This window comes from Oncorhynchus mykiss, chromosome 1 (genome assembly GCF_013265735.2).
Source record: "Oncorhynchus mykiss isolate Arlee chromosome 1, USDA_OmykA_1.1, whole genome shotgun sequence".
In the NCBI taxonomy this organism is placed as follows: domain Eukaryota; kingdom Metazoa; phylum Chordata; class Actinopteri; order Salmoniformes; family Salmonidae; genus Oncorhynchus; species Oncorhynchus mykiss.
This window is the reverse complement of record NC_048565.1, coordinates 51991384-52135562: the sequence shown is the minus strand read 5'-3', so window position 1 is coordinate 52135562 and position 144179 is coordinate 51991384. Positions and strand designations below refer to the sequence as shown.

At 43.2% G+C, this 144179-nt stretch overlaps 1 protein-coding gene across 1 annotated transcript; it reads left to right on the top strand.

Moving 5' to 3' along the window:
* Positions 1-35366: 35366 nt before the first annotated feature.
* Positions 35367-143126, top strand: LOC110524646 (PDZ domain-containing RING finger protein 4). The gene is made up of 8 exons (XM_021604493.2): positions 35367-35861; positions 82821-83089; positions 87838-87919; positions 112925-113023; positions 130993-131055; positions 133028-133129; positions 138622-138744; positions 139729-143126. The coding sequence occupies exons 1-8, from the start codon at positions 35793-35795 to the stop codon at positions 141283-141285; spliced, it is 2364 nt and encodes a 787-aa protein (XP_021460168.2). The 5' UTR covers positions 35367-35792; the 3' UTR covers positions 141286-143126.
* The last annotated feature ends 1053 nt before the right edge of the window (positions 143127-144179 follow it).

Genomic DNA, 144179 nt, shown 5'->3' with positions numbered 1-144179 from the left:
GGAAAACCTCCATGGTCTTTGAGGTTGAATCTGTGTTTGAAATTCACTGCTCGACTGAGGGACCTAGCAGAGGGACCTAGTATGTTAGGGGTACAGAGATGAGGTGGTCATTCAAAAAACACTATTATTGCAGACAGAGTGAGCCCATGCAACTTATTTTGTGACTTGTTAAGCACATTTTTACTCCTGAACTTATTCTGGCTTGACATAACAAAAGGGTTGAATGCATATTGACTCAAGACATTTCAGCTTTTTATTTAATTAATTTCTAAAAAACATTTTCCTACTTTGACATTATGGGATATTGTGTGTAGGCCAGTGACAAAACAATATAAATGTAATACATTTAAAATGCAGGCTGTAACACAACAAAATGTGAAAATATTGTGGATACTTTCTGAAGACACTGTATATGTCTCCCTGCTGATCATCACATAGCATACATGATTCTATCCACCATTCCCAAGATACCCTAGATTGGCGGGCTCATGTAGGCTAATATAAATGGCATAGCCTACATAGATCATCTGGTGAGCTAAATCTCCATGGATCATAAGTTAAAATGTAAAGGCGGCCGTAGGATCACCATTCACTCATCTCAACCGTATACATGCTATAGGATCATACAGTGCATTCGGAAAGCATTCAGACCACGACTTTTTCCACATTTTGTTACGTTACTGCCTTATTTTAAAACGGATTAAACACATTTTTATCCTCATAAATCTACACACAATACTTGTTAAGTGCCTCCTTGAAGGAGGGAGGTGCAGGAATCAGGAGCAGGAGAGCAAGGAAGTCCCAGTGGCACAATAGTTGATTCCGAAACTCCCAACTCAACAACAACATGGGGGGAGAATACGCCCAACCGAGGTCGCCACACACAGGGAAAATAAACGATACACATGGGGGAGAAAGCTCTTCTCCTACACACATACCAAACCGGTACAACTGCCATGTGAAAGAAAAACACTGTGGTGCCGATGCGCACCCCTAACACAACAAAAACAATCCCGCACAAAGACTATCAGGCAGCGGAGGTAAATATACCCACCGAAATCAACTAATAGGACACAGGTGTAAACAATACAGACAGACACAAATGAAAAGGAAAAATGGATCGGTAGCAGCTAGTAGCCCGGCGACGACGACCGCCGAGCACCGCCCGAACAGGGGGAGGAGCCACCTTTGGTGGAAGTCGTGACAATAATCCATAATTACAAAGCAAAAACTGTTTTTTAGAATTTTTAGCAAATGTATTACAAGTAGAAAACAGAAATACCTTTTTTTACATAAGTATTCGGACCCTTTGCTATGAGAATCGAAATTGAGCTCAGGTGCATCCTGTTTCCATTGATCATCCTTGAGACGTTTATACAACTTGATTGGAGTCCACCTGTGGTAAATTCAATTGATTGGACATGATTTGGAAAGGCACACACCTGTCTATATAAGGTCCCACAGTTGACAGTACATATTAGGGCAAAAACCAAGCCATGAGGTCGAAGGAATTGTTCGTAGAGCTCAGAGACAGGATTGTGTCGAGGCACAAATCTGGGGAAGGGTACCAAAAAATGTATGTAGGATTGAAAGTCTCCAAGTACACAGGGCCTCCATCATTCTTAAATGGAAGAAGTTTGGAACCACCAATTTTAACTTCCTATAGCTGACCGCTTGGCCAAACGGGGGAGAAGGGCCTTGGTCAGGGAGTTGACCAAGAATGCAATGGTCAATCTGACAGATCTATTGTGTAGATATATCATGGAAGATTTTTTTAAATCCATTTTAACCTTTATTTAACTACGCAAGTCAGTTAAGAACAAATTCTTATTTTCAATGACGGCCTAGAAACAGTGAGTTAACTGCCTTGTTCAGGGGCAGAACGACATATTATTTTTACCTTGTCGGCACGGGATTTGATCTTGCAACCTTGCGGTTACTACTCCAACACTCTAACCACTAGGCTACCTGCTGCCCCAGAATAAGGCTGTAACGTAATAAAATGTTGAAAATGTCAAGGGTTATGAATACTTTCCGAATGCACTGTATATAGAGCATGAAGGGGTCCATTTTCTCCCCAATCCCCTCACTACAGCCCACTGACACAGTTCAGATTTACAACTGCAAAAATAATATGGATTTTGGGGGAAACTACTGCTCCATGACAGCCCTGGTTTAATTCCATTTGTAACAGGGTGGAACTGTACAGTACATTACTGCAACACTTCTTTCTGAATCCTACTAGATTAACGAGTCAAGGCAACATATTCCAAGAGCATGGTCGTTAAACTGTGATCAATCAAATTAGAGGTTGAGAGGATTCAACAGGGTTATTATATATTCTAATATGGCCGTTTCCACCGCATAATTGGACAGCTTAGTTAAGAAATATAGCACAACGAAAACCACTTATAAAACCACTTGATGTGTGTGTGTGTGTGTGTGTGTGTGTGTGTGTGTGCAAGCTTGTGTGTGCTTGTGTGTGTGTGTGTGTGTATGTGTGTGTGTGTGTGTGTTCGTGAAGAAATGTGCCTATGATGTGTGTGTGTGTGTGTGTGTGTGTGTGTGTGTGTGTGTGTGTGTGTGTGTGTGTGTGTGCAAGCTTGTGTGTGTGTGTGTATGTGTGTGTGTGTGTGTGTGTGTGTGTGTGTGTGTGTGTGTGTGTGTGTGTGTGTGTGTGTGTGAAGAAATGTGCCTATGATGTGTGTGAAGGCAGACGTTGTTTATTAAAACATTGTTGAGCTTTATTCCAACACTTGAACCTCATCAACGTTTTCACATTTTAACATTTGTATGTCTGATCTATTCGCATCCTTGTGATTAATTAGTGCTAATCAATTAGTGCTTATCATGTATTACATATATTATTATCATGTATTATTAGCTCTCCTTCTTCCTCAATCGAATTGAGAACCACCAACCCAGTGCATGTTTGTTGAGGGAAGAGGAACAGGACAGTTCGAACACGATGATGCTTAATCCTTAGGGTATGAAGGACCCAATGTGGCTGGTGCTGTATTTACTCAGGCAGTGAGCTGGCCATCCCTGTCTTTGATGACTAAACCTGAGGGTATAAAGGACCAGAGGAGGTGGTGCTGTTTTTACTCAGGCAGTGAGCTGGCCACCTATGTTGCTTGCTCTCAGTGTCCTCAAGACAGAGGGGTGCAGGGACTATTGTGGCTATATTATTAACCTGACGATGAGGTCATTCTATTGCGTGTGACATGATGGTACGTTGCCTTGCTTTATTGGGTGGGGTGAGGTCACTCTACTGGGCTGGGCATTTGTGTGTAAGGACAATAGCTTGCTTTGGTGTGTTTTTGTGTGTATGTGCCTCTGGGTATCCAGAGAGAAAGACCAAAGAGTGTGTAGGTGAGTGCCCATGAAGGGCAACAATGGCACACAGCTGACCTGGGCAGAAAATTGTTGTATTTTGTCATTTGAAAATTCCAACTTTTGAAATACTAGTTTATATAGAGTTTCATTAAAAGGCAACAATTACATTGATTTTCAAACACAGGTTTCAGAAAACCAAATCATATTTGAAGGGATTTGAATATATTATTTGAAACAAAACCAAAATAGTTATTTGATGGCTGCCAAATGTTGGATGAAGAACCAAAAACTACAACAGTTAGTTGAATTAGTCGAAATATATGACCATTAGTATTATTTGGAGGGCTCTCAAATATCAGATCAAATCAAAGTTTATTTGTCACGTGCGCCGAATACAACAGGTGTAGTAGACCTTACAGTGAAATGCTTACTTACAGGCCCGAACCAACAGCGCAATTTTTCAGTAAAATAATTGGTATTAGGTGAACAGTAGATAAGTAAATATATATATATTTTTTTTAAACAGTAAAAAGACTGAAAAATATCAGTGGCGAGGCTACATACAGGCACCGGTTAGTTGGGCTAATTGAGGTAGTATGTTACTATCAATATTAGCCAATAGCCAATAATTAAATACATGAGGGGCATGGACTCGCCTCAACATAAGACTAGACCACTTTTGCAGCTTGAAATGACAAAAAAAAAATATTTTCATAATGAGTGAGACATAAGGTAATTAACACTTGACATTAAGTTCTTAAATATACATGCGTAGTAACTGTGTGATTATTAGCGATATTGTTGTTACATGGGACTTTGGAAATGGCTTTATAATTGCATAATAATGGAGTTATTACATAAGTGATATAAGGAACAGTCACATTTCTTCTTCTGTACGGTAGTTACACAGTGCTATGCAATTCAAATGCAATTACCAAAGTATTTTGGAACAACATGCTAGTAAAATGTTGCTCCAAACGTAATGGCAGGTTTCTTACACAGGCACAAGAACAATTTAATGATGTGTGTTTCGGAGAATTCTAACAGCAACAAAATATGGCTATTAAGTCTCGAACGGAAACTAAAATCCCAAAATATACCTTGAGTAAACTACAGCCAAGGTAGGTGGAAAATCGTGTTAGTTTGTATTTTGAGTAAACGATCCCTTTAAATATGTCATAGTGTGTGTTGGAAACGTGAACATTTACCCTCAGAAGAGCTACTACACAAATATGATTTTCGAATTTCGTTTTCAGCCCACAGCAAGAAGACACCAGAGCCTGGTGGATTGTAGCTCACCACCGCCAAGACTTGGTCTGGAATGTAAATTACATGCTAGCAAGGCTAGTGGCTAACGTTAGCCAACTTGAGCTAGCTACCGAGCTAACATACGAACATGGTAGCACAGAGTAGATTCTCCATATGACGTTAAGAAATAGTGCATTATGGGTAGAAGATATCCGGAAATAAGTGAATACATATGTAAAAACCCCAAAACATAACTATGTTTGTAGTTATAGGTAACCAGAATGTGCCTACAACTAAGTTACTAAATCTTTGACCACACTGTGTTGTTACTTTGGTGAGTAAAATCTCATGCTTCCTACCTTTTAATCGGGGTCAACTATTTGCCATTAACTCAATTAATTATTTTAACCGTTTGACAGCCCTAAATACAATACAATACATTGAAAACAATTACAATAGTTAGTGACATTTTCTTTGAACAGAGCTTTAAACTCAGACTGCGATGATCTCCCTTCCAGTTTGAAAGTCTTTTGTAGTTCGTTCCAGGAACAAGGAGCATTATAGATGGGGATTGTTTCCTCATTTCAGCCACTTGTCCTAGGAACTGTGAAAGAGAGCCCTGACTGAGAGCGGAGGCTGTAGGATTGTGAAGTTGTTGTTCGTTGAGAGCAAAGAAACTCAAATGAAATACAAATATATATTTAATAAAAGTTGAGAGCAAAGATACAGAGTCCAAGTGCTGCCGTGTACAAAAATGTGTACCAATGCTTAAACCTTCTGGTGGAAAGGGAGGACCACTTCACCATGTTGCATACTGTAGTTAACAGTGAAGGGTAGAGTGATGGGTATGTGTGTGTGCACACGTGTGTGTGTGTGTGTGTGTGTATGTGTGGGTATCCGTGTGCGTGCATGCATGCATCCGAGCGTGCGTGCATGCGTGTGCACGTCTGTGTGTGTGTGTGTGTGTGTTGCTGCTGCGACGGTAACATCTGGCACTGATGCTGATGGTGTGTTAAGCCTTTAGGCCAGTTTCAGGTGATAGATGGCACCTCTCACTACCTACCTTTCAGCAGAGGCCCAGGTAGCCAACCAGCACAGACCTGCTGTACACTCCTTTTATAAAGACTACCAAAGTTTTACTGGAGATAGGGAGGGAGGAAGGGAGGGAAGGTGGGTGGGGGGGATGGAGTGAGGGAGGGAGAGTGGGAGAGCTAAAGGGAGGGAGAAGAAATGGCCCTCACTCACTCCCTTTTCATAAATATGAACCTCATGTGTTGATATGAAGATATGATTCCCCTGCTGTACTGGATGGACATTGATTTATGTGATGTTGTCAAATATAACACTGAATATGAGTATACGTCACACTTAAAGGAAAATTCCACTCAAAAACTATCTTTTGGTATTTGTTTCATTAGTCCATTGTTGACATAGTCGCAAATTGTTTAGCTTGTCAGCACTCAAAAAAATACTAAAGATAAATACAGAAATCATCCCTGTGTCATGCATTGTGCATCATACAATAAGTGGTGCAACGGTCTAAGGCACTGCATCGCATTGCTAGAGGCATCACTACGGACCCAGGTTAGATCCCGGGCTGTATCACATCCGGCCCGTGATCGGGAGTCACATAGGTTAGCGTATAATTGGCCCTGTGTCATCCGGCTTAGCGGAGGGTTTGGCCTTTTTTTTTTACTTGGCTCATCATAGTCTAGCGACTCCTCGTGGCAGGCCGGGCGTCTGCAAATCAAATGAAATGTTATTGGTCACATACACATGGTTAGCAGATGTTAATGCGAGTGTAGGGAAATGCTTGTGCTTCTAGTTCCGACGGTGCAGTAATATCTAACAATTAAGTCATCAAACAATTGTAATCTAAGTACGTAAGATTACAAGTAATCTAACAATTCCACAACAACTACCTAAGTAAAGGGATGGAATAAGAATATGTACATATAAATATGTAGATGAGCGATGACAGAGCGGCATAGGCAAGATGCAGTAGATGGTATAGAATACAGTATATACATAGGAGATGAGTAATGCAATATATGTAAACATTATTAAAATGGAATTCTTAAAGTGACTAGTGATCCATTTATTGAAGTCGCCAATGATTTTGTGCATGTATGTAGGCAGCAGCCTCTCTATGTTAGTGGTGGCTGTTTAACAGTCTGATGACCTTGAGATAGAAGCTATTTTTCAGTCTCTCGGTCCCCAGCTTTGATGCACCTATACTGACCTCGCCTTCTGGATGATAGCGGGATGAGCAGGCAGTGGCTCGGCTGGTTGTTGTCCTTGATGATCTTTTTGGCCTTCCTGTGACATCGGGTGCTCTAGGTGTCCTGGAGGGCAGGTAGTTTGTCCCCGGTGATGAGTTGTGCCGACCGCACCAACCCCTGGAGAGTCTTGCGGTTGTGAGCGATGCAGTTGTTTTAGCAGGTGGCAATACAGCCCGACAGGATGCTCTCAATTGTGCATCTGTAAAAGTTTGTGAGGGTTTTGGGTGACAAGCCAAATTTCTTCAGCCTCCTGAGGTTGAAGAGCCGCTGTTGCGCCTTCTTCACCACATTGTCTGTGTGTGTGGACCAATTCAGTTTGTCCGTGATGTGTATGCCGAGGAATTTAAAAATGTCCATGTTCTCCACTGCTGTCCCGTCGATGTGGATAGGGGGATGCTCCCTCTGCTGTTACATGAAGTCCACGATCATCTCCTTTGTTTTGTTGACGTTGAGTAAGAGGTTGTTTTCCTGACACCACACTCCGAGTGCCCTGACCTCCTGTCTCGTCGTTATTGGTAATCAAGCCCACTACTGTCATCTGCAAACTTGATGATTGAGTTGGAGGCGTGCATGGCCTCGCAGTCATGGTTGAACAGGGGAGTACAAGAGGGGGCTGAGCATGCACCCTTGTGAGGCCTCAGTGTTGAGGATCAGCGAAGTGGAGATGTTGTTTCCTACCTTCACCACCTGGGGGCGTCCCGTCAGAAAGTCCAGGACCCAATTGCACAGGGCGGTGTTCAGACCCAGGGCCTCAAGCTTAATGATGAGCTTGGAGGGTACTGTGGTGTTGAATACTGAGCTGTAGTCAATGAACAGAATTCTTACATAGGTATTCCTCTTGTACAGACGGGATAGGGCAGTGTGCAGTGTGATGGCGATTGCATCGTCTGTGGACCTATTGGGGCAGTATGCACATTGAAGTGGGTCTAGGGTGGCAGGTAAAGTGGAGACTGACCTCGGTCGTTAGGTGAACGGTGTTTCCTCCAACACATTGGCGCGGCTCGCTTCCCGGGTTTAAGCGGGCGGTAAGAAGCGCGGTTTGGCGGGTCATGTTTCGGAGGATGCGTTACTCGACCTTCGCCTCCCAGGTCCGTTTTCTTCTAAATAACTGTATATGGGTGAACTATAGCATCAAACAGTTGCTGCCTTTCAAATGGTGCCTATGTAGCACTGAGCGCCTTTTCCAGACACTCAATCAACAACAACGTGCATGTGAATGAAGGCTCTAGATAAACAACCATCACTCATTGCCAGATGAGTTGTTTTAATTTGTGTACAGAAACAAGGCTGTGTTTTAGCTGACAGTTTTAGAAGGCTGCCAACCAGCTATCGGCTGATTGATTCTATCGCCTTCAGATTCAGAACAACACAAAACAAAACAATAATCATAAATCCATCTAATGTGGATGAAAGGGCATGTCTGATGTAGTCAAAGTAAAGTAGAGCCAATCTGTGGGTGGGTGGGTGACTGGCAGATGGTAGCTGGTAGCCATAGAGACAAAGGAGGAAAAGTAGTCCCTGAGTCCGAAGAATAGAATATGTTATTTTTTGTGTTCCATCTCTCAGAGAGGTCTGATGGTGGGCTTTTCTGGTCTATGACTGCTGTACACACCCACCCACCCACACAGACACACACATGCATACACACGCACATTTTAATGGATGAAGCAGGATACTAGGAGGCTGGAATGGGGCTTGACAGAGTGCCTTGCTAAGGGCCGTGGTCGCTCTCCCAGTGCCTGATCATAATTGATGGATGACTGTGGAACCCGGCACTGACAGGCTGGTTGCCTGGCCTTTACCCTCTGCCAGCTCAACCCTTACATGTGTGAAATAGCCAATTACTGACACGCCTATTGAAAGTAATAGGCCAATGAGCAAATGGCTACTGTGGGACATTGGTTGCAGAGGTTGTAGCTATATGGAGGAGGCCTAAGATAAAGTTCTGCTTGAAACAGCTGCTGCCCTACCCACACATCCCCGGCCTGGCTGAATACTATTGGGGAGGACGAGAGAGGGTCTGCGTCGCAAATGGCACCCTATTCCCTTTATAGCGCACTACTTTTGACCAGAGCTTTGTAAGGCCCTGGTCAAAAGTAGTGCACTATATAGGAAATAGGGTGCCATTTGGGATGCGGGGTCAGGGATTTCTCTTTCTCCATAACCACAATGTCCCTCCTATCCGCCCGTCCTGTATTGACTTCAAGTTTATGATCCATGATACAATCATGTTATACAGGAGCTAATTTAAAGGAATAAATCCTCCTTTTAGAGCCTGCTAAATGGATAATGGAAACAGCAGCGCTCGTAGATTCTTGGGCAAGCATTAAATACTTATTTCTGCCAGGAATGGAGAGTCATACAGCCAGGCCCGCCATGGAGAGCGGGAGAGTGGGTCTGCGTTCAAAATGGCACCCTGTTCACTATATGTTGCATTACTTTTGACCAGAGCCCCTATGGGCCCTGATCAAAAGTAGTGAACTATATAGGAAATAGGGTGTCATTTGGTAAATGGCTGGGAGAGCTCATGCTAGCCAGCACATAGGATATTGACAGAACGATCTTTATAAAGGGACAGTAGGACTGGGAATTGCCAGGGACATGAAGATACGATATTATCCTGATACTTCGGTGCCGATACGATATGTATTGCGATTTGGTGTTCCAAACATATTGCTCACTATATGTCTGCTGCCGAGAGACAAGAGAGAGAATGAGAAAATGTGTTTTGATCAATCAGGAAAATAAGCACTTAAAACTTGTTTGCTAACTACTTAAAAAGATGATGAACAAGCTATGGGATGAAAAATACTGGAGTTTTGCCGCAGGTTAGCTAACACTACCTACAGTTTATTTCATAATTTTTCAGAAGGGGGAATCAGAGAAAGAAAGCGAGATGGGGGAGAGAGTGAGATAAGGAGAGGGAGTGAGTGAGAGAAGGGGGGTGGGGGGTAGAGTGAAATGGAGAGAGAAGGAAAGATAGGGACAAAGAGAGAGAGAGAAAGGGAAAGAGTGAATTCAGGCTGTAACACAACAACATGTTGAAAAAAGTATAGAGGTGTGAATACTTTCTGAAGGAACTGTATATTCTCTCTCTCTCTCTCTCTCTCTCTCTCCCTCTCTCTCCCTCTCTCTCTCTCCCTCTCTCTCTGTCTCTGTCTTGATCTCTCTCTCTATCGCTCTCGTTCTCTCTCTCGTTCTCTCTCTCTCGTCTCTCTTTCAACTCTCTTCAGCCAGCTCCCCTAATCTCATTACGATACTATTTTAATTACAGGACTGATGCAGTGAAGCTTCTTATTTGGAAAGAATACATTGATTTGGCACAGCCTGCTCTTGATGTAACCAGAGCCAAATCATTCCTTTCTAAATTAATTTTAGGTTGGCTCGCCACTCAATTGGTGTGTCTATTGGATGCACAAGTGTACTTGGCATAGTGTGATGGTGTGCACATTGTAGGTTTGCTAATTAGCATCGTTCATTCATGAAATACCAAATGAATATCAACTTTGGACACAGATCCTTGGACACAGATTGGACACAGATCATTGGACACAGATTGGACACTGTATTTTTATTTTTTTGAACTCAGCTCTTAAAAATATGACTTCAGATAACAGAAATTATTTGTGATAAATTGTTCTGCTTTTGCACATCATAGTCATCTGCACCTGTAGTCACCGATTATTTTTGAGCCAATCATCATCTTCCAACTCAACCTAATGGTGAATGAGTGAGTGAGTGATATCTGTGGCTGGGCAGTGTTGTGTCAGTGTGTGGTCTGTCAGTGGACCTCGGGCAGTGTTGGGATCTACTTTAGATCCATCACGCAGGGTTTTGATTGGCAGGGGAAATGGGGCCTGGGATTGGACAATGTCAGTGATGTGTGGGTGTGGGTTGTGCATGGTGTGTATGTGTGTACTTGCTTGTGCGCATGTGTGTGTCCCAACCTGCCTGCATGTGTGCGCGTGCATGAGTTTGTGTGTACACAATGTTCGTGCTCATGTGTGTGTGTTCTGCTCCGTTCATTAGACAGGGGCTGAGCTGGTGAAATGCCCGCCTGACCTTCCCCTGACCCCTCCAACACAATTACAGCTAAAGGCCTCCACTTTGGTTATTGATGCCTGTCCTCACTGACAGACCACAGCAGAGCAGCTCCACCCTCACCCTTACTTGCATCCCAAACGGCACCCTAATCCCTATGTGGTGCACAACTTTTGACCAGGGCTCATAAGGATGGAAGATGGGAGTTATATGGATTGGCGCCATGGAGAGTGATTGATTGTCAATAGTTAATTGCACCGGGTTGATTGGGTTATAAATAGGTTTTAGAATAGGGTGGAGGGATAAAACTGATACAGTAACAAACTACATGTTATTGTACTTTCCTGTCAAATTGTCCAGAAATCTGCTTTTTGCATCGGTCAACTCAAATAGAACAACAGACGCAGTAGCGAACTACACATGATGATGATGTATAATACACACTGGAAATGTCTGAACCTCTTTCTCACTGTCTGAAACTCAAAAATGGGAGTGTGAGTGAAATGAACCTGCGTGTTGTGCTGAAGCAGTTTCTCTCTCTATACCAGCGAAGGGGAGAAGGGAGAGTAACGTGCTTTAAGGGGTGGTATTTAGTGAATCATACATTTCTAGTTAGATGGGTCTTTCCTCTACCTCTACCTACATTAATTGCGTACCTGCTGTGTGTGCATGTGTGTGTGCATGTGTGTGTGCGCGTGTTGGCTTGTAGTTGGGATGTAATCCAGAGTTAGGACTAGGGACTCAGAAGTGTGTCCTAAATTGCACCCGTTTCTCTATATAGCACACTACTTTTGACCAGTACCAATTGGGTTTTGGTCAAAAGTAGTTCAATACGTAGGGAATAGGGTGCAGTTTGGAACCCAGAGATCTGGGGAAGAAAACCTGCTGCTTTTTTTTTTTTTTCATTTTTTCTCACAGCAGGCTGGCAATAAGCCCACGTTCAGCCTATTGATTTTTTACACCTCCTCTTGTAAAATGAAACCTGAAATTGTTTTTTCCTCCTCTCACTTTGGAGGTTACAGCTTTCGGCAAACTTTATATAGTGTGATTTATATAATGCTTCTATTCTCCTGTAGTCCAAAGGCCACCCATCAAAAATCTGTTGTTCCGTGAAACAAAACTGCAAAATTCAACACTATTGTGTATATAATGTTATGAACATGAACACTGGCTGATTCAAAACTTGTATCAAAGTTACAATATTTAGTATTTAATCGCCACGCAACGCTCCGACGTTGCTATCTTTCACCTTGGTCCCTTTTGTTGCATGCTGCCGCACAGAACACAATAACTAATTGTGCATCCGGTGTTTGTCCTTGCATAAGCTCATGCAACACATGTTACTGGTCCTTCACTGATCCAGATGAACTCCGAAATGAGGAAATATTCAGTCCCGTCAGCTACATCCTGTAAAGCTCTGTTATGGCATCTGAGAAAAAAATCAATTTAGCACGTTTCAATAATAATGAGAAATTGGCGCCGGAGGTGATGAATGCCATTTTATGGACTCCTAACTAACTGTGCTATTTTGTGTTCTTTTTTCTCTCCAAATTGTTTGTAACTTTGTAATGTTGCTGCTAGCGTCTCTAATGAACCGAAAAGAACTTCTGGATATCAGAATAGCGAATACTCCCCTCGAACTGGATGAAGATATTTTTTTTAAGGAGTCCGACACGAAGGATTTACTGTTTCTCCGAGACCAGGCCCAAATCACCGTCATTCGTGTGAAGAAAGGACGGAGGTATAGGGGGCGGAGATTGGGGTGCCTTGAGAGAATTTGTCAGCGAGTGGGTAACCCGTCTCTACCATCTGTTCCATTGGCCAACGTGCAATCACTGGAGAATAAACGGGATGAGCTCCGTTCGAGACTACCCTACCAATGGGACAGTCAAAACTGTAATATCTTATGTTTCACCGAGTCGTGGCTGAACGACAACACGGATAATATACAATTGGCTGGGTTTTCCGTGCATCGGTAGGAGAGAACAGCTATGTCTGGTAAGACGAGGGGTGGTGTTGTGTGTCTATTTGTCAATAACAGCTGGTGCGCAATGTATAATATTCAGGAAGTCTTGAGGTATTGCTCACCTGAGGTAGAGTACCTCATGATAAGCTGTAGACCACACTATCTTCCAAGCGAGTTTTCATCTATATTTTTTATAGCCGTCTTTTTACCACCACAACCCGATGCTGGCACTGAGACAGCATTCAACGAGCTGTATAAGTCCTAAGCAAAGAAGAAAATACTCATCCCAAAGCGGTTCTCCTAGTGGCCAGGGACTTTAATTCAGCTAAATTTAAATCCGTTTTATCTCATTTCTACCAGCATGTCACATGTGCAACCAGAGGGGGGGGGGGGGGAAAACTCTTTACTCCACACACAGAGACACATACAAAGCTCTCCCTTGCCCTCCATTTGGCAAATCTGACCATAATTCTATCCTCCTGATTCCTGCTTATAAGCAAAAAGTAAAGCAGGAAGTACTAGTGACTTGCTCAATATGGAATTGGTCAGGTGACGCGGATGCTACGCTACAGGACTGTTTTGCTAGCACAGACTGGAATATGTTCCCGGGATTCATCCAATGGCATTGAGGAGTATACCGCTTCTGTCAGCGGCTTCATTAATAAGTACATTGACGATGTCGTCCCCACAGTGACAGCACTATGCCCTCAGATGAACCATCAAACAGGCATCAATACAGGACTAAGATTGAATCCTACTACACCGGCTCTGATGCTCGTCAGATGTAGCAGGGCTTGCAAACTATTATGGATTACAAAGGGAAACCCAGCAATGATCTTCCCAGATGGGCTAAATGTCTTTTATGCTCGCTTTGAGGCAAGAAACACGCTCTCCATAGCCGATTTGAGAAAGACCTTTAAACAGGTCAACATTCACAAGGCCGCCAGGCGGATTACCAGGACGTGTACTCAGAGCATGCGCGGACCAACTGGCAAGTGTCTTCACTGACATTTTCAACCTCTCACCTGACCGAATCTGGAATACCAACATGTTTCAAGCAGATCACCATAGTCCCTGTGCCGAAGGAAGCAAAGGTAACCTGCCTAAATGACTACCACCCTGTAGCACTTATGTCGGTAGCCATGAAGTGCTTTGAAAGGCTGGTCATGGCTCACATCAACACCATCATCCCAGAAACCCTAGACCACTTCAATTTGCATACCGCCCCAACAGATCCACAGATGACGCAATCTCAATCACACTCCACACTGCCATGTCCCACCTGGACAAAAGGAACATCTATGTGAGAATTATGTTCATTGACTACATTCATTGACTACATTCATTGACTGCATTTAACACCAGCGTACCCACAAAGCTCACCACTAAGCTAAGGGCCCTGGGACTAAACACCTCCCTCTGCAAGTGGATCCTGGACTTCCTGATGGGCCGCACCCAGGTGGTAATGGTAGGCAACAACACATCTTCCACCCTGATCCTCAACATGGGGGCCCATCAGGGGTGCGTGTTTATTCCCCTCCTATACTCCCAGTTCACCCATGACTGCGTGGCCAAGCATGACTCCAACACCATCATTAAGTTTGCTGATGACACAACAATGGTAGGCCTGATCACCGGCAACAATGAGAGCCTTTAGGGAGGAGGTCAGAGATCTGGCTGTGTGGTGCCAGGACAACAACCTCTCCCTCAACATGAGCAAGACAAATTAGCTGATTGTGGACTACAGGAAAAGGAGGGCCAAACACGCCCCCATTCACATCGATGGGACTGAAATGGAATGGGTCGAGTTCAAGTTCCTTGTTGTCCACATCACCAACAAACTATCATGGTCCAAACACACCAAGACAGTTGTGATGAGAGCAAGACAACGCCTTTTCCCCACAAAGAAGACTTGAAAAGATTTGACATGGGTCCCCAGATCCTCAAAATGTTTGAGAGCATCCTGACCGGTTCCATCACGGCCTGGTATGGCAACTACTCGGCCTGCGACCGCAAGTTACTACAGAGAGTAGTGCGAACGGCCCAGTACATCATTGGGGCCAAGCTTCCTGCCATCCAGGGCCTGTGTCAGAGGAAAGCCCAAAAAATTGTCAAAGACTCCAGTCACCCAAATCATAGACTGTTCTCTCCCGCTACCAAATGGATAGCGGTACCGGAGCGCCAAGTCTAGGTCCAAAAGGCTCCTTATCAGCTTCTACCCCCACAAGCCATTAGACTGATGAACAATTAACCAAATGACCACCCACATTATTTACATTGACCCCCTTGACCCCCCTTTGTTTTTACACTGCTGCTACTTGCTGTTTATTATCTATGCATAGTCATTTTACCCCTACCTACATGTACAAATTACCTCGACTATCCTGTACCCCCGCACATTGACTGGGTACCCGTACCCCCTGTATACAGCCTCGTTATTGTTATTTTATTGTGTTACTTTTTATTTTATTTGTAGTTTATTTAGTCAATATTTTCTTCTCTATTTCTGGAACTGCATTGTTGTAATTAAGCATTTCACGGTAAGGTCTACACCTGTAGTATTCGGCGAATCATACAAATAACATTTTTACTGATTTCAACAGCTTCTTTCATTACGGTCCGGAACGTGTGTAATGACTGTAGCCACAATGTAACACGGCAACAAAATGTTGCTTGGGAAAATGACCTAAAATGCGCTATGATTTCGAAATGAATGTGCAACTTTTACGTTTTGAACCACACAGAGTTTAATTCATTAAATGATCTCCATAATGATATTGAAACTTTGCAGTTTTATTCCCTGGGTCACAAATTCATTTTCTGGTGGGTGCATGACCACAAACACACACACACTCACACTACACAAACGCCACTACAAACCCAGCAACTCTGGGCTAACAAGTGGGAGCTCCCTGTTAATGGGCTATTGTCCCTGATCACTAATAGAAGATCATACTGACTGGACACACACACACACACACACACACACACACACACACACACACACACACACACACACTTAAATTGTCCCTGCTTACTGGTGTAGGGCTATACAGCCATTGGAAAGTACTTCCACCATGTGATTACTAAATTGTGGCTAATTAGCTCAATGGAAGAGGTCACTGGCAATGACAAAGTCAAGGGAGACACTGAATGATGAGAGTGTCAGCTGGTACCCATAAAGTACGTGCTGGGAGAAAGCCCAGAGTAGCTAGGTTTGTAGGGGCCTTTAAAGGGGAAATCTCCCATGTTTACAGCTGTTCAATGGTCATTTCAATTAACGATTCCAACCTTGATTTCATAGCTCTATCAATTTGTCAGTAGTCACATACTGTACCTCCAGCCCAATCCCTCAGATGTTATGTAGCAAACAAAGTGGTGAGGTTGCCGTTTGTTTGAAAAATGTATCACGGATTGTGCCTTTATTGGAGAGCTATTAAGAGCTATTAACAAGGACCAGACACAGGCAGAAATGCGCTGACTAGGGGGAAAAAAGTTTGTTGACTTGTGGCTTGATTGAATCATATTTTGCGGCAAATGTGCGGTGATTGGTTGAAATTGTGAGCCCTCTTTATGCACAGCGGTTATTGGTCAGTCTTATGCGACATTGCGACGATTTGACCGTTTCTTGTGGGAAATAGTACGGTGGCTGTATCAAATTTGCAAGCCCTGGCATAGTATGCGTTGAACTGTTGATTTTGCGGCATCCCGGAGGGACTGGGATGATATCACGAATCAGCAACATGATCCAAGCAGAACCGATCAGATTCATATCATATCAGGAGACATGGAGACATGGCACTTCTGGATCTCCACTATCAAACATCTGCTTGCAGCTTTATCTAGCGGTGTTTGATTTATGTTCTACTAAAGAGACAGCGCAGCAGAAAAAAAATCTGCGAACAATGCATCGTGTTGCATCTACCCGAGCAAAACCAAGAAACAAGGAGGCTTAATATGTACTCACTTTATGTCCAGAGTTTGCCCCTCTGTGTGATGTACACGTGTTTATCTGCAAACAATGGGCCACATACAGTTTTGTATCTAACAGGGTCAGTTGAAAAGAACCAATAAGGCTTATGTATGAGATGGGAATGTACAACGTTTAGGAGCTTGTACAGTAATGGCCTTCTCTTAGAACTCTCTGCCTTCAACAGTACTGCAAATAATATTGTAGCCTATCTGACAGAGAAGCAAGAATAATTCCTGTGTACTTTGTTATTTGCAGAGTTCACCCTTTGTGTGAGGTGTCTTGTACAGGAACAGCCGTACTCGCCTAGCTCTGCCCGAGCCTGTCGTCGGACACGGCTGACCTCTCTACACCAGAGCCGGGCAATTAGTCGAGAAAATGGCCGACAGTAAATCTGCTTCGGGGAGGGCTTGGCAGGGCCACCTCGAGGTGAGCTCCACAACAAGGAATTAAACACACAGTATTAGCTGGCAGCAGTTTTATGATGTCAGGGGAATGGCCCCCGGGGTGTGGAAGGGACAAGGGTGCTGCTGTACAGTCTGCATACTGCGAAGGGTTTGCAGTGGGTTGTGTCGTAGTTATGTTGTTGTCTATACGATAAACAAATGCATTTTATAACTTTTTTTTTTTTTTTAAATGACTTGTCTTGAATGTCTGTTGGAACATAATGTGTGCAACTGGAAGATTGGTCTGGGAGATTTTCATTGTATTCATTGGCGGCCCACCACTATTTGCAGCCTTCAATTCGACAGTGCCAAACGTTCTTTCTTTACTCGTCAAATGGAGCAGAAGGCTGAGAGACAGATTGCTGACACCAGTCCATAACTTCCCATAAAAGTAATACAAAAAGCCTCACTTTGACACTACTGTTTGGAATATTGCCAAACTTAATATAGTAGGGCTTACTGTACGATTGGTATTCACCACAGGTCTCTACTGTCAATGAAGAGAGTGTAGAACAGACAGTCGTAGCACATAATAGAGGCCATTGTAAAATGCCGGACTGAATAATAATGATTTAGGTTGGTTGTTGGGCCAAGGCAAGTAAACACAAATCACAGCTTTACAAAATGGTGGACAGGAGAGACTGTTGTGGCAGTGCACAGCACAGTGATATAAAAAGCTATGCAATTGTCTGGTACACTTTGTATACAGCCTCTATTTAGGGTTTCATCATATCAGACCCAAATCAGACTCAAGGAGCTTTGTTTATTTTGTCATTTATGTTGTATATCGTCCATTCATTTATAAAAACATTGGTTTTACTATCAGAGCTCACTGGGTGGTTGGCTCAATGAGGTGGTTTGTGATGGATACTACGGTTTGTGAGGACACTGTGTGGTTTGTGAGGACAGCGTGTGGTTTGTGAGGACAGCGTGTGGTTTGTGAGGACAGCGTGTGTTTTGTGAAGATAGTGTGTGGTTTGTGAGGACCGGGAAGCAGAGGAAGCCCTCCAGCGAGCAGAACGTCGCTACAGTGGAAGAGGGGTCGATAACGCATTGCCCCTTCCCTCATAACCATTGGCTGATTTCAAAATGATTGCTCACCTTTGGTTTAATCTGCCCTGTGCTCTGAGGCACAACCCATTCTCAGAAAGCCACTGGGTGAGGGGGTGGTGGGGGTGTTCATTTATCTCTTGTGTAGCAGGGGAGGGGGCAGTCTCAGCTCCACCCTCTCACAGCAAGCACAGGAAAGCAAACAGGAAATACACACATAACAGTGACCTCTGCACTGACCCTAAACCTTAAAAAAAAGATGGACTGCGGGATCTCTTCCATGTTTTTATGGTTTACCCCACAGACCTAAAGGACATCGATCGAACCGGACATACAGTAACTGTTACCTTTGGTGTTCTGCCACAGTGCTCATTATCAGATCCTCTGTAAGGTCGCCCTTGTGGGTTCGATATACTGCAACATGTGATTAACAGAAGGACTGGTTGGTGGTTGAGGGTATTTGACCAGACAAAATACATGTAGCGGTGGATGTGTGAGGACCTATGGTGGCCTTGTTCAGGGTCACACTAGAATGGTTCCCAGAACATCTGAGTGGTGTGTGTGTGTGTCCATCATCGCAGTTTGTGCCCACTTACTATCAGTATGGTGGCTTCCTGGGCTACCATTAACCACTTATATATGGGGTTGCCTGGTCGGGCCTGCGCTGTGCCTCGAGCAGAACGAACAGGGAACTCATTTTGTAGATTGGTGCTGCAGAAAATAACGCTGTGTCAACAGTGCAGTTGCCTTGGCGTCAGCGGAGGGGCAAGATAACCCATTTGAGAGAAATACTTGAAGACCCAAACGCTCCATCATCTGACATTCAATAATTTGGTGTGGATAATAACTGGAAAATCAATGTTGTGTGTGTGTGTGTTGGAGGGACAGACAGTGGCGGCGAGGGGTAGGACGGCAGCAGCGGGGTTTTTAGCTTATTTGTTTCCGTGTTTGGTGTCAAGGAACACACATCAGAGGCGTGCCGGCTCTACCGCGGCACTTGACGCTTTAATGAGCTGTGTTACACTCCACAAGGCTAGACTCACTGTGCCTGTGTGTGCCACTGTGCCTGTGTGTGGATGCACTGTGGATGCACTGTACCCATATGAATGTCCACAACCCTGACCACAACCCTAACCCTAACTTCATGTCCACATCCCGGTTTAAGCCTAACCCTAGCTCTAACCTGAGCTCCAAATCTATTCCCTCCCCACCCTCATTATTGGATGCTGTATAAAACATGAACGTGATGTAGGCCTTATACAAGCGTGGCAATCATTTGCTCTCTGTAAAAAAGTTGCTTTCTATGTTACCACAAAATCTTGCATTCCAGTATGTTATGCAATTGGTGCATGTGAAATATTAAACAAGCCTTATTCTGTGATCAAGAAAGATCAGAATCTCCCAGATAGTTATAACAGTGAGCAAACCTATTCTTTGTTTGCAATCAAATGTGCCAATGGGTTGTAAGAAATGTTTTGCCTGACATTTCTTTCAAGTTGATCTGAGAACCATGTTTGATCTTTCTTAACAACTCACCAAAGAAACACATCGATCAATTTGTTCAGAGCACAAACAATGGGAAGGAGGGAGGAGAGAAGGGATGGAGGAGTGTGTGCATTTGTGAAATTGGATACTTGGAGTCAGTATTAGCATATTAAAGCGATGGGATCATTTCAGCCCCCTTTCTCTCTGACCCCTGTGTCAAGCAGCAATGCGGTTGTTTTGTGCTCAACATCAGACCATACTCTGACCTGTGAGTCATTCGATAACCTGACTCCTTATTCCTTACATTGCCATCGACGTATTCATACATGCGATCCCCTCTCTCTCCAGCTCCCCACCACTTGAGTGACATTCACACGAAGAGTCCTTGAAATACCACCACTTAATTACATGCAATTAAGTGCAAATTGATCCACAGTTTGTGTACAGTACCACTAGGAAATGCTGCCTGCTGATGTTGTGTTTGTTTTGCCTGTTTCGATCTACTCCAGTCTCTTAAATTGGAGCGCCAACAACAGTAACAGCCGACACAGCGTGCTAAATCACACATCTCTCTCTCGCTCTCTCTCTTGCAACCTCTCTCTCTCTCTCTCTCTCTCTCTCTTTGTCTCTCTCTCTCTTTGTCTCTCTCTCTTTGTCTCTCTCTCTCTCTTTGTCTCTCTCTCTCTCTTTGTCTATCTCTCTTTGTCACAATACAAAAGGTGTAGTAGACAGAACCGTGAAATGCTTACAAGCCCTTAACCAACAATGCAGTTCAAGAAATAGAGTTAAGAAAATAAACTAAATGAAAAAATATATATAACACAAGAAAATAACAATAACGAGGCTATATACAGGGGGTATCGGTAACGAGTCAAAGTGCAGGGTTACAGGGTGGTCTAGGTCATTTGTACATGTACGTAGGGGTAGAGTGACTATAAACAGATAATAAACAGCGAGTAGGAGCAGTGTAAAAACATGCTCTGAGTACACGTCCTGGTAATCCATCAGAGGACTGCGGTCTTTTGAATGTCGACCTGTTTAAAGGTCTTGCCCACTATGGAGAACGTGTTTCTTGCCTCGAAGCGAGCATAAAAGGGATTTAGCCGTCTGGTAGGCTCGCGTCACTGGGCAGCTCGCGGCTGGGCTACCCTTTCTAGTCCGTAATAGTTTGCAAGCCCTGCCACATGCGACGAGCATCAGAGCCGGTGTAGTAGGATTCAATTTAAGTCCTGTAATTACTCTTTGCCTGTTGGATGGTTCATCTGAGGGCATAGAGGGATTTCTTATAAGCGTTCAGGTGAGTGTCCCGCTCCTTGAAAACGGAAGCTCTAGCCTTTAGCACGGTGCGGATCCTGCCTGTAATCAATGGCTTCTGGTTGGGATATGTACGCACTGTCACTGTGGGGACGACGTCATCAATGCACTTATTGATGAAGCCGGTGACTGAGGTAGTATACTCCTGAATGTCATTGGATGAACATATTCCAGTCTATGCTAGCAAAACAGTCCTTTAGCGTAGCACCCGCATCATCTGACCACTTCTGTATTGAGCGAGTCACTGGTACTTCCTGCTTTTATTTTTTGTTGCTAAGCAGGAATCAGGGGTATTGAATTATGGTCAGATTTGCCAATTGGAGGGTGAGGGAGAGCTTTGTATGCGTTTCTGTGTGTGGGGTAAAGGTGGTCTAGAGTTGAGTTTTTTCTCTGGTTGCACATGTGACATGCTGGTAGAAATGAGGTCAAATGGATTTAAGCTTTGCTCTGGAAGAGTATTTTCTTGTTTGCTTATGGCCTTATACAGCTCGTTAAGTGCGGTCTCAGTGCCAGCATCGGTTTGTGGTGGTAGATAAATGGCTACGAAAAATATAGACCAGATCTTCGTAGATCTGGTCTATAGCTTTTTATGAGGTACCTCAGGCGAGCAGTACCGCGAGACTTCCTTAATATTAGACATCACGCACCAGCTGTTATTGACAAATAGACACACACCACCACCCCTCGTCTTACCGGACGTAGTTGTTCTGTCCTGCCGATGCACGAAAAACCCAGCCAACTGTATATTATCTGTGTCGTTGTTCAGCCACGACTCTGTGAAACATAAGATATTACAGTTTTTAATGTCCCGTTGGTAGGATAGTCTCAAATGGTGCACATCCAGTTTATTCTCCGGTGATTGCACGTTGGCCAATATAACGGATGGTAGAGACGGGTTACCCACTCGCCAACAAATTCTCACAATTCACCCCGATCTCCGCCCCCTGTACCTCCGTCTTTTCTTCACGATAATGATGGGTATTTGGGCCTGGTCTCAGAGAAACAGTATATCCTTCGCGCCGGACTCCTTTAACCTGTTGATCCTACTTGAGACGCAGACGTCTCAAGTAGGCACCTGGAAATGCAAATGCGCTACGCTAAATGCTAAATGTACTCGTTAAAACTCAAACGTTCATTAAAACACACATACAGGGTATTGAATTAAAGCTACACTCGTTGTGAATCTAGCCAACAGATTTTTAAAATGCTTTTCGGCGAAAGCATGAGAAGCTATTATCTGATAGCATGCAACACCCCAAAATGCCTGAAGGCGACGCAAACAAAATAATTAGCGTAGCCGGCGCTACCCAAAGAAGCAGAAATAAAATATAAAACATTCATTACCTTTGACGAGCTTCTTTCTTGGCACTCCTATATGCCCCATAAACATCACTATTGGGTATTTTTTTCGATTAAATCGGTCCATATATACCCAAAATAGCCATCTATGGAAACTGTGTAATTCAGAAAAAACATTGTTTCAAAACGCTGCGTCATTTTTTAAAATTAAAAAAGTCGACGATAAACTTTCACAAAACACTTCGAAATACTTTTGTAATCCAACTTTAGGTATTAGTAAACGTTTATAATATATCAAAATGATCACGGGACGATGTGTATTCAATAGCTCCACGTCTTCAAATCATGGTCGAAAATCTCGACTCCAAAACATCCTGTCGGAGACCGGAAGAAATGGAATGTCTTTCCTTTGTTTGACTAAGAAATAACTCTCAGGAAAATGACGACAATGGCGACATCGTGTGGAATCTGTAGGAATTGCATCCGAGTCCCTATTTAATTTGGTGTCCTTTAAACAATACATGCAAGTGGCGCATGGATATTATTTTCAGCTTTCAGTGACTAGTTTTTCTTGCGCTTTTCGATGAAACACACGCTCTGTTATAGTCACAGCCGTGATTTAACCAGTTTTAGAAACTTCAGAGTGTTTTCTATCCACACATACTAATCATATGCATATACTATATTCCTGGCATGAGTAGCAGGACGCTGAAATGTTGCGCGATTTTTAACAGAATGTTCGAAAAAGGAGGGGGTAGACTGAAGTTAAAAGAAAATCTTCATCCAGTTTGAGGTGAGTAATCGCTGTTCTGATATCCAGAAATTATTTTCGGCCATAAGAGACGGTAGAAGCAACATTATGTATAAAATAAGTTACAAACAATGCGAAAAAAACACACCAAATAGCACAGTTGGTTAGGAGCCCATAATACGTCAGCCATGCCCTTCAGCGCCACTCTTTAGTTTTTTTCTGCTTTTGTTTTCATATCGGAGAGACAGTGAAAATAAGATTACTGCCTCCTGAGTATGTGGGTATCATCATAATTCCCAACTAATCTCTATGTGGTGAAAACAAGGTGAGCCGATCCGTCTACACTGCTGTTATTACTACCAGCAGATCTGGACCGCTTTCCTTCTGGAGCGATGCATTTTAGGTTGGAGGTTTTTGAAGCTTATCCTCAGGCTTTCGCTGATGGCTTTTTCCCACCCTGCGTCATAGCAAGGAGCAGTGGAGGGAAATGGATGGATGTGTGTGTGTGTGTGTACTTGTCTGGGCTCAAATAGCTTGAAAGAGCACAATGAACTATTCCATCACAACAGAAATTACGGAGTACACAAAAGTGGCCTGTTTCAGCACAGATGGGGAGAGAGACACAAATTGCTACCGCTGCCAACGCCTGTCTAGACTCAAGGTTTTACATTTTCAATTTGTCTTGGATTCTGTGGAGACTTGTCTTGAGGAAGTGGAGTCTGTTCACTTTTTCATTTTGAAGTCCTCAGAATCAAGGTCATATCATATTGCCATAGGGACAGGTACTCCACAATGTATTTCAGCTGATATTAGCACCTTAAAACTACTATCTCTTTCTCTATAAATTTAAGTACAAATGTATATGTCAAACTTTTATTGAATTTATTCCATGGACATGTAACTTTTATGAGTCAATCTTGCTACCTCAGGCTTGGAGAGGACACATAACAGGGTTTTCAAATTGTTTTCCACCTCAAGATCAGGGAGAAATGCCCCCTCTGTTGAAATCAATCTGGAGAGCTATTGAGATGACAGACATGCAGGCCGCTACTCCTCTCGGTTCTGCTGCCTGTGAAAATGAAGCCATACAAGTTCACTACATCTCATCTCAGCTGGCTGATTGGAGGTTTGGGGGTTTGTCTTGGCACAGTCCCCTAGTAAACAATATAAAGTGATATATTTGTTTTGTTTTAACGTTGTCATGTTTTTATATTTCAACTAATGATCTGGGCCCCTATGCACAAAGAGTAAGTGGAGTCTTGTAGCGTCTTTTAGATCCTATAATGATATGGACTGGGACAACTTGATCCGAGGTCAGCATGCTTTATGAAAACAGGCCCTGCTTTCAGTTGTAAAATGTTCCCTAAGTTCCAACACCCATGACATCCAGCTAGAGTCCCCTTTGTTTTGTGGTCAGTTACTGTACATTGATGACATTGGGACCAGACACATTTGTCATTGAGGTGTCTCTGGTTGTATAGGGGACATTGCCCAAAAGGCCTTATGCGGGATATTTCTGTGGTTGTCTATATGCTATAATCAACATAATCAACATAACACTGAATGGAGGACCTTTTCAGTGACCTCATTCTTTTTCCGTTCGTCCTTGTACACACACACACACACACACACACACACACACAATCACACACACGATCACACACACGATCACACACTTCCATCGTCCTCTGCGCTGATTGTTCTCCAACAGATCTGCTTTGCCTTTCTCTCTTCAGGAGGAGCAAAACTCACCATCTGGACTTTATTGACTGTATTGACGGCCGCTCAGCCAGGAGCGGACAGAGAGTGTGAAATCAATTTCTGGCCTGTTGTTGTACATGTCCTTTGTCTGACTGCCTGATGCTAGTTGTCAGTGAGACATTAACCTAATGTAGCAGGCGTAAAATAAACGTCCGAGCGGGGTCCACACACATCTGGTTTTCAGGGGAAAAGGAAGCTAGGTTGAAGATACTGCATCCCTGAAAACCTGATGTTCCTGAGCTCCACTTAACCCCCAAAGGGAGCAGAGCGGTGTTTACTCGTTGTGTTCTCTGTATGTTTGGGGCTCTTCATGGTTCACGAGGGAAATGTTGACCCATGGACAAACTGTAATAGAAAATCATGTGAAGTGGAGGAATGAGTTTGAACCAAATGATGTTGGAATTCTGGCCTGACATGTTGCTATTTATTTATATGTTGTCTTTCTATCGGCACACTCTTAATGGCATGAATTAACATGACAAGATGATTGTTTTAGTCAGATAATTTACTTGAATTCAAGCTGATATCCATCCATCCATTGAAATAGTAGACAGACATTATAATTCAATGCATACTACTATTCAAATGCTTCATGACAGTCAGATACATATAATCAGTGGTTTAACCCTTTTTGGTTCCAGGTAGAACCCTTTCCACAGATGATTCTACACTACCTGATACCAAAAAGGGTTCTCCTATGGGGAAAACGGAAGAACCCTTTTTTCGAAGAGTGTACAGGGTATGAATTAGATGGCCGTAATGTTGACTGCCTGAAATACAAAATTATAAATGCTAACATGCAAGGCTGTGTATCCATGAGCTATTTATATCCATGGCCACGTTCCCACATAAATTAATGATTCAAGACTTTTTAATTATTTATTGTCATTGAGAAACATGTTTTGGTTGGCTTCCCATGCACGATCTGGACACATGCTGGCTTTGAAGCACCCACCTGTGCATATGTGTGTGTGTGTGTGTGTGTGTGTGTGTGTGTGTGTGTGTGTGTGTGTGTGTGTGTGTGTGTGTGTGTGTGTGTTGGAAGTAATACCATCAGCACTGTCACAGCTGGTAGTTGGTAGGGCTGTGTTGATGATTCATTCATAAATGAGAGTGCCATTTAATTAATCCTAAATCAGACCATGGTATGCCCCAGAAGAGAGACTGGTACACTGCTGTGACATCTGAGCCACACATATTACATCTGAGGGCTCTCTGACACACGCACAGACGCGCGCACACACGCACAGGTCACATTTGTGTCACATCTGAAAGCTCCATGGGATCTTCAATTCATGTAAATTGAATTCCGTTCTTCAAAGCCAATACACCAAAGAGAAATACCTTCCACACAACTGATACATCAATGTCTTGTTCAATAAACATGTTTTTTTTTTTGTCGCAAGTCAGTGGAGTATAGAGCAGAGGCGGCTTCTCAGAGGAGCAAGGATGAGGACCATCCTACTCAGTGAATTAAAGAAAAAAATGGAAATATAAAATAATGTATACATTTTTTGATCAAACGATATTAAATATGTTCACATCACCAAATAACTGATTAAAACACACTGTTTTGCAATAAAGGTCTCCATGGTTTAGCCGGAGGACAGCTATTTTCAATCCTCCTCCGTGTACATTGACTTCCTTACAAAACCTAGGAGGCTCATGGTTCTAACCCCTTCCTTAGAGTTACACAGTAATTATGACAACTTCCAGAGGACATCCTCCAACCTATCAGAACTCTTGCAGTATGAACTGACATGTTGTCCACAAAATCAAAGGATCAGAGAATGAATCTAGAACTAAAAGCATAAGCTCATCTAGCTAGCACTGCAGTGCATAAAATGTGGTGAGTAGTTCTCAGAGAGACAATATTTAATTAGTTAATTAATTAATTAATTTTAAAAAATGAAGGAGAAGCAGCAGAGAGAGAGAGATTGAGCAATTTTTTTGTATTTTGTTTTCTTAGTTTACCTTTCAACTTCTTAGCTAATGCAGCTGTTTTAAGCTTTCAGTTTTATTAATTTATTGCCACCGGGGCCTGCCGGTGTAACTGCTAAACTGACAGTTGGTTCCCCAACTGGTGGCCTGCGAGCCGAATTTGGCCCGGGGTGGTTTTATTTGTCACATGTTTTCTGAGCATTGTTGGACAGCTCAAACTGATTTTAATTTGGAAAATCTGTTCCCAAGTATTCCCACGCATAATAATGAGATGTGATTGTATACAAATGTAAGCAAGGTTTGAAATTATTATGTTTTAATCAAATATTATAAACTCAGCAAAAAAAGAAACAGGACTCTGTCAGGACCCTGTCTTTCAAAGATAATTCGTAAAAATCCAAATTACTTCACAGATCTTCATTGTAAAGGGTTTAAACACTGTTTCCCATGCTTGTTCAATGAACCATTGAACAAGCATGGGAAACATACTTAGGGTCCCTGCTCGTCTGCGTGAACGTGCCTTAGGCATGCTGCAAGGAGGCATGAGGGCTGCAGATATGGCCAGGGCAATAAATTGCCATGTCCATACTGTGAGACGCCTAAGACAGCGCTGCAGGGAGACAGGACGGACAGCTGATCGTCCTCGCAGTGGCAGACAACGTGTAACAACACCTGCACAGGATCGGTACATCCGAACATTACACCTGCGGGACAGGTACAGGATGGCAACAACAACTGCCCGAGTTACACCAGGAATGCACAATCTCTCCATCAGTGCACTTTGCCAATGGGCACAAACCCAGCGTCGCTGAACCAGACCGGACTGGCAAAAAGTGCTCTTCACTGACGAGTCGTGGTTTTGTCTCACCAGGGGGATGGTTGGATTTGCGTTTATCGTCGAAGGAATGAGCGTTACACCGAGGCCTGTACTCTGGAGTGGGATCGATTTGGAGGTGGCGGGTCTGTCATGGTCTGGGGTGGTGTGTCACAGCATCATCGGACTGAGCTTGTTTGCATTGCAGGCAATCTCAACGCTGTGCATTACAGGGAAGACATTCTTCTCCCTCATGTGGTACCCTTCCTCTAGGCTCATCCTGATATGACCTTGTTCTGTGCGTGATTTCCTGCAAGACAAGAATGTCAGTGTTCTGCCATGGCCAGCGAAGAGCCTGGATCTCAATTGCATTGAGCACATCTGAGACCTGTTGAATCGGAGGGTGAGGGCTAGTGCCATTCCCCCCAGAAATGTCTGAGAACTTGCAGGTGCCTTGGTGGAAGAGTGGGGTAACATTTCACAGCAAGAACTGGCAAATCTGGTACAGTCCATGAAAAGGAGATGCACTACAGTACTTAATGCAGCTGGTGGCCACACCAGATACTGACTGTTACTTTTAATTTTGACCATCAGTTGTTCAGGGACACATTATTCCATTTCTGTTAGTCACATGTCTGTGGAACTTGTTCAGTTTATGTCTCAGTTGTTGAATCTTATTATGTTCATACAAATATTTACACATGTTAAGTTTGCTGAAAATAAACGCAGTTGACAGTGAGAGTGTGTTTATTTTTTTGCTGAGTTTATCTGTTTGGGATTCATACTGTAAATTTACAGTCTACAATTGATCTCTAATTATGTTCTGGCCCCTCGACCAGCCAAAAGAATTGGCCCACGGCTCCATCTAGTTGATCTACTGCGTGATTGTATACATGGATTGGATTGTGGGTTTACTTATGCGTTAGTTCTTGTTTGTTGACTATAACATTAATATGATTAGCAGTTATGGTATGAAGGTTTGGCTTGGAAAGGTTATAGCTCCTGGTTACAGACAGCTGTTGTGGTGTGCACTGAATTCCACAAGATATAGGAAGCTGCTATGAAAGTGAACTGTGTGTTGGGGTGATCAGGGGTGAATTCATTTCTCCGATTCTTTTGCAAAACATTTCTTAACCTTTCTGGCGCAGGCGATCCGCTAGCGACGCACCTCGACAACATCCGGTGAAATTGCAGAGCGCCAAATTCAGAATACAGAAATAGTCATAATAAACATTCATAATAAATACAAGTGTTATACATTGGTTTAAAGATTAACTTCTTGTTAATCCAGCTGCTTTGTCAGATTTCAAAAAGGATTATAGCGATAAAAGTCGGAAATAGCGATAAAATTAATCACTTACCTTAGAGTATCTTCATATGGTTGCAGTCACAAGAGTCACAGCTACACAATAAATGTTAGTTTTGTTCGATAAAGTCCCTCTTTATATCCCAAAAACTCAGTTTTGTTTGCGCGTTTTGTTCAGTAATCCACTGGCTCAAAGGCAGTCACAACATGCAGACGAATGCATCCTAATAGTACCAGTAAAGTTAATCGAAACATGTCAAACAATGTTGATAATTAATCCTCAGGTTGTCAATTGTCTAAATAATCGATAATATTTCAACCGGACAATAGCGTATTCAAAAGAAAGAAAAAACAACGAATGGCGCACAATCGGTCACGCGCGCAAACCAGCACTGCATGATTCTACAGTCCACTTACAGAAAGGTCTCATTCGTCTTTATTTTTGAAGACATCTAGTGGAAGCCATAGGAGCTGCAATCTGGGTCCTAACCCATTAGATACTCTATAGGTATTCAATTGAAAATACCCACATCAAAAAAATCCCACTTCCTGGATGGATTTTCCTCAGGTTTTTACCTGCCATATCAGTTTGGTTATACTCACAGACATTATTTTGAAAGTTTTGGAAACTGTAGAGTTTTTCTATCCAAAATACCAATTATATGCATATCCTAGCTTCTGGGCCTGAGTAACAGGCAGTTTACTTTGGGCATGTGACAAATGATTACACCCCAGATCAGCTAGATGCAGGCAAGAGTGTGCAAGGCGGTATTGAAGGGCACTGTCTGTCACTTTGATTACTCCAATTTGTCTCTCGACTTGTGCACCTACGTTATAAACTTTAATGCGTATGAGTTGTAGCAACCTCATGATGGGTGTAAGGCAAATTTCCAGTATCGTGTATTAGCCTAAACCTATTGATGTTACATTGAGCTAAGTGAATGGAATATGAATGATCATCATCCAATATTCTGTAATAGGAATAAGTCTATGCTCATAAAATCTTCCCTAATCTTAAACAGCACCGACCGCCACTGGCATAGAGATACTTGATATTCCTCACCGTAAGTGACATAGAGAGACAGTACCAACCGTACGACCACTGTTCCTTATGAAATCTTCTCCTGCTATCACATAACACACTACTCGTGTGCGTGTGTGTGTGTGTGTGTGTGTGTGTGTGTGTGTGTGTGTGTGTGTGTGTGTGTGTTTGTTTTGTTGTCAAGGTTACCAAAATCTTGAAGTGTTGTTTGGAAACAAACACACGTCTACATCTCTGTTGCATCTGCATGGAGTGCTCTTAGCAAGTGTGTGTGTGTGCGTGCGGCGTGCAAATGTATGTGTGTACGTGCGTGCATGAGGCGCACGTACGTATGCAAGTGTATGTGCCTTGCGTAATCCTCACACGTACGCGTGGCTCTCAGATCCTCCCCACACTGCCCTTCTGACACTGGTAATTACATGCTTTTAACATATTTAACCTGCGTACTGTCACAGCTGTGCTAAGTGTTGAGTTTAATCAAACTAATCTTATTGATCTTTGCATGTTGGAGTAGGATGCTGTGCGGAAACTCAAGAGCTTTGGCTGGTTCTGGAGCTGAGAAGAGGGCAAAATGGAGCCTCATATTGAGTAGCTTAGTCACTATGAAAAATGTCAGGACATGCGTATCAGAGACGTGAGTGTGGGCGTTTTGTGTGTGTGTGTGTGTTTGCCTGTCTGCCTGTGTGTGTGCTGTAAATGTGTGTGAGAGTTTACACCTCACCCATATGCCTGAATTATACACTTGGCTGAAGGTTGTACCTCAAGGTGTAAGGTGAGGCTCAAATAGCAGTTTGTCAGAAATGGAATTGAAGAAACCTCAAAATAGAAATAGGCCCATCACAGGAAAACGAATGGCTTTCCCATGCCCATGCAGGCATGCCCTATTAACTGGGACTGGGAACACGATGAAGGACCCTTTTTTCTAGTCGGGCAGGCAAAGTGCAGCCCTGTGATAAATGACTGCTGGACAGTGGACTGAGAGAAAGGACAAGGATGGCAACCAGACTGAAAGACTGTTGTAACTCACGACCATGAGTAACTGCGTATTAGCTAATTACAAAATACAGATTCTAATTGTTATGTAGACATTGTAATGAAGTTACACACAATTGTATTCACTTATGCAGACAATTTCTCGTCATTTATATTATTTAAAGCAACACAAACACATATGGGACCATTCACCCCAGGACAGAAATACACTTTTGTGAGAATGTGTTTTAGCTAATGGTTTTTACTAAATGTTAGTATAATGTGCTGAACCTATCCGTAGGCAACACTTGAAATGCCATCTAATGTAGATTCAAAGTGCCAGAATGTAAAACCCAAAGCCATTAAACTAACACTGGAGAACTTGTATCATTCTTAATGTGCTCAATGCACATAATAGGCTCTTTATAGACATCATCCTTCACTCGACACGTCCCATTGAGAGGTGGCCTGCTGACTGGTTGACCGCAGGCAGAGGTTACTGTATCGGCCTTGGGTTCAGGGCGACTGAGAAGGACCATTAGGCTGACCGATGAGCATCTTAGCCTTAACGGGTCACTGACCACAGCATCAAAAACTGTTGGACAACCAGAACTGGTTGTTAGAAGATACTATTTTGTCTGTTTAAAGCTAAACATTTGTGTTAGGACGGTTGTTATGTCAGCACAGACTGACTCTGGAGAGGCGAAGACCGAGAGCCGTGCGTGCCGTACTGCTTCTTGACACAATGCCCACTTAATCTGGAAGCCAGCCGTACCAATGTGTCAGCAGAAACACTGTACACCTGGTGACCGCGTCAGCGTGCATTGTGCCCGGCCTGCCACAGGAGTTTCTAGTGCGCGATGGGACAAGAACATCCCTGCCAGCCAAACCCTCCCCTAAACCTGGACGATCCTGGGCCAATTGTGCGCCGCCCTATGGGTCTCCCGGTCGCAGCTGGCTGCGACAGAGCCTGGACTCGAACCAGGATCTCTAGTGGCACAGCTAGCTCTGCGATGCAGTGCCCTAGACCACTGCGCCACTCAGGAATTTTTCGGAAAATATGTAAATCACTATTTGAATACGTTGGTAATCCGTTGTATAAAAGTGACAATGGCCTCGAAGCCGGTGTTTGGAGGATATATTGGCACGGATAGCCAGCCCTCAACTTTGTCCCATGCCTAACAACACCCGTGCCAATGTGTCCTCCAAACACCGGTTTCTCTGGCATTATCACTTAAATATCCCAGCCTCTCTTCCTGTGCCTTTCACATCCTCCTTACACCTCATTGTAACAGCTAGTGTGCACCCAGTCGCCGGTCCTCTCCTCCAAATGCAATATCATTGTATCCCCCTGCTCTGCTCTTTCTCACTCTCTTTCACAACAAGCCCTTTTGATGTCAAATTGACACTTTAGTGAACAGCTTTTCATGGATTTGGTATTGCCAGGCAACTGCAAAAAGGCTGCTGCATGCACTGTCTCTCTCTCTCTCTCTCTCTCTCTGCCTCTCTCTCTCGGTTTCTTCAGAATGAGGAGCGAATGGATGGTATTGCTGGATTTCTGGATTGTGGAGTGTGTGTGTGTGTGTGTGTTTGGGGGGTGATGGTTGGGTACTATAGTATTAAGCGTGTAGCCTAATGGTTATGCATGGGGATACAAACACAACATGCAACAATTTCAAAGATTTTTTCAAAAGAGTTACAGTTCATACAAGGAAATTAGTCCATTTAAACTGGAACACGCTGTTGTACACGTCGATCCAAAGCATCCCAAACATGCTCAATGGGTGACATGTCTGGTGAGTATGCAGGCCATGGAAGGACTGGGACATTTTCATATTGCAGGAATTGTGTACAGATCCTTGCGACATGGGGCCGGGCATTATGATGCTGAAACATGAGGTGATGGCAGCGGATGAATGGCACGACAATGGGCCTCAGGATCTCGTCATGGTATCTTGGTGCATTCAAATTGCCATCGATAAAATGCAATTGTGTTCATTGTCAGTAGCTTATGCCTACCCATACCATAACCCCACTACCACCATGGGGCATTCTGTTCACAACGTTGACATCAGCAAACCGCTCGCCCACACGACGCCATGCACATGGTCTGTGATTCTGAGGCCGATTCGACATAATGCCAAATTCTCTAAAACAATGTTCTTAAGGTAGAGAAATTCATATTCAATTATCTGGCAACAGCTCTGGTGGACATTCCAGTCAGCATGCCAGTTGCATGCGCCCTCAAAACTTCAGACATCTGTGGCATTGTGTTGTGTGACAAACTGCACATTTTAGAGTGGCCTTTCATTGTTGTCAGCACAAGGTGCACCTGTGTACTGATCATGCTGTTTTATCAGCTTCTTGATACGCCACACCTGTCAGGTAGATGGATTATCTTGGCTAAGGAGAAATGCTCACTAACAGGGATTTTGTCATTTTTTATTGTGCGTATGGAACATTTCTGGGATTTTTTATTTCAGCTCATGAAACATGTTGCATTTATATATTTTTTCAGTGTAGGTAGCTCTTTGGCAAGCCTCCAGACAAAATTAAAGCCCAGAAAATTGCATTAGGGAGTCCCAGGGGGTTGGGATGCCCGGTAGCCAACTGATGATGAGCGCTACTCATCTACTCTTATAGCCACACAAACACACTCACACACACTGACGGCTCCGAGGCCCAATTTATTAACAATTACTGCTCGTTAGCCGAGCTTCCTGATAGCGGCAGGGCTACCGTGACTGATACCCGCGCTAGGGTCTTTTGTCTTGTAATTATCGCAGTTTGAGAGAAACCAGCGATTTATCCATCTTCTTCTTTTAAGTCTCCCTGGCCTCCCTTACTGACAATATGTTTTGGGGGTATTTCTCCGCCGGTAGCTATACCATACTATTTATTTGCTCAAGCATCCTATTGTGATGTGTATCTAAAACAATAACACAATGTGATATTATTGTCACGCATTCACCCGCTTGTATACCATATCATTGATTTGTTCAACCATTGTTGTTTCTCCATTCTTTTTTTTATTGCAAAACAACCAGTGCCATCTATAACTGTTTCTGAGCTCTGTGATCTATCATTTAGCATATATACTGTACATACTGTAACATGCAAAAATGTTTCATCACACAACCTGTTAATATATGCTGTTTATTTTTGTAAAACAACAGGTGCCGTCCACAACTCTCTCAGCTGCCTATAATCTGTCATTTAGTGTGACTATAATCTGTCATTTAGTGTGACTATAATCTGTCATTCATTGGGACTATAATCTGTCATTTAGTGTGACTATAATCTGTCATTTAGTGTGCCTATAATCTGTCATTCATTGGGACTATAATCTGTCATTTAGTGCGACTCTGTGTTGTCAGATGGTCTTGGCTTGTGTAGGTAAATATACTGTGTGTTTTATGGTGGCTGGGAAATATCCATTACACTGTTGACTGTCTTATCTCCACATTAGCCTCTGTTAACATAGAAATGCACACTGTTTTCACCCGCGCGGCGTGTGTGCACAGCGCACATTGATCACATAGTGTCCAGAGCTCCATGAAGTCATTCAAGTTGTTAGCATTTCATTTGGGGTTTTGACCTTTCCTTTTATTACGGGGTTGTTTAAATAGGAAGCTTGTGGTCGAGCATTACACGGGCTACTCTGTGATCAGTTCAGTGGCTCTCCTCTCTCTCTCTCTCTCTCTCTCTCTCTCTCTCTCTCTCTCTCTCTCTCTCTCTCTCTCTCTCTCTCTCTCTCTCTCTCTCTCTCTCTCTCTCTCTCTCTCTCTCCTCATCCTCCACTCTCTGTGTTCTTAGCGGCTCTCCCTCTCTCTCTCTCTCTCTCTCTCACTCTCTCTCTCTCCATGTCTCTCTTTCACCCTCTCACTCTCTCTCTCTTCCTCTCTCTCTATATATCCTCCTCTCGCTCTCCTCCTTTCTGCCTCCCTCTCTCATCCGCTCTCTCTCTGTTGATGAGGCTACTCTCTGCGATCACTTCATAAAGAGCTCTCCTCTCACTCATCTCTCTCTCTCTCTCTCTCTGTATAATTCAGCGGGAATGCAGTGTTGCTCAGCCTCCTCCGAGGTGCTGCTCACACAAAGGAACCTCATTGTGTAAGTGTTCCTTGATCTTAATGAGCCAACACGCTGGGTACCACACAACCCTCTTACCTCACCAGATCCCTCCCCTGACCACACCCCCTCATGAATATGAACCCAGCCTACCTCCTTATTCATGAGCAGCTATCTGTGTAGACATGTGCACCAAGGCTAAGTGAACCGATAAGAAAAGGGGGAGTGTCTTTCTCGGTGAGCGGGAGAGCGGGAGTCACAACTCCAGCGTGTAGTGTGTGAGTGAGTGAGAGACAGAGATAGAGAGAGGAGACGAGAGAGAGAGAGAGGAGACGAGAGAGAGAGAGGAGACGAGAGAGAGAGAGAGAGAGAGAGAGAGAGGCACCGGCTGATGCTGAAACCGCTACCATTACTATCACAGCTGCTCCTACTGCTGTATCCATTACAGTGCTTCACATTAGAGCTTCCTTCTGTTCTACCACGCTGGAGCTTTGCATATCCTTGGCTCGGTGTGTATGAGGGTGTTTGTTTGCGAATGTGAGTGTGTCAATGTGTGGTGTGTGTGAGATGCCCACTACGGAGTGACTGATGAGAACGGGTGCACCGGTCTGGAGGGTGACCCCCTGTCCGTACGGTTCCACTGCTGCTGCTGTCGCTCGGGGACGATTGGACGCCCGGCGTTGCCACGACGATTAGAATGGGCTGCAATCTGTGCACTTTACAGAAACGAGAGGAACACTATAAGCTGCTGTATGAGATCGCACAGGTGAGTGGAGGATACCGACACCGCTGAGTCTCACTGTCACAGTGCTGCCATTCAGTCAGTGTGTTTGTGTGCATGGCGTGTGTTCTGTGACGGTGTGTGATGTGTGCTGTCTATGATGAGCAGGGCCGGCACTAGGCGTAAGCGATGTCCGCTTACGGCCCCTTGCTTTAAAATTGCAACATTTTCTCTATGCCTCATCGCAAGATGTGTCTATTTCAGGAAATTAACTCTAAAACTCCCCCCCCCCCCCATCAAGATGGAGGCATATAAAATGTTTTGGGCCCCCAAAAGGCTAGGGCCGGCCCTGATGGTGTTGCCGTGTGCTGTGTGCAAAGCATCTCTGTGTATTGAAAAGAGGCAAGGAGAGCTTCCTTCGGATTACCTGTTAGGAGAACAGGAGGTATTTTAGCTGAGACAAATAATAATAATAATAATAACTTTATTTGTATAGCGATTTTCGACACGCGTAATAAAGTGCTTCGCGTCATGAAAGAGAGTGAGAGATAAATACAGAGAGAGAGAGGAGAGAGACAGACTTGTGTGTTTCCGGCTAGGGAGAGCTCTGACGGTGAGTTCCGCACCTCGTCAGAAGAGCGCTTCAGATGTGTCAGAGTGGAGTGGAATCCATTCATTCAGTCAGAGAGGCTGAGAGCAGGTAGAACAGTCGTACTAAAAGCAGACTTGAAGTGTTCAGACTGTTGTGATTTAACAGTTCGGTTATATTTATTGTCCAGTCTTTTTTGGGGGGTTGTTAACAATTCGGTGTCTTGTCACACGTTCTGGGGTGAAAAGCTGTTTGTTTGGGTACATGTTATTTGGGATTAGAACAATTTGTGACTGGCTCGTACAAATTGTGTCGTCTGTCTTCGTGTGATCGGTAGCAGATTGTTTAGTGTTTAAGGGACTGTTTGAGTCTTTGAGTGTGTTCATGCGAGGTTGTTTGGGGTTGGGAATGTTTGTAATCGTCTTTGTGGGGGAGTGCTTTGAGCATGTTTGAGTTTATAGTCAATTGGAAAACTTAATCTCATTTTGGAAGATACCTATGTGTTTCTGTTCGCTTCAAGCTGTCTCAATCTCACTGGCAATGTACACTAGTACTTTACTCTTTCAGCTTTGGTCTTCAAGAAACAATGTCTTGTTTATACTTTTTTAACTCAGGCATGAAGCATAAACAAGGAGGGACGTCTCACAACGAAGAGTTGATGGTCTAACTCTCCTTTGGATTACTAGTAAGCTTTAGTAAGCATGACTCACGTACCGTAGCATTTTCATTACCGGTATGTGGATCTCGATATTTAAGCATCTTTTAATTATGTGGCTCAGTGGATAAACGTGTGGTGTTAGTCTCCCTCAAAACTCCCCCATTCTCCCCTTATTTCCCGCTCCAGGCCTCATCTCACGACAGGCTAATAACGGAGGAGCTCAGCCTATCCTGGAGCTCAACCATTGAACTCCACCAACCCCCCCCCCCCCCCCCCCCACCCTCCAACATGCAGTGTCTTCACACGAGTGTGATCACAGCCCTCGTTAGCTGATTTATAAAAAACTATTCGGTGCATCAATTAGGTGTGAAATGTCTCTCTTTAACCTTAAAGAGGATAAGGAGGTTGGTTAGGGGGAAGGCTGTGTTAACCGCTGCCTGTCGTTTCTCAGCTCGTCCTGTGCAACTGGAGTCTGTGTCATATACTCAAGTGAGGGGCGTTGTCATAGTAATTGGCGTTGTATGAATGAATAAAGGTGATGCTTGCGTCAGATAGTTTTAAGCTTCTGCACTGGCACCAGTAATGGAGGAGCTATTTGGTTGATAGTCTTTGTCTTTAAAGCAAACCTAGTTGAAACTTTCAGAGGAAGGGGAAAAGGGAGAAGGAGGGAGGAGAGAGGAAAAGAGAGAACAAGAGGGAGAGAGAGAGGGGAAAAGAGAACAAGAGGGAGAGAGAGAGAGGAAAAGAGAGAACAAGAGGGAGAAAGAGAGAGAGGAAAAGAGAGAGAAAATGAAAGAACGCAAAACGGAGGAAGATTGTTGAAAAAAATGGGAAAGAGAATCGTGGGAACAGCTGAAGAGATGGAAAGGTATTGAGCAAGAAGAGAGAGTGTCAGAAGGAACAGCGTGAGAAGGAATGGAGGACTAGGTTAGCTGTTGCAGTGTGTGAGCTCTGCACGCAAGCGTCCCCTGTCATAACAAACGTATCCTCCTGACCACAAAGACACACTGACACACTTCCAACCCGCTGTGTTTTGTCTGTGAGAGCTCCACTGCACAGAGGACACGCTCCCCCTCTCTCTGTCTCCCTCTCTCTCTCTCTCTCACTCTCTCTCTGTCTCACTCTCTCTCTCTCTCTCTCTCTCTCTCTCTGTCTCACTCTCTCTCTCTCTCTCTCTCTCTCTCTCTCTCTTACTCTCTCTCTGTCTCTCTCTCTCTCTCTCTCTCACTCTCTCTCTGTCTCACTCTCTCTCTCTCTCACACTCTCTCTCTCACTCTCTCTCTTGCTCTCTCTCTCTCTCTGGTTGGAGTGGCAACGCTACATCTTCTATCTCTTTCACACTACCTTTCTTGCTCTCTCGCTTTCACTCCCCCCCCCCCCCCCCTCTCTCTCTCTCTCTCTCTCTCTCGCTCTACCTACATGCCACACAGAGAGCTGGAATCCTTTGTTATTATGCAGAGCATCTTCCCGGCGTGAGAGAGACGCTGATTTCAGGAGCAGGAGTCAGTCACAGTGGATGGTCCCCCTCACGCCTCTCCTCTCCGCCTCCCCTCACCCTCACGCCTCCCCTCTCCTCTCTCCACATTCAGAAGCAATTGTGACACTGTCCCTGCTGCACTGACCCATGAGCTGTGGGAGCTGTATTCACTCTCACCTCTCCTATTTCCCTTTCACGCTCTCTGTTTGCTGCCCCTCTCTCCCTCTTCCTCTCTCCAGTTGCTATCTCTTTATTTTCGGCTCTGAACCTGACCGAAAGCCACATCATTTATTTTATATTTCCTGTTCCTTCTCTCTCTCTCTCTCTCGCTCTCTCTCTCGCTCTCTCTCTCTCTCACCTCCCAGTGATTGTCCTGTTGGTGAAGACAGTGTTTCAGTGACAAGGATAGAACACAAGTGAACCCTATTGGCATGCTTGGCATGCTATTGGCATGCTTAACAGCTCTTACTTTCTTTCAAATGACACAGTAGGCTACCCAAACCCCCTAAAATACATTCTTCTAGACAATAGCATAGTTTCTTCGCTCTGGGAGCTCGTATAGATTTTAGAAAATCTCATTGTGTCATGTCTCCTTGCTGCTCAGACCCACTGATGTGTGGCTTTTTGGGGCTAATTAGCAGCACCACAGATGTTGATGAGTGGCACAGCAAACGTAGCAGAGTGGAGCTCAGAGATTAATGGCTATGATGGGATTCCAGCAGTCTGCTATAGTAGTTTACAGTAAGCGTCCATTAGCTTAGATGAATGTGTTCTCCATTGTGCTTTCTTGTTATGGTATATCCATGATAGGAGTGTACAAACTGAATTACCTTAGAATCAAAGTAAAGCATTAGTGTTGTAGTTTGGTCTCGGGGGGATTGGGATTCCAATAGCTTGAGTGAATTGAGTGTAAAGTCATGTTAATATGTCACCCCTAGGCCACACTAACAGACAGCTGTCACTGTTGCTGACGGAATGCCCAAGCGCCAGAGCCGAAATGTGTCTCTACCATTATAACACCTACTCCGAGTTGATTGTTAGTCCTTTTCCAATGACCATTCCTTCCTTGCTTTCCAATGAACCCATTTAGAAGAAAGCAGAGCACGATGATGGGTTCTGAAAGAAATGAGTAGGTAGGCGCAGAGTCGAGCTCTGCTGCGTTTGGGAATGAAATGGAAAACAGCGTTAAGTCAATGAGGCACAACACCGCCTGATAACTGGCCCTGATACAGTGTAGATGAAGAAGGGGGGAAAAAAAAGGAAACATGTTCACTCTACCCCAAAAATGCTTTAGGAAATAAATTGATTGTATGAGATTGTTCTTTGCATCCAGAAATTGTATCACGGAAAAATACATTATGGATGTGGTGCGGTGAGTTGTTTGATGAAGAGCTGCTTAAGCAAATGGATTGTAAATGCTGCAGTTGTCTCCTTCGGGTCTCTGAATGTCGAAATGAAGAACTTTTCAACCGACGCATTGTAATGTTTAAGCCGTCTTGGCGTGTCGGTGTCTGCGGCGCTTCGCGAAGCGACTGAGTGGCGTCTCTGGGTGACAGAGCTGAAATGAGGCAGATCCGGAAACCATCTGAGCCTGGGTGAAAAGGTTGATTCCAAAGAGTTCTATGATGTACGGAGTACGGGTTCTCTTTCCGCAAAGAGGCAGGAGCGCCACCCGAGTACCACACGTGCTGCATCCTGCAGGGACAAGGGTGACATTTCCCCATGACCCCGATCTGGGGTCAGTTTTGCATTTCCCCCACAAATGGTTAAAATCCTGTACCTAGGGGAAACTTCACCTCATAGCGTCCAGTGTTGCAGGATGCTCTATTGCGGCGCTCCTGCTGCTGTACAGCACCACCTCATATCACTTGCAGGTCAAGAAATCAAACATAAAAATGGAGTCTGGTATTTTTGGTATTTATTAAGATCCCCAAAAGCAGCAGCTACTCGTCTTGGGTTCCACATTAAGCATGCCATAATGTGGCAGTACAGAACATTATTAGTCCAGGACTGATCGACATACATTTAAAGCGGCACACAGAGTCGACACATCAGTACACACACAAAATATCTAACACGTCGTGTTGTGTCGTAGCTCAGTTGAGTATTTGAGTACTGTTGCTTTCAGGATGTATCAGGCTGTATCAGGATGTGCGCCAACGCAGGTGTCAGGGCTGGATGAGTGAGTTTTGCAAGAGTTGTTAACAGGTTGATCTGAGGTAAAGACGTTCAGTGTAGTCGCACAACAAGCCTCCGTGCATTTGTCACACATAATACAGTGAAAAATCACAATACAAGATATATAAAATGTCTGTGTCTCTTCACAGTCCCCTTTGTGCAGTGAGGTGTTATTTTATCTGTTTTTACTAGCTTGGGGGGGGGGGGGGGGGGTGCAGAGAGTTATGTAGCCATGGCTCTATTTAATACTGTGGTCTTCCCTTGGGACTGTGAAGAGCCCTCTGATTGCATGTGTTGTACCGATGAGTATCTGAACTGTGTGCCAACTGCTTGAAGGGACAGTTCGGTAGCTTCAACACATCAATATTTTTTTTAATTGAACTTTTATTTAACCAGGCAAGTCAGTTAGGAACACAATTACGGCCTAGCCCGGCTAAACCCTCCCCTAACCCGGACGACACTGGGCCAATTGTGTATGGGACTCCCGAACAGAGCCGGTTGTGATACAGCCCGGGATCGAACCAGGGTCTGCAGTGATGCCTGTAGCACTGAGATGCAGTGCCTTAGACCGCTGCGCCACTCGGAAGCCCGTATATATCTCACACAAAAAACAATAGTGATGCAGTGTTATCAACGTGTCTTGTGAGGGACTATTTGATGAAGAGAACCCCTTTTAAAAAGGGATCAGACAATGTGGGAAATACTGTAGTTGGTGTGTGTTTGTGATGGTTTTCACTGGCACTATAAGGACTCTCTCTCTCTCTCTCTCTCTCTCTCTCTCTCTCTCTCTCTCTCTCTCTCTCTCTCTCTCTCTCTCTCTCTCTCTCTCTCTCTCTCTCTCTCTCTCTCTCTCTCTCTCTCTCTCTCTCTCTCTCTCTCTCTCTCTCTCCTCTCTCTCTCTCTCTCTCTCTCTCTCTCTCTCTCTCTCTCTCTCTCTCTCTCTCTCTCTCTCTCTCTCTCTCTCTCTCTCTCTCTCTCTCTCTCTCTCTCTCTCTCTCTCTCTCTCTCTCTCTCTCTCTCTCTCTCTCTCTCTCTCTCTCTCTCTCTCTCTCTCTCTCTCTCTCTCTCTCTCTCTCTCTCTCTCTCTCTCTCTCTCTCTCTCTCTCTCTCTCTCTCTCTCAACTGCTCCCTCCCTCCCTCTCTATCTCCAGACTGTTCTGTTAGCTACAAATGTTCTCATCCATCTTCTTGTCCCATTACATTTTTTTTGAATGATGTCCCTCAACCATTAAAATTGATAGGAGAGAACAAGGAGAGGGGGGGGGGGGGGGGGGGGGGGGGGGCTTGATTGATCTTGTGTCCACCAGCCAGAGATTACACTGAAATATAATCTGGTCCTCCTTTTCATTGTCCACCCATTTACCTGGGAATAACCCAGGTCCATATTTCCATCCCGTCACCAGCCTTAAGCACCAAATGCAGTTCATCCTCCTGGTTTTAATCAGAATCCTGGTCTATCATTATCCACCTCCACCATGTCTGAAGGAGTCTCTCTCACTAATACATATGCTGTATTGCTGAGTTGATCTTTATCCACTTTGCACTACCGGTATCGCAATACTCGTTAGTATCGTGGCAAGGAAATCCGGTTCTTTAGGAATATACAGCCCTAATGTTGGAAACAAACATCATTATGTTGTCATCCAGAGTCACATTTATTTATTTTCCAAGCTGTCACACAGTATTTTACATACAGCAGGTTTGTAAAGGACCAACAAGTTTGGTCAGCTTCGTGTTTTCATTTTTGGCCATGGAAAAATGTTGAGATATGTCCCGGCTAGGGTTGAACATTTTCCCGGGATTTTACAAACGTTTCATCCCTAGAATAAATCACTTATCTGCCGGGTGACCCGGCATTTCCTGCCAAAACCAGAAGTGTCATTCAAAAGCATTATAAAGCATATAAATGTCTGGATTTAATTACTGCTTTGATCAGCGTGAAAATTCAAACCTGATGCTACCTGAGCCTGATGAGACATATTAAATACATTTTATGAGCCGTTCATTAATGACATTCAATGAACCCCCCCAAAAAACAAATGATTGTGCCGTTATCCAATACATATATGGACTACTGCACATTACGCATGACAGAAAAACATAGAAGTTGTAAATGTAGCTAGCTACTGTATATGCTCTCTCAGGTAAATACATGAAACAAGCTCCAGTAGGAAATGTAGTTTTTAACAAAGTTACAAGTATAGGCGAATTTGATTGTAATTTTGAAATATAATAGGGTCTATTTGTATAATTAGTAGGCTGACGCATATATGCCTTTCATAATATTTCCCTTAATATTATTAGCCTACCTCTCTCTATCGTTGCTTCATTCCTTCCTCACTTTCAACAGTTAAATGAAAAACATTTCGTTGTCCTTATCTTTGTAATGATATACTTGAATAATATAGGAATAGAATTAGATGCAGAAGGCTTTCACTTTTCTTCTCGAAGTTTGAATGGTTATGGGTCTGAATAAATAACTGCTATAGCTTACCACCATCACATGTTCGCTCTTCTTTCAAACTACCCGTGAGTTCTGTTGTCTGCTGTATTTAACATTCAGCAAAAAAGAGCTTGCATCCCTCTTCGAATAGTCTATTGGTATAAGCTATTCTAGTCTAGCTTTTCCTGCATGGGACTCCAAGAGAAAGGCCGGCGGGGGGCACAGGTGTTTGCGTATTGCGCACGAGACAGAGGATATCAATGGAGTTGATGGAGAGGGAGAGAAAGACTGCGAGAGAGTGCGCAATGATATTCGAGTGATAGGCTGTTTTAAAACTCTGCAGCTGCAATTAAAAACAATTATATTCTTTACAATTAAAAGACAAGGTGACGCCCGAAAGCCAGATGGAGATGGAGTAAATTAGACGTCCATTCGGTCCTCATATTAATGGAGCATAGGCTATGCTGCAGCAAATGTAGGCCTACCTGTCACAAGAAAACAAGTTACCATGATGAGATGATAGGTCTACATGCATTGTGATCTATACTCCATACTGAGATGGTCTGTCTGTCCCCACCCTGAGTGTTGTTTCATCATGCAGAGGCCGTAGATCAGCCAGATTTAGACATTGCATATCATTTAACAGTTCCATATCAAGCAAATCCTGTTCATGTAAATAATGTATTATGATTTATCTGTTTCTCTCAGATATTTATGCCGGAAAAGGGAATGGTTTCGGGCGGTAAATCCCGGTAAATCTCAGTAACCGGGTTTCCACCATTCAACCGTAGTTGCACAGTTGTTTACAAACTAGGAATATTTACCTCTCCCTGTTCCTTGTCTAGGCCTGAAGCGTGTGGTATTATTCACACAGTAGTTCTCTGGTCTCTGCTAGAGGAGAAACTACTGCAGTGGATTACATAACCAAGCGCTCACACTGAACACAGAACCACAGAGCTCATACAGCATTCTCTTTAAAGTATTTGACATACATTTCACACAGCATTTCTAAATATACAGTGAATGCGCTGGCAAAGCCATTCGTAGGACGATAATACAAATGATACTGTAGTACAATAGCTATACTAGACAGACAGTAGTTGTCTATAGCAGTAACAATACGTGTTGTTGTCAACAATAAGCATGTGACGTTGAATCAATGCCAAGTTATTGGATATCAGTGATCCCGCCATGAAGGCCTCCAGTCCCCCTCCGTATCGATCGCAGTTTCGGGACATTCAGAGACAATGATCAGCAATACAATGCTGTTTTTATTCAACACTTTTAGAAATCATGAAACACGCTTCTCTACTTCGACTCGCACTCTCTGCATGACCATCTGTCCAGTGAAATATATACACTACCGTTCAAAAGTTTGGGGTAAAGAAAAGGTTTCTTGCCAATTTCTCACATGGAATAGCCTTCATTTCTCAGAACAAGAATAGACTGACGAGTTTCAGAAGAATTCTGAGCCTGTAATCAAACCCACAAATGCTGATACTTCAGATACTCAGCTAGTCTAAAGAAGGCCAGTTTTATTGCTTCTTTAATCAAAACAGGTTTCAGCTGTGCTAACATAATTGCAAAAGTGTTTTCTAATGATCAATTAGCTTTTAAAAATGATAAACTTGGATTAGCTAACACAACGTGCCATTGGAACACAGGAGTGATGGTTGCTGATAATGGGCCTCTGTGCGCCTATGTAGATATTCCATTAAAAAGAAATCAGCCGTTTCCAGCAACAATAGTCATTTACAACATTAACCATGTCTACACTGTATTTCTGATCAATTTGATGTTGGACCAAAAAATGTGCTGTTCTTTCAAAAACAAAGACATTTCTAAGTGATCCTAAACTTTCAATTTATGCTCCGATGTGCCAGGTAATAGCCTACAACAACTGACCTATTACCAGTGTTATCATATAGCCTGGGATTCGAGTTTTGAAATATAAGGGTCTCTACCTTATTTATAGTAAGGGGTAGGTCTACCTGAAGAAAGTTGGACCTCTCTTATTGTATATGAAAAAAGGCAAATGCATGAAACAATATTTATTTCCATGTAAATTGCCTATCAATTTGGGAAATGTTATTGAATTGGAAAAATAACTTTGCCCTGTGCTTCTTCACACTTGTGCTATAGTTTAGGCCGTATAGGCTATTTGTCATTTAACTGATATCACACAATACATTATAGGTGCACTTGATCTCCAGCGCCCATCAGAGAATTGCACTCGGCTTGCATTTTGACTCATGAAGTGATCTCGACTAAGAAAAGTTTGGGGACCACTGTTCTAGCTTATAAAGGCTATGGGCTATTATGTGTATTCACATATTGTTCGGATATCATTGAAGTTCCTTTGTTGTTGGTGTTTAATATGTAGCATGTAGCCTAATGCAAACTTGACATGGTTTGACTGGTCTCCGTGACAGTGATTAACACGAGAAAACCCTGGCCTTGTTGGACCCCCCTTGAGGCTAATGACGTGTCTTTTGAAAGTCAAAGTCTAATTAATACACGTCATACAGTTGAAGTTGGAGGTTTACATACACCTGAGGCAAATACTTTTAAACTCAGTTTTTCACAATTCCTGACATTTAATCCTAGTCAAAATTCCCTGTCTTAGGTCAGTTAGGATCAACACTTTATTTTAAGAATGTGAAATGTCAGAATAATAGTAGAGAGAATGATTTATTTCAGCCTTTATTTCTTTCATCACATTCCCAGTGGGTCAGAATCCCAGGGGGGTCAGAATTAGTATTTGGTAGCATTGCCTTTAAATTGTTTAACTAGGGTCAAACGTTTTGAGTAGCCTTCCACAAGCTTCCCACAATAAGTTGGGTGAATTTTGGCCCATTCCTCGTGACAGAGCTGGTGTAACTGAGTCAGGTTTGTAGGCCTCGTTGCTCGCACACACTCTTTCAGTTCGGCCCACAAATTTTCTTTAAGATTGAGGTCAGGGCTTTGTGATGGCCACTCCAATACCTTGACTTTGTTGTCCTTAAGCCATTTTGTCACAACTTTGGAAGTATGCTTGGGGTCATTGTCCATTTGGAAGACCCATTTGCAACCAAGCTTTAACTTCCTGGCTGATGTCTTGAGATGTTGCTTCAATATATCCACATAATTTCCCTCACAACATGATGCTGCCACCACTGTGCTTCCGGTAGACAGCGCTAGTATGCTCAACAAAGCATACCGCTCGTTTACAGTGGACTAAAATTTACTAATAGTACATAGGATGTAGTATATACTCATTAAGTATGTAGTATACAGTATGTTAGTATGGGTATTCGAGCAAACTTCGAGTAGTTTCGGGAGCCAGTACTAACTAGCGTCACCATAGACTTCCAGTCATTGCGCTATCTACTATCAGGGGTCTTTACCTCAACATTACCTTTTAATACCTTCTAATACTTTTTCTCGTAGATGTTTCCTAAGACCCCTTTTCCATCTGATTGACCAGAAATCAGTCTTTACTTATTCCACATTTTTTTTAGGTTGAAAATGGTTGAAACAGATATACAATACCAGTCAAAAGTTTGGACATACCTACTCATTCAACGGTTTTTCTGTATTTGTACTATTTTCCACATAAGTAGAATAATAGTGGAGACATCAACACTACGAAGGAACCAAAAAAGTGATAAACAAATCAAAATATACTTTATATTTGAGATTCTTCAAAGTAGCCACCCTCTGCCTTGATGACAGCTTTGATCACTATTGGCTCAAAACAACTGTTAGCTCGGAAATGCAAAATCTGACTTCAGTGAGTTCAAGACAACTGGGAACTGTAAGAACGGCCCATGTTCGGAATTCTGTCGCTGTACATTTTCAAAGTGCTGAACAAATCGTTGTATTGACTACGTCCGTCCTAGCTCGCTCATTAATGTCTTCGAAATTACGGATGGCCTCTTATCCGCTTGTTGTCCCCTTGTGCCATAGTTTGTACATCTCAATTGTCAGTAGAAACCACATTTGTTTAAGCAAGTCAGCCATATCAGCTATGTTTTTTTAAAGGCAGTAAATGAGGCTGAATGAACTGTTTTGCTACCAGACAAGGCTCCGCTGATAGCCAGGTGTAGCAGTGGTAAGGTGTTGGAACTCTGCTGTTGGGACACTGCTGTTGGGACAGCTTTAACTAACAGTTTGCGGGGACCGTTTGTCACCGTTACAGTGCAATTAATGTATTGTTTAGTGTTGTGTAGTGGCTTTCCTGGCATGCATCCCACTTTTTTTTTTGCCCCACCAAGATGTACATGCTAAAATCGCCACTGAGCACGGTAGCTGTTGATAGCTCAAACAGCTCATATTTTTGTTGTCTAGAATGAGCCTCTCCCCACTGATCATGTAACGCTAGATAACATGACTGTCTTATTTTGTCCTGCAACATGGCAAAGGATTTCCCCTTTCCCCACTAACGTTGGTCCTGGCAAATTTACGGGAAGATATCAAGTCAATGGGGTTTATCCGTCACTCTACTAAATCTCATTCAGGAGGCGCGGGCAGGGGAGGAGGATTTAAGAGGGAGTTGATGAATTGACCTTTTCCTTTTCTGTCGCTTTCTTATCCCAATAAGAGCGGCGTTGACCTTTTCAGCCGTATATCAAATCCCCGAACCGCCCCGTCCACCATCTTCTCAGCCCCGCTGGCCGAACGCGAGGGCTCTTCAAAATGAGTTGTATCCCCTCCACTCACTCGCCCTTCTCTCTCTCTCTCTCTCTCTCTCTCTCTCTCTCATCTCTTCGATCTCCATGTGCAGGTAGCTTCAGTGTGTGTGCTCGTGTTGTGACATGTTTATCCGACCTGAGCGTTGATGAGGTCCAGGCCTGCTTGGGTGTTAAATGAACTGTTACAGTGCCTCCCGTCAATGGCAAATAGACTACTGAAACAGTAGCACACCTGGTCATTTGAATGCATACAAAACACAAGACAAAAACAAACAAATCTTGATTTGAAACACCTGGCACGGATGTTTGAGGAGAGCGTCCCGAGGATGTTAAGTGATTTCAGCACTACACACTATCTGATGAATCATTTGGGTGCCTCTCAAAGTTTCTACAGAATATTTGTTGAAGTAAATAGCAAGGAGCATGTCGCAAACACTTTAGAGCAATGCTCATTTGTCTGGAAGTATCTTGACTTTACAACGATGTGCACAGCCAGTTTGGGTTGCCATGGGAACCTACAGTGAGTGGGTCTCATGTGGCTCTAGGTTCAATACTATTCCAAATATTTTAAGCACTTTGAGATTGCTTGTTTAATCATTTGCTTGTGCCATCCTTGATTTGCTCTCATGGGTGTTGTTTGCACTTTGGGGGCCTTTCACATTGGTTCTTTTGTACAAGCCAAGCTCAGTAATAGCACAGATACAAATATTTAAAGACTTAAAATATGGTGGCTGTTGGCTGGTTTGGCTATTGTTCAGTGTTCCCTTTCTTTCCTTCCATCAGGCTCTGGTTCATCTATCTAATGGCCATAATGAAGGATTGTTGTTAGTGTGAGACGAGGGTCTGCTCGTTTAGTCTCATTCCTGGGAGAGTGTGCTGAGACGCTGTAGCAATCAGCCTCTACTCACTGCCTGTTAATTCCCAGGCACAATTACAACCTGACTGGGTAATAGATGTGTGTGTGTGTGTGTGTGTGTGTGTGTGTGCGTGCGTGTGTGTGCGAGTGTGTGTGTGTGTGTGTGTGTGTGTGTGTGTGTGTGTGTGTGTGTGTGTGTGTGTGTGTGGGTGTGTGTGTGTGTGTGTGTGAGAATCGTTAGAAATCCCCCTAGAATGTTAGAATCCCACATTAATCTTTAATCAGCAATTAACCAATCAAGGCCACATTGCCGTGGAGAGATGTACACTGCTGTAAAGTGTCCCACTCTGATGTACACAACGAGGCTATATACTGTATCTTGATAAGGCCAACAGAGGGTCATACATCAGGCCAAGATTTGTCATTGAGAGAGAAGGAGAGAAGGAGGTCAATGCTGGCTGTGGATAGATAAGACAGGGGCCTCTGGCCACGCAAGGTGACAGCTGCTCTTGTCTCCTCTCAGGCACCAGGGAGGGTGTGGGGGGAACTGAGCGAGCGCCGAAGGGCCTGGACACGAGGAGGTGTCCATTGGAGGTGATCTAGACAGGGTGGGGGTCAGTGAAAATAATCCCTTAAGAGCCCTTTTTCTTTCTCGTCATCTCTCTGTTCTTCACTAGCAGACGTTTAATGGTGGCCCCAGACACTGGAGTCATTAACTGGTAGTTTGGGTACCTCTTAAGGAGTTACACTCGTGACCTTTTGCTCTCATGAAGCGGCTCCTCTCTCTCTCTCTCTTTCTTTCCAAGTCCCCACGCGAGGAAGACTGCTGTTCTGAGTCCGACGACAGGCCAGGTAGTGACAGAGCACTGGATCTGATATACGTGGAGCCTGGAGCTCTATGGTTCTTGCCAGGCTGACTTGCGACAGCGGGTGATGGCAGGGGGAGGGAGTGCTGGAGGGGTGGAAAGCGATTAGGTTCATTTATACCATGGCAGCGCTTGGCATGGACAGTAGCATGTTCCATGCTGATCCAATGTAACACTAGAATGAGACCAAATGGCTCCCACGATTGGAAAGCAGGGGGAGACAGGGGTGGGGGGGGGTGAGAGGAGGGCATCTGCTCCACATTCACCCAGTGTCTTATAATTAGGTGATCCCAATTGCTTGGGAGCAAAGTACCTGTTCCACTGTGATTTTCAGGATAACAATTCTATGGGTTTGGAAACATGGAAGCAGGTGGAGGGTAGGGACACCCCCGCCCAGCGATGGTAGACAAGCCATATTGAGGCAGAGAGGAAAGCTGTGTTTAAAACATAAAAAGACATCAGCCTCCGTGGGACGTCACCATGACAATTGCTAATTGTCCCAAAAACAGCAGTCAGCCAACCTGTTAAAGACTTGCTGCATCTTTTTTTGTCTCAGTCATATTCCCCTGTCCTCGTATAGCATCAACATGTCACCACAGAACAGAGCAGAGGTTCCCAAAACTAGGGTTGGTCGGCCCTCTGGGCGTCCGCTAGACACACCGTAGTGGTCTGCTGGGAGACGTTCAACTTTACCATGGTCTCATAATCAATCACGTCCACATTCATTTTAAAGTGCTACCGGTCCAGCAATAGGTAAGAGTGCCATTCGGTGGACGCAAGCATTTGCCCTTCTCATTTGCCCTCCTTTGCGAATGCAGATGGGCTGGGTACTGTACTGTGTTACTGTGTTCACCCACTAACGGAGCATGGCATGCCCTCCCAGTCTAATTAATGGATTTAGAGACCAGTCTGGCTAAAAGGGACTGAAACACCATGTTGATTTTAATAGAATGTGAAATGAGCCCACCTGTTCACCCAGCAGGTCACACAGCAGTGGTTAATGTACACGTGTGGTATACTGCTTTAGGGGTTCAGCAGGCAGACGCTACCCAACGTCACTCATATTGAAGATAATAAGTTGCGCCAGCGTCTAGTTCCAAGAATCTCACCTCAAGGTTTACACGTACTGGTGAGAACGTGTTACATTTTGTTAATCTAGAAGTATTTTCATTAACTTTACAATTAGCTGCAGTACTTCAGTTTCTTGGTCCTCTGCTAGCTATACGTACAAACAAGCTCTTGTAGCTACACATTACGCCACATACTCCCAGCCAATGGGTCTGGTGTGAGAGAGGATAGCTCAGATGCTGTGGCTGTGGGGTATAGACAGTAAGCAGTATCTATCTCTCTGCCATACGCTGACCTATATAACATTCACCTGGAGCTATCACTGAGGTGATGCCTCAAATATTGAGTGTCAGACACAAGGGGAACACATAACTCCCTTAGTTATGGGACAGGAGCTCACTTCTAAACAAAGAACAGAAAACATTGATTTCTCCATGCAGACTGGATATATTTCAGTGTTGAGGGCCTAAAATACAAATTTCTCCCTGGAGCTGGGGGGTTTCTGGTAGACAGCTGGAAAGGCATGATGTGATGGGCTGGTAGGGTCTTTCTCTCTCTCTTTTTATAATGTTTCCTTTCTCTCTTTCTCCCTCTGGCTTTCCTCTTTTCTCTCTCTGTCTTCCCCTTTCTCTCTCTCTTTCTCTCTCTCTTTTTGTCTCTCGAAAAAACACACGTGTTGGTTCTCGAGGGAGCTGTTTGTTTGCTCCTCTTACAGCTTTTACACAGATCTGTCAGTTGCTCTGAAGTATCTCAGCCCTCAGCCCTCAAGTCCAAATCTAAGCCCCCATCCCTTGCTAAAAACAGATTCTCCGATTGAATAAACACAGACTCAAAACACCCACAGCGTCTAAAAACAGACCTCCTCATATTGATTATCTCTCTCGGCGTCTCCCTCGGGCTGTACTAGATTTGTACTAGTCCCCACAGCAGCCTTCGAGGAAAGTTCTTCTTCAAAATCCAAACACACACCTTTCCCCAGCACACAGCAACTGACATAAAGACACACATATATAACAATGGGGATACTCCCTAACTTGTAGCCTGGGACTCCCAAGTGGCGCAGCAGTCTAAGGCTCTGCATCTCAGTGCTAGAGGCGTCACTACAGACCCTGGTTCGATTCCAGGCTGTATCACATCCGGCCGTGATTGGCCCAGCGTTGTCTGGGTTTGCCCATTATTCTAAATACGAATGTGTTCTTAACGGACTAGTTAAATAAAGTTTGGTTATAATACTACCCCATACCCACGCTCTCAATCCAAATTCAGTTGTTCTGTCATGAAACACAAACCTGCTCTTTAATCTGCTCTCAACAGACAGACGCCACTCACACATATATAACAATGGGCGCTGGACAAAGCTCCTTACGAGCCGACAGGTCGGTCCAGAGTGTGTGAGTGGCGTTTAACAACCCCCCCCCCCTAAAAGTGCCTGTGCTACCACTGCCACCATGGCACCGTGTTTGACAGGCAGCCCCGGGCGGTGGAGGGGAACTGACATGAGTGATGACACTCAGAGTGTTCGTGATGAGCTGGGAGACACAGCGGTGACACTAATGGACTCCCACTCAGTGTTCTCCTGGCACTGCACATGCTCTCTTTCCAACACACACACACACACACACACACACATCTGCGCGCATCTGCTGGTCAGAGCATTGGAACTGACCACAGAGAGATATTCGAGTTAGAGAACAATACAAACTACTGTATGGCACATGTAAACCTAGGATTGTAGCATCTCTATCCGTATAACCATAAGAGAGATACTTTGGATCTCAGCCTGTATGTGGAATTGGTATGTGGAAGAGGCATTCAGCTAGGTGACATATGAAAGCAGGAGGGTTCTCCCCAGTATGTCAGCTAGTGTTTCTCCCTGTGTTGAGTCTACGAGGGCTATGAAGACTGAGAAGGCTGAAAGGCCTGGTTGCATGTGAGAGGAGCTCTGGTGTGTAGGAGGAGGTGCTGGCTGGTATACTGCAGCACGGTGCTGCCTGCCTGCGGGGGAGAGAACAGAACATAGCCACGAGTTAGTTACCCCCCTGAAGTAGCAACTTTTACACACACTCCAGTTACCCCCTGAGGTGCACCACTTCTCGACTGTGAGCTCCTTCGGATAGTGATTCTACTGCTAGAGGAATGTGTGCAGTGGGCTTGTGAAATGACTTATCTCTAGATTAGAGGACTTCGAAACGGGATACATCTTAAATATTGATATTAGTAAGATGATAGTTATGCCTGAGATGGAACGATTTAACAGAAACCTGTTTAACATTTTTTGATGAATATACTTTCTGGTACATCAAACATAATGAATAATTTACACTACTGATGACCATTTGGCTTATATTACTCTTTTTACGCATTGTCATCTGACTGGAAGTGAAGTTTCTTTAAAGATTTGCAATTCATTTAGCTCGTAGGAAGCGTCTCTCGCTCCAGGTACTAATGCTATCGGACTTTCAAATAGATTTTACAATTGGAATAAATGATCCTTACGCTCTGTGTGTGTCGACTTGCGACTACCCTGCATTGGCGAGGAATTATCTGACAAAGACGTGGAGTTTTATCAAACCTTTTGTGACAATCTCGTTGACAAATTGCCCTATTAAAAACGCCCGTGGAACTGTGTCAGTGTGACTAGAGAACAAATAATAAACACGTGCCATATCGAGCTAGCTAGCCTCACTGAAATCCAAACAATAAACACCGCACAGCCTCAAGCGCTAGCCAACCACAAACTTCCCACTCACATCAGCTATTATTAGCTGCACTACAATATCTAGTTACCAGTGTCCTGCTAGTCTCTCCGGTCTAGACTCTATTGTGGCTAGGACGGGGACTTTAGCGGTGACTGCTAGAATGCTAATGTGATGCTGTATTCATGAAGCTTCTTATCGCTGCCTGCCTCCCTCGGGCCCGGCCATGCGAGTGTGTGTGTCAGCCACCCCATCAACCGCCTGCTCCTTATCAGAGGAGCTCCAGGGGGTGCCCAGTGACCTGTAGAGTGACACCGAGCACGCTGACTCACCCCTGGGCCTTTGAGTCCGCCTTCCCAGATGATCCCCCTGATCCCATGGGTTTCCTCCCTCAGCATCACTCATTCATTCTCTCCTTCTCACACACACACACACACACACACACACACACACACACACACACACACACACACACACACATACACACACACACACCCTCCTCCCCACCCCACACACACATCACTATCAGAGCCAGCGCAAAGGTGAGCGTATGCGCTGAGGTTGGGGATAGAGAAGGATGGAGCCTCCACAGGAAGGCCACTTTCTGCATCCCAAATGGCACCCTATTCCCTGTATAGTGCACTGCCTTTACCCAGGGGCCCAAAAGTAGTGCACCATGTAGGGAGTAGGATGCCATTTGGGACACAACCCATATGACTTTGGTACGTACCACTATCGACTAGAGATCAGATTGGCAGCAGGAGGCTCTGTTCTGTTGGCCTATTTCTCAAAATGTCACCAGCGATTGTTGAAACTGATATGTTAAAGGTAGTGTCAGGGGAAACAGGGTGCTAGCTAGTCTTTGTTGTATGTAGTGATAGGGGAAAAAAATATTTTGGGACAATATTATATCAATATTTGACTCTTAAGTATCGATGTGTAAAAACTGTAGGTAGAGTTAGCCGGCTGTACCAGCGGCAAGTTCTAGATTTTTTTTTATAGTGAGCCAAAATGATTTCAGCACTTTTATTCCCAAAACAAGTTCTCTTATGCTCTTCTCTCGTGTCTCTCTGCAGCAGACATATACAGATGTAGGATCTTCATTTGATCACTCTTTTGTTGCTGAGGATTTTCCTGCACGGCAGGAAATGCAAACTCGCAGTGTATTCAGGGTTTAAAAAGGCTTCTAAAGTTTGAAATTTCCACTTTAAAATGACAAACTTGATTTAGCCTAACAAATTGTTTTATCAACACCTACAAAAAATGTCCAGCAATTATAGTCCACATGATGATTCACATTTCCTGTTGCTGCAGGATTATTTTCCTGCTCAAATTGATGGTGGGGATGGTTGGTATGGCTGGGATGGTGTTCTTTGGCCTGCAAGCCGCACCCCTTTTCCTCCAAACATAGCGATGGTCATCATGGCCATTTCTCCAAAAAGTACAATCTTTGTCCCCATGTGCAGTAGCAAACTGTAGTCTGGCTTTTTTATGGCGGTTTTTGGAGCAGTGGCTTATTCCTTGCTGAGCGGCCTTTCAAGTTATGTCAATATCGGACTCGTTTTACTGTGGATATAGATACTTTTGTACCTGTTTCTTCCAGCATCTTCACAGGGGCCTTTTCTGTTGTTATGGGATTGATTTTCACTTTTTGCACCAAAGTACGTTCATCTCTAGGAGACAGAACGCATCTCCTTCCTGAGCGGTATGATGTGTTTATGGTGTTTATACTTGCATACTACTGGGTTTATTGGGTTTATACTTGTATACTACTGGGTTTATTGGGTTTATACTTGCATACTACTGGGTTTATTGGGTTTATACTTGCATACTACTGGGTTTATTGGGTTTATACTTGCATACTACTGGGTTTATTGGGTTTATACTTGCATACTACTGGGTTTATTGGGTTTATACTTGCATACTATTGCTTGTACAGATGAACGTGGTACCTTCAGGCATTTGGAAATTACTTCCAAGGATGAACCAGACATCCTTTTTTTACTGAGGTCTTGGCTGATTTCTTTTGATTTTCCCATGATGTCAATCAAAGAGGCACTGAGTTTGAAAGTAGGCTTGAAATACATTGAAATTTGTGGAGTGATTGAAACATGAGTTTTAGTGACTCCAACCTAAGTGTATGTAAACTTCTGACTTCAACTGTAGATACTAGGTAGAAATAGAATAAGGGTGAGACTTCGGTGATTGTATGGTTGAGTGTGAGGGTCAGTAAGCTCCATCCCCTCTCAGTGAGGTGCGAAAAATAGGTTCCGCTCTCCTCACAAACACAATTTTTAATTGGTCTGGAAGACGTCTCCTTGAGAATATGCTAATGAATGAATGAGGGTCCTTCTGTATTGCCAAACACAGCTTATCAACTGAGGGAGCTGTGGATGCAGATTCACAACCTCCTGGGTGTGTCCCAGTCCCATGGCTCTTTGTTTTAGATCACGTTCAAAGTAGAAAGCCCAAGCTGTCGGGTCTGGTGTCATTCCATACACCCAAACATGCACATGCACACACACCCACAAAAACACACAGTCATGCACACAAACAATACACTCAGACTGGATTTATGCTGCAGTATAAAAGAAGGTGATAGCCATTTTGAAATGCACACGTCTTTCCTAAGGACAAGTTGTACAGGCTCATGGCCACTGCTATTGATAACTTAGTCTCTACCTGAGTCAAAGGAGCAGGAAGGTGTTTCTAAAGCCCTTTGATTCATGCTCATTTGAGGAGATGGATACTAACTACAAAGCAGTCTGCTTCCAGACATGATATCTATCTTTTCACAACCATACCATGTCATTGTCCAGGTTTTCCATATGCACCGACTTATGAGTCATCTTTAAATGCCCAGTGCAGTCAAAAACATATATTTCCACAGAATTAGGTTTGAATAAAACTGTGAAATTGTGTCTCTTTGCTAGGAATCACAGTATGGTACTTAGTTGTTACCCAGAAATGATTTGATATTGAGATAGTTTAGTAATGGAAAAAGCCAGCAACCTTCCCCCTAGCCATGATTGGCTGAGATAACGAGTGGGCTGGACATGCCGAGAGATGAGTTCGGATTGGTCTGCCATGTAGCACGCTTGAAATCAGTGGAATTAGAGCATGATAGCTAAGGAGATGGATCAAATTCTGATTTGATTGCAAATATGCAGACGGAGTCGAATAGAGAACACATAAGGCTCCGTATTACATCTTCAAACTAAGGGCAACCATGGCATCAGTAACAAAGAGGTAGATGTGTTCATCCATGTATACAGGTAAGAGAGTCTAGCTAGCAACATTTTCAGATAGTACACGTTTCTAATGTTGTCAAAAAGTAATTTTCATTTCAAGTTAAAGTGTACTGTTAGCTAGCTAGCTAACGCTACATGTATGATCTGTGTAGTAATATATATTCGTATCTCAGAGCCATTTGCATTGCTGGTTATAGCCTAATGTTAGGTAGCTAACATTGAACCTGGTTGGTTAGCTACCTGCAGATTCATGCAGGGTAGTAATGTTATGAGTTGGGATTATGGCTCATTGCTTAGCTTACTAGCTAGCTACATGTCTTAACAAAAGACTCCAGTATGCAAGTAATTATTTCAGTAGAATGTTTATGATGTCACTGCGACAATTGTCGATAGACGTAGCTGGTAAATTCACTCTGGCTATCTTTTTCTTACATTTTTTATTTCACCTTAATTTAACCAGGTAAGCTAGTTGAGAACAAGTTCTCATTTACAACTGCGACCTGGCCAAGATAAAGCAAAGCAGTGCGACAGAAACAACACACATGGAATAAACAAGCGTACAGTCAATAACACAATAGGGGAAAAATGTCTAGAAGTAGCTAGCAAGTTAGCCAGTTAGCGTGGGTGCTTGACTGCTGTTGTTAGGGTCAGAACGCTCAGATCAACCCTACTTTTTGGCCAGAGCGCCCAGTGTGGGCTCTGAATTCTCCGAGAGTGAAGCGCTCTGAATATACGAGTGGCCAATCTGACAACGCTCTGAGTTTACAAACGCCCAGAGCATACTCTGGCACTCCAGACGCAATTTCCGAACATAAGCGTAGTATAAACCAGCCTTTAGTCTTGAAATCTTTAGTTGTTTAGCACATGGCCTCACATGTGAATGATGCTGAATGGGTGTAGACAAAGAAGAGCTCTCCAGTAGGTAGCAAAACATTGAAGGGCCATTTTCCAAAAGTGAGGTTGCAAGTTTATCAACTTTCAAAGCAGAATTACTTTCCCATTGATCTTCAACTGTAGTGTATGTTATACCATGTTCTAGCTCTGAGTCTCTACTTTTATCCAATGTAAAAAAAACACAATTTCAAATTTTGCTACATAAGACTGAATCGAGACGGTTGGTCACAAATGTCAGAAACATTTATTCTAGTGTCAAAATTGACCTCAACGTGCAAATAGGATAGTGATGGTCATAAAGTCAGTCTCATCCCTAACTGAGATTTGTGAGATGATAGGAAAAACATTTATGTCATGAAATGAAGGGTAGCATAACAGTTTTCCTTGGGTTGGGTTTATTGCAATCCTGCCCACAGCTGGCAGCACCCATGGTCAATTTGGTTTGACATTCGATATCCCTATGGGTCTAGTTAGGGACCATCAGTACAATGTACATGGGACGATAAAAGGTCAATAGCGCCAAATTTCAATGACTTAAAAACCTCAAACCAACTAGAAATTGTAAACATTAAATATACAAATATTGAAAGCATTTCATGAGACAACTAAAAGATTTCTAATATATATATATATACAGTCCTTAACTGGCCCCATAGATAGGCTATCCAATGTCAAACCAAATTTGAACTTTCTAGCTAGCACTAGCTAGCCTAGGCGACTTCAAGAAACAAGACCTAGAAGGGTGAGTAACTGTGCACTGTTTTGACATAGTGAATACACAAATGCTTGCCACGTGCGAACACACATACAAGAGACACCATAATTTAACCACGCCCCCAAGACAACTCTTGTTTAGCTTTAGTGACGAATGCTGAATTTCTTAATGACCAAGCCGAAATATCAAATCAGGAAGTTTAGCCCCCCTTTAAGTAACCAGGTTCATTAGATAGATACAATCACGTCCATTTTATTAGGTACACCACCTCGTTCACGAAAATGGATCTCTCCTACAGACAGTGAGTCACGTGGCCATGGCTTGCTATATAAAGCAGGCAGACAGGCATCGACGCATTCAGTTACTGGGCAAAACGAGTGACCTGAGTGACTTTGAGCATGGCATGATCATCAGTGCCAGGCGCGCCGGATCCAGTATCTCAGAAATGGCCGCCTTCCTAGGATTTTCTTGCACGCCAGTGTCTACGGTTTACCGAGAATGGTGTGACAAACAGAAAACATCCAGTCAGCGGCAGACCTGTGGTCAAAAATAGCTCATTGATGAGAGGTCGAAGGAGATTGGCAAGAATCGTGCAAGCTAACAGGCGGGCCACATACAGACAAATAACAGCTACAGTGGGCACGAGATTACTAAACTGGACAATTGAGGAGTGGAAAAACATTGTGTGGTCCGACGAATCCCGGTTACTCTTGCGTCATGCTGATGGCAGAGTCGGGATTTGGCGTAAGCAGCATGAGTCCATGGACCCATCCTGCCTGGTGTCAACGATACAGGCTAGTGGCGGTGGTGTACCTCCATACAATCTGCAGCAACTGCATTATACCATCGCGTCCACATGGACCAACGTTCCTGTGGAACGTTTTCAACTTGTAGAATCCATTCCCCAGAGAATTCAGGCTGTTCTAGATGCAAAGGGGGGGTCTGACCTGGTACTAAATGAGTGTACCTAATAAACTGGCCGGTGCTCCACTCCAATTTGTCAGGGACTGTCTGCTATTGAAAACCACCACTTGTAGGTATAGATGATCTTCTCTGTGGCTCCTCCACTGTGATTGAAGTTGAGGGGCTTTGATCTTGAGGTGCGTATGGAGCCAACATAAGCGTGAAGAGAAACCCCTGTGTTACTCACTCCTACGAATTAATGATGCAATGGTAATGTCATCCATACCAGCTGGGGCAAAAATAGTCTTCACACCAGAATATACTGTATACTTACCACAAATATAAACATGCAACCATTTCAATGGTGTTACTGAGTTACAGTTCATATAAGGAAATCAGTCGATTGAAATAAATTCATTAGGCCCTAATCTATGGATTTCACATGACTGGGTAGGGGCGCAGCCATGGATGGGGAGCCAGGCCCAGCTAATCAGAATGATTTTTTTCCCACTAAAGGACTTTATTACAGACATAAATACTCCTCAGTGTCATCAGCTGTCTGGGTTGCTGGTCTCAGACGATCCCGCAGGTGAAGAAGTTATGGTTATGAGGCCGGTTGGGTGTACTGCCAAATTCTCTAAAATTACGTTGGAGGCGGCTTATGGTAGAGAAATTAACATTAAATTCTGATGGACATTCCTGCAGTCAGCATGTCAATTGCATGCTCCCTGGCTATCTTTTTCTTACATTTTTTATTTCACCTTAATTTAACCAGGTAAGCTAGTTGAGAACAAGTTCTCATTTACAACTGCGACCTGGCCAAGATAAAGCAAAGCAGTGCGACAGAAACAACACACATGGAATAAACAAGCGTACAGTCAATAACACAATAGGGGAAAAATGTCTAGAAGTAGCTAGCAAGTTAGCCAGTTAGCGTGGGTGCTTGACTGCTGTTGTTAGGGTTAGAACGCTCAGATCAACCCTACTTTTTGGCCAGAGCGCCCAGTGTGGGCTCTGAATTCTCCGAGAGTGAAGCGCTCTGAATATACGAGTGGCCAATCTGACAACGCTCTGAGTTTACAAACGCCCAGAGCATACTCTGGCACTCCAGACGCAATTTCCGAACATAAGCGTAGTATAAACCAGCCTTTAGTCTTGAAATCTTTAGTTGTTTAGCACATGGCCTCACATGTGAATGATGCTGAATGGGTGTAGACAAAGAAGAGCTCTCCAGTAGGTAGCAAAACATTGAAGGGCCATTTTCCAAAAGTGAGGTTGCAAGTTTATCAACTTTCAAAGCAGAATTACTTTCCCATTGATCTTCAACTGTAGTGTATGTTATACCATGTTCTAGCTCTGAGTCTCTACTTTTATCCAATGTAAAAAAAACACAATTTCAAATTTTGCTACATAAGACTGAATCGAGACGGTTGGTCACAAATGTCAGAAACATTTATTCTAGTGTCAAAATTGACCTCAACGTGCAAATAGGATAGTGATGGTCATAAAGTCAGTCTCATCCCTAACTGAGATTTGTGAGATGATAGGAAAAACATTTATGTCATGAAATGAAGGGTAGCATAACAGTTTTCCTTGGGTTGGGTTTATTGCAATCCTGCCCACAGCTGGCAGCACCCATGGTCAATTTGGTTTGACATTCGATATCCCTATGGGTCTAGTTAGGGACCATCAGTACAATGTACATGGGACGATAAAAGGTCAATAGCGCCAAATTTCAATGACTTAAAAACCTCAAACCAACTAGAAATTGTAAACATTAAATATACAAATATTGAAAGCATTTCATGAGACAACTAAAAGATTTCTAATATATATATATATACAGTCCTTAACTGGCCCCATAGATAGGCTATCCAATGTCAAACCAAATTTGAACTTTCTAGCTAGCACTAGCTAGCCTAGGCGACTTCAAGAAACAAGACCTAGAAGGGTGAGTAACTGTGCACTGTTTTGACATAGTGAATACACAAATGCTTGCCACGTGCGAACACACATACAAGAGACACCATCATTTAACCACGCCCCCAAGACAACTCTTGTTTAGCTTTAGTGACGAATGCTGAATTTCTTAATGACCAAGCCGAAATATCAAATCAGGAAGTTTAGCCCCCCTTTAAGTAACCAGGTTCATTAGATAGATACAATCACGTCCATTTTATTAGGTACACCACCTCGTTCACGAAAATGGATCTCTCCTACAGACAGTGAGTCACGTGGCCATGGCTTGCTATATAAATCAGGCAGACAGGCATCGACGCATTCAGTTACTGGGCAAAACGAGTGACCTGAGTGACTTTGAGCATGGCATGATCATCAGTGCCAGGCGCGCCGGATCCAGTATCTCAGAAATGGCCGCCTTCCTAGGATTTTCTTGCACGCCAGTGTCTACGGTTTACCGAGAATGGTGTGACAAACAGAAAACATCCAGTCAGCGGCAGACCTGTGGTCAAAAATAGCTCATTGATGAGAGGTCGAAGGAGATTGGCAAGAATCGTGCAAGCTAACAGGCGGGCCACATACAGACAAATAACAGCTACAGTGGGCACGAGATTACTAAACTGGACAATTGAGGAGTGGAAAAACATTGTGTGGTCCGACGAATCCCGGTTACTCTTGCGTCATGCTGATGGCAGAGTCGGGATTTGGCGTAAGCAGCATGAGTCCATGGACCCATCCTGCCTGGTGTCAACGATACAGGCTAGTGGCGGTGGTGTACCTCCATACAATCTGCAGCAACTGCATTATACCATCGCGTCCACATGGACCAACGTTCCTGTGGAACGTTTTCAACTTGTAGAATCCATTCCCCAGAGAATTCAGGCTGTTCTAGATGCAAAGGGGGGGTCTGACCTGGTACTAAATGAGTGTACCTAATAAACTGGCCGGTGCTCCACTCCAATTTGTCAGGGACTGTCTGCTATTGAAAACCACCACTTGTAGGTATAGATGATCTTCTCTGTGGCTCCTCCACTGTGATTGAAGTTGAGGGGCTTTGATCTTGAGGTGCGTATGGAGCCAACATAAGCGTGAAGAGAAACCCCTGTGTTACTCACTCCTACGAATTAATGATGCAATGGTAATGTCATCCATACCAGCTGGGGCAAAAATAGTCTTCACACCAGAATATACTGTATACTTACCACAAATATAAACATGCAACCATTTCAATGGTGTTACTGAGTTACAGTTCATATAAGGAAATCAGTCGATTGAAATAAATTCATTAGGCCCTAATCTATGGATTTCACATGACTGGGTAGGGGCGCAGCCATGGATGGGGAGCCAGGCCCAGCTAATCAGAATGATTTTTTTCCCACTAAAGGACTTTATTACAGACATAAATACTCCTCAGTGTCATCAGCTGTCTGGGTTGCTGGTCTCAGACGATCCCGCAGGTGAAGAAGTTATGGTTATGAGGCCGGTTGGGTGTACTGCCAAATTCTCTAAAATTACGTTGGAGGCGGCTTATGGTAGAGAAATTAACATTAAATTCTGATGGACATTCCTGCAGTCAGCATGTCAATTGCATGCTCCCTCAACTTGAGACATCTGTGGCATTGCGTTGCGTGACAAAACTGCACATTTTAGAGTGGCCTTTTATTGTCCCCACCACAGGATGCACCTTAGTAATGATCATGCAGATTAATCAGCTTCTTGATATGTCACACCTGTCAGTGGATGGATTAGCAAAGGAGAAATGCTCAAATAAACAAATGTAATGTAAAAAACAAATGTGTGGACAAAATTTGAGAGAAATAAGCTTTTTGTGTATATGGAACATTTCTGGGATATTTTGTCTTTTGGTAGGCCAAAATGTGTTCTTAACTCACTTGCCTAGTTAAATGAAGGTAAAAAATAAAAACATTAAATATATATTTCAGCTCATGAAGCAATGGACCAACACTTTACATGTTGCGTTTATATTTTTGTTCAGTATATTAATGAAGTGATATCATTAGAGGGAAGAGATATGTAAAGGTAGTGATTAGGGTTGAATGGCGGGAATCCTTTTGCCGAGATTTACAGCCCAAAACCACTCCCTTTTACCAGGATAAATAACTAAACCGGAAAACTATAATACATTATTTACATCAACAGCATGACGTAAAATGGAACTGTTAAGTTATATGCAATGTCTAGATCTAGCTTCTCTGTAGTCTTCTCACTGCTCTCTGCATGATCAATCGTCAATGCTCATGTTGGGGACAGGCAGACCATCTCAGAATGGAGTGCAGTTCACTATGCATGTAGACCTATCATCTCATCATGGTAACTTGTTTTCTTGTGACAGGTAGGCCTACATTTACTGCAGAATAGCATATGCTACATTAATATGAGGACCGAATGGACGTCTAATTTACTCCATCTGGCTTTCAGGGGTCACCTTATTATTTTATTGAACACCTACTCATTCAAGAGTTTTTCTTCATTTTTGATATTTTCTACATTGTAGAATAATAGTGAAGACATCAAAACTATGAAATAACACATTTAGATTAATGTAGTAACCCCAAAAATGTTAAATAAATCTAAATATATTTTATATTTGAGATTCTTCAAATAGCCACCCTTTGCCTTGATGACATCTTTGCACACTCTTGGCATTCTCTCAACCAGCTATACCTGGAATGCTTTCCCAACAGTCTTGAAGGAGATCCCACATATGCTGAGCACTTGTTGGCTGCTTTTCCTTCACTCTGCGGTCCAACTCATCCCACTCTCCTTGGACGAATAGCCCTTACACAGCCTGGAGGTGTGTTGGGTCATTGTCCCGTTGAAAAACAAATGATAGTCCCACTAAGCGCAAACCACATTGGATGGCGTATCACTGCAGAATGCTGTGGTAGCCATGCTGGTTGAGTATGCATTGAATTCTAAATAAATCACTTACAGTGTCACCAGCAAAGCACCCCCACACCATCACACCTCCTCCTCCATGCTTCACGGTGGGAACCACACATGCGGAGATCATCCGTTCACCTACTCTGCGTCTCACAAAAACACGGCAGTTGGAACCAAAAATCTCACATTTGGACTCATCAGACCAAAGGACAGATTTCCACCTGTCTAATGTCCATTGCTCGTGTTTCTTGGCAGAAAGCAAGTATCTTCTTCTTATTGGTGTCCTTTAGTAGTGGTTTATTTGCAGCAATTCGACCATGAAGGCCTGATTCATACAGTCTCCTCTGAACAGTTGATGTTGAGATATATCTGTTACTTAAACTCTGTGAAGCATTTATTTGGACTGCAATCTGAGGTGCGGTTACCTTGAATGAACGTATCCTCTACAGCATAGGTAACTCTGGGTCTTCCTTTCTTGTGGCGGTTCTCATGAGAACCAGTTTCATCATAGCGCTTGATGGTTTTTGCGACTGTACTTGAAGCAACTTTCAAAGTTCTTGACATTTTCCGGATTGACTGACCTTCGTGTCTTAAAGTAATGATGGACTATCATTTCTCTTTGCTTATTTGAGCTGTTCTTGCCATAATATGGACTTGGTCTTTTACCAAATAGGGCTATCGTCTGTATACCACCCGACCTTGTCACAACACAACTGATTGGCTCAAACGCATTAAGAAGTACATAAATTCCACTTTTTTAACAAGGTTAATTGAATGCATCCCAGGTGATGACCTCATGAAGCTGGTTGAGAGAATGCCAAGAGTGTGAAAAATGTAATCAAGGCAAAGGGTGGCTACTTTGAAGAATCTCAAATATAAAATATATTTAGATTTATTTAACACTTTTTTGGTTACTACAAGATTCCATATGTGTTATTTCATAGATTTGATGTCTATTATTCTACAATGTAGAAAACAAAAAAAGAAAAACAGTCCCAAATGTTGACTGGTACTGTATATATATTTTAGAATGCTTGACAACAAAAAACATTGGTTGACCAAAACAAAATCGACTAGTCGACTAAATGGGGTGAACCCTAATTCTTTATTTAGGACTCATACAAATTTTTATGTAACATTTTCATCTAATCAAATCCAGATATAAACCTATATGTATGCTTTATATGCTTTTGAATGACACTTCCGGTTTTATCTGGAAATACGGGGTTACCCGGGAGAAAAGTGATGTATTCTCAGGATGGAACATTTGTAAAATACCGGGGAAATATTCAGCCCTAGTTGTGACCTCAAGGATTGTCTGCTTTTTATAGTGCTGTAGATATGCAGGATCTTAATTTGATCACCCTTTTGTTACTGGTAATGTTCCTGCAGCGATTCTGAAGTTTGTAATTTCATTACACTTAGAATGAACCTGGTGACATCCGTTTGCTATTCATTTATTTGTGGCTAATTCCGTTAACTGCGGATACATATGATGCCTTCAGAAAGTTGACATTTCCCACATGTTGTTGTGTTACAGCCTGGATTGAAAAGGTATTACATTGACATTTCGTGTGACTGGCCTACACACAATGCCCCATAATGTTTAAGTGGAATTATGTTTTTTTTTTATATTTACAAATTAATAAAAAATGTAAAGCTGAAATGTCTTGAGTCAATAAGTATTCAACCACTTTGTTATGGTAAGTTCAGGAGTAAAACTGTGCTTAACAAGTCACATAAGGTGCATTGCATCTCCGAGCCTGTGAATCATATCCAATCTTCTCTTCGCTTACTTTCTTTCATTGACTGGATAACCTGAAGAGGACAGCAGTGAGATGAGGGTAAGACGAGAAAAAAATATGTAAGTGGAGAGGAGAGGAGAGAGGGATGAGAAGAGCAAAGGAAAGGAAAAGGGGGTTAGACTGGAGTGACTTTAGAGAAAGACACAGATTTCGCCTGACTCCATCTCCACCCTAACTCTCTTCACTATGCAGAGAACGAACAAAAGCAAAGGGAATCTGCCTGTGAAGAAGATTGATTACATTTGTGATCATTCTTCAGAGATAATGTCCCCTCTTTTTAATCGTGTTCATTGCAATGTGTTCCCCAGTCTGTGCATGTTAAAGATTATCACAGTGGACTCCATCATTGTCTCATCGTAAATGCCGTCCTAATTGTGAACAGCTCGACTATTCATTGGGAGTTGGACGCTTGATCATTGATCTTGTTCCCTCCTTTGATTTCATATTTTGGAAGTAAAGTGGCTCGGCAACAGGCTGTTTTCTTCACATCAAGTTTAAAAGGGGCTTCATTAACTACATTTTAAAATGATAATCAGATTACCAAATACAGGTATCGGCCATCCCCGACTCACTATTGACATTCCGGGACTCTTTAAACTCCCCATTGCATCGATTGAAAAGTGGAGGAAGATGTGTTTTGGACCAGCACAGTAGTTCAGTCCCTATATCCACCTCAGCCGTTGCTCTGGAGCAGTGGGGACTTTAGCATGTACATCTTGTTGGGGCAAACCTCCCAACATTTGTTTTAGATGCATGCCAGCAAAGTCACTACACTACACAACACAACACTAAACAATACATTAATTGCACTATAACGGTGACAAATGGTGCCCACAAAACGTTAGGGCCTAAATAAAGCTGTCACAACAGCAGAGCTTTCCTTTCAGCACCACGGAGTGAATCCTTACCACCGCTACACCTGGCTAACAGCGGAGCCGTGTCTGACAGCGAAACAGTTTGTTCAACCTCATTTACTGCCTTCTAAAAAAACAGAGCTGATATGACTGATTTGCTTAAACAAATGTGGTTTCTACTGACAATTGCGATGTGCAAACTATGGCATAAGGGAGCGACCAGCGGATATGAGGCAATCCGTCATTTTGATGAAGACATTAATGAGCGTGCAAGGAAGGACGTAGTCAATATAACTATTTGTTCAGCACTTTTGAAATGTACAAGCGACAGAATTCAGAACATGGGCAGTTCTTACAGTATTCTCCCTGTACACCAATTCAGAACCCTGAATGACGGGTCGCCACTGCTCTGTGGTGTCTAACTTGTTATTTACACATTGAACAAGTGAGAGTCTTCATTGCGCTGGCACTCTGACACAAAATCAGACCAAGACAATTTTCCCTGTCACACACTCCACTTCCTCTCCCTCTCTCCTTCAGTCATTACCTGGCCCTGAATTAAGATCAGGAGATGAGTTTTGAGCGCTGGGACACACACACATACACACAGGGTCATGCCTGGACTGCCTGTGAATTGGGTATCAGAACCCTCTAGCCGCTGGGCTACCATCAGTAGTCAGGCCTATTGTTTTCTATGGCGTGGGCAGGATTGACCAGGGCTGTTGGCTGTCCGTTGGCTATCAGTTACTGATCGTTCCTTTTGCCATGTCTATTGTGGTTGTTGACATTGGCATTGTGAGGTGGCACTAATTACACTTGGTGGATGTGTAGAAAGAGGTTAACCCTTTAGACCCCAATTGAATTCTAGAATGCTGCTGTAGATCACTGAGAATTTTCAAGATATAGCTCATTTTCGCAGACATTCAAACAAAGAACAAATGACAATCACAAGTGAACTTAGTTTTAGAGCACAACCTCAAATATCCAAAATGTGACCCGAGGACAATATTCAGAAAGTATTAATTGAATGCAACAAGTATTAGATAGAGAGCGATAAAGAAGATGCAAAACACAACTGTTCAGATACAATCAAATATTTGTAGGACAAATTCATATTTCACATTGTCACTTTAGTGCAAAGTGGCAGAGAAAATGTAGAGCAACCAAAGGAGGTTTCTACACATCTCTCACTCCGGATGCACACCACACACCCTCTCTTGCGCCCTTCAAACTTCACCTACTTTCGAATGAGTTACAACTCGGTCCACATGCCACACTCTTGGCTCCCTTCTTCCTGCCACTGTAGATATATCACAAAGCGAATGCACAAGCTGCATTTTGAATGCCTTCAGGGACCAGGGCCTGCAGTTAATGGGAAGGGGCCTTTGCAGGGTCCCCTCACACAATGTACGCATTTATGATTAAATTGTTGATGATCCCCCAAAACACATACTTCCATCCATTTTCTGCCTGTGTGTCCAACATTATAATAGCTCCTCAGCAGGTCCGGATGGTCAACCCTGCCCATTTTCTTGTTGTAATCCATTACAACCTCTGGAACAGATAGAAGTTCCTATCACTTTTTAAAACAACTCCAAAACCCCTGCCACTGTCACTTTAGGTCCAGACTGTGTGGTACATGGGTGAGTGGTGGGACTTAGGGCAGACACATGCCATGGAAACGTAGGTTCCCCTCTCGGGTGTGCTCTCCCTCTTCCCCTCTCTCTTCATCCTCTTCTTTCTCCGCTTCCTTTTCTCCCTCTGCTTCCTCCTCCTCTCCCTCTACATGTTCCTCTCCCTCCACTCTCCCTCCTCTTCACTCTCCTCTTCCCCTCTACTCTCCTCTCATTCACCCTCCTCTTCCTCTCTCCCTCTACTCTCCCTCCTCTTCCTCTCTCCCTCCACTTTCCTCTCGCTCCACTCCTCCCTCCCCATCTTTATCCCTCCAATCATCTCTAACTCCTCTTCCTCCCTGCCTTTTGCTGCCGAGCCCCGACTCTCCACATCACTTCCTTCACTTTCCCTGACCGAGAGGAACAGAGTAACAGAGGGAGAGGAGCAAGAAATAGGATACAAGGAACATAATCTCTCTCTTCCTTCCTCTCTTTCTTTTTCTCAACCATACACATACTCTCTCCCTAATAAGGGGTTTCCATAACACATTGTAGAGGTCGACCGATTAATCGGAATGGCCGATTAATTAGGTCCGATTTCAAGTTTTCATAACAATCGGAAATCTGTATTTTTGGGCGCCAATTTTTTAGATATTTTTTATACACCTTTATTTAACTAGACAAGTCAGTTAAGAACAGATTCTTATTTTCAATGACGGTCTAGGAACAGTGGGTTAACTGCCTGGTTCAGGGGCAGAACGACAGATTTTCACCTTGTCAGCTCGGGGGAGACTATCCTGCAACCTTACAGTTAACTAGTCCAACGCAATAACGACCTGCCTCTCTCTCCTTGAACTCCACAAGGAGACTGCCTGTTACGTGAATTCCCTGCGTTGCATATAATCTGACTGAGCATACAAGCATACAAGTATCTAAGTATCTGACTGAGGGGTGGTAGGCAGAAGCAGGCGCGTAAACATTCATTCAAACAGCACTTTCGTGCGTTTTGCCAGCAGCTCTTCGTTGTGCGTCAGGCATTGCGCTGTTTATGACTTCAAGCCTATCAACTCCCGAGATTAGGCTGCTGTAACTGATGTGAAATGGCTAGCTAGTTAACGCCACTCGCACTGAGCCTTCTAGTAGTTGTTCCCCTTGCTCTGCATGGGTAACGCTGCTTCGATGGTGGCTGTTGTCGTTGTGTTGCTGGTTTGAGCCCAGGGAGGAGTGAGGAGAGGGACGGAAGCTATACTGTTACACTGGCAATACTAAAGTGCCTATAAGGACATCCAATAGTCAAAGGTTAATGAAATACAAATGGTATAGAGGGAAATAGAGTTGGAGTTGTGTGTGGCCACGCAGTCATGGGTGAACAGGGAGTACAGGATGGGGCTGACCACAAAGCCCGATGGGGCCCCCGTGTTGAGGATCAGTGTGAAGGGGGTATTGCATTCCCTCACCACCAAGTGAGGTGAAAAGGAGACCGGAGTGCCACTTTAAGTATTACAACATAGAGGAAAATGACAACGGTCGTCACTACTAGAGAGGACGTCTCTTTTTTCCGCAAGACCATGTTGAAAAGAAACACGTCTGAGAAATAACTGATCCTAGTTTGGCATTTCCTTTCTCCCTCCAATACACAGGAACAGTAGTGTAGTCACAGGATTAATGTCTACCGCAGCTTCAATGAGTATTAGTTCTGTTTCCTTTGTTTCCACCATGCAATCAGCAACATTTAAACCCGGCAGGAGATGCATCTCCGAGCGTGTGAATCAGATCCAATCTTCTCTGCACTCCCTTTGTTTCATTGACTGGGTAACCTGAAGAGGACAGCAGTGAGATGAGGGTAGGAGGAGAAAAGAGAAGATGTAAGTGGAGAGGAGAGGAGAGAGGGAGGAGAAGAGCTAAGGAAAGGAAAAGGGGGTTAGACTGGAGTGACTTTAGAGAAAGACACAGATTTCGCCTGACTCCATCTCCACCCTAACTCTCTTCACTATGCAGAGAACGAATAAACGCAAAGGGAATCTGCCTGTGAAGAAGATTGATTACATTTGTGATCATTCTTCAGCGATAAAGAGATAATGTCCCCTCTTTTTAATCGTGTTCATTGCAATGTGTTCCCCAGTCTGTGCATGTTAAAGATTATCACAGGGGACTCCATCATTGTCTCATCGTAAATGCCGTCCTAATTGTGAACAGCTCGACTATTCATTGGGAGTTGGATGCTTGATCATTGATCTTGTTCCCTCCTTTGATTTCATATTTTGGAAGTAAAGTGGCTCTGCAACATGCTGTTTTCTTCACATCAAGTTTAAAGGGCTTCATTAACTACATTTTAAAATGATAATCAGATTACCAAATACAGGTATCTGCCATCCCGGACTCACTATTGACATTCTGGGACTCTTTCAACTCCCCATTGCATCTATTGAAAAGCGGAGGAAGATGCGTTTTGGACCAGCACAGTAGTTCAGTCCATATATCCTCTTATTTACTCAATGAACAAGTGAGAGTCTTTGCTCTGGCACTCTTGACACTAAGTCAGACCAAGATTGTTTTGCTGTCACACATTCCACCTCCTCTCCCTCCCTCCTTCAGTCATTGCCTGGCCCTGAATTAAGATCAGGAGATGAGTTTAGAGCGCTGGTACACAGACATACACACAGGGTCATCAAGGAGAAGAACCACCCAAGCCACTGCCTGTTCACCCCGCTACCATCCAGAAGGCGAGGTCAGTACAGCTGCATCGAAGCTGGGGACCGAGAGACTGAAAAACAGCTTCTATCTCAAGGCCGTCAGACTCTTAAACAGCCCTCACTAACACAGAGAGAGACTGCTGCCTACAAACCAAAAAAATCATTAAAAGTTTTTACTTAATGTATTTACTTTAATTTAAAAACAACTTTACTTTATTTAACTTGGCAAGTCAGTTAAGAACAAATTATTATTTACAATGACGGCCTATCGGGGAACAGTGGGTTAACTGCCTTGTTCAGGGGCAGAGCGACAGATTTGTACCTTCTCAGCTCGGGGATTCAAGTGGACCTCTCGGTTACTGGCCCAACACTCTAACCACTAGGCTACCTCCGACTTTAATAAATGGATCACTTGTCACTTAAATAATGACACTTTAATAATGTTTACATACCTTGCACTACTCATCTCATATGGACAGTATACACTGTATTTTATCCCATCTATTGCATCCTGCCTATAGCGATCTGTCATTGCTCATCCATATATTTATATGTATATATTCTTATTCCATCCCATTATTTAGATTTGTGTGGATTATGCAGTTGTTGTGGAATTGTTAGATTACATGTTAGATTTGTGTGTATTAGGCAGTTGTTGTGGAATTGTTAGATTACATGTTAGATATTGCTGCACTGCCGGAACTAGAAGCACAAGCACTTCGCTACACCCGCAACAACATCTGCTGACCACGTGTATGTGACCAATAACATTTGATTTGATATGATCATGCCTGGACTGCCTGTGAATGGGGTATCAGAACCCTCTAGCCGCTGGGCTACCATCAGTAGTCATGGCCTATTGTTCTCTATGGCGTGGGCAGGACTGACCAGGGCTGTTGGCTGTCAGTCCTCAGGGCAATCTGGTCTTTTACTGCTCTTTCCCCTTGTCATGTCTATCGTGGCTGTTGACAGGGACATTGTAAGGGGACACTAATTGCACTATGTGTAGAAAGGGGTTAGAACAGAAGCCTGAAGCACAGGATGACCACAATTGCCGTGAAGAGAGATCGGTATCGTGAGAATACTTGATCTTTTCAGCAGGTGGACGAGGAGGATTGGAAACAAAGTTGATGTCTCCTTTCTTTCTTTCTTTCTTTCTTTCTTTCTTTCTTTGATACTTTGTTGTATTTCTCTCTCTCTCTCTCCCCTTTGGTGCTACTATGAAGACAGAGTCCCTTAGCTCTCTGCTTCACACAGCTCCCAATTACCCACCTAACAGGCAGATCAATGGGCAACTGCAGGGGTCCAGAGTGACCCGTCAAACTCCCCCTGTTTATTATGTTGAATTTTAAAACTCACGTGCCACCTTCATGACCCCCTTCCTCATTACCCCACCCCCCCCCCCCCCCACCCCCCTGTTCCTTGACGAGTGGTGGGCTGCAGTGGCAACTATGTGACAACAACAGAGACGAGGGGACGGCATGTGTGTGTGTGTGTGTGGTGGGGCTGGCGAGGAGTCGGACGAGACATTGTTGTGAGCTGCATTGCGTTGTGTTGTCTGGCATTATGTAAATACTGCTCATCCCATGCTAATTGCCTCCAGTGTGTTGTGATGCACTGCTTTAAATGCCAAGAAGGAAGGAAGTGCATATCAATACCGTTGAGGAAGGAAGCTTTAAAATCCTACCTGGTTGATTTCTGAATAAGACATGCATGGGATTGGCATCCTATGCCACAGCAAGTGCTGTCTGTCTGCTACCTGTCTGTATGCTATCCAAACATTGTCTTCACTCAGTGTGTTGGAAAGGGGAGAGAGTTTATTGGGCAACAATACAGATTTGAACGGAAACATGTTGGTGCCAATTGTTAACTGTGCCTTATACTGTACAAACACAGCTCTGGGACTGTAGCCTAAATCTCCATTCAGTGTTGGAGAGAGAAGACAGTTTCTGGGCAGTAGCACAGAATTGAACACAAACATTTAGGTGCCATCTTTTGCTACAGCAACATAGGACAACAACAATTTACTGCATAGGCCACTCCTTTCTTTTCTAATTTCTCCTCTCTTCTCTCCTCCCTCCTCTCTTCTCTCCTCCCTCCTCTCTTTTCTCCTCCCTCCTCTCTTTTCTCCTCCCTCCTCTCTTCTCTCCTCCCTCCTCTCTTCTCTCCTCCCTCCTCTATTCTCTCCCCCCTCCTCTCTTCTCTCCCCCCTCCTCTCTTCTCTCCCCACTCCTCTCTTCTCTCCTCCCTCCTCTCTTCTCTCCTCCCTCCTCTCTTCTCTCCTCCCTCCTCTCTTCTCTCCCCCCTCCTCTCTTCGAAGATGCAGCATGAAGGGAAGAGGTGTTCCATGACTGTACCCTCTCCTCCTAGTTTTACACAGTCAGCAAATGGGTGGCACCATTACTTCCTTACATCTTTCTACACCAAGCTGCCTGGCCGTTTTGCTGATTTGTACAACATATAGCTACAGCCATTATCACTCATCACCAAGGAGGCTGTATAGCCATTATTTAGTCATTTAGGCAAGTGGTGTAATTCTCTGTAATTTGACATCCTCACTATCTTTTAGATGAAAACAAATTTGAAGATGGTAAGACATGGCATTTAAAGCAGTGAAGTTAACTATGCATCTCTAAATAATTTTACACTATCTACATACTGTACGTGTGTCATTAACCTTGAAAAAGCTGACTAACACACACACACACACACACACACACACACACACACACACACACACACACACACACACACACACACACACACACACACTCTCTCTCCACAGACACACTGTTTGGAATCCACAGCAGTAGAAATTCATAACTCAGCTGAAATAGGAGAGTGTAATTATGCTCCTCTATTTGCCGGTAATCTGTTAGTGATGAAGATTAAATAGTTTATTGATCTAATTTCATGCTAAAGTGGCAATAAGCTGCTGAACATGGGAGATATCATCGCTGCATCCTAATTGGCACCCTATTCCCTATATAGTGCACTACTTTTGACCTGGGCCCATAGGGTAGGGCACTATGTTAGGAAATAGGGTGCCATTTGGGATGCAAACTTTGTGCTTCAGATGCACTTCAGAAGTGTTAAGCCCAAGCAACAATACAATATCCAGTTACACCTGTGTGGACTATAACTGAAAAAAATGTGTTCTCAATGCTTAACGATCTTTCCTATGCATGACATACTGTTACCTCAGCTGTGTGTGCCTGCATACTGTGTGGCTACTGTGTGTGTTTGATGACATGTGATTCTTCTTGGTAGCATGCTTATCTATCCAGACCCGGAGGCTGGTGCTCTTCAGGCTCTCTGTATTACATTAACCCAGCAGAAATGACCCTAAAGCAGCCTGCCAGAGACTAGCAGTGGGCCTCCCTCCATCACCCCCAGCCTAGAGCAGAGGAGAGATAATGGCTGGTTGTTATGGATGGTTTCTTCATAAAGATCATTGCACAATCCATTCAAATTCAAGGGGCTGTCTTTGCCTTTTGTTAAATGTAAGGTCTTTGAAATTGAACATAGGCCAGGGCTGGAATAGATTGCCACGCTTTGTAATAGTTATCTTTGCATAGAAATTACTGAAATGTCTTCAAATTAGATAACACATTTGGCGACTAGTAAGTATTTTTTAAACCTCTCACTTTGGGTTGAATGCGTCAATGTGTAGTTCATACATGCATAATCTATGAGGAGAAATACGATTTTACCTCAATTAGCCACGAAATCACTCGTTTCAAAGTGACTGTTCACCGGAAGCTGCGCAGCGCCGTCGGGGGGGAAAGACAACGAGGTTCAGCCCCCTCGCCATTTGAGTGAAAGCTAGCAAGACGCACACGCAACAGAGCGAGAGAAAGAGAGAGAGCAATGAAATGGTGCCCATAAGTGACGTAGTACGCCATTTTTGGGACCACGAATGAACCGTTAGCGCTACTTTCAGAACTGCCGGCTAAAAAGTATTCAAAGGTACCGAAGGATCTATTTAAGGGCGCCCATGGATCACAGTGCAAGTGGACAACAGATATGGGGATTTAGGGTGTGAGGGTGTTATGCAACAAAGGGAGCATCACTCTATCGGTTACGAGGCTGAGTTTAGAGAGAGAAAATAGGTGGAATTGATCAAATGTTTCACGGACATAAAGACCAAGCGAGAAGTTATTTTAATGTGAAACACAGCCCGGGAGTCCCTTACGCAGTGTGTTTTATGCTGGCTGACTCCCAAATAGAACCCTATTTCCACATATAGTGCACTACTTTTGACCAGGGCCCACTATATGGGGAATAGGGTGCACTATTTAGGGAATAGGGTGCCGTTTGGGACTTACAGTAGACGTAGGGTTAAAGGAGGGATGTTAGTTGGTTCATGTTGAGATGTTGGGGTGGATTGTCAGATTTCCCCAGTGGGCTGCTGGTCTTTTTTTACTGCAGTTCCATGTCACTGGAGCAGCAAGGATAGTGGTTAGAGTTGTAGCTTTGGGAATCGCTCATAGTCTCCCTCTCCCTCGCTCTCTCTCCCCCTCTCCCTCTCCCTCTCCCTCTCCCTCTCCCTCTCCCTCTCCCTCTCCCTCTCCCTCTCCCTCTCCCTCTCCCTCTCCCTCTCCCTCTCTCCCTCCCTCCCTCCCTCCCTCCCAATTATGCAGTCATAACGTCTTAACTGTAGTGAACCAGTGCTCGGTGTTTTACTCTGACACTTCACGTCACATTCACTTGACAATCACAGGCCACAATAGGGAATTACCTCTGAGGAAACAGGAGGGGAAATTTTATGCCACTTCTCAATTGCTCCATTTTTCACCTGCATATTATAGCTCAAAGACGGCAGTTGACAGTGCGTTTGCTATTCATTAATGAACTTGGAGCATCACACAGGCTGAGTACCTTCCCTCGTCATTGTGTTGTGAATCCTATTGTTGTCTAGCCCAGTTGGGGAAAACTGTGGCTGACGTAATGCTGTTCACACACACACACACACACACACACACACACCATTTTTTCTATTAGCAATGCGTGACTTCAAGCCACTGTCCTGTGGTTGCAGTAGCCATATCTATGGAGCACAGCTGTACAGACCAAGGCTCCTTATCTTCCCTCTTCATCTTCTCTGGCGGGTGGGTAAACTCCTCCGTCCTCCATCCCGTACAGCTCCAGCTTTATCTGCTGTCTCCACACAGCTGGCCTTGTCCTATCGCTCTGGGGCCGTCTCACCTGTCCCCGCAGGGGGTTGATGGAACAGCCGTGTAATCAACGGCTGTAAGCGCTATGCTCCAGAGGCTGAATGACCTACATGTTACTCTCTCTCTCTCTCTCTCTCTCTCTGCGTCTCTCACCCTCTTTCTCTCTCTCTCCGTCTGTCTGGGTGCCTGCATATGCTTAATAAAGCCACACAAGGCTGCCACTCAAACTGAACCGGTACGATAGAGGAGACATTTCACAGCAGAGATATGCATCTACTGCCCTGAAGAAATGAGTCTTTTCAATTCAATACACGTAATGTTAATCCTTTACCTGCATGTCAGTGATTCAAAAGACATGAAAGGGCATTTAAAAGTCCCTATAATTACAAATAACACGTGCTCTGTCTATCTACTGCAGAAGAAAGCAGTCTTTTCAATTCATTACACGTTCTTTAAGAAATGGACCTGCTTGTGATCCGATATACAAGAGAACCTCATCTAAACGGTCTTAAATTACAAATAAAAACACTTCATTAACACACAGTGTGTGGCGCTGAGGCAGTTCAACTATGTATGTGGTTTATTGTAAACCATAAAAAGCGAATAGTATATTAGAGTCTATGGCCCCGAGCTGCTATTGCCTTTCACAGAGCAGAAGTACATCAATCACTCCAGTCCCTGTCAGTAATCCATGCTAGCTGAGAGGAGCTTTACGCCTGCTGCCGTTACCCGCTGACTGAAACACTCTGGCACACACGCGCACACACACACACACACACACACACACACACACACACACACACACACACACTCACACACTCACACACTCACACACTCACACTCACACACTCACACACACAGGCATCAGACAGGGCTGAAGTTGACATCTTAGTGGATAAAGCCCAGTCTGCTTCCCCACCTGCCGTCAGTACAGTCTGCTCTGTCCCCTAGAGACTTAGCCTTTGGGGGGGGGGGGGGGGGGGGGGGGGGGTGGTCTGCTAAGCTAACACATGGAATTGTTTTAAGATGGTCATACCAAGGATCATTTAGCAATTTGATGTTCCATTTTAGGACCCCTGTACAGTAGGTATCAAATAAATATTTGATATTTGATGAAACATTGAATTTGGCCTTAGCGCTATTACCCCATAGCAACACATTGAGTAAGTCATTCATACATGGCAAAACAGAGTCCAAAAATGAACCAAAAGGATGTATGTTTTTGAAGTGTCTCTCCTATATCTGTGAGGTATAAGAAAGCTCTGGGAAAGCTCTGACAAACACCGCTGGTAGCTCTGCTGGTAGCTCTGCTGGTAGCTCTGCTGGTAGCTCTGCTGGTAGCTCTGCTGGTAGCTCTGCTGGTAGCTCTGCCACCTCCCAGCGCAGATGCGGATGTGGTGGATTGAGATGCGGCCTGTGCAGAGAAACAGACGTCTCTAGCTTTAAAGAGACGGATTTTGAGTGGGCGCGGACATTGGCTTGGTGAAGATATTGACGGGGAGTCTGTGAGACAAAAAACACTGAGAGTGAAGCAGAGCCGACTAAGGAGGCAAAGCCTCTAGTCAAAGCCTGTGTCCTCCCTCCCTTGTACCTTCAACTGAGGTGTGATTCTAGGTGGCTCTATGAGGGGAAAGGAGATACTTTGCCTCTTCAACTACTTTTCATAGAACCATGGGGCGTACATCTGTTTAAACATGTAAGTCTTCAACAAATGGCAGTGATTCGGTCTAAATCTTGCTTCCCTAAATCCCACCTATAAAATTTCAACAAAGTAATTGTTTGCTTTTATAGTTGGACAGGAAGTATTTTCGTTTTTTTTTTCTTCTTCCCAGCACTCTTTGTCAATAGAGAGAGCGGGAGAAAAAACAGGTTTCCTCTTGCCATTTCACTCCAGTAAGCCAGTGTTTAGTTGTGAGACGCGATACTCGTCCTCTCGCGGGCTTCGAAGGAAAACACTGTTGTGTATCCATCTGCAAACAACAAAACCGATGTGGCAACGCTCCATACATTCAATCCCTCCATCCCTGCATCCCACGGTGTCCCTTTTTCTCTCCAAGGCCATTGATATTTCAAATTGCCATGGCCTTGGAAGCATACGGTTATCGCTATAGAACCAACAAAGTTTGCTACAGTTTATAACGATAATTCATATGGACTCTTTATGAATGAATGGCGCTGTTGTGGACATGTGGCGCTTCTTGGAGCTACGGTTTGAAACTATCAACACTGCAGTTCTGCTGAAAGATTTGTGGCTGAACAGCTTTTGTTTACCGGTGTGTGTTTGTGAATGAATATGGATTTGTATGCGTTGTATGCATGCTGGAGAGTAGAGGTTGACCCACCAAGCTATCTCAAGATGAATGCACTGACTGTAAGTCGCTCTGGATAAGAGCATCTGCTAAATGACTCAAATGTAAATATTGAGTTTATGACAGTTGAACTGTGATGAAATCTGTGTGATGAAATCATGAAAGGCTGTATGAATTTCTAGCTATAGTTACAAATTGAATAGATGGATAGATCCACACTAACCAGGGCAGTGAGTATAAACAGGAGATACAACTGGCACACTGACGCACTCCAGTGCGCAAAAACCGGTTGAATCAACGTTGTTGCCACGTCATTTCAACAACAAAAATGAAATGTGGTGATGTAGAATCATAGTGGAAAACTGTGATGGATTTTTGTTTTAAATCACCCAAGTTTGAACCTAAATCCAATGTCATGGTGAAATGCTTTGTTGATTTCATGTTGAATTCACGTTAGTTGACAACTCAACCAAATGTAAATCCAAAATTGATGTTGAACTGACGTCTGTGCCCAGTGGGACAGTCTGAGTTAGTTAATATTCAGTTTGTTGATTGGAGATTAATTGTTCCATCTGGACCATCCTGGTGAAAATCTACTAAAGAGAAAATCCCTCCATTCTCCTCTCTGGTGATGACGTGTGTGTGTGTGTGTGTGTGTGTGTGTGTGTGTGTGTGTGTGTGTGTGTGTGTGTGTGTGTGTGTGTGTGTGTGTGTGTGTGTGTGTGTGCGTGCTTCTTCTGACTCGATAGGGCTCTGGTCAAAAGTATTGCACTATATAGGGAATAGTGTGCTATTTGGAACGCTGCCGAGAGCCCAGGCAGGACAGACTGGACCAGAGACCAAAGGGAGAGCTGGTTGGTTGAAAATGTGATCAGTTTTCTCCAGGACTGTCATATGCCATCGGCATCCTCATTTATCTGGTACAACTCCTTTGTTTCATTCTTCAGTTAGCTAGGCTCCTCAAACTGAGAGAGAGAGAGAGAGAGAGAGAGAGAGAGAGAGAGAGAGAGAGACTTGGTTCAGACCAAAATTAGCTACTATATGGGATAGCCTAATTATTCAAAGTCCTAGTTTTTTTTAGCACAGTATATGAGGTCTGTAGCAGTATATAGCAACTGCTGACTGGCCACAAAGAGTATAGGAGAGATAAGGGAGGGAGGGAAGGAGGAGAGCGAGCACTACAGTCTTCTACAGCCATCGGTACTGCTCCACGGGAGCGCTATGTGTTGACCCAGTTTATCTCTCAGGTGATTAATGCAACGTCACATCACGCAAAGGTCACTCCAGATACCAGAGGAACGGACCACTTTATTTCTCGCCTCCGGTTGTGGCTGGAAATACGTTGTGTGTGTGTGTGTTTGTAGGGCATTCTCTGATAAGAAGACCTGATCACGGAACGAAGGTGAAAGCACCCTCAGATACACCTGCCTTTAGAGATGAGGGAATGCAGACATCAGAGACAGACGTATCGCTGACACACGGTGGTTCTGTGCAGCTCAGTTGGTGCAGTAGGAGCCTGGCCAAGGTTGTGGGTTCAGTTACCCACGATGCTGTAGTCACTTTGGAGAGAAGTGTCCTCTACGTGGCATAAACCGTTGGTAGCGAGCCTGCGGTGTGTTGTTGCGTGTTCAACTGACTTGTAATGCAGATGGGACAGTTATCTTTTCAAACTTGTCCAGTTGATCGTTTCATTCCAACGCATTCCATGAACGGTCTGCCTCGCAGGCAAAACGCTACAACTGAATGCCATAATTTGATTACAACTGCAGGAGAATTGTGCTGCATGTACCGTTTTGGCAGAGGCTATCTAAATTATCATCTCTGTTTTCCGCCTTATACCAAAATACATCTGAGGTATTTCGGCAATGCTTACCTTTCCAGTCCAATTACTGGGCTAAATGAACCGGTGGTTTTCTCCATAGATGCCAGCTGCAGTGTAAATGTTTTCTCACTCTGTTTGGTAGGCCTACTGTCTGACTCTCATGATGATGCATAGAGTCAGTGATGCAGAACGGAGCGTCAATGTGGAGAACCGAGGGCTTCACTCAAACACTTGTTTCTCAAAGTCTTCTCTTGACTGATGTCATCAGTTCCTCCTATTGTTCTTATACGCATTGCTTATTGCGTTTGTTGATTGGGAATCAATAAGACGTCTGTGGTTGTGGTGATCGGCTTATTAGTCATGTTGCAATGGTCTCAGCACCGCTGCAGGGTAAAGTTTCCCCTAGGTACAGACATAGGATCAGTCTTAACCCAAACCAGTGTAGTGGGGAAATACGTAACTGAGCCAAGATCAGCCTCTATGGGCAACGTTACCCTGCACCCTCAGCACCACAAGAATGTTAGTTGGGTATCTACTGTGTTTCTAGGAACATGACACCAAGCATTGTGACTCAGGGAGTGGCCGTGGGGGTATCCCTCTCATGTCATGTTTATGGCCACTGAACGGAACCTGCTTTAACCCACAAATCTCAACAACTCCCAAAAGATCCCCCTCAATTCGCAGCAACTCTTTGGCCCTTCTTTGGACACTGTGCTAACAAAACTCCAGACGAGCTTCAATGCCATACAACACTCCTTACGTGGCCTCCAACTGCTCTTAAATGCTAGTAAAACGAAATGCATGCTCTTCAACCGATTGTTGCTCAACTAGCATCACTACTCTGGACGGTTCTGATTTAGAATATGTGGACAACTATGAATACCTAGATGTCTGGTTAGACTGTAAACCCTCTTCCAGACTCATATTAAGCATCTCCAATCCAAAATTAAATCTAGAATCGGCTTCCTATTTCGCAACAAAGCCTCCTTCCCTCATGCTGCCAAACATACCTTCGTAAAACTGACTATCCTACCGATCCTTGACTTTGGCGATGTCATTTACAAAATAGCCTCCAACACTCTACTCAGAAAATTGGATGCAGTCTATCACAGTGCCATCCGTTTTGTCACCAAAGCCCCATATACTACCCACCACTACAACCTGTGTGCTCTCGTTGGCTAGCCCTCACTACATATTCGTCGCCAAACACACTGGCTCCAGGTCATCTATACGTTTTTGCTAGGTAATGCTCTGACTTATCTCAGCTCACTGGTGCGGCAGGGTAGCCTAGTGGTTAGTGTTGGACTAGTAACCAGAAAGTTCAAAGATCAAATCCCTGAGCTGACAAGGTAAAAATCTGTTGTTCTGCCCCTGAATAAAGCAGTTAACCCACTGTTCCTAGGCTGTCATTGAAAATAAGAATTTGTTGTTTACTGACTTGCCTAGTTAAATAAAGGAAATACTGGTCACCTTAGCAACAACCACCCGTGGCACAGATGGTCAAAGCCAACACCTCTTTTGGCCGCCATTCCTTCTTTCCTTCCTCTGCTGCCAATGACTAGAACGCATTTTAAAAATCACTGAAGTTGGAGACTTATATCTCCCTCACTAACTTTAAGCATCAGCTGTCAGTGCAGTTTACCGATCACTGCAGCTATACACAGCCCATCTGTAAATAGCCCATCCAACCAACTACCTACCTCATCCCCATATTTGTTTTTGTTTTTCTGCTCTTTTGCACACCAGTATTTCTACTTGCACATCCTCATCTGCACATGTATCACTCCAGTGTTAATTGCTAAATTGTAATTACTTTGCCACTATGGCCTATTTATTGCCTTAACTCCTTACTTCACTTGCACACACTGTATACAGATTTTTCTATTGTGTTATTGACGTTTGTATGTTCGTACATTTGTTGATCCCATGTATAACTCTGTGTTGTTGTTTCAGTCACACTGCTTTGCTTTATCCCGGCCAGGTCGCAGTTGTAAATGAGAACTTGTTCTCAACTGGCCTACCTGGTTCAATAAAGGTGAAAAAAAAAACATGAAAATAAACTCAGAGGAAAGACCTCACATACTGCAGGCAGCCCTTTAACTCATAACCACTGACATCATCCATTCCCAGGCACTTTTCCTATTTGTTTGCCCTTATTGCTTATGTGAAATATTGAAATGAGATTGGCATGACGCACATTATAAACTAATAGACATAAATCCTCTTAGACATGGCTTTACACCAATGAGTCAATGGCTTTGGTCATCTACTAATATGTTATAATAATACACAACTCTTCTAGCATAATACCGCCCTGCTTATAGTGAGGTATTATCTGCTTGACCACATGACAAAACTGACAAGCCAACTGCCTAATGGGTCTCTGACTGACAAATCTCTCCTGTCCTCTGTAGCTTTTGTCTTTTCATGAATTCAGTAAACAGTGTTACAGTACCTGTAACCTCCCCTGTTTCTAACACGTGAGTGGGAAGGAAGAGCCCTACATCAACAGTAGTCAAAAAGTACTTTACAGTAACTGTTATCTTTCAGTATCTTTACAGTAACTTTATTTCAAACTGCATTCTCTCCTGTCCTATGCAGGTGAATGGAAAGGACCTCTCCAAGGCCAGTCATGACGAGGCAGTGGAGGCGTTTCGCTCTGCTAAGGAACCCATTGTGGTGCAGGTCCTCAGGAGGAACACTGCTGGCCGCGGCAGCCATGTTAGCTCCACTCAGGAAGGGGACGTGGTGGACGTGGTGGACATGTGCACGCAGACCGACATCACCTTTGAACATATCATGGCCCTGGCCAAGCTCCGGGCCACTACTCCTCCCGTGCCGGACATCTGCCCCTTCCTGCTGTCTGACAGGTAAGATCTGACCCGAGCCGCGTCTCAAAGTAGGAATGGTGATCTAGGATCAGGTCCCCCGTTTCCATGTTATCTTATTCTTTATGGCAAAAAAAAAGCTAAACTGATCTGAAATCAGCTGACACATGGCTCTTCTGTGTGACAGGTAGGCTAGATCTGATCAGAGCGACTATAAATAAATAATGTACTACTTTAGCTAAGAAGACTAAGACATGAATCCACCTGAGATTGGGTTTCATTGTTTATTCACACAGTACAATAATATTTCAAGGCTTGAAGCTTAATTGCAATGCCAAAGAGACCAATCTCTTGTTGGCTGTCAGAAAATCCAATCTTACAACATCTATACTCGAGGTAGACCCTCACAATTTAGAGAGTTTCAAGTATCAACTGGGGGTTTGCTTGAAGACAACAAAATAAAAATGGTTTCAGTCTTTTCTCTTTCCTTTTGTTTTTGTTCATATTGTATTCATCTCTAAGGGGAGGAAAACTAAGATCAAGATAAAGTCTAGCATGAAGAATGTCTGGATTTCTTCTTTAGGGACTGAGACGGTGAAATATAAGCTGTTCGGGGGCTTCTCTACCCGAAGCTGAGAAGTTAATTGCAACTCTGTGAATGAGGGATACAGTATATTAAGTTGATAATTAATTCCAACAACATCCCATGGACAATTAATTGTCTTGGATTCAAGTATCCAATGTCAGATGGAGAGTTGGAGTTACATGTAGCGCTGTTGCGGTGACTGTATTCCCGGCACGCCAGCAGTTACAAGTCATGAAGGCAGTCAAATTCCACGTGACCGTTGGCTGGCATGAAAATGAACCACGGGAAAAGCGTCCTCCATTCACTATTTAAGTGCATAGATGACATGTATTTTTTCCCGCTGCCCCTGTGTCGCATTGGATTTATTCAGGGTGCATTACGACCACAAAGGGGAAGTTTAAATCAAAAATAGGCTGATGGGTGACAATATTAGCCTATCACTTATATATTGTCACTTGAGAATGATGCCCAGCTTAAGAAACATACGTCATTTTGCGACTTTTTCGAATCATAGTCGTACACCTCATGTAGACTAGCCCATAGGCCTATATGTTTAGAAAAGGTTTGTATCACAACTAAAGTGGCCAAAACAACGTTTTAAAGTGAAGCACTTTAATCCGCTTTACAAGGGATTTGGAGCCTAACTGGTACACAAGAGCAGTGGGTTTCAAGTTTGGGGAAGATAATGGGGAAGATAATTTGCGCCATAAAAATGCACCTTTATAACAAAAGCATTACATGCATAATCGCATTTTTGGTCACTTTTGATAATGGTGTTTTCCCACTAATGGACATTCCCGCTCTTAGCCTACTGCCATGTGTGCATTGCTGCGCTCATAATGTGAAGAAATAGCCTATTCGTTTTTCAACATTTTAAGCTAAACGTTCTGATCTGTTGTGTCAGCCACATTGCGTAAAAAATATTTTTGCGATGCTAGTGGCTGTATTAATTTCGGATCTATTGCATCCCACCACTGTCCCAGACTATGTTTTGAATATTTCTTTATTTCTCGCACAGAATAGAATATGTCGACTTTTGCACTATGGGGGATAGTAGATTGACATAGGCTAGTGCTTTTGCTGTCCGTTAGGCCTAATCATCTTGTTGGCTGACGTAATTGTGGACAGTTCTTCCAATATCTTCAATATGCATCTCGGAATTAGATAAGGACGCACGCAGTTGCGTCCCCGATGTGTCTGTCTTCACTTGTAGCCTGTGATTAAGACCCGATCATGTGATGTAGAGGGCACAGATTTTTTTTATGGTGCATTATGGCCACAAAGGGGATGCCGCCGTGAAATTCAAGGCATTATCAAGCGCTTGTAAAATTATGAATGAGAGACTAATGAAGTGTGTTTAGCCTAAGCAAAAAAAAAACAAAGCAGAACACATGCCTTTCAAGCAACATTTTTCAAATCATCATTAGAGTCGCTTCGTGCAGTTTGTCGAACAACTAAAGTTACATTAAATTAAGCATATAGGAGTAGCTATTTCTTTGTTAACCGCTCAACACAGAATAGCCGCATGTGCGCACTTCCTCAAATGGATTGGAGAAAATATTAATATTTTATTCAGCTTTGTTCAATTGTATTCTTCATAGTATGAAACAATATAAAATAATGCCACGGAATTCTTAGCAAAACCTGTCTGCTAAATGAACTAGTGTAGCCCACAGCCATATGGCATAGCCAGATCAGGACCTAACATAAGGACAACTCAGAGTATGCTACTCTGTTCTTCTGAAATAGACTACATTTTCTTCATATCATGCTTCTTTAGACCTGTCTAAAATACATAATGGATCTATATTACACAGATTTATATATATATATATATATATATATATATATATATATATATATATATATATATATATATATATATATATATATATATATATATATATATATATATATATATATATATATATATATATTTAAATGTAGCTGTTCCAAAGGTCTGCAATAGTGTGGAAGCCAGGAGATGCTACATGTTTTTATGTTAATTAACGGTCAATAACCGTGAGACCAAACGCTTTTTGCTTGACAATTACCAGCTGACGAAATGTTGTGAGCGCCACAGCCCTAGTTACATGAAGTGCTTAGTCTTTACAGATTAGATTTTGTTTTAAATACTAGTCTGTAATAAAAGACTATCACATGTTTCAGAAAGAAACATGGTCTGTGTCAAATTGAGACTAACCATGTCATGCTATGAGCAATCTACATGTGTCACTGCTGTACATCAAGCCACAACATGACCAGACCCAACCCTTTAAACCTGACGAGATCCAACCCTTTGTTCCTTCATAATATAAGATATTTTCTCCGTAACTCAGTAGCACCACTACCCACAGGGCCTGCTTGTAATAATTGGTACTGCTTGGCATAGCCATTTGGTTTCATGGAAGGTTTACAAGGTGATTAAACCGAATGGGCTAATAAAACCAGGCAATACAGTGCAACATTCATTCACAGCCTAGTTATAGCCCCGGGCTATACTCCTAAATGTAATCAATGTGACCCATAAAAGAGACATTTTCTCCTCTTCATCTGCGATCAGGTGCGGACGCCAAGATTACGGCACATTTTATAGATACAACAAATGTTTGTTTCCCCGGGTTTTGAACGTGGGCAGTAAAGCTGTGTAATTGTGTTCAATGTACACACACACACACACAAACAAACACACACGGCCAACAATGTTACGATGTGCTGCAATATTGTAGTGCCAGAGGATAAAACATTTTGACGTTTACAAGGCTCATTTTGTCACCAGAAGATTGTTTTGGGACAGAATAACACGTGTTTGTATGCACTCACAGACGCAATGAAATTGAATTTATAATGGGAATAAATTCAGTATGTTCAATGTTCAACAAAAGTGAATGCTTCATGTCACAAATAGCGTGTGTGGTATTTGATAGCACTCATTATGATCTCAAATTACCTTACAAACCCTCAAAGCAAAGCTGTTTTGCTCTGTGCATGAGATACATAAAGTAACATATTCACTGTACAGAAGAGAGAGAGAGAGAGAGAGAGAGGGAGAGATGCCTGGGTATGCAACAGCACGCAGCATCATCCTAGACAGCATCATCCTGACATCCTTTCTTCCTCTCCTCTTAGCGGTCCCATGCAGGAAAAAGACAAAGACAACTGTCACTTACAGTCAGTGTATGTAAGAGAGCGATTGTGTGTGTGTGTGAGAGAGAAACTCCCTCTCAGTGGCAGTGCATGGATAAAATCACTGGGGAAGCCAAGCCAGGAAAAAAGCCATATTACAACCTATGTTGTGATCAATGCCTTGTTTGATCCTATAACCCATTTGTTCATACGCCACCGTGATATACAATAAGGCCACTTTTTATTTAACCTCGATTTAACTGATCAAGTCCGTTAAGAACAAATGATTATTTCCAATGACGGCCTACACCGGCCAAACCCCGGACGACACTGGGCCAATTGTGCGCCGCCCTATGAGACTCCCAATCACGGCCGGTTGTGATTCAGCCTGGATTTGAACCAGGGTGTCTGTAGTGACGCCTCTAGCGCTGAGATGCAGTGCCTTAGACCGCTGTAGCCAGACAACAGTCACGCATACATCTGTTTCATCACAGAACCAGAGAAAAACATTTGTCTGGTGAAGTCCACAAAGCATATATTGCGTAACAAACAGTTACATGACCTACGACATGGTTAGGCAAGTTAACGTTTTTGACAGTTCACTTAAAACAACTCCTGATTTAGAACCACAGAGAGTTACAGCAAGTCGGCACAAAGACAACAAGGAGACTCATGACGTTGATTGAGAGAATGCCAAGAGTGTTGCAAAGCTGTCCTCAAGGCAAACTTTGGCTACTTTGTAGAATCTCAAATACAAAATATATTTGGATTTGTTTAACACTTTTTTTGGTTACTACATGATTCCACATGTGTTACTACATAGTTTTAATGTCTTCACTATTATTGTATAATGTAGAAAATAGTTTTTTTTAAAGTATATATATAAGAAAAACCCTTGAATGAGTAGGTGTGTCTAAACGTTTGACTGGTACTGTATATATACATTATTCTGGGGAAGCCTTCCCTTGGCATCCATGAATACATGCCACTGCTCCCTCTTAACTAATTTCATTCTCTCGTTCTCTTTCTGTCTCCTGCCTATTTCTCTCTCTCCTTCTCTCTCTTTTTTTCCTGACAGCTGTCACTCTCTCCACACCATGGAACAGGATTACTATGAGGGGAGAGCTGATGGAGGGAGGACAGAGGAGTTTGAGTATGAGGTAAGACTTGGTTACACCTCCCGTCATAGTTGTGAACAACATTTGACAAACAAACAAAACACACACACACACCACATCTCATAACGGGGCTTTACCAATAAGGGAAGGGCTCAGTTATAATTGACTCCACAGCCCTGTCCCTAGGGGAATGTGGTGACAGATAGATGATAGGTCACACTACATACACACGACAGACAGCTCAGGATCTCTACAGGACCTTTTAAAGCCACAGCCGCTGCCAATAATGATGCACTATGAGGGAATATTTCTAATGTGTCATTGGTTATAACTCACTGAAAGTGTAGCAACCTCACAGCCTTAACTCTTTCCTATTTGAGGCATCTGAGAGAAAAAAAAGTTTTCTGCCCTGTAAAATACTGAGGGCTCTATTTTTGGCTGGCGTTAAGGCGGCGCTAGTGTCAAATTTACGGTCTTTGGCAATTTCAACTTGTAAAAGCCAGCGCTCTGACATTTTCCAACCCCTGGCCCCAGGGTTGGTCATTTACCTGTCTTATGCCATCTTGTTTGCCTTGAGGTGGGAGGGGTGGAAATATTTCACGTGTGCCTTAAAAACATGCGACAACATGCCAATTCCAGATTTCTTCAAACGACTCACCATCCATGTGTTTATGGTAGGAACGTACATGGCTCAAATGCAATGAGAATTTGTCTCCTATTTGTCTGCAAATATGATCTGAAAGATGGTTCCATGATGTTTATAAAACATTACATTTGCGAGCAGTGTAACGGTGAGTGGACATTCTACCTTTCTCTTAAATATTGGATCTCTATCCAGCTCCTTTGAAAAGTTTGGATGTCTGTAATCTGTTACATGTAAGGGATTGTAAGGGATTACAAAAACCGGTAACTGTAATCCGTTACATTACCAGCAAAAATATTGTCATCAGATTACAGATACTTTTGAAAAACTAGATCCTTACTTAGAGGATTATTTTAAAATTCATAAAGGATATTGTGGAAAAAAAAAAGTTTCACACTTCTCTGTTTTCTCAATGACATTGAAATCAGCATTGAAAAAAAGGTGCAAGTTTAAATTTGTTCCACTTGAGCGAGTCTGACCACAAGTCGGAGACTACAATGATGACACACCAAATGTTTTTGATGGATCACGGGAAAAGAGCAGAAATAGGCTATTGTAGGCTACAGTCCAAGCCCTGTCTTCAAGTGGTGTGACTGCTGTTGACATCCAAAGATTATCCAACTTGAATAAACGCTTAGAGGTAAGGATGACAGCAGTGGTGTAGTCTACGGCCATACGGATATCACTTATTATTGATGTGAATTTCGCTGCTGCTCTCTCATCACTATTTGCACCTAACAGATTGTGGTTGTTGTGGATGGCTGTTCGCAAATCTAAATGTGTATTTGAACCCAATAAGGGTTGAATTCAAGAAGTTTAAGCTGCCTATCAATCATTGTTTTTTAAACCAATTGACAGCCAGTGAAAAATGCACTCTTGCAACAGCTGCATAGTGCGGATCCCAGCCTATGGAATAAAAGTGGGGCTTTTATTGCTCAATGTAATTCATGCTGATAAAAACAAAAATCCATAGGCCTAATGGACACATGTTCAAACTCGCACACTTTTGATAGACTTAAAGGGGAAATCTGTAGTTGCATGATCCATTTTTGGATTTATAAATTACTTAAATATATATATATACAGTTCCTTCGGAAAGTATTCAGACCCCTTGACTATTTACACATTTTGTTACGTTACAGCCTTATCTAAAATTGATTAAATAGAAAGAATTCCGCAGCAATCTACACCCAATACCCCATAATGACAAAGCGAAAAGAGGTTTTTAGACATTTTTGCAAAAGTATTCAGACCCTTTTGCTATGAGACACGAAATTGAGCTCAGGTGCATCCTGTTTCCATTGATCATCCTTGAGAATTTCTACAACTTCATTGGAGTCCACCTGTGGTAAATTCAATTGATTGGTTATGATTTGTAAAGGCACACACCTGTCTATATAAGGTCCCACAGTTGACAGTGCATGTTAGGAAAAAAACAAGCCATGAGGTCGAAAGAATTTCCCATATACCTCCGAGACAAGATTGTGTCGATGCACAGATCTGGGGAAGGTTACCAAAGCATTCCTTTAGTATTGAAGGTCCCCAAGAACCCAGTGGCTCCATCATTCTTAAATGGAAGAAGTTTGGAACCACCAAGACTCTTTCTAGAGCTGGCCGCCCAGCCAAACTGAGCAATCAGGGGAGAAGGGCCTTGGCCAGGGAGGTGACAAAGAAGCAAATGGTCACTCTGACAGACCTGTATAGTTCCTCTGTGGCCATGGGAGAACCTTACAGAAGGATAACCATCTCTGCAGCATTCCACCAATCAGGCCTTTATGGTAGAGTGGCAGAAACGACTCCTCAGTAAAAGGCACATGACAGCCGCTTGGAGTTTGCCAAAAGGCACCTAAAGACTCTCAGACCATGAGAAACAAGATTGTCTGGTCTGATGAAACTCTTTGTCCTGAATGCCAAGCGTCACGTAGCCAAGACAACGCAGGAGTGGCTTCGGGACTAGTCCCTGAATGTCCTTGAGTGCCACAGCCAGAGCCCGGACTTGAACCCATCGAACATCTCGTGAGGGACCTGAAAATAGCAGTGAAGCGACGCTCCCCTTCTAACCTGACAGAGCTTGAGAGGATCTGCAGAGAAGAATGGGAGGAACTCCACAAATACAGGTGTGCCAAGCTTGTAGCTTAATACCCAAGAAGACTCAAGGCTGTAATCGCTGCCAAAAGGGCTTCAACAAAGTACTGAGTAAAGGGACTGAATACTTATTTAAATGTGATATTTCCGTTTTTTGTCTTAAATAAATTAGCAAAAATTTCTAAAAATCTGTTTTTTTTTATCATTATGGGGTATTGTGTGTAGATTGATGAGGGGAAAAAACAATTTAATAATTTTTTGAATGAGTCTGTAACGTAAAAGAAATGTGGAAAAAGTCAAGGGGTCTGAATACTTTCCGCATCCATTCATTCTTGAAGATTATAAACTGGGTGGTTCAAGCCCTGAATGCTGATTGGCTGACAGCCAAGGTATATCAGACCGTAAACCACAGGTATGACAAAACATTTATTTTTACTGCTCTAATTACATTGGTAACCAGTTTATAATTGCAACAGCAAAACCACACCTCCTCAGGCCTTATTGCTTAAGTATAACTTATGAGCTTAGTTCTGTCATACTCCATGAGAACCCAAAATATAAGCTTGTTTTTCTTCAATGTTTGTAAACAAACACTGTATATCCCCATAACATGATTTAAACCATTCTTTTTATATCATTGATGGTCAGTCCTTGCGTCCAAAGCTCTGTCTATTAATATGAGAATGGTTACATTTCTCCAGGCCCATCCCTCAGCTTTTTATCAAAACACAGGCGGGTGTCCGTTTTGTTATTGCTTCATCTGTGGATTTGCCCTTTAAACAGCTGCATATTATCAAGATACCAAAGTGTCACCAACAAAAGGTAAACAATAGGCCTATAGCAAATGCAGCATATGGCATTCATTTTTCACATGTAAATAGTCCTTTTCAGTAGGGCTCAAAGCATGCCCTTCCATGTGCGCAGCATTTTCAACTCAAATCAATGAGCCCAATCAGTCCTCAATGACAACAGAATCATTTTAAAAAAATCAGGTCTAAAAATTTGGCTAATCTAAACTTCTATATTTCCAAGTCATATTCTTGAAGATCAAGGGGTATAACATTTATTGGAATGACTGGAATTAGCATAGACTTAGTTTTTTTAATGTGAAGATAATATGTAATCATATTATAATATGTAGTAGAAAGCGATGGGTTAGAAGAAGCCCACATAACCAACCCATAAAGTAAAATTGAACATCCATGTATGGCCAGCTATGTAAACTTTAACATTGATTTATCCTGCAATAGATGTCGTTCAATTGGTAACATAAATTTTTCGAATGCCTCTTAAAGGGAAAGTCATCTAAAAGTAGCAGAATGTAATCAGATTACATTACTAAATTTGGGTAATCCAAAGTTACGTTACCGATTACAAATTTGGACCGGTAACTAGTAACTGTAATGGATTCCTTTTAGAAAGTGACCTGCCCAACCCTGTGCATAGCCTATTTAAAACAAGTTGTTGTTTTGTTTTTATTCTAGTTATACACTGTCTTTTTAGGACTTATCAATAGCCTAGTGAATGTAACCTTGCTTATTGACTACGTTTGGCATGTCCAGACTACAATTAACAGTAGGCCAAGCTCTTATAGCAGTGTGAATGCTATAGCCTATGTTTAACAATGTTTTTCCATATTGAAGCAATGCAATTAGAACAATGGGAACTGCAAATATGTTAAAAAATATTGAGCAAATATGGGGCAGGCTATTTAAAGGGATACTTCAGGATTTTGGCAATGACGTTTTAAAAGGACGTTGCTAACTAGCGTTAGCGCAATTGCTAACTAGCGTTAGTGTAATGACTGGAAGTCTATGTTAACTGCTAGCATGCTAGTAGATACAATAGACTTCCAGTCATTGTGCTAATGCTAATTAGCATTGGCTCGCGAAACTACATTTGGACTTCTTGCGTACTGAATGCAGACATAAAACATTTATCCATAAGTTCATCTGACTCTGTGGAAGTCGATAAAGGGCTTAATTGCCAAAACCCTGAAGTATCCCTTTAACGAACCAGGCTCTAATGGACTAACATTGTAATTGGAGTTGATGAGAACACAATATACAAAAGACAGTAAATACACAACTTGAAGCAACCACATATTTAGCCAAGGAGCATGTTCTGATTGGCCAGTGAGGGACCAAGCCTCGACCCACTCACAACTTCTTTATTCATCAAAACCCAGCCCTTTCCCGGTTGTGAAAATAGCTCAAATATTTTGGACTCACCCGTGAACCTATAACACTACCGCGAGATTTACCACGGCGTTAGGTTTGTAAAAATAAAGCCCTGAGCGAAACAAGATTCCGCCCCCCCCATAAATACAGCAAGGTGTCAAGTCAAACCAATCCTCCTCTTCCATCTTTGTTTGTGCTGAACTAACCCACAGGTGCATGGGCAGACTCCTGGTTTAGTTTGACAGATGATGATTTAAGCCTATAATTTAGACACACACACACACACAGATACACACACGCACACACACAGACACGGATCTAGATGCAGATGAGACAGGAGGCGATGATAAACGGGCTTCATGTCGACACTTGGCTCTCTCAATCCACCAAGCCCCCAACTCCTCCTCTCACCTTCCCCCCCTGTACGAATATTCTTTATTTCCACATCACTGAGGACCAGGTGAACTGTGCTGCCAGTCTGGCTTTGCTTTGAGTGATGTATGATGATTACGTTTTCTCTTTTGTTTCATTTGAATTTGTTCGAGAAGCTTCCTTTCCTTCCACCCACCGAGCTCAAGTTATTTCTCTAAAGGGATTTGCTCATCCACGTGTGTCGCCTCTGCTTCAGCCTTGGCATTAGAGGCAACACAAATATAATATATTAACCCTCTTTTCTTTATGCCTCATTTCTATTAACAAATCATATTATATTGTGTGTGCTTTGCAGCCTGCCTGCACCCTTCTTCTTTTGATGCTCCAGGAGCAGGTATATTCCACGCTAACCCACCTTCACTTAACGTACGTCAATAGTTCAGAGCTGAATGCCTCTATTTTCAGAGTGATGGTTTATTCCTTCATTTATCAAAATGAGAGCGAGATTTCTGAAATTACCTCCGTCTAATGAAAAATCAGAATGTGGGCACCCTGCCATTACATCCCAGCGGAAATATAATATAGGTAATGAAATGTTGGCTCGCCATTTCATTAAGCAAGGACATTGATGATTTCCTGTAGCACAACGGCTTGAGGAGTGATAGACAAGGTGTTGGGTTAGGGAGAAAAAGAGCCATCAAAAGATTCCTTATTAAAAACTCTTGTGCAGTATGTCTGTCTTGTTTAGCCTCCACGTTCTCTTTCCACTGTATACCATCTGTATACTATTTATAACCCAAGATAAGGACTTAATGGGAACAGGTGATGCCTTCTCAGAGAGTGGACATCTTAAAATTGTGCTGCTTTTAAAATGTAATCTAAAAAGGGATTACATTGATTTTTTTCCCCCCCTACCGATCCATACAACTTTCCTACCGATCTATACACATTTTCAGAATGAAAGAAAACTAATAAATGAATAACTACAGGTCTGGGTCAAATCCAATAGAACACAACATCGCGGGAAACTCTCTGTATTTTCAAGTATTGTGGTTGCAGCATGATGTTAGAGGAAAACCCACCCTAGAATTCTGAAGCGGGACAATTACAAAAAATAAATACACCCCCGAGTGGCTTTCCTGTAGATGGATGTTGAGTGTTCCTGAGTGGTCCAGTCTCAATCCTGACTTACATTTGTTTGTAAATCAGAGACAAGGTTTGAATATTGACCCAGTCTGAAATACGTATCTGTTTCAAGCAGGCCCCCCATAGTCCCTGTGTCCAAGAACGCCAAGGTAACCTGTCTAAATACCAATCCCCCTGTAGCACTCACATCTGTAGCCACGAAATGCTCTGAAAGGCTGTTCATGGCTCACATCAACACCATCATCTCAGACACCCTGGACTCACTCCAATTCGCATAGCGCCCCAACAGATCCACAAATTACGCAAACTCTTTTACACTCCACACTGCCCTCTCCCACCTGGACAAGAGGAACACTTGTAAGAATGCTGTTCTTTGACTACAGCTCAGCGTTCAACACCATAGTACCCACAAAGTTAATCACAAGGCCCAGGACCCTGGGACTGAGCACCTCCCTCTGCAACTAGATCCTAGACTTCCTGAAGAGCCCGGTGGTGACGGTAGGCAACAACACATCCACCTCACTGAACCTCAACATAGGGGCCCCTCGGGGGTGCGTGCTTAGTACCCTCCTGTACTCCCTGTTCACCAACAACTGCATGGCCTTGCAAGACTCTAACATCATCATTAAGTTTGCTGACGACACGACGGTGGCAGGCCAGATCACCAACGACGATGAGACCACCTATAGTGAGGAGGCCAGCGACCTGGCAGTGTGGTGCCAGGACACCAACATCTCCCTCAACGTCAGAAAGACAAAGTGGCTGATCATGGAACCACCCACATCAATGGGGCTGTAGTGGAGCGGGTCGAGAGCTTGAAGTTCCTTCGTGTCCACGTCACTAAGGAATGAACATGGTCTACACACCAACACGGTAGTAAAGGCACGACAATATCTCTTCCCCCTCAGGAGGGGAACCCTCCACAGTTCTCCAGCTGCACCATTGAGAGCATCTTGACTGGCTGCATCACCGCTTGGTATGGCAACGGCTTGGCATCCGAACGCAAGGCAGTACAGACGGTACACCCAGTACATCACTGGGGCCGAGCTCCCTGCCATCCAGGACCTCTATACCAGGTGATGTCAGAGAAAGGCCCTGGTACCACGGCAAGTGGTACCGATGCACCAAGTCTGGAACCAACAGGACCCTAAACAGCTCCGGATGGGTGGCAGGTAGCCCAGTGGTTAGAGCATTGGGCCTGTAACCAAAAGGTTGCTGGTTCAAATACCTGAGCAGACAAGGTGAAACATCTGTCATTGTACCCTTGAGCAATGCACTTAACCATAATTCGGTCCAGGGGCGCCATACTACTATTCCTGACCCTGTAAAACAACATTTCACTACACCTCTCTTTTGACTCTTCACATACTCTGCTGTAACTGTTTATTATCTATCCTTTTGTCTAGTCACTTTATCCCTACCTATACTGTATGTACATAGCTACCTCAATTACCTTGTACCCCTGGCAATCAACTCGTACTCCGTGTATATAGCCAAGTTATCGTTACTCATTGTGTATTTATTCCTTGTATTATAATTGTTTCTATATTTTTTTCTCTTCGTGTCATTGGTAAGGGCTCGTAAGTAAGCGTTTCACTGTTAGTCTAAATCTGTTGTTTACGAAGCATGTGACAAATACATTTTTATATTATTTGAGTATTCCTGTCCATCAATGATTTCCAACCACATTTACTGAGCTTGTGCAATTTTGACAAAAACAATTAATATACTGTGTGTTGCCATAACAATTGTTCAAAGTTGGTAGAATCTTGTGTGTGAAGATATACGCAATCAAGACATTTCATTTATTTTTATTAGCTCTGAAAATGTTCTAAACTCAGCAAAAAAAGAAATGTCACCTCCCTGTCAACTGCATTTATTTTCAGCAAACTTAACATGTGCAAATATCTGTATGAACATAACAAGATTCAACAACTGAGACATAAACTGAACAAGTTCCACAGACATGTGACTAACAGAAATGGAATAGTGTTTCCCTGAACAAAGGGGAGGTCAAAATCAAAAGTAACAGTCAGTATCTGGTGTGGCCACCAGCTGCATTAAGTACTGTAGTGCATCTCCTCCTCATAGACTGCACCAGATTTGCCAGTTCTTGAGATGTTACCCCACTCTTCCACCAAGGAACCTGCAAGTTCCTGGACATTTCTGGGGAGAATGGCCCTAGCCCTCACCCTCCGATCCAACAGGTCCCAGACGTGCTCAATGGGATTGAGATCCGGGCTCTTTGCTGGCCATGGCAGAACACTGACATTCAGTGTTGCAGAAAATCACACACAGAACAAGCAGTATGGCTGGTGGCATTGTCATGCTGGAGGGTCATGTCAGGATGATCCTGCAGGAAGGGTACCACATGAGGGAGGAGGATGTCTTCCCTGTAATGCACAGCGTTGAGATTGCCTGCAATGACAACAAGCTCAGTCCGATGATGCTGTGACACACCGCCCCAGACCATGACGGACCCTCCACCTCCAAATCGATCCCGCTCCAGAGTACAGGCCTCGGTGTAACGCTCATTCCTTCAACGATAAACACCCCCTGGTGAGACAAAACCGCGACTCGTCAGTGAAGAGCACTTTTTGCCTGTCCTGTCTGGTCCAGCGACGGTGGGTTTGTGCCCATAGGTGACGTTGTGGCCGGTGATGTCTGGTGAGGTCCTGCCTTACAACAGGCCTACAAGCCCTCAGTCCAGCCTCTCTCAGCCTATTGCGGACAGTCTGAGCACTGATGAAGGGATTGTGTGTTCTTGTTGTATCTCGGGCAGTTGTTGTTGCCATCCTGTACCTGTCCCGCAGGTGCTGTTCGGATGTACCGATCCTGTGCAGGTGTTGTTACACGTTGTCTGCCACTGAGAGGACGATCAGCTGTCCATCCTGTCTCCCTGTAGCGCTGTCTTAAACGTCTCACAGTAAGGACATTGCAATTTATTTAGTGTCCTAAGTGTCCATAACTGTGACCTTAATTGGCTACCGTCTGTAAGCTGTTAGTGTCTTAACAACCGTTCCACAGGTGCATGTTCATTAATTGTTTATGGTTCATTGAACACGCATGGGAAACTGTGTTTAAACCCTTTACAATGAAGATCTGTGAAGTTCTTTGTATTTTTTACGACTTATCTTTGAAAGACAGGGTCCTGAAAAAGGGATGTTTCTTTATGAGCTTAGAGTTGTTCTTTCACTTTGAAATGTGGAGTAGATTGTGTAGATTAGTATGACATTAATATAATTGTATAAATTATTTTATTTAATTTTAAGGCAACAAAATGTGCAAGCTGTGCAAGGGGTGTGTACTTTCACTAGGCACTGCGCATTTAAATAGAGGAACATGAGGGATTGATTGTATAGGTAGGCCTGATACAATATACACGGTAGATCATAGGGCCATTTCTTCACCAGATGTATTAGGCTATATCTTAAGCTTTTAGCAGGATAGTGTTTTGCCGCGTTCCTCTCCAGGATGAGAGGAGCACTTCGTCATCTTCCCTCTCTTTCTTGCTGATAGGAGAGGAGCTCTCCCCTCTCTTCTCTGCCTGTACCGGGTGGCAGCCATCCACAGAGAACTTTTTCAATTACTGGTAATCAAAGGCAGTGATTATTATGACAGCATCCAATGCAGCCTGACGGTGGGCGGCAGTCCCTTCTAATCACGCCATCGCAGTCATTAATTTACTGTCAGGCCATCGTCCCCCGTCCCCGCTCTGCAGCCGCTACATCGCAATCTCCCGCCTGAGAGGCTGAGAGCTCGCCCGGAAAATGGAAAAACGGAAAGGAAAAGAGGGAGAGAGAGGGAACACAGAGTGTATGTGATGGATCAGGAGAAGGGGCCCTTTGCCTTATCAAGGATTTACACACCAGTGTGTGTGTGTGTGTGTGGGGGGGGGGGGCTGCCAGAACACTTCCCATTCCAGACACACACACACATTCCACAATGTTTTATCCATCTTCTTCTAATCACGTCTATCTATGTTTTTCCTGTTCATTTAGCCACAGGTCCTCTCCACTCTACCACCACATTACTTATACTAACGTATTCTGTCTTCTTGCACTCAACAAGATGGGGAAAGACATTAAAACATCACACACTTTCACTTGTGCCTTCGGTTTCATTTGATGATTTTTTTGTGGGATATTTTTAGAGACAACCCCATGGATCAGGCAGATATTTGACATCAAAAACTCTTCCTGTTGAACATCACGTCATCTAGACATTCCCCCTAGGCTTTCATATACCGTTTCTAGAGGATATTTTACAGAAGAAGAAAAAAAATGTCTATTACATATTAATTCCTCTCGTCGACATTGACGCCACACACACACCATCTCTGTTTCCTTCATGGCTCCTTTATTGCGTCACGAAGCCCCCAGTAGTCTCAGTCGCTGTGTCTAACGCTTCCAATGATGGTGTCAAACGATACACCATCAGCAGCAGTTATAATGTCACTGGTTTGACTGATATTTTTATTTCCCTTTTCATATCTCTTCAGCTGTAGGTCCTTTCATCCCTTTTCCTTTCATATCCTCTTTCATTCAGTGACGGGGATTTTAAGTTGCCATCGGCTGCATCCCAAAAGGCAATCGTTTCACTATATAGTGATTTGCTTTTGCCCAGGGCCTATAGGGAATAGGGTGCTATTTGGTATTCCTATCCTAGTGCACTACTTTTGACCAGGGCCTATAGGGAATGGGGTGCTATTTGGGAAACATTTGCATTTGCATGAAGACACAGTCCGTTAGAGATCTGAGGTGTCAGCAGGTGGAGTCTGTCAAAAGAAATGAAGACCAGAGAGCTCTGACAATAGATACTGAGTGCACAAAACAGGCGTAACACCTCCTTTGCGCTCTTTGAGGGTAACACAGTGCCAACGACGTGGCCCGCTCCCAAGAGGAATACCTATGTAAGAATGCTGTTCATTGACTATAGCTCAGCATCCACCACTGAACCCCGCCCTGTGCAACTGGGTCCTGGACTTCCTGACTTCCACCCCCAGGTGGTGAAGGTAGGAAACAACACCTCCGCTACGTTGATCATCAACACAGGGTCCCCACAAGGGTGCGTGCTCAGCCCCCTTCTGTTCTCCCTGTACCCCCATGACTGCTTGGCTTTGCATGCCTCCAACTCAATCATCAAGTTTGCAGACGACACAACAGTAGTAGGCCTGATTACCAACAATGATGAGACAGCCTATAGGGAGGAGGAGAGGGCCCTGGCGGAGTGGTGCCAGGAAAATAACCTCTCCCTCAACGTCAACAAAACGAGGGAGCTGATCATGGAGAGAGCACGCAGCAGATGGAGTACGACCCTATCCACATCGACGGGTCCACAGTGGAGAAGGTGAAAATCTTCAAGTTCCTCCGCGTACACATCATCGACGATCTGAAATGGTTCACCCACACAGACAGTGTGATGAAGAAGGCGCAACAGCGTCTCTTTAACCTCAGGAGGCTGAAGAAATGTATCACCACCTGGTACATCAACTGCACTGCTCGCATAATGGAACACTAGTCACTTTAATAATGTTGACATACTGCTTTACTCATTTCCTATGTATATACTGTATTCTATTCTACTGTATTTTAGTCAGTGCCACTCCGACATTGCTCGTCCTAATATTTATATATTTCTTAACTCCATTCTTTTACTTTAGATTTGCGTGTATTGTTGTGAATTGTTAGATATTACCGCACTGTCGGAGCTGGGAACACAAGCATTTCGCTACACCCGCAATGACACCTGCTAAATATGTGTATGTGACCAATACATTTCCCCTAACGTTAACCCGAACCACGACCCTAACTTCAACCCTAACCATGACCCTAACGTTAACCCTAACTAAGGCTGTGGTGGTCATGAAATTCTGTCAGTTGGTTATTGTCACGCAAAAGACTGACAGTGTCATGGTAATTGCCCAGTAATTTGCATAAACATGTTTAGCATCTCCAGGCATCCACACTTACAAGCTGCGTACTAGCCGCTGATCCGCGCCTATGGAACATCTACAGTTGAAGTCGGAAGTTTACACTTAGGTTGGAGTCATTAAAACTCGTTTTTCAACCACTCCACAAATTTCTTGTTTACAAACTATAGTTTTGGCCAGTCGGTTACGACATCTACCATGTGCATGACGACACAAGTCATTTTCCCAACAATTGTTAACAGACAGATTATTTCACTTATCATTGTATCCCAATTCCAGTGGGTCAGAGGTTTACATACACTAAGTTGACAGTGCCTTTAAACAGCGTGGAAAACGTTTGACCCAAGTTAAACCAAGTTAAACAGTTTAAAGGCAATGCTACCAAATACTAATTGAGTGTATGTAAACTTCTTCTTCTGACCCACTGGGAATCTGGGAATGTGATGAATGAAATAAAAGCTGAAATAAATCACTCTCTCTACTATTATTCTGACATTTCACATTCTTAAAATAAAGTGGTGACCCTAACTGACCTAAAACAGGTCATTTTTACTAGGATTAAATGTCAGGAATTGTGAAAACTTCCGACTTCAACTGTATGTAAACTTCCGACTTCAACTGTATATTTTAAAAAGTCTAATAAATCAATTGAATATACACCATCACAACAAATCAATTATTTGTTTTAGATACAGTAGGTTTAACCTCTTGAACCACTGGGGGCAGTATTTCATTTTTGGATGAAAAACGTTCCCGTTTTAAGCGCAATATTTTGTCAAGAAAAGATGCTCGACTATGCATATAATTGACAGCTTTGGAAAGAAAACACTCTGACGTTTCCAAATCTGCAAATATATTGTCTGTGAGTGCCCCAGAACTGATGCTACAGGCGAAACCAAGATGAAACTTCAAACAGGAAATGAGCAACATTTCTGAGGCGCTGTTTTCCATTGTCTCCTTATATGGCTGTGAATGCGACAGGAATGAGCTTACACTTTCTGCCGTTTCCCCAAGGTGTCGGCAGCATTGTGACGTATTTGTAGGCATATCATTGGAAGATTAACCATAAGAGACTACATTTACCAGGTGTCCGTCCGCCTGGTGTCCTGCGTCGAAATTGGTGCGCAAACGCCAGGTGCAACTATTTTTCCATTTGATAGAGAGGAGAAACCAGACTTCCACGAACGTTATATCATCGAAGAGATATGTGAAAAACACCTTGAGGATTGATTCTAAACAACGTTTGCCATGTTTCAGTCGATATTATGGAGTTAATTTGGAAAAAAGTTCTGAGTTTTGATGACTGAATTTTCGGGTTTTTTTGGTAGCCAAACGTGATGTACAAAACGGAGCGATTTCTAATACACAAAGAATCTTTTTGGAAAAACTGAACATTTGCTATCTAACTGAGAGTCTCCTCATTGAAAACATTATGATATGAAGAAAATGGATTTCAGAAGAACAGAATATGAGTTGGTATGGTATCTGTCTATGCCACATACCATCGGGTGTAAGCTTAGCAGACAAGATACGCTTATAAGTCCCGTGCCATTATTTTATGCAACATGCAACAATTTAAACATGTTTACTGAGTTACAGTTCATATAAGGTAATCAGTTAATTGAAATACATTCATTAGGCCCTAACCTATGGATTTCAAATGACTGGGAAAACAGACATGCATCTGTTGGTCACAAATATGCGTACATAGGGGCGTGGATCAGGAAACCAGTCAGTATCTGGTGTGACCATCATTTGCTCATGCAGCACAACACATCTCCTTCACATAGAGTTGATCAGACTGTTGATTGTGGCCCATGGAATGTTGTCCCACTCCTCTTCAATGGCTGTGCAAACTTGCTGTATATTGGTGGGAACTGGAAAACGCTGTCGTACACGTCGATCCAGAGCATCCCAAATGGGCGGCGCCCGGTACAGTTCATACTGGGCTTCATCCATGAAGAATACGCTTCTCCAGTGTGCCAGCATTTGCCCACTGAAGTCGGTTACGACGCCGAACTGCAGTCAGGTCAAGACCCTGGTTAGGGCGATGAGCACGCAGATGAGCTTCACTGAGACCGTCTATGACAGTTTGTGCAGTAATTCTTGTGTAATGATCATGCAGTTTAATCAGCTTCTTGATATGCCACACCTGTCAGGTGGATGGATTATCTTGACAAAGGATAAAATACTCACTAACAGGGATGTAAACACATTTCTTGTCATGGAACCCTCCGGAACTGTCATTATGCACACCTGGCCCCTATTCCCATTGATTAGTAATTGTATAAATGTGCCCTTTGTTCACCATTGTCCTGTCGATTATTGTTACAATGTCCGTTGGTCGTGTGAGATCCTTTGGCTTTCGTGCCACTTGTACTGTGCAGATGATTACGGGTTTTGTCCCGTGTTGTATCATTGGGCGCTTGTGTTATTTATTCGAGGTAGTCCTCGAATCCTGCACCTGTCTCCCAAAGAAATAAGCTTTTTATACTAATATAAGATTTCTTGGACATTTTATTTCAGCATTTATTTTTAGCATTTATATTTTTGTTCAGTGTATATGATTTTATAGTAAGAAGAATATACTTGAACTTAGCTGAATAAAATGGAAAGGACATTTTTTACCATTCCGGAGCAAGTGTGCATATGCAGTGGCTATGTTGAGCGTAAAAGTCCTGTACACTAGATTTCTACTTATTTGGCAACTTTAGTTGTGAATGATACGAACCTTAGAATGTCTTAGAAATCAAAACATATATGGGCTGCATGATGCGACTGAAGGCTATTGATGATTTGAGAAAGACACAAAAAAAAGCTTGTGCTCTGTTCCTTGCCTCAGGATGCACACGCTGGTCACTCTGTCTACCATCATACTATTCTAAATGTAATCTTGTCTTTACGATGTCAAATGAGTTTTGCACACTGTATGCACTCGAATAGCGAATGGAGACCACTTTCCCGCTGGTTCGTAGGTTATTCCAGTTATTTCACGCCACGCATCAACCACTGTTTGAGGAGCATGCAGCCTCTAGCTGTGTGACAGATCAAAACTCTATATGCCATAGGCTCTCCAACCCTGGTACTGTAGCTGCCCAATTCTTCATTTGGGAACAAGTGAAATCTGTTCGGGAACATAGATAGTATGTTTTCACAACTTTAATTAAACTGTTGACAGCCCTTCTCTCTGCATGCTCGAGAAAGGAATGAAAGAGAGTTGAGGAGATGGAAATGCATGGTGGTAAGATTGTAACGATTGTCTTCGGGAGAAGGAGAAGAGGACCAAAGTGCAGTGTGGTACGTATTCATAATAATTTTAATAAAGATGAATAGTGAACAAAAACAACAAACCGACAAACGAACAGTTCTGTAAGGTGCAACAAAAACACTAAACAGAAAATAACTACCCACAACCCATAGTGGGAGAATAGGCTGCCTAGGTATGGTTCTCAATCAGAGACAACGATTGCCAGCTGCCTCTGATTGGGAACCATACCAGGCCAAACACGTAGAAATAGAAAACATAGAACACAAAACAGAATGCCCACCCCAACTCACGCCCTGACCAAACTAAAATAGAGACATAAAAAAGGAACTAAGGTCAGGACGTGACAAAGATATTCTGTAGCTAAAAGGTAATTAATTCTGAAAATATAAAAAATACCCTATTACTAGGCTATTCAAAATCAAATACAAATGCACTATAATTGTAGGCTAACTGAATTTGTTTAATTTTGGATTATACAGTAGGCTAGACCATTTAGGTACGAAAGATATCGTAAATCAGTTTTTCTGCCATGCGTAATATGTGGTAGGCTATGTATTGTATAACAGCACAATCGTTATTTTAATTCATGTTTCTTTTTGCGCTTGGCTCACATATATGTCACGTTGTGTGAAGGATCGGGAGACAGTCGCAGGAATGTGTAATAAGGGGTTTTATTAACCCAAATTACAGTGTGCCATGTAAAGGCATGAGGACCAAGACCAAAGAAACACGTATACAAAACACAGGGTAGAAACCCAAACAAAAGAGCGAGGAGTACCTCGAATAAATACATGGGACGAGACCTGAAAACACAATCGCACAATGATACACCATGGGACGAGACCTGTAATCATATATGCACATCCCAAATGGCAAAAAAGCCAAAACAACACAGCACAGGTACTCACAGGCACAACTGACATTGGAACAATAATTGACAGCCCAATGGAGAACAAAGGGCACATTTATACCAATACAATCTGTGGGAAATAGGAACCAGGTGTGCTTAATTAGACAGTTCAGTGCCTAGAGACCGGTGACGTAGACCTCCGAAACTGGTTCACGGAATGAGCAACAGTACTGGAGGGATCCGTGACAATATAGGCCTATTCGTATGCATAAGCTCTAATATGCATATGAGTGTTTTGAATGAGTCAACACCTTAGAGAGCGCTGTCTATTTTCGTTGTGTTAGGCTTTGAAACAACATCCACAACGACAAAGTTTTCCACTCAGTTTCAACCTGTTGTTGAACTTCTTTCTTCAAATTGATCAATCACAAAAACATACTGTTTTGATGACAAGTTTTTGATGTGATTTTCCATTGCATTTGCATTGATGTTAGAGGGACAATAAATAGAGCCTTGAGAACCAGGTTATTAGCGACCTGATGATCGTTAGCGAGTTGGGTACTACTTGTCCAGAGTGCGTAAGAGGTGATTACTGTAGCTTAGCGGTCACATGGCATTTTAATGTGGTCATGACTCATGACTGCTAATACATTCACAGCAAAAGCCCCAACGCTAACCTAGCTAATTTTAGCTACCTAGCTAACTTTAGCCACAACAAATTGAAATTCGTAACACAGTATCATACATATTGCAAATTCTTAACATTTTTGTAACATACAAAATAGATTATGTATTTATTTATTTTACCTTTATTTAACTAGGCAAGTCAGTTAAGAACAAATTCTTATTTTCAATGACGGCCTAGGAACAGTGGATTAACTGCCTGTTCAGGGGCAGAACGACAGATTTGTACCTTGTCAAATCTGGGATTTGAACTTGCAGGGATTTGAACTTGCAACCTTTCGGTTACTAGTCCAACACTCTAACCACTAGGCTACCCTGCCACCCCAGATGATAGACATCCATAAATGAATACATACAGTACCATACGAAATGGAGAAGGACAGATTTACATTTACTATGTTACGTCTACCCCTGAGTCCAGGTTGATTAGTGTTGCAGCATGTCTCTCTTTCTGAAACTATCACCCAAAATTGTTGCAAATCCTATTACTAGCCTGTTCAACCTCTCTTTCGTATCGTCTGAGATTCCCAAAGATTGGAAAGCTGCCACGCACCCAAACTGCTACAGACATATACTGTATATATCCTACCCTGCCTTTCTAAGGTCTTCGAAAGCCAAGTTAACAAACAGATCACCAACCATTTCGAATCCCACCATGCCTTCTCCGCTATGCAATCTGGTTCCCGAGCTGGTCATGACCTCCATCGATAAGAGACAATACTGTGCAGCTGTATTCGTAGACCTGGCCAAGGCTTTGACTCTGTCAATCACCACATTCTTATTGGCAGACTCACCAGCCTTGGTTTCTCAAATGATTGCCTCGCCTGGCTCACCAACTACTTATCAGACAGTGTTCAAGTGTGTCAAATCGGAGGAGGGCCTGTTGTCCGGACCTCTGGCAGTGTCTATGCCACAGGGTTAAATTCTCAGGCCGACTCTTTTCTCTGTATACATCAATGATGTCGCTCTTGCTGCTGGTGATTCTCTGATCCACCTCTACGCAGATGATACCATTCTGTATACTTCTGGCCCTTCTTTGGACGCTGTGTTAACTAACCTCCAGACGAGCTTCAATGCCATGCAACTCTCCTTCCGTGGCCTCCAACTGCTCTTAAATGCACGTAAAACTAAATGCATGCTCTTCAACCGATCGCTACCAGCACCTGCCTGCCCGTCCAGCATCACTACTCTGGACAGTTCTGACTTAGAATATGTGGACATCTACAAATACATAGGTGTCTGGTTAGACTGTAAACTCTCCTTCCAGACTCACATTAAGCATCTCCAATCCAAAATTAAATCTAGAATCGGCTTCCTATTTCACTCATGCTGCCAAACATACCCTCGTAAAACTGACTTGACTTGACTTGACTTCGGCGATGTCATTTACAAAACAGCCTCCAACACTCTACTCAGCAAATTGGATGCAGTCTATCACAGTGCCATCCGTTTTGTCACCAAAGCTCCATATACTACCCACCACTGTGACCTGTATGCTCCCGTTGGCTGGCCCTCGTTTCATATTCGTCGCCAAACCCACTGGCTCCAGGTCATCTATAAGTCTTTGTTAGGTAAAGCCCCGCCTTATCTCAGCTCACTGGTCACCATAGCAGCATCCACCCGTAGCACGCACTCCAGCAGGTATATTTCACTGGTCACCCCCGAAGCCAATTCCTCCTTTGGCCGCCTTTCCTTCCAGTTCTCTGCTGCCAATGACTGGAACGAATTGCAAAAATCACTGAAACTAGAGACTCATATCTCCCTCACTAACTTTAAGCACCAGCTGTCAGAGCAGCTCACAGATCACAGCACCTGTACATAGCCCATCTGTAAATAGCCCATCCAACTACCTCATCCCCATACTATTTGTTTTGCTCATTTGCACCCCAGTATCTCTACTTGCACATTCATCTTTCATCTTCATTCATCTGTGTTTATTTGCTAAATAGTAATTATTTCGCCACTATGGCCTATTTATTTCCTTACCTCCCTTATCTTACCTCATTTGCACACACTGTACATATACTTTTTTCTATTGTGTTACTGACTGTATGTTTGTTTATTCCATGTGTTGTTGTTTGTGTCGCACTGCTTTGCTTTATCTTGGCCAGGCCCAGCCTACCTGGTTAAATAAAGGTGAAATATATTTTTGTTCTTAAATGTCAATGGACACCGGGTCTCTTTGATGGTCTGTCACAGTGGGAAGGATGGGGGTAAAGGGGGAGGAGGAGGGGGGAGAGCCTTGGGGGAGTCAGTGGCTAGAAGGGGATGGGGGCATATACAGTATGGCCAGGGTGGAGCAGGGGAGGATGGGAAGGGGGCGGAGGGCTTTGGTGGGAGAGGAAATGGGGTGGATGGGGCTGTGGTAGATTGGGAGTGGGAGCCTTAGGGAGTGTCTCAATGAGAGGACATACAGTATTGCTGGAGTGGAGAGGCACCAGGTGGCTGTCTGTGGCAGCTCTATTTGCTCCCACTTTCCGCTCTCTCCTCTTCCAGCCTTTGGTCTCTGATCCCCCCCTCTTCTCCCCTCGCTCCCAAAGTGTCTGACATATCTGACACGTGTAACCAGCCAACCCACAGATGTCACGGAGAAAATGAATCTCTCTATTTCCTTTATTTCTTCTTCCCAAACCTATTTGAGCCCCCTTTGCCCCTTCGCCCCTGTTCTACACACACACACACACACACACACACACACACACACACACGCATGCAAGCACGTACGCACACATACACAGTGTCTAGAGGAGTCTGTGGTGCGTTAATGAAGGCCTTGTGGAGAGGCCATTTCACACTCGATTCCCCTCAACACCCCAGACATGTTATAACATTGGGACACAACCAGCTGGATTATTTGTTGTTTTTCTAGTTGTCTGTGTTGTTGGTGCTGTAGCCTACCCTACTGTATGTGTGTAATGATTTTTGAAAGTGATGATGGAGATGTAATTTCCTTCCGTTATCAATGTCCTGCTATTTATGTCCATTAGGTTCAGAAAATAGCTATTAATCTAAAGGTGTGTGGTATGCAAGGCCATATGATTATATGGTATTGATATGATTGATATGGCTTTGGCCACCTTTCATGCAAAAGTATAGTGGGAACATTGTGGGCAACATCACAAAATAAATTTTCACAAACTCTGAAACTGTCCAGTTGTTATTGGTTCTTTAAAGGTTCCCAGAACATTTAATTAGGTTGCCCATCAATGGAATATTATGTTAAACCTAAAACAAATATCCTATGAACGTCATAAATGTCACACGCCCCCAAAAAGGAAAATGAGAATTAAAAACAGGTTCAGCCCCTTGTTCGAGGGTGATCTTATTGAGTCACTCCGCCTCAAGAATTGCATCTGGCGAAAGGCTCGGCACACGCATACTCAAGCTGACTGGCTATCGTTCAGGCAAATGAGAAATAAGTGCACTCAGGCTATCCGGGAAGGCCAAAGTTAGCTACTTTAAGGAGCAGTTCTTGCTCTGTGGGTCTAACCCCAAGAGGTTCTGGGGAAATGGTTAAAGACCTGGAGAATAAACCCTCCTCCTCACAGCTGCCCATGTCCCTTAATGTTGATGATGTGGTTGTTACTGACAAGAAGCACATGGCTGAGCTCTTTAATCACCACTTCATTAAGTCAGGATTCCTATTTGACTCAGCCATGCCTCCTTGCCCGTCCAACATTTCCTCATCTCCCACCCCTTCTAATACGGTTATCCCTGATGCTTCTCCCTCTTTTTCCCCTGTCCTGCAACAAAGTTTCTCCCTGCAGGCAGTCACTGAGTCTGAGGTGCTAAAGGAGCTCCTTAAACTAAACCCAAAAAACACTTTCTTCTTTAAGGTTGCTGCCGCTATCATCGCCAAGCCTATCTCAAACCTTTTTAACCTGTCTCTCCTTTCTCCGGAGGTTCCCATTGCTTGGAAGGCAGCCACAGTTCATCCTTTATTTAAAAGGGGAGATCAAGCTGATCCTAACTGTTATAGGCCTATTTCTATTTTGCCCTGTTTATCAAAAGTGTTGGAAAAACTTGTCAATAATCAACTGACTGGCTTTCTTGATGTCTATAGTATTCTCTCTGGTATGCAATCTGGTTTCCGCTCAGGTTATGGATGTGTCACTGCAACCTTAAAGGTCCTCAATGACGTCACCGTTGCCCTTGATTCTAAGCAATATTGTGCTGCTATTTCTATTGACTTGGCCAAAGCTTTTGATACGGTAGACCATTCCATTCTTGTGGGCCGGCTAAGGAGTATTGGTGTCTCTGAGGTGTCTTTGGCCTGGCTTGCTAACTACTTCTCTCAAAGAGTGCAGTGTATAAAGTCAGAAAATCTGCTGTCACAGCCACTGCCTGTTTCCAAGGGAGTACCCCAAGGCTCGATCATAGGTCCCACGCTCTTCTCAATTTACATCAACAACATAGCTCAGGCAGTAGGGAGCTCTCTCATCCATTTATATGCAGACAGTAGTCTTATACTCAGCTGGCCCCTCCCCGGATTTTGTGTTAAATGCTCTACAACAAAGCTTTCTTAGTGTCCAACAAGCTTTCTCTACCCTTAACTTCTTGCGTCGAGCAATCCCGTCACCGGGAGCGTAATCATAGCCTCAAGCTCATTACCATAATGCAACGTTAACTATTCATGAAATGAGATAAATATATTCACTCACAAGCTTAGCCTTTTGTTAACAACACTGTCATCTCAGATTTTCAAAATATGCTTTTCAACCATAGCTACACAAGCATTTGTGTAAGAGTATTGATAGCTAGCATAGCATTAAGCCTAGCATTCAGCAGACAACATTTTCACAAAAACAAGAAAAGCATTCAAATAAAATAATTTACCTTTGAAGAACTTCGGATGTTTTCAATGAGGAGACTCTCAGATAGCAAATGTTCATTTTTTCCAAAAATATTATTTGTGTAGGAGAAATCGCTCTGTTTTGTTCATCACGTTTTGCTAAGAAAAAACCCCGAAAATTCAGTCATTACAACGCCAAACTTTTTTCCAAATTAACTCCATAATATCGACAGAAACATGGCAAACGTTGTTTAGAATCAATCCTCAAGGTGTTTTTCACATATCTATTCGATGATAAATCATTCGTGGCAGTTGGGTTTCTCCTTGGAAGCAAACGGAAAAATACACGCAGCTGGAGATAATGCAATAATTGCGACGGAGGACACCAAGCGAGAACCTGGTAGATGTAGTGTAAAATGGTCAATCTTCCAATGATATGCCTACAAATACGTCACAATGCTGCGGAAACCTTGGGGAAACGACATAGAGTGTAAGCTCATTCCTGTTCCATTCACAGCCATATAAGGAGACATTGGAACACAGCGCCTTCAAAATCTGGGGCACTTCCTGTTTGAAATTTCATCTTGGTTTCGCCTGTAGCATCAGTTCTGTGGCACTCACAGACAATATCTTTGCAGTTTTGGAAACGTCAGAGTGTTTTCTTTCCAAAGCTGTCAATTATATGCATAGTCGAGCATCTTTTCGTGACAAAATATCTTGTTCATCCAAAAATTAAAAGAGCGCCCCCTATATCGAAGAAGTTAACCTTGTTTTGAATACATCCAAAACAAAGGTCATGTGGTTTGGTAAGAAGAACACCCCTCTTCCCACAGGTGTTATTACTACCTCTGAAGGTTTAGAGCTTGAAGTAGTCACCTCATACAAGTACTTTGGAGTATGGCTAGATGGTGCACTGTCCTTCTCTCAGCACATATCACAGCTGCAGGCTAAAGTTAAATCTAGACTTGGTTTCCTCTATCGTAATCGCTCCTCTTTCACCCCGGCTGCCAAACTAACCCTGATTCCGATGACCGTCCTACCCATGCTAGATTACGGAGACATAATATATAGATCGGCAGGTAAGGGTGCTCTCGAGCGGCTAGCTGTTCTTTACCATTAGGCCATGAGATTTGCCACCAATACTACTACTTATAGGACCCATCCCATTTTTTTCTGCTACCATGTTGTTGTTATGTTGTGTTGCTACCATGCTGTGTTGTCATGTGTTGCTGCCTTGCTATGTTGTTGTCTTTAGGTCTCTCTTTATGTAGTGTTGTGCTGTGTCTCTTGTTGTGATGTGTGTTTTGTCCTATATTTATATTGTATTTATGTTTTTGTTTTTTTATCCCGTCCCCGCAGGAGGCCTTTTTCCTTTTGGTAGGCCATCATCGTAAATAAGAATTTGTTCTTAACTGACTTGCCTAGTTAAATAAAGGTTAAATAAATAAAATAAAAAATAAAAATACTTATTTGGAAATTGTGGAACATTGTAGGAATGTTCTGTGCAAACTCTTAAAGATTTCCAGAACATTTTATTACGTTTTGGGAGTCTGGGACGTTACAAGAATATTCTTGTGATATTCACATAATTGTACTGACAGGACTTAGACCAGGTGTTCTGTCAACATTCTTACAACATTAAAGGAATGTCCTGTGCAATCTTAAACATTGTATGAATGGCATCACAACTGAGCATATTTAGTGCTTTTGGAACCTATGTCTTGCAATGTGTCCACACGGTTACCACAACATGTTTCAGGAACCTTTAAATAACCCAGAAAGGCTGTTCTGTCAACATTCTTGCAACATCAAATGAATGTGGTGTGCAACATGATACAAACATTCTCTGAATGTCTGCACAACTGAACAGTTCTCTTGCCATATCCCAACAATGTTCCCATAACCTAAAGAAATGTTTTAGGAACTTTTAAAGAACATCAAAAAATGTGTTCTGGGAATGTTCTTGTAGCATCAAGTGAATGTTTTTTCATTCTAAAATATACATTGTATAGTCATCTTCACAACTGGATAGTTTGTCTTTTGTGATGTCCAACACAATGATCCCACCATACTGTTTCGACAAACATTTGGGAACCTTTAAAGAACAGACTAAATGTGTTATCGGAACATTCAGACAACATCAAGGCAAATGTTTTATATGATCATCAGCATGACTCGACAGTTTTTGTGTTATGAGAACATTTGCTGCAACCTAACGATTGTTCTGGAAACTTTCACAGAACCAATTCTGGTTTGCTGGGAACATTATAGTGAATGTTAGGATATTTCATCTTTTTTTTGTTATCAAAAACATTCTTTGAATGTTTTGGGGATGTTCTCATCCTAATGTTTGATAAAACCATAACTTAATGGGAATATTAGCTAATGTTCCCGGTTTGTTCCCGGTTTGTGGGTTGTCTCTCCATGAGGACTCTTCAGAGATGAGGAATACTTCAGTGGTGGGTCATGCAACTCTGAATATATTCACTACGTTAGCATAATTATATGGGTTTATTTACCAACTAATAATCTAATATTAGGCTGTAGCTGCTCGGTAAAAACACTTGAGAGCTTCTGACAGTTATCAAAGACATGACTGATCAAGCCGTTCACTGAGCGTTTAGAGAACAGCTTTAATCACACACACACACACAGTTAAGATAAGCTCCCAGCCAAAGTTAATATGCTGTTTGATAGCAAGTCGGGTATGATGGCTACAGCTTCAATAACTGCATTTTTTAATACATTGATGTACTTGGCACACCTACAACAGCTGGTGTGTTCTTGTCCCTTCTGTGTGTATGGGTGATATTTTATTTTACCTTTATTTAACTAGGCAAGTCAGTTAAGAACAAATTCTTATTTTCAATGACAGCCTAGTGGGTTAACTGCCTGTTCAGGGGCAGAATGACAGATTTGTACCTTGTCAGCTCTGGGATTTGAACTTGCAACCTTCCGGTTACTAGTCCAACGCTCTAACCACTAGGCTACCCTGCCGCCCCAAGAGCTGTGTTCGACTCAACAGCCAGGAGAAGCTGGTTAGTGTTGTTATCCGTGTGTGGTTTTGTTGACCTCTGTCCTCCGTATGTCTGCAGGAGGTGGAGCTGTGTCGACTGAACAGCCAGGAGAAGCTGGGCCTGACGTTGTGCTACAGGACAGACGAGGAGGAGGACATGGCTATCTATGTCAGTGAGGTGAGACAGCAGGAGTGAGACTGAGGGTGGCTAGGGAACTGCTGCTGTATTTAGTCTTCTCATTCTTCTTCTTCTTCTTCTCTCTCTCCATCCTTACAGTTTTCACTTATGAAAACGCTATTATATACGCCAGACTTGTTCAGAAATAGGTACTTTTGAAGTTCTCACTTCACCTACACGTCTAATGTCACAACACTCAGCAGTGTACAAATGCTTCCTTTCCTCAGAGTTCTTGAACAAACACCAAAATAACAGCTACTATTTATACAGTGCCTTGCGAAAGTATTCGGCCCCCTTGAACTTTGCGACCTTTTGCCACATTTCAGGCTTCAAACATAAAGATATAAAACTGTATTTTTTTGTGAAGAATCAACAACAAGTGGGACACAATCATGAAGTGGAACAACATTTATTGGATATATATTATATTTTTAACAAATCAAAAACTGAAAAATTGGGCGTGCAAAATTATTCAGCCCCTTTACTTTCAGTGCAGCAAACTCTCTCCGGAAGTTCAGTGAGGATCTCTGAATGATCCAATGTTGACCTAAATGACTAATGAGGATAAATACAATCCACCTGTGTGTAATCAAGTCTCCGTATAAATGCACCTGCACTGTGATAGTCTCAGAGGTCCGTTAAAAGCGCAGAGAGCATCATGAAGAACAAGGAAAACACCAGGCAGGTCCGAGATACTGTTGTGAAGAAGTTTAAAGCCGGATTTGGATACAAAAATATTTCCCAAGCTTTAAACAACCCAAGGAGCACTGTGCAAGCGATAATATTGAAATGGAAGGAGTATCAGACCACTGCAAATCTACCAAGACCTGGCCGTCCCTCTAAACTTTCAGCTCATACAAGGAGAAGACTGATCAGAGATGCAGCCAAGAGGCCCATGATCACTCTGGATGAACTGCAGAGATCTACAGATGAGGTGGGAGACTCTGTCCATAGGACAACAATCAGTCGTATATTGCACAAATCTGGCCTTTATGGGAGAGTGGCAAGAAGAAAGCAATTTCTTAAAGATATCCATAAAAAGTATTGTTTAAAGTTTGCCACAAGCCACCTGGGAGACACACCAAACATGTGGAAGAAGGTGCTCTGGTCAGATGAAACCAAAATGGAACTTTTTGGCAACAATGCAACACAGCTGAACACACCATCCCCACTGTCAAACATGGTGGTGGCAGCATCATGGTTTGGGCCTGCTTTTCTTCAGCAGGGACAGGGAAGATGGTTAAAATTGATGGGAAGATGGATGGAGCCAAATACAGGACCATTCTGGAAGAAAACCTGATGGAGTCTGCAAAAGACCTGAGACTGGGACGGAGATTTGTCTTCCAACAAGACAATGATCCAAAACATAAAGCAAAATCTACAATGGAATGGTTCAAAAATAAACATATCCAGGTGTTAGAATGGCCAAGTCAAAGTCCAGACCTGAATCCAATCGAGAATCTGTGGAAAGAACTGAAAACTGCTGTTCACAAATGCTCTCCATCCAACCTCACTGAGCTCGAGCTGTTTTGCAAGGAGGAATGGGAAAAAATGTCAGTCTCTCGATGTGCAAAACTGATAGAGACATACCCCAAGCGACTTACAGCTATAATCGCAGCAAAAGGTGGCGCTACAAAGTATTAACTTAAGGGGGCTGAATAATTTTGCACGCCCAATTTTTCAGTTTTTGATTTGTTAAAAAAGTTTGAAATATCCAATAAATGTCGTTCCACTTCATGATTGTGTCCCACTTGTTGTTGATTCTTCACAAAAAAATACAGTTTTATATCTTTATGTTTGAAGCCTGAAATGTGGCAAAAGGTCGCAAAGTTCAAGGGGGCCGAATACTTTCGCAAGGCACTGTAGTTGTTGATAAAAGAAAATGTAAATCAACTTGATAAAATAATGTATGCATGCATTTCCACCAGTCCTGTGTGTTTATCGGTTCTTTGAGGTTTCATGTGCATTTTATGTAAAATAGGTTAACATAATTGTACTACCATACTACAATTACTATGGACTACAATCACTGTGGATCATAGTAAATACAGTGCATTCCCGAAAGTATTCAGAACCCATGACTTTTTCCACATTTTATTACGTTACAGCCTTATTCTAAAAACTATTCAATTGTTTTTCCCCCCCTCATCAATCTACACACAATACCCCATAATGACAAAGCAAAAACTGGTTTTTAGAAAAGTTTGCAAAGTTATATATAAAAATTGTAAAAATAAATTTACATAAGTATTCAGACCCTTTACTCAGTACTTTGTTGAAGCACCTTTGGCAGTGATTACAGCCTCGATTCTTCTTGGGTATGACACTACAAGTTTGGCACACCTGTATTTGGGGAGTTTCTTCCATTCTTCTCTGCAGATCCTCCTCTCAAGCTCTGTCAGGTTGGATGGGGAGCGTTGATGCACAACCATCTTCAGGTCTCTCCAGAGATTTTCGATCAAGTTCAAGTCTGTGTTCTGCTTAGGCCACTCAAGTCATTCAGATATTTGTGCTGAAGTCACTCCTGCGTTGTCTTGGCTGTGTACTTAGGGTCGTTGTCCTGTTGGAAGTTGAACCTTCGCCCCAGTCTGAGGTCCTGAGCGCTCTGGAGCAGGTTTCATCAAGGATCTCACTGTACTTTGCTCCGTTCATCTTTCCCTCGATCCTGGCTAGTCTCCCAGTCCCTGCTGCTGAAAAACATCCCACACAGCATGATGCTGCCTCAACCATGCTTCACCATATGGAAGATGCCAGGTTTCCTCCAGACGTGACGCTTGGCATTCAGGCCAAAGATTCCAATATTGGTTTCATCAGACCAGAGAATCTTGTTTCTCATGGTCTGAGAGTCCTTTAGGTGCCTTTTGGCAAACTCCAAGCGGGTTTTAATGTACTGAAGAGTGACTTCCATCTGGCCTCAACCATAAAGGCCTGATTGGTGGAGTGCTGCAAAGATGGTTGTCCTTCTGGAAGGTTCTCCCATCTCTACAGAGGACCTCTGGAGCTATGTTAGAGTGACCATCGGGTTCTTGGTCACCTCCCTGACCAAGGCCCTTCTCGTCCAATTGCTCAGTTTGTCCGGGCGGCCAGCTCTAGGAAGAGTCTTGGTGGTTCCAAACTTCTTCCATTTAAGAATGGTTGAGGCCACTGTGTTCTTGGGGAACTTTGACGCTAAATAATGTTTTCGTTACCCTTCCCCAGATCTGTGCCTCGACACAATCCTGTCTTGGAGCTCTACAGACAATTCCTTCGACCTCATGGCTTGGTTTCTGCTCAGACATGCACTGTCAACTGTGGGACCTTATATAGACAGGTGTGTGCCTTTCCAAATCATGTCCAATCAATTTAATTTATCACAGGTGGACTCCAATCATGTTGTAGAAACATTTCTACAACATCAATGGATGATCAATGGAAACAGCTCAATTTTTTCTTTATTTTTAATACATTTGCAAAGATTTCTAAAAACCTCTGATGTATGTGTTTAGATTGATGAGGAAAAAACATATTTAATGCATTTTAGAATAAGGCTGTAACATAACAAAATGTGGGAAAATTCAAGGGGTATGAATACTTTCCGAATGCAGTGTAAATACACTGATATAACTTTGAAAGGAATACAGCATTCTAGACTTTCAGGACTAAATCCGTTGTGACGTTAATATGATTCCTCTGTGTCCTCTTTTACAGAGCTTAGGTAATATTGAATATGTAGAGAGTCTGTAATTTAATATGATTAACACAGACTAAAAATACATGAATCGTTGGACTGGCACTTCATCATTTTTATATTTGCAATAATATAGATTAAACCAACTCATAAAAAAAGGCGCTGTAGTCTTTCTTTGAGTGACTATCCTTGTTCTTCAAATAGAACTGACATGTTTTGCAAGCTGAGGTTACACTATTTGTGCCCACAGTCAAGGCTTTTTTTCTCTGTTTCTCCCACTTATTGGCAGCACTTACAAAGCACTGTCCTCTCCTCCATTCTGCCCAACTTACTCTCTCTCTCTCTCTCTGTCTCTCTCTCTCATTCGTTTGAAGTTAGCTCAGACCCGCAAGGTATATGCAGCTGAACATGAGTTGAATACAGATCGCTGTAGTCACTGGGCTGCTTCTCCTCTCAAGTGTTCAGTCTATAAAAAGTCAAACCAAGGAGAGCGTGCTGCATTCAGATGAGCTTCTACTGAATGTTACTCCGTATTTCAGCTGTGTTTGAGATAGTGAATTGCGTTTCTGATCTCACATAAATACCAATGAACTATACAGTAACATGCATACTATTTGGCAAAGCTCAATATGTAGTGTTTAAAAGGACATTTTATATCACGCTTTGTATATTATGACTTTTCTTAAAAATGGTTTGACAGTAAGCTATGTAGTGTTTATGAAGTTTTTATGAATGCTCTATAAAGCCTTGCTGTAAATGGTGTGCAGCTTATAAAGGCTTCATAAAGCCTTCATAAACTCTACATAAATGTGTTATGCGTCATGCTTTTTAAAAGGTTCATAAATGTTTCTTAACTGTGTGACATAACCACCAATGTCAAATCTGACATAACCCACTATGTAAAATATGACTTTTTAAAAATTAACCAGGCAAGTCAGTTAAGGACAAATTCTTAATTACAATGACGGCCTAGGAACAGTGGGTTAACTGCCTTGTTCAGCTTCAGAACGACAAATTTCTATCTTGTCAGCTCGGGGATTCGATCTAGTAACCTTTCTGTCACTGGCCCAACGCTCTAACCACTAGGCTACCTGCTGCCCCATAAACCTGTGCTTTATAAAGGGTGGCATAAGGACCTCTTAATAAAGGCCTTATAAATCATATTAAATGAAGGCTTCACAAAGCATTTATAACCCTGTCATGCGTCTTGGGAGAGCATTGCAACACCAGGATATTGGGGTCGCTTCGGATAAAATCGTTGGAAAAATTTTATATATTATATTACACTAAAACATTTCTAGGATGGCCCAACCTCTTTCCCTCCTGGGTGCATATAGTCAATATTGGACCTGACCTCAAGTTCACCCAAAATGCTGTGTTGCAGGATGACACACATTATAAAGTTCAGTCATGCACAGCTATAAAAAAAAAACGTTGGTAGAACCTTTTAAAATCCGTTTAAATGTTTTGCCTACTGTTTTTTTTTCTTCTCCCAAATTCCATTTTCTTGGTTTTTGTTTTTCCAGGTTTTGGATATCCCCATTTGTTCTTGTTTACTCCAGTGTTTTTACACCTTTTTTAATAGAAAACAACTAAATTGGATTTTGTGTGTTCACAACCAAATCAGGGGATGACTTTTGAGGCCTTGGAAAAATCTAAGAAACGTTGATTTTTTTGTGTAGTTGCCCTTTAATTCAGTGAGCATGCCCTGTACTTTTGTTTGGTTAGCGGGTTTTCTAAAGTGCAGTTAAGCACACGTGATGTTATTCGACTGCCAATGGAATGGTTGGAGTAAAAGTCCAAGAATCCAAGATGGCGTAGCAGTCAGGCGTCTTGTCTTCGTCTTGTTGTGTTCTGTCTTTAAATCTTTTTATAAATGTTTTCTTCGCATATATATTTTTAAAACATTTTTCTTAACCTCAACTTCAACATACTCTCCTGCAACCCGCCTCACCCAATGTGGTATGGATCTGCTATTTGCTTTACTTTAGAACCGGAACCCCCAACAGGAGCTAGCTACTGCTAGCAGTCATCAGCTAACCTTTAGCCCGGACAACTCCTGCCAGTCTGCACAGCGCATTCAACCCGGAGCAAATTGGACTTCTTCTTCTCCATATCTCCGGATTCCTACAGCAAGCTCTGAACCTTTTCACCTGGATCATCGCAGCTAGCTAGCTGCTATCCGAGTGGCTACTGCTGGCTAACGTCTCTGTCCCGAAGTAAGCACCAATTAGCCTGGAGCTAGCCTATGCTAGGCCCATCTCCCTGCTAGCTGAAGAGGTCCATCAGCCACTCCTTAATCGACCTGGCCCGGGTATCCTGGAAGGATATTGACCTCATTCCGTCAGTAGAGGATGCCTGGCTATTCTTTAAAAGTGCTTCTCTTCCCAGACTCAATGCACTCAGCTCACATTACAGTGTTGCTAAAAAAGGACAAGGACCCCCTATCCTACTCGTCCTTCCGGCCCATAAGCTTGTTGTATTTCGACTATAAAATAATTACCAAATTGCTCGCCAAAAGACTAAACACTCTTCTTCCCAAAATAATAAAAGCGGACCAAACTGGATTTATTAGAGACAGATACTCTTCAGATAACCTTCGCCGTCTTTTTGATATTATTGATCAAGTAAAACGCACAGAAGACCCCTGTCCTGCTGGCTTCACTGGATGCTGATTAGGCGTTTGACAGGATGGAGTGGAGCTTTCTGTTTTCAGTCTTAGAAAAGTTCAATATGGGCCCAAATTTTATTAAATTGATCAAATCACTATACTCTCATCCAAATGCCATGGTTACTACTAATGGACTGAACTCTGACAAATTCCTTCTGGAACGGGGCACAAGACAAGGGTGCTCGATGTCCCCCCTGCTCTACTTGTTGAGGGCGGAGCCTCTGGCAGAGTTGATAAGGAGCAATCCAAGTATTATGGATATTTCTGCAGGCGGCCTGCAGCACAAGATTTCGCTTCACGCGGATGATGTCTTGCTCTACATATCCAACCCTGAGAAATCCCTCCCTCTCATTTTAGACAAAATTGCTCAGTATGGCAAGTTTTCAGGTTATAAAATCAATTTTAACAAATCCACTGTCTGCCCTCTCAATATTACACTCACCAGCTCTATGAAGACACAATGTGCTTTCCAATGGAAAACACAGGGGTTTCAATACCTCAGGATCTTCATAACACCAGATCTGAATAGCCTTTTCAAGGAAAATTATCTTCCACTCCTGGATCGAGTCAAGAACGATCTCCAAACCTGGATCTCCCTCCCAATTAGCTTAGCAGGAAGAATTAATGTCATCCATATGAACGTCCTCCCTAGACTGAACTACTTAATTCAGATGCCCCCATGCTATCTCCCAGTTTCCTTTTTCAAAACAACTAACCAAAGCATCACCAACTTTATATGGGGCAATAAAAAACCTAGGATCAAGTTTTCCACTCTATCGAAACCTGAATCTAAGGGTGGTCTTGCCCTTCCCTCCCTTCAATTGTACTACTGGTCTGCCCAAATCAACATGCTAACATGGATCACAAACAGACAAGAGTCAACATGGATTCAGATAGAAGCCCAATCCTGTGGTTCATTGCCCTTAAGCTCAATTATATTCATTAATAACTTTAGTGAAGTGGGCAACATAGCCAAAACCTTTGTGATTTACAGCACCCTACTAGCGTGGAGGGACTGTAAGAAATACCTGGGCATTTCCTCCCAAATATGTTCTCACTTGCCTATAGTAGGCAACCCAGACTTGCCAAAAGCCCTGAGGGATGCCAACTTTAATCTATGGCATACTCTAGGAATCAGGACCTTTTCAGACCTATTTCATCAGAAAACCACTACACTGAAATCCTTTCCAGAGCTCTGCAGTGAATTCGATGTGCCAAGATCCCATTTTTTTTTTTAAATATCTTCAAATTAGACATGTAATTTCCTCATTTACCTTCAAGAGGAGGTTTAGAACTCAGTTGAATGAAGTTGAAACCCTTCTTGTCACAGCACAATCCATTAAAGGCAAAATATCTTACATCTATAGACTCCTTTCTGAGAAAGGAGGCTCCTCCTTTACTCCTTTGAAAATAATTTGGGAAAAGGACCTTGGTCTGACTATCAGTGATGAGTTATGGGCGGAGGTTTGCAAAAATGTAAAAATGAAAGAATCTAACTACAATTTTTTGTACAAATTGTATTATACTCCTTTGAGACTCCATAGAATGAAAACAGATATGTCTCCTAACTGTAAAAGATGTACCCCTGAAAGTGGAACCTATATGCATGTATTTTGGAGCTGTAGAGAGATTGCCATATTCTGGCAATCTATACATACTGCTGCACAGAAAATATTAGAGGTACAGTTTGATATGACCCCGTGTATCTATCTTCTTAATGCCCAGCAGGACTTTGTTCTTGATCCTGAGAGAGAAAATTTGCTTATGACTATTACATACTTTGCTAAGAAATGTATTATTCTATTGTGGTCCTCTAATACCCCTCCTACATTTAAAATGTGGATTGACCAGATTGTTGACTTTCTTCCTCTTGAAAAGCTCACTTACGACCTCCACAAGAGACAGCCCAAGTTTGATAGACTCTGGTCTCCACTATTCAACTATATTTCAAACTGGACAGAGTGAACGGGGTGACTAGGGAAATGTGCAGATACAGTACATGTTGTATAAGGTGCTGTAAAACCTAAAAACGAATTATTGGCCCGTCGTCTCAGCGAAGGCTAAAAATAGCTAATAAGAACTTGATAGTGCTGCTGCAAGTGTTATATATATATATATATATATATATATATATTTTTTTTTTAGTACGTGTGCGTATGTATGTATGTATGTATATATATATATATATATATATATATATATATATATATATATGTGTGTGTGTGTGCACCAAGGAAAATAAAAAATAATATAAAATAAAAACACTTATTATTTTTCTTAATATTTCATTTTAATTGTATTTTTTTCAAATATATTATTATTATTATATTTTTTGACTTTTTTTCCTTCTTTTTTTAAGCCTGTCACATCTGTGAATGTGGAATGTGTTTTGTTGGTTGATTGAAAAACAAGAAAACTTAATAAAACTTTTTAACCAGGAACAGATATAGCCTTTGGTTCACTCCAGACCGGACTGCCCTTGACCAGCACAAAAACATCCTGTGGCGTACTGCATTGGCATTGAATAGCCCCTGCGATATGCAACTTTTCAGGGAAGTTAGGAACCAATATACGCAGGCAGTTAGAAAAGCAAAGGCTAGCTTTTTAAAACAGAAATGTGCATCCTGTAGCACAAACTCCAAAAAGTTCTCTGACACTGTAAAGTCCATGGAGAATAAGAGCACCTCCTCCCAGCTGCCCACTGCACTGAGGCTAGGAAACACTGTCACCACCAATAAAGCCACGATAATTGAGCATTTCAAGAAGCATTTTTCTACGGCTGGCCATGCTTTCCACCTGGCTACCATAACCCCGATCAACAGCCCTGCACCCTACACAGCAACTTGCCCAAGCCTCCCCCATTTCTCCTTCACCCAAATCTAGATAGCTGATGTAATGAAAGAGCTGCAAAATCTGGACCCCTACAAATCAGTCGGGCTAGACAATCTGGACCCTCTCTTTCTAAAATTATCCACCAAAATTGTTGCAACCCCTATTACTAGCCTGTTCAAACTCTCTTTCGTATCGTGTGAGATCCCCAAAGATTGGGTAGCTGCCACGGCCATCCCCCTCTTCAAAGGGGGAGACACTCTATACCCAAACTGCTACAGACCTATATCTATCCTACCCTGCCTTTCTAAGGTCTTCGAAAGCCAAGTTAAAAAAACAGATCAACGACCATTTCGAATCCCACGGTACCTTCTCTGCTAGGCAATCTGGTTTCCGAGCTGGTCATGGGTGTACCTCCGCCACGCTCAAGGTCCTAAACAATATCATAACTGCCATCGATTAGAGACAATACTGTGCAGCTCTATTGATTGTCCTGGTCAAGGCTTTCGACTCTGTCAATCACCACATTCTTATCGGCAGACTCAACTGCCTTAGTTTCTCAAATGACTGAGTTCAGTGTGTCAAATCGGAGGGCCTGTTGTCCGGACCTCTGGCAATCTCTATGTGGCTGGGTTCAATTCTCAGGCTGACTATTTTCTCTGTATACATCAATGATGACACTCTTGCTGCTGGTGATTCTCTGATCCACCTCTACGCAGACGACACCATTCTGTATACTTCTGGCCGTTCTTTGGCCACTGCGTTAACTAACCTCCAGACGAGCTTCAATGCCATACAACTCTCCTTCCGTGGCCTCCAACTGCTCTTAATGGCAAGTAAAACTAAATGCATGCTCTTAAACCGATCGCTGCCTGCACCTGCCTGCTCGTCCAGCATCACTACTCTGGACGGTTCTGACTTCGAATATGTGGACAACTATACCTAGGTGTCTGGTTAGACTGTAAACTCTCCTTTCAGACAAGCATCTCCTATCCAAAATTAAATCTAGAATCGGCTTCCTATTTCACTACAAAGCATCCTTCACTCATGCTGCCAAACATACCCTCGTAAAACTGACTATATTTGACTTTGGCAATGTCATTTACAAAACAGCCTCCAACACTCTACCTAGCAAATTGGATGCAGTCTATCACAGTGCCATCCGTTTTGTCACCAAGCCCCATATACTACCCACGACTGCGACCTGTATGCTCTTGTTGGCTGGCCCTCGCTTCATATTCGTCGCCAAACCCACTGGCTCCAGGTCATCTATAAGTCTTTGCTAGGTAAAGCCCCGCCTTATCTCAGCTCACTAGTCACCATAGCAGCATCCACCCGTAGCACGCGCTCCAGCAGGTATATCTCACTGTTCACCCCTGAAGCCAATTCCTCCTTTGGCCGCCTTTCCTTCCAGTTCTCTGCTGCCAATGACTGGAACGAACTGCAAAAAATCACTGAAGCTGGAGACTCATATCTCCCTCACTAACTTTAAGCACCAGTTGTCGGAGCAGCTCACAGATCACTGCACCTGTACATAGCCCATCTGTAAATAGCCCGTCTAACTACCTCATCCCCATACTGTTATTTATTTTATTTTATTGCTCCTTTGCACCCCAGTATCTCTACTTGCACATTCATCTCTACTTGCACATAAAAAAACAATTACCACTATGACCTATTTATTTCCTTACCCCCTTATCTTTCCTCATTTGCACACACTGTACATAGAATTTTTCTATTGTGTTATTGACTGTATGTTTGTTTATTCCATGTGTAACTCTGTGTTGTTGTTTGTGTCGGCCTGCTTTGCTTTATCTTGGCCAAGTCGCATTTGTAAATGAGAACTTGTTCTCAACTGGCCTACCTGGTTAAATAAAGGTGAAATAAAAAAATACAAATAAAAAAGGCCAGCAACACTCCGTATTATTCAGAACGCCATGTAATGACACCATATATACAGTGGTAAAAATACTTGAAAGTACTACTTAATTCGTTTTTTGGGGGTATCTTTACTTTACTATTTACATTTTTGGCAACTTTTACTTTTACTTCACTACATTCCTAAAGAAAATAATGGACTTCTTACTCTTACATTTTCGCTGACACCCAGAAGTACTCGTTACGTTTTGACAGGAAAATAGTCCAATTCACACACTTATCAAGAGAACATCCCTGGTCATCCCTACTGCCTCTGATCTGGCAGACTAAATTATGTCTGAGTGTTGGAGCCTGCCCCTGGCTATCCGTCAATAAAAACAAACAAGAAAATGTTGCCATCTGGTTTGCTTCATTTAAGGAATTTGAAACGATTTCTACTTTTACTTTTGATACTTACAGTTGAAGTCGGAAGTTAACATACACTTAGGTTGGAGTCATTAAAACTCGTTTTTCAACCACTCCACAAATTTCTTGTTAACAAACTATAGTTTTGGCAAGTCGGTTAGGACATCTACTTTGTGCATGACACAAGTAATTTTTCCAACAATTGTTTACAGACAGATTATTTCACTTATAATTCACTGTACCACAATTCCAGTGGGTCAGAAATGCACATACACTAAGTACAGCTTGGAAAATTCCAGAAAATGATGTCATGGCTTTAGAAGCTTCTGATAGGCTAATAATTTGAGTCAATTGGATGTGTACCTGTGGATGAATTTCAAGGCCTACCTTCAAACCCAGTGCCTATTTGCTTGACATCATGGGAAAATCAAAAGAATTCAGCCAAGACCTCAGAAAAAGAATTGGAGACCTCCACAAGTCTGGTTCATCCTTGGGAGCAATTTCCAAATGACTGAAGGTATCTGAAGGTATCTGAAGGTCATCTGTACAAACAATAGTACGCAAGTATAAACACCATGGGACCATGCAGCCGTCATACCGCTCAGGAAGGAGACGCGTTCTGTCTCCTAGAGATGAACGTACATTGGTGCTAAACGTGCAAATCAATCCCAGAACAACAGCAAAGGACCTTGTGAAGATGCCGGAGGAAACAGGTACAAACGTATCTATATCCACAGTAAAACGAGTCCTATATCGACATAACCTGAAAGGCCGCTCAGCAAGGAAGAAGCCATTGCTCCAAAACCGCCATAAAGAAGTCAGACTACGGTTTGCAACTGCACTTGAAATCACTGGCAACTTTAATAAATGGAACACTAGTCACTTTAATAATCTTTACATATCTTGCATTACTCATATGTAAATACTGTATCTATACTATTCTACTGTATCTTAGTCTATGCTGCTCTGACATTTCTCGTCCATATATTTATACATTCTTAAGTCCATTTGTTCACTTAGATTTGTTTGTAATCGGTGTATGTTGTGAAATTGTTAGATATTTCTTTTTAGATATTACTGCACTGTCGGAGCTAGAAACACAAGCATTTCGCTACACCCGCAATAACATCTGCTAAACACATGTACGTGACCAATACGATTTGATTTGATGTCATTTTTGACATTGGTGATTGTCACACAGTTGCCACATCTATGAACCCTTTACAAAGCATGACATACGGTTATAGATGCTTTGTTACAAATGTATGTAGTGCTTTTGAAGGCATTATGAAGGCTTTATGAAGACTTTTATATGTTGAACGTCATTTACAGAAGGGCCCAGTTGTAGTGTGTTCATTGTGGGATCAATATTAATTATCAGCGTCATTATAAAACACAATGACAACGGGAATTGTGTGATCACGCTCTCCGCAGCCGATGTGAGTAAGACCTTTTAAACAGGTCAACATTCACAAGGCCGCAGGGCCAGACGGACTACCAGGACGTGTACTCCGATCATGCGCTGACCAACTGGCAAGTGTATTCACTGACATTTTCAACCTCTCCCGGTCTGAATCTGTAATTCCAATATGTTTTAAGCAGACCACCATGTCTCTGTGCTCAAGAACACTAAGGTAATCTGCCTAAATGACTACCGACCCGTAGCACTCACGTCTGTAGCCATGAAATGCTTTGAAAGCTGGTAATGGCTCACATCAACACCATTATCCCAGAAACCCTAGATATATATGTCCTGGATGTCAGAAAGCTTTGTCCCGGTGATGTAGTGGGCCGTACCTCTGTAGCGCCTTACGGTCAGATGCCGAGCAGTTGCCATTCCAGGCAGTGATGCAACCAGACAGGATATTCTCGATGGTGCAGCTGTATAACCTTTTGAGGATATGGGGTCCCATGCCAAATCTTTTCAGTCTCCTGAGGAAGAAAAGGTGTTGTCGTGCCCTCTTCACAACTGTCTTGGTGTGTTTTGATAGTTTGTTGGTGATGTGGAAAACAAGGAACTTGAAACTCTCGACCTGCTCCACTTCAGTGGTGTTCAGCCCTCCTTTTCCTGCAGCCCACGATCATCTTCTTTGTCTTGCTCACATTGAGGGGGAGGTTGTTGTCCTGGCACCACACAGCCAGGTCTCTGACCTCCTTCCTATAGGCTGTCTCATTGTTGTCGGTGATCAGGCCTACCACTTTTGTGTCGTCAGCAAACCTAATGATGGTGTTGGAGTCGTGCTTGGCCATGCAGTCATGAGTCAACAGGGAGTACAGGATGGGATTTAGCACACACCCCTGAGGGGCCTCAGTGTTGATGATCAGCGTGGCAGATGTGTTGTTGCCTGCTCTTACCACCTGGGGTGCGGCCTGTCAAGAAGTCCAGGATCCAGTTGCAGTGGGAGGTGTTTAGTCCCAGGGTCCTTAACTTAGTGATAAGCTTTATCGTTACTATGGTGTTGAACTCTGATCTGTAGTCAATGAACAGCATTCTCACTTACTTTTAGCTGTTCCTTTTGTCCAGGTGGGAAATGGTAGTGTGGAGTGCGATTGAGATTGTGTCATCTGTGGATCTGGGTTGTATGCGAATTGGAGTGGGTCTAGGGTTTCCGGCATGATGGGGTTGATGTGAGCCATGACCAGCCTTTCAAAGCACTTCATGGCTACCGACATGAGTGCTACGGGCTGGTAATCATTTAGGCAGGTTAGCCTAGTGGTTAGAGCGTTGGACTAGTAACCGGAAGGTTGCGAGTTCAAACCCCCGAGCTGACAAGGTACAAATCTGTCGTTCTGCCCCTGAACAGGCAGTTAACCCACTGTTCCCAGGCCGTCATTGAAAATAAGAATTTGTTCTTAACTGACTTGCCTGGTTAAATAAAGGTAAAATAAAAAAATAAAATAAAACCTTCGCTTTCTTGGTCACAGGGAATATGGTGGTCTGTTTGAAACATGTTGGTCTTACAGACTCGGTCAGGTGAGAGGTTGAAAATATCAGGAACGACGTTTGCCCATTGGTCCGCGCATGCTTTGAGTACACGTCCTGCTAATCCATCTGGCCCCGCGGCTTTGTGAATGTTGACCTGTTTAAAGGTCTTGCTCACATCGGCTATGGAGAGCGTGCTCACACAGTCGTCCGGAACAGCTGGTGCTCTCTTGCATGTTTCAGTGTTGCTTTCCTCGAAGCGAGCATAAAAGGCATTTTGCTCGTCTGGTAGGCTCATGTTCGCTGCTGGGGTTCCCTTTGTAGTCCGTAATAGTTTTCAAGCCCTGCCACATCCGACGAGCGTGAGAGCCGGTGTAGTAGGATTCAATCTTTGTCCTGTATTGATGCTTTGCCTGTTTGATGGTTCGTCTGAGGACACAGCGGGATTTCTTATAAGCTTCCGGATTAATGTCCCGCTCCTTGAAAGCGGCAGCTCTAGGCTTTAGCTCGGTGCGGATGTTGCCTGTAATCCATTGCTTCTGGTTGGGAAATGTACGTATGGTCACTGTGGGGACGACGTCGTCGATGCACTTATTGATGAAGCCGGTGACAGAAGGGGTATACTCCTCAATGCCATTGGATGAATCCCGGAACATATTCCAGTCTGTGCTAGCAAAACAGTCCTGGTCCGCTGGTTGCACAGAAATTAGGTTTGACTGCATTAAAGTCCCCGGCCACTAGGAGTGCCGCTTATGGATGAGTATTTTCTTCTATGCTTTTGGCCTTACACAGCTCGTTGAGTGCGGTTTTAGTGCCAACATCGGTTTGTGGTGGTAAATAGACGGCTACGAATAATATAGACGGTGTGGCTTACTGCTTACAGAATGAGGTATTCTATCTATTCTACCTCAGGCGAGCAATACCTCGAATGAAAGGGATTCGGGCCTTGTCTCGACAAAGCAGTATATCCTTCGTGTCGGACTCATTAAATAAAAAAAATCTTTGTCAGTTCGAGGTGAGTAATCGCTGCTCTGATGTCCAGAAGCTATTTTTAGTCATAAGAGACAGTAGCAGCAACATTATGTACAAAATGAGTTACAAACAATGCGAAAAAAGAACTAAGAAAAACAGCGCAGTTGGTTAGGAGCCCGTTAAACTGCAGCCATCCCCTCCGGCGCCGTTATCATTCTGGGTATCATTCCACATGTTGTGACAGTGGGGGAATCGCAAAAGTCCTTTCCTCCTCCGTTCCTCGGGTCCCTTCTACTCCTCTCCTTAAAACATTTTTCAAGAGGGACGAAAGGAGAGAAGACGTGACACGAGAAATCAAGGACAGGCCGGAGCTGAGTCCCTCCCCATCCCCAGTAATCTCAGAGCAGCCCTTTTAAGGAACGGTCCTTTGTGACACACACACACACACACACACACACACACACACACACACACACACACACACACACACACACCGGATCATCATGAAGATGGAACATTCAGGCTGGCCCAGCCATCTCAGGAGATCCTGTCTGATTGGATAGAGTAAAACAAATGGCCCCAGACGGCAGTAATTGATTGGCCATTGAAAGAGTGGCCTGCCCTCTTCGCTCAGTATCATTAGTCAGGGAGAATCATGGGAAGGAAGAGGCATGGATGGGCCTTGTATGGATACTATGTCTCTCTGTGTCCGGTATGTTACATCTACCAATCACAACAGGAGGGATGGAGGGTGCAGGTTAGCCCAACAGGGAAATCAACAGATAAAGAAGCAGAGTACACACACACACACACACACACACACAAACACACACACACAAACACACAGTATTCCCTGATTGTGATACTTTATTGTACTTTCCCCAGACACATGTCCTGACAGGTTTGTAGCTCTGTTCATTTAGCTGCTTCAGCCGTAGGGTAAAGTGGCCTTGATACCTGAACTGGACAGATGCTATAACACATACTGACAGCACAGGCCTTCCTCTGGCAGCAGGTGCTTCAAACAATCACCAGATGGTGTTGAAAGAGGTCCTTTGTCTAGAAGTGTTGTATAACAGTTCTTACTTCAAACCTACAGAGGTGCTCTAGAATTATATTGGGGACTAAATGATTATTGGATGTCATAAGAAATTTAGACAATGCTTTTATAGGTCAGTGGTCTCTGTAAAGTTGTATAGGTACACTACATGACCAAAAGTTTGTGAACACCTGCTCGTCGAAAATCTCATTCCAAAATCATGGGCATTAATATGGAGTTGGTCCCCCCTTTGCTGCTATAAAAGCCTCCACTATTCTGGGAAGGCGTTCCACTAGATGTAGGAATATTGTTGCGGGGACTTGCTTCCATTCAGCCACAAGAGCAGTGAGGTCGGGGACTGATGGGGCGATTAGGCCTGGCTCGCAGTCGGCATTCCAATTCATCTCAAAGGTGTTCGATGGGGATGAAGTCAGGGCTCTGTGCAGGCCAGTCAAGTTCTTCCAAACAGATCTCGACAAGTGAGGACCTCACTTTGTGCACAGGGGCATTGTCATGCTGAAACAGGAAAGGACCTCCCCAAGCTGTTGCCACAAAGTTGGAAGCACAGAATCGTCTAGACTGTAATTGTATGCTGAAGCGTTAAGATTTCCCTTCACTGGAACTAAGGGGCCTAACACGAACCATGAAAAACAGCCCCAGACCATTATTCCTCCTCCACCAAACTTTAGAGTTGGCACTATGTATTCGGACTGGTAGTGTTCTCCTGGCATCCACCAAACCCAAATTTGTCCATCGGACTGTGACACTTGGCATTGCGCATGGTGATCTTAGGTTTGTGTGCGGCTGCTCAGCCATGGAAACCCATGTCATGAAGCTGCCGACAAACAGTTCTTGCGCTGACGTTGCTTCCAGAGGCAGTTTGTAACTCGAGGATAGCTTATATTTACGTGCTATGCGTTTTAGCACTCGGCGGTCTCGCTCTGTGAGCTTGTGTGGCCTACCACTTCGCGGTTGCGCCGCTGTTGCTCCTAGATGTTACCACTTCACAAGAACAGTACTTATAGTTGACCGGGGCAGCTCTAGTAGAGAAAAAATTTGACAAACTGACCTGTTATTTTTATTATCAAATCTCTTTCTACTGTTTTTACTGTTTTATTTCTTTACTTACCTACACACACACACACACACACACACACACACACGCACACACATATTTAATTTTTATTTTTTTCTCAGCACTATTGGTCAGAGCCTGTAAGTAAGCATTTCACTGTTGTATTCGGCGCACGTGACAAATAAACTTTGATTTGATTTTGTTAGAAAGGTGGCATCCTATGACGGTGCCACGTTGAATGTCTGTGAGCTCTTCAGTCAGGCCATTCTATTGCCAATGTTTGTCTATGGCGATTGCATGGCTGTGTGATCGATTTTATACACCTCTCAGCAATGAGTGTGGTTGAAATTGCCAAATCCAATAATTTGAAGGGGTGTCCATATACTTTTGTATTTTCAAATAATTATATATTTTGTGTATGAGATGTGATGGTAAGGTATTTTGGCAAACTTCCAAAAGGCAATTTGGTGTTCCCTTTGAGCATTGATGCAAACGGTCTCTCCCCATCAGGTTGGGCCAAACAGCATCGCTGCAAGGGACGGGCGCATAAGAGAAGGAGACCACATTTTACAGGTAGGAAACTATTTCTTTCTATCTTGACCCTCAGCCCCTCTTTTCTCTCTCTCGTTCTTTCTCTCTCTCTCTCATCTCCTCTCTCTCTCATTTCTCATCAGAGGTGACATAAACACTTTTTTATTTCACCTCCCTCTGCCATTGTCTCCCAACACGAGAACCCATTCATTTTTAATGGCACCATAGTAAAAGAGAAACTCACCCCCTCTGTGACGGTTAGCGGGGAGGAAATGTCCCTCTGGCTGTTTTAGTTACCGACTCAGCATCCGACTGGGCTTTTTAACAGCCGTAAGAGCAGTTTAAGGATGCACCGTGCTCCAGATATACCCCCCCCCCCCCCCCCCACCTGCTTCTGGGTAACACACTCGCACATCCACAAGAATGCACACACACCAGATCTCTTCCCTTTCTACACACACGCACACCCCGGAGGTAGACTGAGAGGCTCTCCATGTTATTACCCCTCAGCTCCATCCCTGGGCCAGGGAGGGTCGGTGGACCCTGGAGGCTACTAGTACCCCCTCCAAAGACAGTCTTCTGGTGGGGTTAGAGACACAAACAACAGTCAGTGGAGCTGTATGGACCATTATGATGTTATTGGAGAGGGAGTGGGGTGGTGAGCTTTGCTCTCTTGTAGGGGGAAGGGTGGAAAAGGGGGATGTTTTACGGTGTAATCAAGGGGTTGGTGTTTTGGGAGGTAGGGATAAAGTAAGGTCATATATTTGGGGAGAGGCAGATTGAGGGCTTCGTGGAGAGAGATGGATAGTCATGTTTTGGGAGGTTAAGGTTGTAAAGGCTTACGGTTTTTTAAAGTCATGTTTTAAAATACATATCTGAGCGGTAGATCTCAGAATGGGATCTCGGCTCGGGGAAGATTGGTGATCACTGGTATTAAGTGTAAGTGTTCTGTAGAGTCTGAGAGCAGTAATGGTTTTGGGAGGCAGAGCCACAAGGTTGTTACAGTAATGTGGGTGAGAGTGCTGGAGACATGCTTTTCAGGAGAATGGCAGAAGTAGACGGTAATGTCTTTTAGAGAGTGGTCTGTTTTCAGTCAGAGTGAACTCTCAGAACAACAGAGTGATGTGTTTCTGAATAAGGGTTAATGAGTCCGAGAGAGAGAGAGAGAGAGAGAGAGAGGTGAGTGCACGGTGCAGTCATGAGAGGAAGAAGATTGAGCGTAGGGTAAGCACAGTTTTTTTTTGTTGCAGAGAGATAATGTACGGCCGAGGCTAGCTGCTTCCCTAATTGTCTGTCGCGTGGCGCCTTGTCCATGTGTGCGCACGTGTCTTTCGTGCATTGCAGGTCATAATGTGTTGTGCGATTGTATTGAGCTACGAGGCAAAGCGAGGGGAGAGGGGTTTGGGTTAGTGGCTGTGATCCATGCCTCCACCCCAAGCACCCCTTTACTATTATCCCATGGTGACAGGGCCATTACTCTGGTCAGTGGAAGACGGACGCCCCCCTGTCACGGCTCAGTTAATTGTGTGGGGCGTCTGTATGTATGAATGTGTGTCGCTTCCAGATGCTGGATGCTTTCAGGAGCAGAGCATTTCTAGTGCAGACGATCGGTCCATAGACCACTGTCCCATTCACGATCAATCCAGCCAGCCTGGGCTGCTATGAAATACTGACTGGACACAGAGTGCAGATCCCCTGGAAGGAGGAGAGACAGTGCCTTTAGCTGTCTGCCAGCTGGGCTCTTTCTACAGTGTTAGACTGAGATAAAAAATAAAAATAAATGTAAAAAAGGAAAGTGGCCCTTCCCTTTGTGTGTGTGTGTGTGTGTGTGTGTGTGTGTGTGTGTGTGTGTGTGTGTGTGTTCTAGCGTGTGTATGTGCGCATGTAAGTTATAACAGGACAGTGTGTGATATACTGACTCCTGCCTCCACTTCAGGTTGCAACACCTCTCTCTCTCTCTCTCTCTCTCTCTAGTGTGTTTGTGTATGAATAACAGTGTGTGTTGTTTCCACAGATCAATGGTCAGGATGTGCAGGACAGAGAGGAGGCTGTAGCTGTGCTCTCCAGTGAAGACACAAGGAATATCATACTGCTGGTCGCCAGGCCCGAGTTACAGGTGAGCTTACCACCACTGATGAAGTTGAAGGAATTGTTTTAAGGTTATTTTTTTACCCCAGTCCTAATAGTTTACTAATCTGGAGAGATGTATTGTAAAAAAAAAGTCCATACTGTAGGTCCATAGGATCAATACACCAGCCATTAAGAGGTATTTTTATTCATGACATCCCGAGTTAACATACGTGACACCCAAAACACAGCCCTAAGGCTGCACAAATAGCACTTACGTTTCTTAGATGAAACATGACACGTCCCTGTATAAACACCACCGCACATCATGTGTATTTTTTTTATATAGTGCCGGCCGCTGTAATTGACTTCCAACAGTACACCATAAAAACTAATGGCATGCTAATATGCAGTGAGTTCAGGCCCAAGGCCATGGCGAAGGGTGTGTGTGCGTGCACGTGCGTGCATGCGTAGGGCTGTGGCGGTCGTGAAGTTTTTTGCCGGCTGGTAACTGTCAACCAAATATCTCCAGGTCTCACAGTAATTGACCGTTAATTAACATTCACTTGTTCGGCATCTCTGGGCTTCCACGCACAGCCCACAAGCCACTGATGCAGACCTTTGAAACATCTACATGTTAAAAAGTCGTATAAATCTATTTAATATAGATTAAACCATCACAATAAATCCGTTATTTGATTTGATTTGATTTGTAATGCATTCTAAGGCAGCATGATGTGACTCAAATGGCGATTTGAAAAAAGTAGCATGAAAGGCATGCGCTCTGCTCTGTCTCTTATGCAGCACTTGATAATATTCTCACCCATCAGACTATTCTCAATTTCATTTGGGCTTTACATGTAGCCTACTAATATACTGTATGTGTGTAATCCTTTTTTATTTAAAAAAAACATGTTATCAGTAGCCTGCCCTCAAATAGCGAATGGATGAAAGTGCTTCCTGTGCCAGGTAGGCTACACCAGTTTTACAGTAGATTAATGTGCTTAATTTTTTTTAAATTTAAGCACAAAAAAGCTGGGATCCTCTTTTAAAATACTGTAGTGGCCAGTCAAAACCCTGTTTTCTCCAATGCGATTGCACAATTGACTGGGCTTGTAAGAACACATGTGTCTCTAGGCTCTGCAGGCTATGGGCTCTCCAACCCTGTTCCAGGGATCCTAAGCCTATGGGTTAAGTTTAGAGTGATTTGGCCACTTTAGTTGTGCTACAAACCTTATCAAAACATATAGGCCTATGGGCTCGGCTACATGATGCTTGTGAATATGATTTGAAAAAGTCGCAAAACAATGCAAACCGCTGTTTTTTTGCCGTAGACGGAACATGCTGGGCATCATTCACAAGTGATAAACCCATCCGACTAGCGCTTGGCAATATGGTCAAAATATCATATCACGATATATATATATTTTTTAAATACAGTGTAGTGATATTTGACGGTATTTTATGTTTTTGATTAATAAAAGTTAGGGTGGCAACACATAAATACGTGATTTCAACAGGGCTTTCTACATTCTGACTGTTTTACACTGTTCAATCCAACTTCAAACAAAAATGATTTTCATCATTTCATACCATTTCTGTAGTTCTGGGAATTGTGTCATCATTTCCACACTGTGCCACGCAGGGCTGCATGATAAGGGCTAAACATTGAGGTCTAGTACATTGGTGAACTGTTGCAATCATGGAAATATAATTATTATTTACATTTTAGTCATTTAGCAGACACTCTTATCCAGAGTGACTTACAGTAGTGAATATATACATACTTTTTTTCATACTGGTCCCCCTGTGGCAGTCAAATCCACAACCCTGGCATTGCAAGCGCAATGCTCTACCAACGGAGCTACACGGGATTATTCTAATTCTATAGTTGTAATATAGTGGGCAGCACCTTGAATGTTTATGACAATGAATGAAAAAGCCAGGGAAGAAAATATTGACAGGGTAGGAACCAAAGTGTTGGTCAATGTTTCCAGGGGACCCTAATTAGATGTTACATCCCATGTTGTTTTCTTACCTCATGTATCTAGCCAGCTAGCAAAAATATTCATGTTTCGCCTATTTCTCTCTCATTTAAGATACCGTTGCACAAACAATATGCTTCTCTAGGCCTACACCCGCACTGATACCAGGCTGTATTACAGGGGTTCCCAAACTTTTTTGTCCCACAAGCTCATTTTGATATCTGAAAACCCAAACCATGTGAAAAAAATGAGGATGTCATTAACAGCCAATGTTTATCTTTTAATTTGGGTCAATGGCAGTCATTGCAAATTAGTCTAACACAATGTATCTTCTCTAACCAACACTAATGATATGGGTGCGCTTGATGCGTGTCGCGTCAGAGCTTCTCAAAGTCAGGGGGCGTGGTGGGGCATGCGCACCTCATCTCTGCGGTCACATCGTACCGGGATCAATATTTGGTTTTAATGCAGACAAGATCACTGAATCCAGCTTCACACAGATATGAGCTGGCGAAGGGTATGATGAGTTTTATGGTGATTTCAAGACAACTGGGAAGTCTGAAAAATACAAGGTCAAATCGTGACGTCAGTGATCGTCAGGTCAGACTTTTGGAGCTCTAGAAACAGACACGAGTTCCCGAGTTGGAATTCCAAATTGGATGACAGTTCAAAATATTTTTCCTACAATGTGATTTTCTAGATTTTTTTTTCTCATTTTGACTGTCATAGTTGAAGTGTACCTATGATTACAGGCCTTTCTCATCTTTTTAAGTGGGAGAACTTGCACAATTGGTGGCTGACTAAATACATTTTTGCCCCACTGTATATATGCAGTTGAAGTCAGAAGATTACATACACCTTAGCCAAATACATTTAAACTCCGTTTTTCACAATTCCTGACATTTAATCAGAGTAAAAACTTCCTGTCTTGGGTCAGTTAGGATCACCACTTAATTTTAAGAATGTGAAATGTCAGAATAATAGTAGAGCGAATGATTTATTTCAGCTTTTATTTCTTTCATCATTCCCAGTGGGTCAGAAGTTTACATACGCTCAATTAGTATTTGGTACCATTGCTCCTGACAGAGCTGGTGTAACTGAGTCAGGTTTGTAGGCCTCCTTGCTCGCACACATTTTTTCAGTTCTGCCCACACATTTTCTGTAGGCTTGAGGTCAGGGCTTTGTGATGGCCACTCCAATACTATAACTTTGTTGTCCTTAAGCCATTTTGCCTCAACTTTGGAAGTATGCTTGGTGTCATTGTCCATTTGAAAGACCAATTTGCGACCAAGCTTTAACTTCATGACTAATGTCTTGAGATGTTGCTTCAATATATCCCCATAATTTTCATACCTCATGATGCCATATATTTTGTGAAGTGCACCAGTCCCTCCTGCAACAAAGCACCCCCACAACATGATGCTGCTACCCCCGTGCTTCACGGTTGGGATGGTGTTCTTCAGCTTCACCCTTTTTCCTCCAAACATAATAATGATGGCCATTATGGCCAAACAGTTATATTTTTGTTTCATCAGACCAGAGGACATTTCTCCAAAAAGTACAATCTTTGTCCCCATGTGCAGTTGCAAACCATAGTCTGGCTTTTTTTTATGGCAGTTTTGGAGCAGTGGCTTCTTCCTTGCTGAGCAGCCTTTCAGGTTATGTCGATAAAGGACTCTTTTTACTGTGGCTATATATACTTTTGTACCTGTTTCCTCCAGCATCTTCCCAAGGTCCTTTGCTGTTGTTCTGGGATTGATTTGCACTTTTCACACCAAAGTACGTTCATCTCTAGGAGACAGAATGCATCTCCTTCCTGAGCGTTATGACGGCTGCGTGGTCCCATGGTGTTTATACTCACGTACTATTGTTTGTACTGATGAACGTGGTACCTTCAGGCTTTTGGAAATTGCTCCCAAGGATGAACCAGATTTGTGGAGGTCTCCAATTTTTTTTGAGGTCTTGGCTGATTTATTTTGATTTCCCCATAATGTCAAGCAAAGAGGCACTGAGTTTGAAGGTAGGACTTGAAATACATCCACAGGTACACCTCCAATTAATTCAAATAATGTCAATTAGCCTATCAGAAGCTGATTCACTGTATCACAATTCCAGTGGGTCAGAAGTTTACATACACTAAGTTGACTGTGCCTTTAAACAGCTTGGAAAATTCCAGAAAAGATGAAAGATTAATGGAGCAAAGTACAGAAAGATCCTTGATGAAAACCAGCTCCAAAATTTTAAAAATCTGTTTTTGCTTTGACATTATGGGATATTGTGTGTAGATTGATGAGGGGAAACAGCTATTGAATCCATTTTAGAATAAGGCTGTAAAGTAACAAAATGAGGTTGAGGTCCTTGATGATCTTCTTGGCCTTCCTGCGACACCTGGTGCTGTATGTATCCTGGAGGGCAGGCAGTGTGCTCCCAATGGTGCGTTCGGCCGAGCGTACCACCCTCTGTAGAGCCTTGCGGTCAGCGGTGGTGGAGTTGTCGCACCAGGCTTTGATTCAGCCTGACAGTGTGTTCTCGATGGTGCTCCTGTAGAGCACGGTGAGGTCCTCAGAGACAGTCCTAATTTCTTCAGCCTCCTGAGGTTGAAGAGTCGCTGTCGTTACTTCTTCACCATGTTGTCTGTGTCGTTTGCCCATTTCAGCTCCTTGGAGATGTGTACGCCGAGGAACTTGAACGTTTTTTTACCGTCTCCAGTGCCTACCTCCTCTTTGTAGGCCATCTCGTTGTTGGTAATCACGCCTACTACTATCGTGTCATCAGAGAACTTGATGATGGAGTTGGAACTGTGGGAGGTATACAGAGAGTACAGGAGGGGACTGAGGACGCAACCTTGTGGGTCCTTCATGTTGAGGATCAGTGTGGAGGAAGTAATGTTGCCTACCTTCACCAACTGGGGATGTCAGAATGATTAGAGGGACAATGGACATCAGGCCATTAGCGACTGGCCGTTAGCAAGTTTGATAGGCTACTAATGACCATCAGCGGCATCAGAGCGCAGTTCTGGAAAAGCCTAGTTACCGTGACTCAACGGTCACATAGCTCGTGACTGCCGGTGTGGCGATAATTCGGTCACCATAACAGCCCTTATGAGTACTTATGAGTATGAGCCACTGAGTACGGCAGATGAGCAATGAGCCATAATGGACTCTACCTTCCCCTTTTGGTAATTAAATACGCCTCTCATAATACATCTAAAGTCTTGGCTGTGATATGGATCCCATTTGGTTTGAGTCAAGCAGACAAAGTGCTGATGAATGACATTGAGGAACCAGATCAGAGGTTAAGATCCTCTGTTCATTGAAATATATTGACTTCATCTATATGTGTGGTCAAGCAGGGATATTTGATGGGGACATTGTTAATGATCTATCAACAGTTTTATAATGCTTTCAGCTATTGCAACACAAAAACTCCATGACGTGTGTCTTATTGTGGATCTTGAATGGCCAGTTGGTGTAAGCCAGGGTTTCTCATATTCTGGTTTTAATCCTTCTCTCTCTTTTCTCTCCATCTTTATTTCACTCTCCCTTTCTATCTCTAGCTAGAGGAGGCGTGGTTGGATGATGAACACAGTGAGTTCCTGGAGCAGTTGAAGATGGAGATGTTGGAGGAGCAGCAGAGAGAAGAGATGGAGCTGGAGGCACTACAGGAGGAACAGGAGCAGGTGAGACCCACAGGGACAGACCAAAGTGTTTATTCTCTCATTTTGTATACAGAGCTTTTACCTGAGGAACAAGTACGGTCCCACAACCCTAGGGTCAAACCAAATAGTAGACCATGGAAACCAACAATCTCAGAGTGTTTACTTAAGGCATAATGCTACTACATGACTACGTCAAGACTTGACTGAATGACAGTGATTACTGGTTATAAGAGAAAGGCTGTTGTAGCTTGAAATAATCAGTAACGTTAGGTGGAGCGGATGAGATTATACCAAACTGTGTATTGAGGTTCTTTCAAATCTTATGGCAATATCTAATAATATAGTTTGAAAGCTTTATTAATATGGAAGAGGGTGAGGAGCATTTGGAACCCCAAAGATTGGGGACCACAATTTAAAATCTTAGGTTTTGTTTTGAGATTAGCAAATATGTAAATGGGAAGATAGGGAAGTTCAAAAGACTGTAAAGCATGGGGAAGAAACGACAATTCCCAGCGTAGCAGAGTAGTGGTACAGAACTCCACAAGAATGGAGGGAATCCCAGTGGAGAACCCAAAGCACTGAATTTTTCAAAACTATTTCAGTCTTTAGAAATTTCAAATAGTTATGAATATCATTTCCTTTGTTCTAAAATTCCCAGTTTCCACAAAGTTGTACACAAGAGACCTATGCACTTCAAGTTGTTGTTTTTTTTTTACAGATATTTGTTTACAGATACAGTAGTATGTTAATTTGATCACACTGTTGACAGATAGTTTTCCTGCAGTCAACTCTGGACCTCGAAGTCAGTTTCACTGCTTTTTTAAATCTAATCAAGGACCAATTTAGACCTGGCACACCAGGTGTGTGCAATTAATTATCAGATAGAACAGAAAACCAGCAGGCTTCGGACCTCGTAGGCCATAGGGTAAGAGTTGAATAGCCCTGATGTAGACCGTCTTTTAGCTTTTTCTACTGAAAAACATGTGATATTCATTTTTCTTTCAGCCCAGAGGAACACAAGAGGATGACATCACTGCCACCTGTTCCTCCCTAACTCAGGACATGGACAGTGAGCTGGGGATGTCTGACCACAATGCCCTTCTAACCCACATCCAGAGACGACTGTCCCAGTGCCTGAGGGATAGACAGGACACTGGGCATCATCGTCTGGACGAGGAAGAGGAGGAAGAGGAGTTGGAGGTGGAGGAGGGTGACCGCTTCCAGCAGCTCCTGGAGCTGAAGTGTCAGATCCGTAACAGCGGGGAGTACGACCTGTTCTACAGCAGACACAGCACCATCGAGTGTAGTCTGGGAGAGCCGGCTGGCGGCGTGCAGCATGAGCTCCGCATGCTCAACGAGGAGCTCTGCAGCATTGAGCTTGAGTGCCAGAACATCATGCAGGCCCACAAGCTCCGCAAGGGACCGGGGGGGACCCAGAGAGACCAGGTGCAGCAGGTGTCAACCATAACCGGCCACCCAGTGCCCAAGGACCAAAGCTTCCTACGAGGCAGCAGGGACTCGCCCAGCAGGGGCAAGCTGGCTGACATCAACAAGCGCCAAGAGAAACCGGAGAAGTCAGACAAGGACAGCTCGAGCGCCTACAACACGGCAGAGAGCTCGCGCAGCACGCCGCTGGCCATGGACCGATCCCCCGAGCACTCCCTCCAGAGGAGGATGGTCACCATCACCAACCAGAGGAACCTCCGCAGCAGCCTGGCAAGCCTTCATGCCACAGCCAGCCCCAGTCCTAGTCCCAGCCCAACACAACGGTCGCTCCACCGAACCCCCATCCCAGGCAAGGCCAGTAGCCCCGACCACAGCCCCAACCGCTTCGAGTCGGACCAGACTGCCCCGGCAGACGATGAAAGGAGCGGGAACGGGAAGGTGAAGCCTCAGCATCCTCCCAGGGCTTCCCAGATCCCTTACCTCTCCCCGTCCCGTAGCTCCCAGCATAGGCAGCCCAACACCAACATCCCGGCACACTACCAGAGCTACATGCAGCTGATCCAGCAGCGCTCGGCCGTGGAGTACGCTCAGAGCCAGCTCAGCCTGCTCAGCGTGGTCAAGGAGCCCCAGTTGATCCCCACCAGCGAGCCCAAGATGGAGTGGAAGGTCAAGATCCGTTCCGATGGCACGCGCTACATCACAAAGAGACCCATCAGGGATAAGATCCTGCGGGAACGCGCCCTCAAGATCAAGGAGGAGCGCAGCGGCGGGATGACCACGGACGACGACGCTATGTCCGAGATGAAGATGGGGCGGTACTGGAGTAAGGAGGAGAGGAAGCAGCATCTGGTCAGGGCTAAAGAACAGCGGAGGAGACGAGAGTTCATGCAGCGGAGCAGGCTGGAAAGCCTGAGGGAGAGTCCTCAGAGCAGCAGCGAAGGACGCAAGGAGGTCAGCATCATCGAACTGAGCCACAGGAAGATGATGAAGAAGCGCAACAAGAAGATCCTGGACAACTGGATGACCATTCAGGAACTGATGACTCACGGGGCCAAGGCCCCTGATGACCCCAGGGCCAAAGTACATAACGCCTTCCTGTCGGTCACCACTGTATAATATACAACAAACACAATCTACAGCAGTGTTTCTCAACCTTATTCATACCAGGGGCCAGCAAGCTATGGTTCTTACCTTCTTGGAAGGCAGCTTATTTTAATAGGGACTAACATGAGTACTGACAAAAAAATGAGTTTCAGCTATTAAACATCTTAGGGACCGGTCGGCAACATCCCAGGGACTGTTCCTGGCCCTTAGACCAGAGGTTGAGAAATACTGATCTAGCTACAGTACCCCATGTGGTATAATATACTTGCCTCGTTCAATGTGGCATTTTTATGAGGACGATAGTAATATTTTCACAACTTTGTTACCCGAAAAAATAGCATTTTGTAAAGAATTTTAACCAATGTCAATTTTGTTTATATTTTTCTTCATGTTTTTCATGATGTCACCCTCTTCCAGATCCAGAAGCACTTTTGTATGAGATTACTGTGCAATTATCTTTCTTAGTTGATCGTTTTCTTAGTTCATCCTGTGAAAATGTTAAATTATTTTCATATTTCTGTTCTGTTATGCAGTGATTCCAACCCACGCAGATCAGGAGACTTGGACTCCCTCAGGGGGAGACATGTTGAATTTAATGTACAGTACACGGAAATGTATTGTCATCCTACTTCTTGCCGGTCTAGATTTGATGAACCAGCCATTAGATTTATCGTTCAGGACTTTCTACAAATGTCACAGATACATTCAGAACTTTCGGCCAATTCCACACGAGCCCATACGACTTCAACTACAACCACTGATTTACCAAATATAATGATACATTCCTTCAAAACAAGATGGTTAAGTTGGCATTTGATAACGATAACTTGGACTGAATGCATACAGCTTCTACCTGCATATTCTAAGGGAACCCATGTTGAGATAGACAGATTAGCTAAGGACTGGACTACCTGACCTATACCGTTTACAGTATGGATCATCTAAGCTTTTCAAGCCAAGAATGTATCCCCATTCCAAAACAAAGGACCATTTGCAATTTCCTTTGCAATCATTTTAATTGCAAAGGATTATTTTATTCCAAGAGGCTATGAAGACTAGCTGTGATATGTTGCAGCCAACAATTACTCTGCAGTGCATCAGGAGTTCTTCCAATGCAATACTGGTAAACCCTCTTTCATAAGATTTTGCATATTTATGTTTACATAATCCTTTATTTTACACACAGTAGGTATTGTACAATGTTAATGTTTCTCAACAAAGCCTTAAACAGTTGCCAATTAGATTCATGTAACTTTGTTGTGGCAAGAAATTCGTTATGAGCTGTCTATGGTTCTCTGTTGCAGCTCAAAATGGTTCAAACTTGAAGCTCAGGCTTCACTTGATGTTTTTAACAACGCCAGCTCATTTCAGAGCCCACCCAACACTCTGTATGCTTGTACTTACTAGTTATGGATTGGATGATTGCCAGTGAGCAGGACTCATAACTTGGCAGTACATTTTCCAATTGTGAAATCAGGTTTTGCATATGTATAACTGCATACTTTTCAGTCTGGTTCTGTGTACAGTAGAATACATACTTTTCAGTCTGGTTCTGTGTACAGTAGAATACATACTTTTCAGTCTGGTTCTGTGTACAGTAGAATACATACTTTTCAGTCTGGTTCTGTGTACAGTAGAATACATACTTGTTTCAAACAGCTCATTTTCAGTTTAAATATTGTAAATGTGAACTTTGAAACCAACTCCTGTATTTGTTTCAAGTCAATGTCAATGGTCTTATTTCAAGTAATATGTAGTTGGCACACCTGTAGCCAGGTAAACGTGTGGTATAATTGTGATCATTGAAAAATGACATGAGAATAAATGATAGTTTTTTTTCTTTCTTTATGGAACGTTTGCAGTAATGCTTTGACTGTCCTTCAGTCTGGTTCTTTATGCACAACACATCACAGTGCGTGGAAGCCAATTATGTGTGAAATGACTGTTAAAGTATAGGGTTTCAAACAGCAACAGTATTTGTGATTGAGCTCTAACAAGCAGAAAATCCAGACTTTAGACTTTAAAATTGCTTTTAGTTTTCTTGGTTAACTCAAATAGAAAACGTTATGTCACATTCATAAATTAAGTTGTGAATCTTCAAGCATCATTATCTCGTGCAGTTTTACTGAGATTACTCACAGTTTATAATGAAAATAGAGTATCTTCATGCGTCTTGCATTTCTTGGGGAAGTCATTGTCAAGAGATTATTTCACATGAGAACAGTCTGACAAATTGTTTTTGGAAAAGAACGGGCTTGTTCATTGGACTCATTTACACCTCAAATGTCTCCCTCTGAAATAGATCTCTCCTTTTGTTTAATATTAACAATTAAAAATATCACCTTCCACTCGGATGGCTCTGAGTTCATTAAAATATATCAACCACTAAATCATTTCAATGGCCTGTCATGAAGTATAAGGGGAACGCATTGGGATACTCCAACCATTCCTCAAATTATCTTTCGATATGAACCGTTTGTCGTCTATGGTTGAAATTGAAGTGTCACGCATACTCGCCTCAAGACTTGCTTTATACTCATGGGTTTTGCAGTTAATTGAAACCCTCTCTCGTTTTTAGAGACTGAGCTATCCATATTGGTACAATAAAGACATAAGTCTCCCCTGAAGTTAGATGACTGTCTAGAGGAAAGAAGTTTCATTTACTCACAAGCATAGAAGTCTAAACTCTCCCCTTATTTCTCTACGGACATTTACCCCGACACTCCGTTTCTCTTCCCTCCTTCCATTACTTTCTTCATTAGTGCCACTTGTCCTGGACATACACATGTCTTCCTGTTGACACTTTCTCAACACGCGTCACTAATACCGGAAGACTTGAACCAAGACGATGACCGATTAATAAACATTGCGTTCGTACAACAACAACAAAAAGACGGCAATAAGTG

Coding starts and splice junctions, on each gene's coding strand:
- LOC110524646 (XM_021604493.2), top strand. CDS start 35,793: ATGGGCTGCAATCTGTGCACTTTACAGAAACGAGAGGAACACTATAAG. Junction 131,056..133,027: donor AAGGAGACCACATTTTACAG/GTAGGAAACTAT, acceptor TTGTTTCCACAG/ATCAATGGTCAGGATGTGCA. Junction 138,745..139,728: donor TACAGGAGGAACAGGAGCAG/GTGAGACCCACA, acceptor TTTTTCTTTCAG/CCCAGAGGAACACAAGAGGA.